General features: G+C 43.1%; 3 protein-coding genes and 1 pseudogene across 7 annotated transcripts; 1 reads left to right on the top strand and 3 right to left on the bottom strand.

The window, feature by feature from the left end:
* Window positions 1-38,111: 38,111 nt before the first annotated feature.
* GDPD1 (glycerophosphodiester phosphodiesterase domain containing 1) lies at window positions 38,112-80,039 on the bottom strand. 2 transcript variants are annotated; one of them, XM_045836566.1, is made up of 11 exons: window positions 79,774-80,039; window positions 78,935-79,069; window positions 64,656-64,698; window positions 55,741-55,876; window positions 53,660-53,705; window positions 47,788-47,906; window positions 47,198-47,287; window positions 44,482-44,615; window positions 41,770-41,829; window positions 39,823-39,874; window positions 38,112-39,432 (listed from the first exon to the last, which is right to left on the bottom strand). In XM_045836566.1, the coding sequence occupies exons 1-11, from the start codon at window positions 79,913-79,915 to the stop codon at window positions 39,310-39,312; spliced, it is 1,080 nt and encodes a 359-aa protein (XP_045692522.1). In that variant the 5' UTR covers window positions 79,916-80,039; the 3' UTR covers window positions 38,112-39,309. The 2 variants fall into 2 exon arrangements, with proteins under 2 accessions (XP_045692522.1, XP_045692523.1); XM_045836567.1 differs by lacking the exon at window positions 78,935-79,069.
* LOC123817099 lies at window positions 56,534-56,918 on the top strand (annotated as a pseudogene).
* Window positions 65,758-66,164, bottom strand: LOC123817100 (signal recognition particle 14 kDa protein-like). Its single transcript, XM_045836568.1, has one exon. The coding sequence runs from the start codon at window positions 66,162-66,164 to the stop codon at window positions 65,835-65,837; it is 330 nt and encodes a 109-aa protein (XP_045692524.1). The 3' UTR covers window positions 65,758-65,834.
* Window positions 80,040-93,252: 13,213 nt separating the features above from the next.
* Window positions 93,253-112,675, bottom strand: GOSR2 (golgi SNAP receptor complex member 2). Of its 4 annotated transcripts, XM_045836572.1 has the most exons (7): window positions 112,575-112,651; window positions 104,090-104,154; window positions 103,365-103,492; window positions 102,534-102,642; window positions 101,544-101,676; window positions 99,043-99,183; window positions 93,253-95,971 (listed from the first exon to the last, which is right to left on the bottom strand). In XM_045836572.1, exons 3-7 carry the CDS (start codon window positions 103,372-103,374, stop codon window positions 95,810-95,812), a joined length of 555 nt encoding a protein of 184 aa, XP_045692528.1. In that variant the 5' UTR covers window positions 103,375-103,492; window positions 104,090-104,154; window positions 112,575-112,651; the 3' UTR covers window positions 93,253-95,809. The 4 variants fall into 4 exon arrangements, with proteins under 4 accessions (XP_045692528.1, XP_045692525.1, XP_045692529.1 ...); XM_045836569.1 differs by lacking the exon at window positions 103,365-103,492 and having other exon boundaries at window positions 112,575-112,675; XM_045836573.1 differs by lacking the exons at window positions 99,043-99,183; window positions 103,365-103,492 and having other exon boundaries at window positions 112,575-112,654.
* Between the last annotated feature and the right edge of the window lie 793 nt (window positions 112,676-113,468).

Here is a 113,468-nt window from a genome sequence, read left to right as displayed (position 1 = left end):
TTTAAAAAATAAATAAGTAAGTAAAAGGAACAATGAAATAGGAAGATTTCTAACGTTCCTTCCAGCTCCAAAATTCTGAGTAGGCCCAGAAAGTCAAACCTATTTGAATGTTTCGGCAATATTCTGTGTTGACAGATCACCACTCGGCAGCAGTAGATACTACATTAGTTCAACACCCTAGGATATTGGTATGTTATGTAACAAGATTGGTGGCTACTGTTTCTGTTTAAATAAAAGATAATGTTTGCTAAAGAGGACAAGCCTGGCGCAGTGGTTGGGAGAGAGTCTGAGGACCCCTGCAGGCCTGCTGTGTGCTTGCAGGGCTCGGGGAGAGGCTCTCGGAGGGAGGACAACAGAACCAGCCAGCCAGCCAGCCAACAAAAATTATCTAAGAAGCCCGATAATGTCCCTTCTCAGTCAAAATGTTGAGTCAAATCTCCTGAGTTGTTAAGTGGGATTAAAACAATCATCTCTTCCTCTCGGAAAGCAAACACCTCTCAGTGCCCCTCAGCACACATTTCTCAGGGCCTATCATGTGCAGAATGTCCTGCCTGTCTTGGAAGGTGGTGCATGTTCTGAATAATCCACTGAGAGAAGAGAAGCTGAGGCCAACGGGCAGTTGTGAGAATAGGCAGATATTTATCCTATAAAGCAAAAAAGAGATGGAAAGATGTTTATGAAAAAAAAACAAACACCTGTTCAGATGTAGCAAAGGGCTCTTTAAACAAACAAACAAACAAACAAACAAACAAACAAACAAACAAAACCCTTGGCAGTAGAATTTTTAGAGGTTCCTGGCCTCGCAGACAGGTTGTCAGCCTGGCTTTGTCAGGGGCTCGGCCCCCTCGCCTCCTCTGGGTGAGGCCAGCCCCATCCGTTCCCCAAACCCTCCCTTCACGGCTGCTCTTTTCCAGCACCCTCTCTCCAGCGCACGTTCCCACTGTTCCTGCATCGACCTCGCGGCTTCGACGAGCAAGGTCTCGTCTGCGTCCTCACCGTGTTCTACCTCTGACAGCATTCGGTGTGCTCACATCTTCCTTCCCTCACTCCCGCTCCAGTCCATCGGCAGCAGATCTACTTCAAAATACATCTCTGCTCCGAACACGCCTGTCTCCGCGGCTACCACCCTGGGCGGAGGCACCAACACCTCTCGCCTAAAAGAAGCAACAGCTTCCCCACTGATCTCCCTGCTTCCCATCCACTGTCGACGCAGCAGCCAGATGGAACTTCTTCAAAATGACCCCCTGGCGGTGCCCCACGAGGCCCCACTGACTGGGCCTGCCCTGCTCTGGACTTCCCCCGTCCCTCCTCTGTTCGCACGGTTCCAGTCAGGCTGGCTGCCTTTCTGTTCCTCCAACACACCAGGCCTTGTCCTGTTACAGTGCCTTTGCTGCCCCTGACACCCGGGACACTTTGCCTCCGGAAGGCTGCCGCCCGCCACTTGGTTCTCAGGTCAAATGCCTCCTCCAGAGGGCGCTGCCTGAGACTGCCCAATCTCGCATGTGCCCCCCTCCCCAACCCCCTACCCCCCGCCCAAGGTACCTGTCGTACCTCCTCCAGACTTATTTTCTTCATAACACACAGAGCTCTCTCTGATATGGCCTCATTTGTTTGTTTGTTTTCCGTCCCACCCAGCCCTAAAGGGTAAACTCCATGAGAGCATCAGGGGCTTTGCTGTGCTCCCTGTTGCATCCCCAGGCCCAGGAACAGTGCCGGGCACTCAGCCAATATGAGCTCGTGGGATATGCCTGCCCTTTTCCTGCTGTTCCTTTCACCTGGAGTGTTATCCTTTCCTTCCCCCATCTCCCCCCACCCCCACCTTCTCTCCCTCTCTGCTTTTTTTTCTCCTCATTTCATCTCTAAGCCTTTGGCCTGCTGACTCAGTCCAAAGATCAGATCAAATGGGACTTCTTTTTTCCCAGGGAGGTTAGGGAAAATTCACTTCTCCCTTCTCAGTGCCCTCCACAGCACTGCATTCATAGCTTTGTTACATCACTCAACACCCCGCACTCCCCATTGAGAGTGATCAGTTATCCTTCCTCTGCGCCAGTCCCTCCTGGGATGGAAACTTATCAGATCGTCTTTGTATTTTCAGCACCTGGCACATGGTAGGCGCTCCCTCAAGGTTTACAGCCAGTTGAATCGTAGGGATTTAAGCAGAAATGGATAGGGTCTAGCCTCAGGGTATACTGATCAAGCGATAGCAGCCTTACTTTGTAGTATGAGAACATTAAACCTAAAGCTTCAGGATACTCTCTAATAACAGGGGCAGCCTACACCTTAAAATCACAGCACAATGGAAACTTCCGGGAGGCTAAAGGCTACAGGCTCTCACACTACCACACCACCTGGGAAAACCTTCCCCTCTGGCCTGTGTGAGGGGGGAGGGGGCAGCAAAGCTGCTCCTGGGAGGCCTCGCTGGGCCCCCTCCCAAGCCATTATGTCACAAAGGGGGGCCTGGGGCCACCTTCCTGCAGACAGATCATGGTAACAGGCTTTGTTTCTCGGGGGCAATAAATGCTTTCTCTGATCCTTGTCCAAGCCCCTCATTCTAAGCCATGACAGGGGCTGACTGTGCGCTTTTCAGACTGGACCTGGGCAAAGTTGGTACCTCAGCCCTGAACACACCCTAGCAAAACAGCTGCTCTCCTTTGCTGAGCACCTATTGTATACAGAGCAGCTTCTCTCCTGTCGAGTTCTATTTAATCCTCAAAGCAACCTGCAAGGTAGGTGTCCCTCCCCCCTTCTTTAAAGCAGCTGATCTTACAGAATTTGAACCCTGATCTTTCTGGCTTCAAAGCCCAGTCGTGTTTTCTTCTACACCATCAAAGAGTAAAAATGCTTCTCTCCGCTTCAAATAACCCAGTCTCTTCTACGAGGAAGCCCACTCCACCACCAAGCCACCCCACAAAGCCAAGCAAAAGGCCCAGAAAAATGAGTTGCAAGGACTTAGCACCCCTGTCTTAAAAACAACAATGAGAATAATTATGTGGTGCTTCCCATGTCCTAGGAGCTAGTCTCGACACTTCAGATGCATTGCTTAATCTAATTCAATCTTCGCAACAACCTTATGAGACAATACCTTAACCACAGTCCCAAACTCTGAAAAGCTCTGAAATCACAAGTAAGCTTGACAGAGTCCATATGGAACAATAATGGGCAGTGATAGTCAATAATTAAAATTCATAGGGTAAAAAGTATTTGACAGGATACTATTATGTTTCCTTCCTTTATTTTCACAAGCTACTAATATTACTCTCATTGGGTGTCTTTTCACTTCCAATCCGTCCCATGTGGACCAGTCTCAATATTTATCTAATCAATAGGTGACATCTCACAATCAGTCACAATAACACTGAGAATGTCTCTCTTCCACCCAACTTTTAACATTCAACAAACTGATGTAATAAAACCGTAGAAGATTTTCCTGTACTCCACTTTCCAAAAACAAAGTTTGGCACAGCTCGTTTAATGGTAAACTTAAACTAATATGAGGTCATGTGTAGGTCTTATTAATCCCATCTATACAGTCATATGTTTCTTGTAGAAATAGTAATGCTTGAAAGAGCTCATACTTCCTAGAGTTTTATGTAATATACAGTATGTGTACTAAAAGATTCTAGAATCTAAAACACCTGCCTCGCCCAGGGTTTTAAATATGGTGTTGAAGACTATATTATTATCCCTGCGTTACAGACAAGTAAATGTAGACTCAGAGAAGTTGAGTCATTTTGCCAACATCACACAGCCGGTAACTAGTAGAGCTAGAATTAGAAATACGTCTGAAACTGTGAAAAGAAAATATTTGGAACACATACGACAGACTAAAGGCTAAATTTTCTAAAAGCAAAGGCTATGAAGTGACAATTCATTGTAGAAGAAATAGAAATAATTTGTAAAGACATGAAAAACATTTAGCCATACTTATAACGAGGAAAAACGTAAATTAAAATTACAGTGAAAGCCCTGGCTGGCGTAGCTCAGTGGATTGAGTGCGGGCTGCGAACCAAAGTGTCACAGGTTTGATTCCCAGTCAGGGTACATGCCTGGGTTGCAGGCCATGACCCCCAGCAACTGCACATTGATGTTTCTCTCTCTCTCTCTTTCTCCCTCCCTTCCCTCTCTAAGAATAAATAAATAAAATATTTTTTAAAAATTACAATGAGTTGCTACTTCAGCCTTAGATTGGCAAGTGGCAAAACACTCAACAATACTGTGTTGGAGGAGATGCGGAGACACAGCCTCTCACAGGTTGTTCATGGTGAGGTAAAATGGGACGATTTCTACGAAGGGAAGTCGGCAAACTCTCTCAAAATTGGAAATTAATATACTCAGAAATTTCACTTCTAGGAATTCATCCTTAAGAGGTACTCACATGAGCACAAAGATGGATATGAAAGGATATTTTAACATTGTTAGTATTAGCAAAAACTCTAACTCTTTGGGGAATATAAATTTGCCATTGACTAAAGCCCAGATATTTTACAACTCTCTAAAACTGGTAATAGGGGGTGATTCCCCCCCCCCCCATTTAGTACAGAAGAACCTCAGAAATTATTATTTTTACCCTTTAGGACATCACCCAGTTTTGTATAAAAATTAGCAATTTTGTTTAATAATTTCTTTTTTTCCCACTGACTTTACAATTTTCAACTTTCATATTCTCTTTTGAGCCAACCCTATCATCCTGGGGGTTTTTTCATTAGTAAGTTAAATGGAGCTTTATTTTATTTTTACTCATTTTTTAAAGATTTTATTTATTTATTTTTAGAGAAAGGGGAAAGGAGGGAGAAAGAGAGGGAGAGAAACATCAGTGTGTGGTTGCCTCTCACGTGCCCCCTACTGGGGACCTGGCCAGCAACCCAGGCATGTGCCCTGGCTGGGAATGGAACCGTCAACCTTTTGGTTCGCAGGCCAGCACTCAGTCTACTGAGCCACACCAGCCAGGGCCTTTATTTTTAAACAGAACTTTAATATGTGTTTTCTATGCATTTATATTAGAGATATGCATAGGACTAGCTGAATAAATTACAATGCCTCTGTGCAATGGACCACATGCAGTTATTAAAAAGAGGCAGGTCTATACATACATACATACATACATGTGCCATGAGGGCAAAGATCTTTATTTTGTTCTCTAATGAATCCAGCCCCTGGGCACAAAGTAGTTTTAGTTTGCCCCCAGATGTGATAACAAACAAAACTAACATATCTGTGGATTACACACAAAAAACATTTACTTTTCCCTCATGGATACACAGGGCAACTATGGTGGCAGTGACCCAGGCTGAGGGTCACAGGGGGGCTTAGGTTGGCCTCTAGCTTCTTCTCATTTAGGGACCACCGACTGATACGAGAAGTGCTTGGGGACCTGTAATGCCTCTTACAGCCTCTACCAGGCATGACACACTATCACTTCTACCCCAGTCCACCTGTCAAAGAAAATGACATGGCCAAGCCCACAGTCAAGAGGGAAGAGCAGTATACTATACTTTTTATTAAAAGAGCCTCCAATGTCACACGGCGGAGCACAGGATGTGTGACCCCACGGTGAGGGTGGAGAACAGTGTGTCTGTCTGTCCCAGGGCTCAGTAAGTGTCTGTTGAGTGAAGGAATGAAGCGTAAATAAAGTCCCAGAATTAAGTGGGAGAAAACAAGCGTGGTGCAGACCATTATCCATAGTGCGCCACCCCTTGTTTTTTAAAAACATATGTATGTGTAGTTTATATACACGTATGTTGAAATATGCCTCCACTATCTTGACGAGGTTGCACAAGCAGCTAGTAACTGGTCGCTGCTGGGGAGAAGAAGTGGGAGAGGGGGGTTACAAACGGATACCAGTGGGGGAGGGAGCCTGACCCACTTGGTATCTCGAGTATGTATTACCTATTAAACATGAAATTAGGTTTTCTACAGAGGAAATAAAGGGAACCATTCAACACTGTCAGACCGTGGAGTGCAAACCCTCAAACTCTGCGAAGGTAAATATCTTTGGGATGAGACATGATCAGAAAACTTCCTTCTGTTCTGCACTCGCTGCACACGCTCTGTGCAGGGCAGGGAGCGCCTCCGTCATCTCCAGGTGCTGCGGGCTGACTCACGGCACAGCCGGTTTTTCCATGTGCTGGAGAGGATGTTTTCCAACTGCAGAAGTCTGGCTTCCCAGGAACGGGAGGCCTGGGGTGAAGTCTGAAGACAGGAGTGAACCCAGTTCACCCTGGTTGGTCCCTTCCATCAGATTGGCTCTGCTTTGAGCTGTTTTGCTTCTGAGTTTAAATAAAACCATTCTCCCAATAACAAGATTGGCTATGACTGGGGCTCCCCTCATCCTCTCTTTGTGGTTCTATATCGAGCATTCTAGTCCTGAGGCACCCCTGAATTTCTAGATAAAGCTCCCCTCAGGCAGCAACGATACGGAGAATGAAAATGTGGTGGACAAGATCGAGAGAACATCTATCCAAAAGACTCACCAAGTCAGCCAATGGGTGGAGACTTAGGTCTGCCCATATCCAATTAGGGATTACGAAAGCATCATTTCTGAGCAAGAACTATTGTATATTGCTATTGTATCCAAAGCTGTCAAATATTCTAGTCTCTGAGTGAATGCATTGTGTTATATCTTATCTGAACAAAGCCTCATTCATAACATAATTCCCAGAAAAGAATGGGAATTCCACAGAGGGAGGGCTGTAGCCACACCTTACTCCCCCGCTTCCTCTCAGCGTGATGTGGCACCTTGCAGTTTACTGGCCCCGTTTAATGGACCTACAGATTGTACTGTCTACACAGATCATATATACTATATACAGCATTCAGTTTTCACCAAGTCAGTCCTCATAAAATGGACAGAGGCTTAGCCAGATTCCTGCAAAGAAACCACAAATTAAAGATGATATTTACAGTTAAAGCACAAGAAAACGATGGGGTTGCCCTTTCTCTTACCTTGGATATCAGTGGTCCACCACGCAACTCAGTAGAAGCAGCGACCTGCTTGTCAGATCTGGCAAGAAGATGGTACCAAAGACATTTCAAAATGATCCATGCCTGACTTGGAAAATGGGTTTACAAAATTTTTGACTGTTGGGAACACACCATCAGAAACATCTGGAGACCCCTGGTTTGAGGAAGTGATCCCTGAAAGCAAGAATTTGTCAGTGACTCCAACACGGTCCGGATAGAAGATGCCAGGGTCTGAGGTTTTTCATTCTGAGCAGCTGGTTGCGCCTGCAGAGAGGCCAGAGGAACCTCGTAACCACAGCTTGATGAGACCATCTTTTAAGATCACCCAACCCATTTCTTAACCATATCCTGATTTTCAAGGATAACTTATGATTCCAACATGGCTTCCTGGGTTGCTCCCTTTCTTACGGGCAGAGCCTGTGCCGGCCGTTGCACGATTCAGTGCTGGGCTCTGGTGAGCGCAGGTCCCTCCCCGAGACCACTCACCGCTGAGTGCAATGACACAATGGATTCCGGGGTTTCTCATGGCAGAGCCCAGACCCCAGAGGACAGGGACCCTCCGTTTCCCCAGGTGACCTCTCCATAGTGTCTCCTCCTGGTGCTGGGACCTCAATTCTTCCACCGAAGACCCTGAGAAGCAATGTGCATGCACAACTGGGCCTTGTTTCTAAAATAAGGGCGTCTGTGGCTCTGGGTTGTATTAATTCTGTAGTGCAGTTAATGTAACTCTTGTTCAACGGCCATTTCTTCCATGGCCCCCGTTTTTTAAGTGATAACTCACTGACTTGTAAGGCGATTGTTGCTTTGGGCTGCCAGGCACCAAGGCTCAGGCTTGCCACGACGCCGCCTCAAACGGCGCCGATCCACTGACCTGCGGAGCCGCCGTCGCAGAGGCTCAGGGCAGCCTCTCCACCCTGCTGGCCTGTGGTGACTGCCCGGCTGGCCTCTGCAGCTTTCTCCTGCCACGACGGGACTGTTCCTTCTTGGAATAAACCTAAGTAGATCCATTTTCTTCAGTCGAATGGCAATACCATCAGCCGTCCTAGCAGCTTGGATGACCAGACTTTTATTTTAGCCTCACTGCCTGATGGCAATGTTCCAGCTCCAGCAATTTCCAGGAGTGAGGAGCAGCCCATTCAGAGAGGGTACTGTGGGCCCCCGGAACCGGGCTGACTTCAGATCAATTAGGACAGCTGTTCTCAGCCCTAGTTGCACAGGAGAATCATCTGGAGAGTTTTTTAAACAGCAATGCTTGCGCCCTGCTCCTAGCAATTGCGAGTTGATTGGTCTAGGGTAGAACCTGGGCGTGGAAGCCTTTGAAAGCTCCCCAGGTGATAAGTGCAGTGGGTGATGAAGACCACAGGCTTGGGATTTTATATCAAAAGAGAGGGTTGGAGGCTGGCACAATTCTCTTCTAAGCCTTCTGGTCCGAAGCTCCCTTCAAGCATCTCCACACATTTTGCTGTTAGCTCACAGACAGACATATTTGCAAAAAGCTGCGAAAGAAAAAATGTGTGAATGATACAATGCCACGTTTCACAGGTTGCAAGACACTTTCTCATATATTCTCACATTTGACTCTTAAAATAACCGCAGGAGGTAAGCAGGGCAGGTATTATTATCCACCATCTTCGGGTAAGGAAGTTGATATCCTGAGCAGCCGAGACCCAGACTTCTGTTTTTTGTTCAGCAACTTTTGAAATTACATAACACATGTTCTACAGCGACAGTGAATAACCTCAGCTGTCACACATAGGGAGGGAATGTTGCACAGGACTGAAAGCAGATATTTTAAAATCAGAGGTAAAAATTTGAATTTTCAAGTTTTGCTACTTATTGTGTCCATTATCTTAGGTGCATATATAATCTTGTTGAGACTCAATTTTCCTCATCTGCATATGGAACAAACTTACAGTGCCACCTGCACAGGGGTGTCGACCAGATGTAATAGTTGATACTCCCATTACATAACCATGCCACATTCACCTACTTGTTGGAGTGAGAAAATCTCAAAGAATTATTTATAGCTGGGCTCCTATATCCCCCCACGTTTAACGTTTTCTTCGGCATCCGTCTTGGTCTTCCTTCTCTGACACTGCCGCGTAAAGCGAGGGGCTTGGTTGGTTTGCGCGGTTGCATTTCTCGTGACAGTCACCAAAGATCTCATCTAGAGCAGAAATCAGAACCATAGCAAAGCCACCATCTAAAAATCTTCATGTCTGTTTTACTGAGGCAGTGCTTGATCAGCTATTTTGGTTTTTTAAATATATTTGATTGAGTATGCTTTTACAGTTGTCCCATTTTTCTCCCTTTTATTCCCCTCCGCCTCGCACCTGCTCTCTTTCCAGCACCCCCCTCGCCCCCCGCCTAGTTCATGTCCATGGGTTGTACACATAAGTTCTTTGGCTTCTCCATTTCCCATACTATTCTTAACCTCCCCCTGTCTATTTTGTACCTACCATCTATGCTACTTACTCCCTGTACCTTTTTCCCCCATTCTCCCCCTCCCTCTCCCCGCTGATAACCCTCCATGTGATCTCCATGCCTGTGTTGATCAGCTGTTTTGTAAAAAGTGAATAGACTTTAATTTTTTAGAGCAGTCTTGATTTACAGAAAAATTAAGCCAAGTACAGCCTCTGCAGCTTCCCCTATTATTAAATGCATCTTACATTAATATGGTACATTAGTTATAATTAACAAGCCAATACTGCTGCTTTATTAAGTGCATGGTTATTCAGCTTTCCTAGTTTCCACCTGACCTTTTCTTCTTCCAGAATCTCATCTCGGATGCCACCTTACATTTAGTCGTTGTGCCTCCAAGCGCCTCTTGGCTGAGACAGTTTCTCAGACTTTATTTGTAATGACCTTGACAGTCCTGAGGCATTCTGGTCATGCATTTTAGGATGCCCCTCTGTAGCAAGTTGTCTGATGTTTTTCTCCTGTTCAGACTGGATCTATGTGGGTAGCGGAGGAGAATCACAGAGGTAAAGTGCCATTTTCATCACATCATATCAAGGGTACATACTATCTGTTAGATTTGTCAGTGATGACGTTGACCTCAATCACCTGGCTGAGGTCGTGTTCATTTCTTCACCGTGGTTACTCCCTACTCCCCTCTCCATGCTGTACTTTTGACTGGAAGTTACCATGGACAGCCCACACTGTGGGGATTTATGCCCCCCACCTTTAAGGTGGAACATCTAGATCATTTATTTAGAATGCTTCTGCACTGGAGATTGATCAAAGGCTTTTGTTGGTAAAACCTATGCTGTCAATAGCCACCACATCAAGACAGTTAGCTTATTTGGTGATTTCCATAGCCTTGTACTAGTTTCCAGATTAGAACCATAATGGGGTCTAGGGAGACCTCTGGTGGTTAAATGGGGGCATAACCAGAGAGCTACACGTTTGCACCCTGTGCCACTGACATTCCTTCAGTCCAGTGGTTCTCAACCAGGGATGACTTCGCCCCCGGGCCCCCAGAAATATTTGCCAGTATTTAGAGACATGTTTGATCCTCACACTTTCGGATAAGCGACGCTACTGACAAATAATAAGAGGTCAGGGATGTTGTTAAACATCCTACCGCGCACAGGACCCATGCAACAAAGAATTATCTGAACTGACATGCCAGCGATGCTGAGGTTAGGAAGCCCTGCGCCACAGCTGTGCACAGGTGAGCAAAGCTCACAGCCGTGCCCAAACGAATGCTGTTACAATGGAGAGAGAGAGGAAAAAAACGTGTTTTGTGAAGAGAACGAGTTCTTCAGTAAAATGTGCAGCTCAGTGGTACTGATCAGAGCAGATTTAGAAGAAAGGGTGAAGTGACTTCTAGGAACGTGTGGTTTCTGCCTGGGCCAGGGTCGGGCACAGGAAGACGGCGGCGGGAGCTCACGGTGTGGAGCGAACCGGAAGCTAGCGGTACATGGGGAGCTGTTCTGGGCAGAAGAGGTGCGGGCAGAAAAAGAAACTAAACCGGGGCCAGTGTTTTGAGGAGAGGATTATGTAATAAAATTATTTCAGGTACTTTTTTAAAACTAAGAACAATTTTAAGAAAAAAAAATTGCAGCCAGATCTATTATAACCACAATGCACGACCATTTCAATTGCATTCCTGTTTTTATGTTGCTGCAATCATATTCACATTCTGCTTTTTTCAATGAATGTTGTATCTGAAATGTTTTTATAGTCCTAGCATCTTCACTATCATTTTATTGTTCGATTTTTCATCTTTTTTTAAAAAAAGATTTTTTAGAGAGGGAAAGGGACAGAGAAAGAGAGGGAAACATCAATGCATGGTTGCTTCTCACACACCCCCCACTGGGAACCCGACCCACAACCCAGGCATGTGCCCTGACTGGGAATCGAACCGGCGACCTTTTGGTTCGCAGGTCAGCACTCAATCATTGAGCCACAGCAGCCAGGGCTCATTATCTTTCTCAATGTCTATACTATGTCAGTATTTCATAATGTAGGTGAACCATACTATCGTCATTCTCCTATTGTTAGACAATTATACTGTTTCAGTATTTTCTTTCTCACATTTCAGTATAACTTTTTTCTTTAGTTACAGCATTTTCTTTGGATACCTTTCCAGGAGTCAGATTCTGGGGTCCAAGAGTATGAACAGTGTGTGACAACATAAGAGAGCGAATAGGAGCACAGAACTCGGGCTTAGACAACCTGGGTACCGAACTCAGACCTGCCCATTGCTTTCGATGGGCCTTGAGTGATTTGCTGAAGCTCCCTGATCCCTGGGGATTGTGGGAACTATGAACCGAGACTGTGTATGCCCAGTCCACCGTACAGATCCTGGCAAACAGACAAATCACCATTGTCATCATTCTTGGTGGTCATTTTTTTTCTCATTTTCCTTAAGGCTCTTGATACTTGTTGTCATGTTGCCTTCCCAAAAGATTGTGCCAATTTACAATATCACAGGCAAAGCAAAAACTGGCCCACAGTTTGCATTTTTACTACAACCCACAACTTGATTCCAAATTTGCTCCATTATTAAGAATAAGTTTTTATTGGCTTATGTTGCTTTCATGGATGAATTATCTTCCTAAAAGTGTGTATCTGTAGGTAAAGAATATTTGAGATCACTTTAACCAGGAGAGAGAAGGGGGATGGGGAGGGAGAGAAAAAGAGAACTTGGATTTTATCACTCCTCAGAGAAAAAGTTGCAGTGCGCAAAGAAATGAACCTGACTTTCATGGCAATTATGTAGGGTCTCTGGCTGCATGATATGGGCCTTGGATTAGCCTGCTGAGGACCATGGCACTTGCAGCTATGGCAACCACATCCCTCCTCCTGGGAACACCTCCGCTTTGGCCCTGGTTGTCTCTCCTGCAGCCCGTGAGGCTTCCCTCCCGGCTGGGCACTTGCGGTCACTCACAGACGGGTAATCCTTAAGCATGACTGAGCCCTTCAAGCAAGAAAGAATATCCTCAGGATCACCCTAGACTCTCCCGAGTGCTGTCTCTGGGGCTGTGTACGCGATGACGTAAAGAATGTAAAATGCAAGAGTCGAATTGATCACTCCTGTCTTTGGTTTCATACAAGGAACAAAGGCTCAGACCTGAACTCAGTCTTTGTCGCCCTCTGCTCTGGGCTGCATTTCAAGGATGGAACAAGTCCCAGTTGTGTGGAGAAACAGTATAAACTGGACACATGGAGTTCCTTTTTCTTTTTGTCTCTGTATTTTTGTCCCTGAGATTATCAAATTTTATATACTATGTCTCTTCTTTTTAAGTTCAGTTTTGTTGGGAACCACCCTGCCTGGTATCAGAAGCTGTAACCCCCTGCCAAGGCTAAGGCTGAGGGAATGACCTTGAACCATAAGCCAGCAAGGAGACAAAAGCTTATCTCCCTGGCAGGAGCACCACTTCTGCTCCTTTTACTTCACACTGCCTGGCCCCCAATGCTTGGTGGGTTAGCCAATGATGGGTAAGATTCCCCAAGGGGGGAACAACCTAAGACAGGCATGATCATGTGAGAGGCCACCAAGGAAGGAGTTTGGGGGCTACAGCAAAAGGGGGTGGTGGATGCTCGCTCCTCGGCTTTGACATAGCCTGAGTCCTCATGGGTTTCTCTGGGAGGGTTTCTCTGCGAGAAAATCTCCTAATCCCTTGGCTGCCTTACTTCCCTTGCTCCACCTAAGCCTGAAACAATAACAGAGGGTGGTGCAGCCCTGTGCTGGAAAGGGTGGGCTCCCCAGGTGATCAGGCCTAAGAAAGAATATGTAAAATCCTGTGAAACCTGCTTTGTTTAGAATGCTCTCAATTGAATGATAAGGGTCCAAAGAAGAAGTAAGTTTGTTCCTTAGAGTTTTTTACAGCTCTTTGACCCTGACTCAAAATAGGCTCTCAGAGTTCCTTGTTATCTATTGTTCGATCCTTACTTCCTGGCAATGAGTAATGAGCTTTACCTGAATTCTTATGCAAACAAACCCAATAAAAGCCTGCTTGGGTGGGAGAACAGGGCGCTCTCCCCTAGGGAGGGTGGCCGAGGCGCTCCCCACTAGAGAGAGTGGCCGTTCAGTCCCTATTTCCCCACAGGACCTGGTTGTCTCTGTGTATGTTTTTCTCATGTTTTGATGAGCCATCCACAGTGTTCCGAGGTCACTGCCAGTTGGTGGCCGTGACATAGCTTTTTATCGAATGTGTTATACAACAGGTTTAGTAAAAAAGACCAGGGTCCGGGTCAACACCAGACTCCTCAGATTTTTCATTCTGTGCTTCTGAAGCCAGAACAGCTGACGGCTGGAGCTCACGCTGCCTGTCACCACCAGAACCAGTCAGGAGAGACAAGGACTGACTCTTTATGGGCGCTTTATTCAGATGGCCGGCGACCAGAGGGGGCGGCAGGTTGGGTTCCCGGAAACCCGTCTTCGTGTCTCTTCTTTCTTTCTGACATTTCTAACATCTATACTCTGCTATGATAATTACACAAAATTATAGAAAAAAAATCTAACCACTATTAGATTATTCAGAGAATTTATCACAAGCTTTTTTTCTATAAATGTGTAGTTTATGGTTGTTAAAATGAACTTTGAATCATATAGTATACGCAGTGTCATTTCCTGTCTTCTCTCACCATTGCGTTATGAAACATTTATGCAGATTATCAAAAATGTGATTTTATTTGGCACTATCATATTCTGCCTTATAAATATATTCCACTCACCCTGACTGGTGTGGTTCCAGGGGTTGGGTGTCATCCAGCAAACCGAAAGGTCGCTGGTTTGATTCCCGGTCAGGGTGAGTGCCTAGGTTGTGGGTTGGGGGCGTGTGAGAGGCAACAAATTGCACATCGATGTTTCTCTCCCTCTCTTTCTCCCCCCTTCCCCTCTCTCTAAAAATAAATAAAATCTTTTAAAAAAAGGATTCCCGCCCTGGCTGGCGTAGCTCAGTGGATTGAGAGCGGGCTGGGAACCAAAGTGTCCCAGGTTCGATTCCCAGTCAGGGCACATGCCTGGGTTGCAGGCCACGGCCCCCAGCAACCGCACATTGATGTTTCTCTCTCTCTCTTTATCTCCTTCCCTTCCCTCTCTAAAAATAAATAAATAAAATCTTAAAAAAAAGATTCCTAAGTATATTTCACTCATTGATTCTACTATTATTACACATTCTAGTAACTTCTAAATTTTCATAATTATAAATAATTCAGTGACGAGTGTCCTTAAACATACATCTTTACTCCTGTCAGTTGCTCCCCGGGGGTGGTGTGCTCGTCTCCCAGGGGTGCCGCAACAAACTGCTGCAAACCAGGACCGCTGGTCTCCCGGTTCTGGAGACAGAAGTTCGAAATCAAGGTGTCGGTAGGGCCACACTCCCTTTGAAAACTCGAAAGGAAAATCCTTCCTTGCCTCTTTTGTTTTATCTTCTCTCATTGGATGGCAATCCTGGACATTCCTCGGCTTATAGATACACCCTCCAGTCTCCACCTCCACGGCCACACGGCCGTCTGCTCTCTGGGTATCTCTGTCTTCAGATGCTGTGCTCCTCTCTTATAAGGCACTGACCATCTAGAATTAGTAACCCTCTTTATTCCAGTGTAACCCCATCTTAATTGTTAGTACATTGTTAATGACCCGGTTTCCAAATAAGGTTATGTTCTGAGGTAGGAAGGTCAGTAAGGCTGCACCAAGGAGGTAACATTTGGCACACGGTACCGGGTAAGCAAGGAAGCCCCGGGCAAAGAAAGGAGAGGGTGCACTCCACGGAGCAGGGACGAGTCAGGTGCCGGTCTGGGAAGCTGGGCATTTCTGTGCGAAGGGCGGAGGGAAGGCAGGTGGGAACTGCTGGGAAGGTGGTGAGCAGTATTTTCTGCATACAGAACACTGCATTTGTTTGCTGTGGCTGGAGTGTCAGGTGTTTGGAATGGGGATGGACTCTGGAAATGTGCGTAGAGGTATAACGTGCAAGGAGTTGGAACTTTACCATAAAAGTAATAGTGTCAGAAAAGGTTTTGAATCAGGAGGGTTTTTTTTCCTTTTTATTGAATTTATTGGGGTGACACTGGTTAACAAAATTATACAGATGTCAGGTGCCCAACCCCTCAGCACATCATGTGTAGCCTGCACTGTGTGCTCACCAGCCCAAGGCAAGTCTCCGGCCGTCACCCTTTATCGCCCCATACCCTCCTCCACCTCTTCCCCCCAGCCCCACGCTGTTGCCTGTGTTCATGAGTTTTTTCTTTTTCTTTTTCTTTGCTCTATCCCTCCACCCACCTGCAACAGCTGTCAGCCTGCTTTCTATCTATGGGTCTGTCTCTAATTTTATTTGTTCTTTTTTTTTTTTATTAGATGCCACATAAGAATGAAATCATGAAGCAGGAGTTTTGATCAGCATTAGTTTTTGACAAAATACATTCTGGCACCAAGGATGGCTGGGAACAGGGAGAAATAAGGCTGGGAAGACAGGGGGAGGGGTGGCCTGCTGTGGGGGCACAGACTGCGGAGAGCGTTGCATGCCACAGGGATGCGGGGCACAGGGAGCTAAGCCTGCCATTTGGACCGTAACCTGCAGGCATCGGAGTGATGAGATCAAGTAAGTAACCAAGTGGTGAGATACTCTGGGACGCTGGGTTGCACAGATAATAGCTAGGCATTCAGGGGAGGGAGTTATCACCACGCAGGGAGATAACTTTTTCCTTAAAATCAGACCTAGGCAGGAATCCCAGCTTTTTCTCATCACCTGCGAACAAAGTTTGTAGCCTTTGAACCTCAATTTCCCAACTTCTAATAAAATAATGAAATCAACAGCCCTGGCTGGTGTGACTCAGTGGATTGAGCATTGGCCCTGGAACCAAAGGGTTGCTGGTTCAATTCCCAGTAAGGGCACATGCCTGGGTTTGCGGGCCAGGTCCCCAGTGGGGGACGCTCAAAAGGCAACCACACATTGATGTTTCTCTCCCTCTCTTTCTCCCTCCTTCCCCTCTCTAAAAATAAAATAAATAAAATCTTTAAAAAACTGAGGCCAATAACACCTACCTAATACTTGCAGTGAGAACTAAATGGGAAAAACCGATGAAATGCCAAATACATAGTAGGTGCTCAATAAGCCTTGTTTTCAACCATGCTGGCTCCTACCTTGATGGATTCATAGTTGAGAAATTTGCATTTGTGCTGATCACTTTTTTTCATGCTCAGCATTTCTCAAAATCCTCTACCCATTTTCTTTTTCATGTCTATATTTTTTATCTTAAATTCTACCTTAAGACAAACTTTTTTATTGTTGTAGATTCCTTATCCTTCCTCTTTGTTTTACCTTTCAAATCAAGAAGAACATTCCAGATCTGGAAAAACCAGCTCCTCCACCCTGCCCATTTCACTGTATCACATTTCCTAAGGTTTGCTCCTTTCTGTCTGATTCCAGGGTCAAAGATCTGGATGACAGCACAAGCCTTCGGCTTAGGGAGATAATGGCTTATTCGTGTTCCCCTTTGGGCTTCTGAGAAAACAAAGCTGAGCAACTCAAAAATCTTGGGAGAGTGAGAAATGTGAACCGATATCTCCTACTCTTCTGCCTCCAATGTGGGCCCGGAAGTCGTCCAAATAATGTCTTGTCAATAAAATCTCAGTGCCTTCAACTCAACCCAAAGACTGATATTGTCCCCAGACCCATTTTGCAATCTGCAATCAGGAAAAAAAAAACTGCCCTGGGAAACTTTGTCATGGTAATGATTATCAGGAGAGAGGAGTAGCTCGTATTCTGGCCAAAAATGGACCTGTAAGGTATATCCAGAGCGGAAGCTGCAATGCAGTAACTCATTTATTTAACAGATCTTTATTGAGATCCCCGTCCCAAGCATTGTTGGAAGCGCTGAGACACAGCGGCAAACAAACGAAGTCCTTGCTCCCATGGAGCTTACACCTGGGCGAGAGAGACCAATAATGAACAAGCAGGGGCATTAACATAGACACAGCAAGTCAGCTGGCAGTGTGTGCCGTGGATACAAATACAACAGAATGGAGGAGAGGTGATGAGAAGGTAGGAAGGGCTATTTTAGGTAAGTGTGTTTGTTGTGTTTTTTCTTAATTATCAAGGTAATGCATACGTACAACAAATTATGTAAAGTGTACAGCTAGGTACATGCTGATGATTTTTATAGACACTCATGTAACCACAGCACAGAACAAGAAATAGAACAGTTACAGTGCCCCAGAATGTCCTCTAGTGCCCGCTCCTGGTCAGCGCTGTCCCAGAGCTGACAGCTGTGTATTCTGACTTCTGTCACCATGGGTAAGTTTTACCGGCTCTTAAACTTCGAACAAATGAAACCCAAAATATGTATTCATTTGTGTCTGGCTTCTTCCACTCAACATAGTGTCTGTGGGATGACCCCACACTGCTGCCTGTAAAGGCGGTTGTTCTCATGTTGACCCATCTCCCGCTGACGATATTTGGATCATTTCCAATCTGGGGCTGTCACGAGCGAAGCGGCTATGTTCTTGCCTTTGTCCAGGAGTGGAATTACTGGGCCATGGAACAGGTATAGGTGTACTTTTTAGTCATTAATGATGGACAGTGATGGGACCAACTTACACTCTTGCCAGCCAACTATGGAGAGTTCAAGTTCCTCCGCATTCCTGCCATCGCTTGTGCATCTGTCTTTTTCATTCGGTGTGTTTGTAACGTGACTTTCAAGCAGCGGCCTGAAGGAAGGACGCTCTGCGTGGGACACGCTGCCTCCGAGAGAGAAGTCGGGCGGCCTGGGGCAGACGTGTGTGGCCTGAGGAGCAGAGAGGCCAGCGGGGCTGGAACTGGGGAACAGGCGGCGGGGGAAGGGACGTGGGGGCTGGGGCAAGGGATACAGGGAGGCTCTGCAAGGCCTCGTATGCTGAGATAGAGAAGAAACTGTTGGAGGGTTTTGAGAGAGGACAGACACGATCTGACTTAGGTTTTTACCTGCATCCCTCTGGCTGCTCTGCCGAGGAAAGGCTGAGTGAAGCAGGGAAGCGGGGTGGGGGTGGGGGGGCGCGGGGGCAGGGGCGCTCTGCAGCAATCCAGGGGAGAGCGGTTTGGGCTCGGGTCGGGTGGCAGCCTTGAAGAAGTAAGAAGGGGTCTGCTTCTGGATACACTTGAAAGATCCGCCTAACAGGGTTCTTTGACGGGACTGGGGTGTCAGAAAAAGATTATCAAGTGTGAGTCCAGGTTTTCAGGCTTGAGCAGGATGGAACTGAACCCAGTCTTCTGCACAAACTTTTTCGTGTAATTGATCACAGAGAGCGACCGCCCCGGCTTTGCTCCTTCAGCCCTCATTAAGCTATCATCCAGTCCAGAAAACAGTCCATGCGACAGAGCTTTGCTGGCACAGCCTCGGCCCTACCGATACCTGTAATCAAACAATCATTTCTCCTGGAGGGATTTCAGCCAGTTTACAATGATGACTGACAAGCATGCCTTTGTTTATAATCTCCTCCACGGGCTCTGACCCCTTGACAAATTCCACACCAGCCAGTTGCTGCACCTTAAAAACAAAGACGTTTAAAAGCAGAGAACAAAGAGGTGTGAGAGAGGCAAGGAAATGTCAGGAAAATGAAAACCTTCACCTAAACCCTACAAGAATCAGCACAAAGCTGTCTGCAATGCTTAAAACGAACAGAGCTCTGGGTCTCACAAAAGTGCTCAGAAATGACCCCAACAGAAAACAGAAGTACTTTTCTTACTTCTATCTCTCGCTGCAAAGCAAACTTAAGGGAATTCATGGAATGAAATGATCCTGGTCAGTAAAAAGTTCCAGATTCATATCGAATGTGCACCACACAGCTGCTCTGCTCTCTCAGAGCATTATCCACATGCGTGTGAGTCGGTTTTCCTCCACAGCAACAACAAAACCCTGTAGAGTTCTGGCTCTTTGGCCTTGACAAGTGGGTGAGAAGAGCACACTGCAATCAGTGTCACCCTACTCTGAAAAAGTGGAATTAAAACACTTTCAAGTGACAGAAAAAGTGTGATTAACCATCAGCAAGCTTTGCTAGCAATGGCTTCTGGTGACAACTCACGGCCCACGTGTTCGGGTGGCTGGCCAGCACCGAGGGTGGGACGCGAGGTTGCAGACAGGCTCCCCATGCAGAGCGGACGGTTCCGTGAGGGTGAAGACCTCCGCTGCCATCTCATCGCCAGGTCCGGGTTCATGGTCCCAGTTAGCAGAACTAACCAGTCCTTTACGTCGGGGACTGGCAAACCACGACTCATGGCCCACAAGCTAAGAATGGTTTATATATTTATAGATGGTTGGGAAAAAATCAAAAGAATATTTTGTGATATGTGAAAATTACATGAAGTGCAAACTTTGGTATCTATAAATAACACTTAACTGGAACACAGCCCACTCGCTTACTCAGATACCAGCCAGGGCTGCTTTTGCATCGTAACAGCAGAGTTGGGAGCTGAATAGGGTTCCTCTCTCTCTTTTTTCCTTTTTTTTTTTTTTGTGCGTTGAGGAGTTGTGACAGACCCTGTAGACTGCAAAGCCTAAAATATTTTCTATCTAATCCTTTTCAGGTAAAAGCTTGCCACTTCCCTGCTGGATATCACACTGATGGATAAAGGTAGAAATAACAGCTAAAGGAACTTATATTTCCAAGTACAATGGAGCGCACGTCCTGGAAATGGAAAAGCACAGACACAAACTGGCTGACGGTGCACGTGTAGAGCTTTCACCGGCAGCACTCGGCACTGCAGGCAGCAGAAAGGAGAAAGATCACTTTCCCAAGAGCGGAAAGGGATACTAATCCATTTAATCAGCGAGAATCAGATACGGTTCATGTTTTCTGCTCTTGGATTGGTCTTTTCCATGGGGAGTTAGTGAGAGAGAAAAGGTGCTCAGGGTCAGACGCTGCACAGCAGACTTAGCCCACACATAGCGGCGTGAAAACTCTCAGAAGGGATTTCCAGAACGGAGCCCTTGCCTGCCTTTCCCACTCCTCTGTCCTTAGAACCTCCACACGGTGAGCCCTCCAGTGTTTGTTGATTGAATACATGAGAATGAACTCTGTGCACACACTCATGGAGAAAGTCGGCTACTTTATCAAATGTTTTCTTCAAGCTGTGGTGTTGAACAAAATGAACCATTGTGAGCCTCTAACTGCCCTGGGGACGCTGCAGCAGTGACACTTGAGACCTCTGGTCAAGCTCAGCACCTGAGCATTCCAGAGCTAGTGGCCCCAAGCCCCTCTCCGTGCTTACATCAAAGGGCAAATATGGCTACTATTTAGGGGAGGCTCCAAGGGAAGATTTACTCGGATTCCAGCTTACAGGGTTAGTCGTCATCAGAAAGGCCTCGGCCAGTAGGAGCAGTCATGTTTACAACCTAGCTCAGATTCCTTATCTCCTCTTCCTGCAGACAAGGCTCTTTCCTCCCTGAAATGTTTTCCAAAGACTGCTGATGCTGTGGGAAGCAAATATCAACCAGAGCAACAGAAAAACCAAATGTTCTTATTTACACAGGGAAGCCATTTTCCTCTTCATTCACTAAATACCGAAAGAAGTTCATTGATCCCTTTGCTCTTCTTTTTAAAATTCTTTATTTATTTTTAGAGAAAGGGGAAGGGAGGGAGAACGAGAGGAGAGAAATACTGATGTGTGAGAGAAACATGATTGGTTGCCTCTTGCACGCCCCGACCTGGGGACCTTGGCCAGCAATCCTCCGGGCAGGGGTGTCCAACCCTGTGGCGTCTCTGGGCCACACTGGAAGAAGAAGAGCTGTCTTGGGCCACACATTAAATACACAAACACTAACAAAAACTGATGAGCAAAAAAAAAAAAATGTTTTAAGTAAATTTACAACTTTGTGTTGGGCTGCATTCATAGCCATCCTGGGCCACGTGTGGCCCATGGGCCGCAGGTTGGACACCCCTGGATGTGACCTGACTGGCAGTCGAACTGGTGCCCTTTCAGCTCACAGGCTGGCATCCAGTCCACTGAGCCACACCAGCCAGGGTGATCTTTTTGTTCCTTTTTTCCCTGCCTAATTGTAAACATTAGATTAACTAAATTATCTGAAACATTAAGCCTGAAGAATGAATGTTTTTGATGTCCACCCAAAACCAGATTCCATAAAACTCAATTTCTCTTTTTTTGTTCTTTCAGCTTCACGATTTTTCTTTCTTTTTTTTTTTTTTTGTACTCTTTTCAACTATAGGAGAAAGTTTATTTAGAAAGTCAAAGAGGTAGAAGTGGTGAGCGGTAGAAAAAATGGGCTCAGAAAACAAGTCACAGAAGCAAAGAAGGGCTCTCCTTGCTTGAAGAAAGAGAGGCGAAGGTAACAACAGGCCTGGGAGGAGGGAGGAGGAGAGGGAGAGGCGCACAGGTGTGCTCCTGGGAGGGAGAGAGAATTGCCTCAACTTTAAGGATCTACCCAGTACCTTATGTGCATTTTGCCAGGCTGGGGGAAAAGGAAAGAGCAGAGGCGAACACGGTGAGCTCCCCAGACTCCAGCAGCTCAGTGTGATAAAGCCATTTTTTGTCAGTGACGGCATCACCCCAAGGGAATGAGAACTTTCTGCACCTGCATTCCACATTGCAGACAAGAAGAAAAATGTAAGGAATCTCTGCTCTCCGGGATAGTATTTACTTTATTTTTATGGCAACAACAAAAATTCCCATGAGAGCACTTTGCAGTTTTTATGCTCTGATTTCAGATCTTTTAAAGATTGTTCCTTAAGTAGTTTCAAGAGATAAATAGCTAGAACTCTACCGGTTCTTCAAAATTTTAAGTACAAACACACTACCAGCTGAGAATAAAAATTTCCCTTGGACTACCATAAAAAGGGAAGGAAATACAGAGAAATAAGTCAGATCTCCAGGTTCTCTCCAAGTTCAGGTACTAAATATTAATTATTGTATATAGCACGAGTTGCCACAAGAAAACCTCAGTTTGGACACTCCGTGATTTGCTCGATCATAGGCCTTGGGCAGCTCTGGGAGCTCTCTGAGCCTCCGTCACTTCATGGCTACCTCATGAGGCTTCTGTAAGAATCACGGACAGTGAGATACATAAAAAGGCTTTTAAAATAATACTGCTCCATCAATTCCTCGAGAAGAGAGACTGCATCTTATTCCCTATTAGATCCCCAATATCTAGAACAATGTCTGGTACACAGAAGATATTTAATCACTTCATTTTGATTGAGGGAATGCTTTACCATATACCTATGTTGTCATATAGCAACTTTTACTATAATTTGTGGACTAACAAGAGGGTAGTAACTGAGTAGAAGATGCCAAGTTGGAAGTTGTCCTTGGGCCATTAAGCTCTTATTCTAGGTCCTTCTCTCTAAAATACGATGTTCCTGATGGCAGAGCCCAACCGCGGGGTTTCACACACGTTAGACACTCCACAGCTGTGTAGTAAAGAAAACTGTGCATGCACATTAAGGAAGAAAGTCACTCCAAGACTCATAACGTTGATGCCTTTTTATCTTGAAGATAATTTTGCGCTTTGCGCTTTCTCAACAGTTTGCGATGAACCAGCCACACGGTTGCTTTCAGGCCTCGCGTGAAGAAGGACGCACATTGTCAGAGCTCAGAGATAATGAGACAGCGCCTCTCAGCAGGAGGATTCCCATGGGGATCAAAGGCACATTGGCATCCCATTAACTTAAGTTCCAGTTAATTAAACTAACCAGACTGTAAAATGGCAAAGATATCAGGCAATTAAAAAACCAAGAAGGGCCTGGTCTGGCCAAAGTTTCGGGTTCAGTCTCCGGTCAGGTCACATACAACAGTTAAGCAATGAACACGTGAGTAAGTGGAACAGCAAGGAAACAGCAAACTGATGTCCTCTCTCTCCTCCCTCTCCTTCTCTCCCCCCCCCACTCCCTGTCTCCCTCTATCACTCTAAAATCTATTAAGTAAAAAAATTAAAAAATAAATCAAGTAGGATTGGAGGCTCTGGGGAAGAGAGCAGCATAGAGAAATTCTAAAGATCAAATGCCCAAAATTTGTTTTTTTATTTTCAAAGTTTTTTTCATTTTTCTCTAAATTTCTAATTTATAGTACTTGCCCTATTTCTTTTGGACTGTTCACCTTTTCTTTCCTCACTTGCATAAACTCTATGTAAACTAAAGAACTTAACCCTTCAGCTGTTAACATGAGCTGCAAATATTTTTCTTAGCTTTTTAACTTTAGAGTGTTTTAGACATACAGAAAAGTTTCAATAGCTCATTGAGATATATTTCATATGTCACACAATTCCAGAAGATTTACTTTTTATGTAGTCAAATCTATCAATCTTTTTCTTCTTTGCCTTTGGATTTTATTTTTAGAAAGGTTTTTTACAAGAAAACACATAAGTTTAGCATATTTTTAAAAAAGAATTTCTATGGTTTTATTTTTTGACATTTAAATTTTTATTCTATTTGGAATTTATTTTGGAATAAGGTATGTGGCAGGGATTCTTATTTTTTATTTCCCAAGTGATTAGCAGATATCACAATACCATGTATATATATAATAATCCCCATTTTCTAACTGGCTTGAAGTTACCTATATAATAACTTAATTCATAATTGTATTTTTCTAGAACCTATAGTTTTTATTTTATTTTTTAATAAAAATTAAGCTTTTAGCAGTACAAAATCAGCTTAATGAGCACTGTAAAAAATTAGAAAATATGTAAATATTATACTAATACAACCAAAGATTACCTTACTGTATATTCTATTTTTTCTTTTTTGAAAGATTTTTAATTATTTATTTTTAGCAGAGGGGAAGGGAGGAAGAGGAGAGAAACATCAATGTGTGGTTGCCTCTTGCAGAGGCAGAAATCTAGAGGGACCTGGCCAGACATCCAGGCATGTGGCCTGACTGGGAATCCAACCAGCGACCCTTTGGTTCACAGGCCGGCATTCAGTCCACTGAGCCACACCAGCCAGGGCTGTATATTCTTTTGAGGTATTTTTTTATGAAGAGGTATACTAATATGTGCATTTTTACCAAAATGTGATTATACATGCTGCCTTATGATCTGCTTCTTAATAATCTCCACCTACTCATTTCAGTAATTCTTTCTCATTTAATACCCATATATAAATTTCACCAACCTCAAAATGGTCTTTTACAGCTGGTTCACAAAACCAGGATTTAACCTAGAACCGCGCGCCTGGGCGTCATGTCCCATAAATTTTTAATCTTGATAAAAAGAAAAGTCTCCGGGAAATAGAGTGCAGATCTCACCCACGCGGCCCAGGCACTGGGCTCCTCCTCCGGTCCTGCGGTCCCGGAGCCCGTGCTCCCTGCGTGCACGGCGAGGCTTCCACGGAGCGCTTTTCGGGGCTGCACATCCGCAGCTGCATGGGAGCTCCTTCTACCAAGCCAGGAGAACCTCAGACTTGACCCTGAAGCAAATACTGGCTACACAGGCAAGTGGCGGCCAGTTAGCAAAATATGAACCTTTCAAATAGAACGCAGAAGGAAGGACATGGAACAAAGGTTGACCCCTATCTGATCCTGCAGGAAGACGTTAATTCATGTTCCCAGAAGGAAATGGTATCAGTGAGGCGACAGGACTTCCGTTGCTCAGGGATTGTGCAGGAATCAGGGCCAACGATTGGTTTCAAGAACCCAAAAGAAAGACACCAGAAATTCAAAATGCGGTAAAGCTCATTCACTTTTATGCTTTCCCATAGGAGCTCTTCAAATGCAATTTGCCAGATTTTAAATTTGTTTTTACCAGAGCTCAGGTTTAGATATTATTCACATCAAATCCCTGGTTTGTGCAAAAGCGCTCACAACTGAATGAGGAAGGGGTAAGCACAGCGGTGCCGAGAAAACCCTTCCCAGTCCACTGTTGCGGCTACTCTGTGCTTTCACTACTCCTCAAGGTAGCCTGTGAATAGAAGACGATTGGGTAATTTAAACAACAACACAGACTAGATTGCAAAATGAGAGAAGCAGGCTGCAGAACAATAAAAAGAGCACGGAGTCATTTGTGATAAAACGGAGCGACACGTTTGTGCTTGAAAATACTCTGAACACACCGCAGACCACGTCACCTCTGGGACGTGGGACTGGGTGAAAAACGCGAGATCCTTTTTTCGCTCTACATGTATCTACCTATTTTTGGATTTTATTCTGTTTTTTTACTCTTTCCTTTTTTATTTTTTTTTATTCTTTGGGATTGTTTGTTTGTTTGTTTCTCTTTTTCTATTCTTTTTCTCGATTATGTTTTTGGATTTTAAAAACAACTTCTCCCCTCTGATGCCGCCTGCAGGCCGAGGACAGGCGCTGAAACGGGTGCAGGGCGGAGCGAGCGCAGACACCAGAGGCCCCCTCGCTGCGGACGCGCAGTCTCTTAAGCGCCGGCATCTGGGTAGGCCTGGCCCTGGTGCGACACCTGGCCTCATGGATCAGGCTTTGCCTGTGGGTCGGAGGGGTGCTCGGCCTAGGGAATTGCAGTTGCCAACCAAAGTGGGCGCCGTCCAAGAGCCGAAATGGGCGGCTTTCGGCAGTTCTGAGGGCTCGGGTCACCGCGAGAGCCAAGAGCCGACGCCGCAGCCAGCGCTGGCCCCTCGGCCGCAGGACTGCTTCCGTTTGGGTCGGTTTAGAACGGATGATCGACAAGTACTGACATTCTAAAACTATTAAAATCTAAAATATTTTCGTTAACCCAAATTCTGCCTAAAGACAGGGGTCATATTTATCTTTAGTCAAGGCCTCACTAGGCCACCTAAATACTTTTAAAATAATTCTAAACAATACACATAACATAAAATTTACCATCCTAACTTTTTAAAAAAAGATTTGGATGGCGTTCAAAAAAAGTGTCAGTTGGCCAATTTCGTACAGATAAGCTTTCACATTTTGTTTTCAGATAAGTAAGTTCTGCAGAAAGTACAGGCCCTCCCTTGTAGCCTCTGGGGATGAGGCGGTAGATGGAAAACCCTAATTATCCACCACCCAACATTTATCAAATTTATTTCGAACTTACTTTTTAAACCGTATTTTATTTAATCCATCTTAACCATTTTTAAGTGCACAGTTCAGTGGCATTAAATATATTCACCCCGTGGCACATCCATTACTACAGTCCATTTCTGGAGCACTTTTCATCTTGCAGGACTAGAGCTCCACCCACTAAACACAGTCTCCCCCTCCCCCCTCCCCTGGCCCAGGCCCTGGCAACCACCACTCTGCTTTTCCTCTCTGTGGACTTGACTGCCCTAGGGACCTCCCACAAGTGGACTCATACAGGTACTTTTGCGTCTGGCTTCTTTCACTTAACATACTGTTCTCGAGGTTCACCCACGTTGTAGCATATTGCAGAATTTCTTTCCTTTTTAAGGCTGAATAATGCCGCATTGTACGTACACCACATTTTGTTTGTCCACTCATCTGCTGATGGACGCTGGGTCGCTTCCACCCCATGACTATGGTGAATAATGCCACGAACACGGACGTACTGAAAAGGTCCCCACCTCCAATCCTTTTGTACATAAGCCCAATTACTGGGTCGTATAGTGATACTGTTACTTTTTTGAGGAATCGCCCTAGTCTTTTTTCTAGGTAGACATATCATTTTACATTCCCAGCAACAGTGCACAAGGGTTCCAGTCTCTCTACAACCTTGCCAATATTTGTAATTATCTGGATTTTTTTCAAAGTAGCCCTTCTAATCATTGTAAGGTTGTTCCAGTAGCTTTTTAAAAATAAGTTTTGGAGAAGTTATTCCAAAAGCTGATCAATTTAGAAAAAGACAACTTATTTCCTGAGAAAAGTGTTGCCGTAGTTCTCAGTATTTCCCACCTAAACCATGAGGTCTTTTTCTACTAAGACGATATCAATTTATCCAAGTTTTTGATAAGTTAAATTTGGATTACTGTTAGTGATTAATAGCAGTGGGTGTATACTGGTACATTTTGCAAAGCCACCCAAGTGGTTTCTTATTTTAGAACCACATGGCCTAAATATGATGACTGAAGGAATACACTGGAGAAAGAAGGAAATGAATCAGCTGTGAAGGAGATGGGATTGGGAAAGAGCCTGGAGCGAGTTCTATCATTTGAACTTTTACTTAAGTACGCAGATGGACAGCTGCATTGCTGGTGAGCTTTAGTGTCTGACTTCGAAGATCACAGAGGCCCTGACTGGTGTGGCTCAGTTGGTGAAACATCGTCCCACAAAGCGAAAGGTCGCTGGCCCGATTTTGGGGTCAGAGTACATGCCTGGGTTGCGGGTTCGGTCCCCACTGGGGTGTGTGCAAGAGGCAACCAATTGGTGTTAATGTCTCTCTCCCTCCCTCCCCCTCTCTTTAAAGATAAGTAGATAAAATCTTTTAAAAATATATTCCTAAAAAAAAAAAAAGGTCACAGAAGACAGAAAGGTAAAACTCTTGGAGTTTTTAAAACTCAAACCTCCTTTTTTCACAAAATGATGAAATGGTTATGATAAGCAAGTGAAGAAAAGACCGTCTGTGTAACACCATATCACAGTAGCAAGACCCCGGCATGGATGTCTATGAAATATTAATTTGTTAAATCAAAAGTCTTACTTGGAAGCACGAAAACAACTGCCTGAGAGCTCATCTGATTTCTGCTAACATACTCTTCCTATGATCACACTGAAGAAGCTCAGTGACAAAGGCTGTGGAGGAGGAGCAAGCCTGTGAGCAGCAGTGTTGCCTGGTGAAAGCAGCTTTGAACTCGGGTTTGAAGAGCCAGGTTTTGCACTGCAGGTGTGTCACCTTACCAGCTGTGTAATCTGTGTGTCACTCAACCATTACCAGAGATAATACCATTTATTTCACAAAACTATGGCAATAGTTTTGTCACACCTATCAGTTAATAGGCGTGATAATACCTGGCGTACAAAAGATATTGGATAAATGTTAACTTTATTCCCTTTCCCAAAGTAGAGCCCGAGTCGCCTAGTTATTTTGTGGAGCTTAGAGCGTGCGTACCTGGGCTCCGGAGAGTGTTTCTCACAGAGTGACTTGAGTCAGAATTTGTCACATTCCCTCCAGAAATGCATTTCTTTCCCATCTCAGGGGCTGGCTCCACCATCCAGCTACCCAGCTGGATAAGCCAAACCTACCAATCAGCCTAGAGTTTTCCCCCTTTCTTCACCCACCACGTGTATTGATTATACCTCTAAAACAGATCTCAAATCCAGCCACTCTCTCCTTCTCTTCTCCCACTGACCAGCCTCTGTCTCCATCCCGGCTCTCTCCAATCTATTTCCACTCAGCAGCAAGAATACTCTTTAGAAATACACGGTATCAGAAATGCAGCATAGGGAGCACAGTCAATAATATTGTAATAACTGCAGTACCAGGTGGGTACACCTGAAACTAACTAGTGTTGAATGTAAACTGTAATTGAAAAGTTAAAAAAATGCACCACATCGCTCTTTGCCTTAAAGCCCTTTAATGGCTCCTGTTTGCACTTGGAATAAAATGCAAATCCTGTACATTTCCATCGGGCCCTGCCTGGTCTGAGGGGCTCTCTAGCCTTCCGTTGCACCTGCAGCTGACTTTGCTCCGAGCACAGAACACTGTTCTCTCTGCCCTGTGGCAAGGCCCGGCGTGTCCTACTCCGTACTGCCTCCCTCCTCCCTCAGGTCCTATCTCACACTTCAGGCTCCAGCAAGACGTCCTCAGAGAGGCCTTCCCAGGCCACTGAATCTAAAGCTGCTCTCTGTCCACTGAACCCGCTGTCCCATCAGAATCAGCCATAAGTAAGTTATTGCCTTGTTGGTTGCCTGTCTTCTCCCCAAGGCAGGAACTGTGTCTTGTTAATCCCCGTGTCCACAGCACCTTGCCCGGTGCCTGGCACGTGAGGCACTCAAATGTTTGTTGAATGAATAACTAAGTAAATTGATGATAAGAAAGGGGCAAAGGTTTGGAAATCTGCCTCTGGGCCAGCTCCCCAGGTCAGTCAGGCAGGGAAAAGCTGGAAACAGACTCTCGCTCAGTCAGCATCGCGAGTGCTGTTGAGTAAGAGGCCGTCCAGGCAGGTGCGAGGAAGCCGCCCGGACGCTGAAATGCCCGAGGACCATCCTAGCAGAGCTCTTCCCACCTCCTGCCCAGAGCGGAGGAAAGCGGGGGCTGTTACTCGAAGCTAGAAGGAGAACGTCCTGGAGACAGGGCCACCTTGCAATGCACCCGCCCTTCAGTCAAGGGACTGTCGGCCCGCAGTGACCTTCACAGGAAAGGACCCGAGAGGATCTGCCCCAGCCTCCTCTGCTCCCTCTCCGATCGCCTGCTCCGGGCCGCCACCGGCCGAGCGGGAGGGACGGCGGGACTGGGACCAGGGCTCTGGTGGCATTATACCTGAAAGGTTTTGTTAACAGCTGTCATTTCTCAGGGTTAGATTCACAAATGTTTACTATCACTTTTTGTTTTTATCTGAGATTTCTTAATTTCTCAAAAAAGCGGTGGCACAGTTTTGCATCTACTCCCACGGTCGAAGGTGTCGGTTACCGATGGGAACACGGACCACCGACCGCGCGACCGACACTGTCCCGGCCAAGTCAGAGAGCAGTGAGTGCACCTGACACGCGGGAACTTTCTCTTCTGTAGCTTTTATGTGGAAAAGCCCACTTGTCATAGGATCACATAACCTTCCCTTCCACCCGGTTTTTGGTGCTCCTCTTGGCAGTGACTGGTGACGTGAAGACGAAGCAGAAAAACCAGAGAGGGTGGGAGGGTGAAGAAGACCAGCCACACGCGTTCCGGCCAGCTGACCTCGTCAAGTCCCTCATGTCAGCTTCATCTAAAAAATGGGAATGTGACATCGACTACTCTAACGGGTTGTTGTAAGAAACACATCAGAATGTATGTAAAAGTGAGAAAAATCTGGATATTTATATAAACGTAACATGTTGCTGTTCAGCAATACCGAAATTTTCAAACTCACTGTTATGTGAAACTTAATGTGAATTCAAACACAGCAAAGGGTTTTTGTCGTTGTTGTTCTCTAGCCACCTGTGAGCTTGTCTGGCATCAGTTGTCCGTGAATGTCCAAGCAGGTATCCTAGGAAACTAGGGAACACGCGGGTTCTGACAACCCCTGGCCACACCAGACTTCTCTCCGAGCCCCTCCATGGTGAGCTGCTAGTGCTTTCTTCTCTGACTCTCTGATTTCCTCAGTTTACCCTGCCCGTTTCCAGCTCCCCCACTTTGACCGCCGTCCCCATGTGCATGGACTGAATTGCGCCCCCCACCCCAATTCATGTGTTGAAGCCCTGACCCTCAATATGGCTATATTTGGAGATGCATTCTTCAAGGATGGACTTCGGATTAAACGGGGTCATAAGGGAAGTGTCCCAATCCGACAGTGCCGATGTCCTTGTAGGGAGAGGAAGAGAAATCAGAAGCCTCTCTCTGCGGATGCACACAGAGGGGAGGTCATGTGGGGATACAGTAAGAAGGTGCTGTCTCCAAGCCAAGAACAGAGGTCTCTCCAGACACTGACGCTGGACCTTGATCTTGGACTTCCAGTCTCCATAACTGAGAAAATAAACTTCTGTCTTTTAAGCCACCCAGTCTGTGTATTTGGCTATGGCAGCCTGAGTGGACTAAGACACCTTAGCTCTTCTATCCTCTCTCAAGTGCAAAACATCCCAGTTTTTTGGACTCTGATTCTACCCTGGAGTATAAAAAAAAAGATACTGCTTTGTCCTCTTAGCTCTCGATCACCTGCTAACTAGGTCAAAAGCCCTAAGGCGGGCAGGACTTGTTCTGTACAGTTCACTGGAGTGACCCGGGAACCTGGAACGGCAGGCATTCATACATATTTCTTGAATAAACAGCCCATTTGGTCTCAAAAGATCTTTTTTCACACGTCCTCTCCCTCCAATATCTACGGTCTCTCTCCACTGGCTCCTCACTTCACGCATTTATAAGCCCCCTGTTCAGAACACAGCTCACTTGATACGGCCTTTTCCAATGCCCTGGTTCTCCAGTTCCTTTGAATGAGTGGCTCCCTTTCACCAGGCTCAGTTCGTACCATTCAGTGCTCTCCAGTCTTTGCAACCTGGTATCAGTTCCATCAGCTAGAGAGATAGGTGAACCGCAGTTGGGGCTTATTGATCTTTGGCCCTTGCATCTTTAACCTGTTGGTTAAATTTATATCTTCCAGACTCACCACATCAGGATGACGGTGATTAGTTAACAACCAAGCCCTAAGTTATCCGATAGATACAAACACCTTACAACACCTAGCATCCAGGCCCGTCTCAGGAATTCCTCCCCAACCACTAGGTAAGATAGGGTGAGAGTTTCAGGGTTCTCAGCAGGCAGGGTCTCCTGTCCCATTCCAGGAGGAAGTACATACAGAAGATAAACCATCCCCGCTCAGCAACCCCAAAAAAGGATTTTTGAGAACCATGTCTCAGGTGGAAGTTGAGGCAGGAGGTAAGAGTAGGAAACCCTGAAACAGCTGCTGCCACCCGTCAGCATCCTGATGTCTGAGAACTGCCTTGTGACGCCTGATAATAATTAGCACTGTGGTTTCCTCCCCAAGTGGGCAATCAAGGAGGATTGTGGGAAACTGCATGTGTAGAAGCTTAAGTAAAAATGCTATAAAGCTGGTAACCCTCCAAAAGAAGGGAGCCATTCCCCGGCCGGAGATGGCCTGCTCCCACTTCTTGGGAAGTGGACTTTCCTTAATAAATCCCCCACTTACTTTGCTTTACAATATCTGTGTGATCAATCCAGTTCTTTGTTCGCAGCCACCAAGAGCCTGGACCCCGCCTCCATCTGCAACACGTACATCATGCCTATCTTGTTTCCCATTGTACCTCCAGGTCTCCTAAGTGACTGGCCTGTAAGAGGTGCTCAGTGAATATCTACTGCACAAATTAATAATAATATTGAGTTCCTATTTCCTCAAGAGAGGGAATTAGTGATTGGAAGATAGGAGTGGGAAAGAGAAGTTTCACTGTATATCCTTTTGTACTCTGTAAGCTAATAAATGTATTACCTAGTCAAAAATAAATTACATTAAAATTGGGGGAGGGAGGAGGCAGTTACAATGTTTCAGGCTGGAGATGGTGGTGGTTTGTACTAGGATGGGGCAAGTAGGTTTGGAAAAAAGGACATGGATTCTGTATCTCGAATTTCATGATTGAGTGAGGGAGTGAGGTCTACTACATAAGAATGTTCATTACAGCATTATTTGTAATAATTAATAAGAAACAACTTAAATTAAAATGTTTTTAAATGACGGCACATCTACTTGATTAAATAGCATCCCATCTTTTGAAAAGAATTTATAACATGGGAAACTGTTCATGTTATACTCAATGGAAACAATTTAAAGTGTGTATACAGTGTGATTATGACCATGTAAAAATGCCCCATACTATGCATTTAAAAAAAAAGAAAGTAGAGCAAAAAAAATTAACAAGTAAACGAGTTGTGGAATTATAACTTTTTTAAAGGCCCAGGTCAGTCTCTGGGTCATATCCAGAGCAAAGCCATAACCCTCTTTCCTCATTGGTTGTAAAGGAGAAACTATGGGCTCCTTCGCCAACTCCAGACTGGCAGCGAAAGGTTTTTCTCCTCAAGAAAGGAAGCAGAATTTGGAGAAGAATCACTTGGACATCAAATAACCTGTAGAAGCTAGAAAAGTTTTTATTTTAAAATTATTTTGTAAAATCATTTACCTCTATTAGTGTACACAAATTAGAAAAACCTAAACAAATTTGAAAAAGTCACTCATATTCCATCATCACAATGAACATTTTGATAGCTATCGTCTCACTTTTAAAATGCGTGTGTGTAAACATTTTTGTTTATGCAGGGTACAGTTTCGTGCCAGTCTTTGCACTTAATTCCGGCGTCCCACTCTGTGTATGCGTCTTCAGGCACTTGTCCCACTGTTTTCCTAGGACAGTCTTCCTAGCACTGGAATTTCTCAATTAAAATGTGTTCAGATTGACCCTCAGTGTTCTGCCAGCTCACACTCCCACCAACAGTTCACGTGTACCTGTTTCTCCGTGCCTCTTGACAATGCTCTCACGTGTGTCCATCTGAGTTGGAAACTAGCACCTCACTTAATGTTTGTTTTTTTTTAACATATAGGTCTTTGATTACTGGAGAGGGCAAACATTTTCTGTTGACTGTTTACATATGTGGATTACTTGTCCATATCTCATGCTCATCCCCAACCACTTATTGTTCTTGTAAAGTTCTTTTTTTTTAAGATTTTATTTACTTATTTTTATAGAGGGAAGGGAGGGAGAAAGAGAGAGAGAGAAACACCAATGTGCCGTTGCTGGGGGCCATGGCATGTGCCCTGACTGGGAATCGAACCTCCAATGCTTTGGTAGGCAGCCCGAGCTCAATCCACTGAGCTACGCCAGTCAGGGCTGTTCTTGAAAAGTTTTGACCAGAAAGGACCATAAGCCTTTGAGGAACTGAATGAATGAAAAAAGGCTTTAGAGTGAGTTAAGAAAGGAAGGGAGGGAAGAAGGAAAAGAGAAATCAAAGATTCTAAAAGCAAGAGTTCACATATCAAACAGAAAAACTAGAGCAACTCTGGTCAGATTAGGGGTGGGTAACCTGCGCAGCCTGCTCCGAGCCTGACCGCCCCACTCACCCAGCAGAAGCTGTCTGTATACCCTGTCTTCTATCCTAGGGCTTCAGGAAACTACATTTAAAACTATTGTTACAAATGAGAACAAGGCATTTGCAATTCTTTTTTTTTAAGATGTTATTTATTTATGTTTAGACAGAGAGGAAGGGAGAGAGAGAGGGAAAGAAACATCAGTGTGTGGTTGTTTCTCACATGCCCCCCATCAGGGGCTTGGCCCAAAACCCAGGCATGTGCCCTGACTGGGAATTGAACTGGCGACCCTTTGGTTCCCAGGTCAGCACTCAATCCACCGAGCCACCCCAGCCAGGGTATTTGCATTCTTTCCATAAACAATACAATGAACTAAGTTATGCCTGTTTTGATAGTTCCGTATTTTCTAAGGAAGATGAAGGCATAAATGCATGGGGAAGTATGTTATCATTCCATCTCACTATGGTATGAACTGTTATTCACCACATAGGCAACCCACTCATGTAGCAAGTAGGATCCTGCATAGAGACGGAACTAACATCACCCCCAAAGGGCTGGCTTTGCAAATTCATCCCTACAAAACACACAAAACTCCTAAACCTATTCCTCCACACTCACCCTTTCGTCTAAGGGCTAATATGCCTACAGCACAGCCACTCAAATGCCTTTGTCATTTCAGAGAGCAGCGTATTCATCATTTTACCACCCACTGGTTCCCCTCTTCAAGTTCCACATTTTCCTGCAGCTTTGGAGCTGGCAGTGACTCTCACTTCTCCTTTAGGGTTCAGCTAGTCAACGACTCTTACTAACCCCTCTTCCCTTTCAGAGACATGGAAAGTGATGTTTCCCGACTTACGCTGCCACTATCTTTATCTGGACTTTTGTTGTTTCATGTCTGGATTGCTGCAAGTCTCTCATCCTATAGAGTATTGCCACGTTAATTTTTATGCAATCTAATGTCAGTTGAATTTGTTTAGCCTTCTGGCCTGGTTTCTGTTGTATTCTCTGGTCTAGGTGTTTATTTTAGATTACAGTGTGAGGAAGAAACTTTCCTCTGACCTCAAGGTTTGTTCTGCTGGTGTAATAATTGAATCTGCATGAGACAACAAGAGAAAATAACTAAATGTAACACATACGTATGCATGGGAACCCCACACCATGCTATTGCTTGCCATTAGCTCAAAATAATCTGCATACCACAGAGACACAAGAGTCAGGATACCCACATACAAGAGAGAGTCAGGGAAAGTTAAAATGAGGTACATATGACATTCTGAACTAAGGGTGAGGTAAGGCACCTTGGAGTGTCACTGCAGGACAATAAGAGCTGATGTTCAGTAATTAGTAGTTTACCTGCCATATAGGTAAGTCAGAAAAGGTTCTCTTTGACCCTGGCTGGTGTGGCTCAGTGGATTGAGCACTGGCCTATAGACCAAAAGGTTGCCAATTCGATTCCCAATCAGGGCACATGCCTGAGATGTGGGCTAGGTCCCCAGCTGCGGGTGTGCGAGAGGCAACTGATTATGTTTCCCTCTCTTTTTTCCTCTTTCTCCCTCTCTCTAAATAAATAAATAACATTTTTTTTTAAAAAGGTCACCTTTGATAATCTCTTATGGGCAAAGCCCTTAATTCAGATTCTTCTATGGAGTTGTGGGAGGGGGCAGAAGTTTCTCTTGGGCTCATAGGGTCTTGCTTGCCTTTTAAAATTTTCTTGTATTTACTTATTTTTTTTAAATTGAATTTACTGTGGTAACATTGGTTAATAAAATTATATAGGTTTGGGGGGTACAATTCTGTAATATATCATTTGTATATTGTATTATGTGTTCACCATGCTATTGCTTGCTGTTAGCTCAAAATAATCTGCATACCAGAGACACATCTTGGGGTGACTCATCCTGAACCCCTACAGTAGATGATCTAACTTTCTGAGTGTTAGTTTGTCAATGCTGTATAAAAGAGGCAGAAAAGCTAAACATTACTAGTGGCTTTATGAATTTTCTTGGTATGCCCTAAGCGTTCTTTTTTATTTGTTTTTATTTTTTTAAAGATTTTATTTATTTATTTATTTTTTAGAGAGGGAAGGGAGGGAGGGAGAGAGAGAGAGAGAGAGAGAGAGAGAGAGAGAGAGAGAGAGAGAGAGACAAGAAACATCAATGTACAGTTGCTGGGGGTTATGGCCTGCAACCCAGGCATGTACCCCGGCTGGGAATCGAACCTGGGACACTTTGGTTCCCAGCCCGTGCACAATCCACTGAGCTACGCCAGCCAGGGCAGCATTCTTTTTAATTTAATTTTTAAATTTTTAAAAAATTACAGCCCACATTCAAAAGTGTTTGGCACTGGTTTGGGCGGTCTCTAACACTCGGTGTCTGACAGCGCAGTGGTCAGATAATCACACAGTTTCCATGGTGGCGCCCGATAAGCCCCGAACCCACCTGACCCCACCACTCTCCGCATCCTGACCCCCTTCCCGACTCGGATCTGACCGCTTTCATTCCCGTCTTGTTCGGTGCCTCGTGTCAGACCGCTATGTACATTTTCCTTTCGGTGCTGAAATGATGTTCTCGTATTATTGCCTAGGAATTTGGGTTCTTGTTTTTAATGTCTGGAGTTTGGCCACCTACTTAAGACATAAGACTTCCAGTTCGGAACAAACTCTTCAACCTGCCACTCCCCCTTGATCTGCACTCTTATCTGCGGCTGATTCTTGCTTGACTATTTACTGTTTAATGTGCCTCTCCAGGGTCACCGTGTCGCACACCTCTGATGGTTTTCCGTATTAGAGCACACCAAGATTTATGCTTTATGTTCTCTTATCCCAGCTCTCTGCAGCCATTTCTTCTCTCCAGTTCTGGCTACTAGACGCTCACCCCAAGTTCTAGAACCAGCCCTAGCTAGAGATTAGAGTTTTCATAGCTCTGGGCATCAGTACCAACTTACCTCTGTAATTAGTCCAGTGGCATCACTCTGTTCTTCAGTTCTACTAGACGAGTTTCTTTCCAAGACCTGGGTCCTAGTTCTGGTTGGTACCTCGTGTCCTGTTTTGCCTTGGTGACATGCCTAGAACTCTGGTCCTACCGGGAAGCTCTTATTGCTGCTTCATGTGAAAACCCCCTCATGCCAGTTGCTTACTGAAATGCCTGCCAACTGGTGTCCAACTGCCTTATAATTGGGATACTACTGACATGCTGGCCTATACCTGTAGCTGGTTCTGGCAAATCTAGTGCCAGCCTTGTCTCAGCAGAAGGGTCTAATCACATCATCTGACCACTTCTTCAGCATTCCTGGCCACGCTGCCCACCATGCCTAGCAACAGCTGTCTCAAAATGAAAAGATTCTTAGCCTCCTTTAAAAACATGATACCCCAATCAGAAAAGTATTCAGATGTTTTCTGATAATGAATATCCTCTCTTGTTACAGATACTATACTTTCATTAAGTAATTTAAAGTTGCCCTGGCTGGCGTAGCTCAGTGGATTGAGTGCGGGCTGCGAACCAAAGCATCACAGGTTCAATTCCCCGTCAGGGCACATGCCTGGGTTGCAGGCCACGGCCCCCAGCAACCGCACATTGATGTTTCTCTCTCTCTCTCTTTCTCCCTCCCTTCCCTCTCGAAAAAATAAATAAAATAATAATAATAATAATAATAATTAAAAAAAAGAAAAAGTCATTTAAAGTCAGTCACCTTGACTCTAAAATGATCAAACTTTTAAAATATGGCTTTCTAAACATCTTTACCATACTGTGTGCTTTATCTTCTACAGGCTGACTCAAAATATATGCTGGCCCTATAATATGAACTGCTCTGAATCATAACAAAGCACAACTTAGTAAGAAGAAAAAACAAAAAGAATTATATCAAATATGATCAAAATGATCATTAGCAACTGTAACCGTAAATTATAAAAAAAGTGAAAATGACTGATTTAATAGATTACCTGCCCAAGCTATTTGTTCACGTGCCAAGAAGCAACTTCTTTGCCACAAAAGTGTTTCCAAATTCTCTTTACGCTAGGGAGAAATCACAGGTGTATTCATTCATCAGTTTATCACCTCACCAAATTCTGCAAAAGAGAATCTACAAGGGATGTGTAAATTTACAATTGCAAACAACAATGAAGAACACTTACTTTGTTCTTGGAAAACTTTATTTCAGTTTAAACAAAAGAGCAAATGTTACTGGGTCTTCAGGGATAAGCGCGAGTAAGATCATCCTTCACAGCAGTGAACCGGCGAACCCCAGGTGAGAGGTGGATCCAGGTAAGAGACCCTAAATGGTCCAGAGCACGTTCACATCCCAAAGAGACCATGAGAGTCAGTGGAGAAGACCGGAAACAGATTTACATGAGGTCACATCAGAAAACCTGAGAAAGTGAGAGCTAATGCTTTGGGAAATTCCGTTTCCATGTTAATACTCAGAGGAATAAATTCTTAAAGATCAGAACAGGTAGTTTATACTGTAAGTGTTAAAAACAATGATATACACTTCCATCAGTTTCATATTATTAGGACTCAAGATATTATTTAATATCTAGGTGTAGGCCCAAACACTCAGTCATGACCCAAAATGGAAAATTTACATTTCTTTACAGGAAACATAAAAATATGACTATTTGGATCTTGTGTTAATTTACAATTGATAAGTCCAAATTTAATGTTTAAAAAAAAACAAAAACAAACAAACAAAAAGCAAAACCACAGTTATACACCTGGAGAAGATTCTAAATAGAATGCCCATTAACAACAGCAACCCAGAAACCTAATCCAGTCCACGGACTTTATTTGTGATCAAGTAATAAAGTTTCGGTTCCCTCTGCGAGTCTGCTTTCCGTTGGCATTACAACCTGTCAGGGAACCACAGTGCGGATCTCCCAGCTCTCCTTCCACTGCACGTGCCCCGCTAACTAAGCTGCACCGAGAAATAACATGACAGTTCAAAACAGCTGGAGCGGACTTCCATGGTTTTGTTTCACTAACTAGCTAACTTTATTCCAGTGAAATTATTAAATTATCCAAGAGTCTTTGATTTCAGAATTACTTATAATGATAAAATCAGATACAGAAATCTTGATCAATAATCCTCTACTTACATCTTACAATCAGTTATTTCTAAACAAACTATTTACAAATGCAAAATATGCAATATTATTTAAAATAAATACACAATATATTGTGTGTACATTCTCAGACAGGCTTAAAAATGAGGTAATAAAACTTAACTGATTAAACCTTTTACCATTCTGGAAATGGCTTAGGAAAATGATGGTGAAACATTTTTTTCTTAGGTCTTTTCACGTTTTCTTTGAATGCTTCTGAGGACTTCCTTTTCTACGCTGAAAAGTCATGTAAAAAATTCTTAAGCTTTGTTGGATAGTCTGTCATCACCCCAGTTGCTCCCAAGTCGAAAGCCCTTTTGTATTCTTGTTCTTCATTTAATACCCAAATATACACCTGAAAATTAGAAGCATGAGAAGTATGAGAAGAAATGTTAAGATAGAAAATTATTTTTATAATAACGTTTATCCACTACAACCTCAGCACACTTAAGAAACAATCTTTTAAACACGCAATTTCATGAAATCATCACTCTGATTGGGCGCTGCCCCGCCCTCTGCCTTCAGCTCCTCACTCTCACCTGCGCGTACCTGAATGGACTTGACTGAGGGGCCAGCGCTTTCCTGCTCACTGTAAGGCAGAGCTTAAGGTCTCCCAAATGTCAACCGGCAAAGCAGCGTCAGCAGAGTGGGGACCAAATTAAGTCAGTTAACAGTTCCTCCCCTTTCACTTGTGTTAAACCGGTAAACTATGCTGTCACCAAGACACATCATCCCAGAAATTTACCTGAATGCCGCGGGCAGTGAGGTGGTCAAACAAAGCCTTTCTCATTAGTAAACTAGAAAACAAAAGGAGAAAAGATTTAGGTACTTCTTAGCCCTACGAAGGACTAAAATTAGTCCTTAGTCCTAGTTTAGTCAATTTAGAGTTTTATAATTCCTAGTTGAACTGGATCCCAATGCTTCCGCAATATAAACAATGGCCTGGAATAATAGCCGATGCTGTGGATGCATTTATATTTAAATGCTGGATCTCTTTTCACTGCTGCTGGTTGCTTGCTGGTGAATAACCAGGACCTTCTTTCTGCTCCTTGTTGCCATTAGATCCTCAAGAGACCCATTCTTATGGAAGCAGCTCAATGCAGTCTGTGTTCCTAAATTTGCAAGTTAAAGTAAGATGGTAAACTTGGGTCAAGTTCTATAACATCACAGTTCATTTACAGAACGATTAGTCTTGTGTGAGCTTTCTTAGAAACCTAAGGTCTATTAATTACACTATGCTATGTATAGCAAAAACGCATTTCTTTTTTAGCTCCAGATAACCAACTTAAAAGTGAACTTTTAGAATATAAATCTCTTGAGCAAGCTTGGGAACTAATTCTACTGAAAAGTTACATGTCTAATTTCTATTCTGTTTATGTTTATTAGAATGATTAAAGAACAGAAACTAAAAATCATGTGCATTTAATCATGTGAATTAAAAACGTTTTTATAATAATGCTTGAAAACTAGAAATTAAATCAGGAGCAAAACAAAAACAATTTAAGCCCTGTAGCACAGAGAAAAGATGAAATTAGTTTTTCATCTCTTTGAAAGAGGAGCTAAATTAAAATGGCTGTCACTAAAGACTATTATTTAAATATTCAAGGGTCCATTTTACAACAAAATATAGCAAAATAACTTTGTGCTCTTTACTTAAAAATAAACTCAACACGTCTTAGAAATTAGACATTTTCTTTTTCTTTTTTTTTTAAAAGATTTTATTTACTTATTTTTAGAGAGGGAAGGGAGGGAGAAAGAGAGAGAGAGAGAGAAATATCAATGTGCGGTTGCTGGGGGCCGTGACCTACGACCCAGGCATGTGCCCTGGCTGGGAATCGAACCTGCGACACTTTGGTTCGCAGCCCGAGCTCAATCCACTGAGCTACTCCAGCCAGGAAGGCATTTTCTTTAAAGTAGATGCCCAGCTCTGGCTGGTGTGACTCAGTGGGTATGAATCAACCGGTCACTGGTTTGATTCCCAGTCAGGGCACATGCCTGGGTTGCAGGCCAAAGTCCCCAGTATGGGGCATGTGAGAGGCAACCACATGCTGATGTTTCTCTCCCTTTCTTTCTCCTTCCATTCCCCTCTCTCTAAAAATATATAAAATCTTGAAAGAAAGAAAGGAGAGAGAAAGAAAGAAAGAAAGAAAGAAAGAAAGAAAGAAAGAAAGAAAGAAAGAAAGAAAGAAAGGGAGGAGGAAGGAAGGAAGGGAGGAAGGGAGGGAGATAATAACCCTATAGGTAGGGCTTCCTTTCTGCTAAATCTTGGTACAGATTTTTCTGAGAAATGTGCCATTAGTCAATATACATTTTACATATACTGTATTACTATACTTCTTTTATTATTTTATGTTTTTGACCAGAGGCTAGAAGAAACAAATAAGTAGAAGGGAAAGGCTGAACCATATCCCAGACCTGCCATTAACCAGGTAGATAACCCCAAGGAAACCATTTAACTTCGGGTGGGTTGGTGCTCACCTTTCTCCTGAAGTTCAATAAGAGTATCCCCCCAGACTCCCTAGTCAGTAAGCTAGTTCTAAATGATTCATACACATCCCTTTGTATAGTGGGTACTCAACACATTCTTATTACAAATTACATGTAGAAAGCTTGCACTAAATTTAAGCATAGGATTTAATAGATATAGCTAAAACGACGACTTGTTTGTGTATCAGGAAACTAAAATTCTTACATGTCAGAAAGCCAGATGAGAAACTTCTGACTTCTGGACATCGTGTGTGGTTCTTTTAACCTGTGACAACATAAAATTTGAAACATAAATTAGAAATAGTGTGATAAAATAAAACAAGTTAAAAAAACACAAGTTAGCCTTGCACTTAGTCCACACTCAGAAAATATCTGTAGAAGGAGAAACATAAATTAAAATAAAGCCCATTTGGGTTCTCTATTTTTACCGATTTCAGGCTTTCTGCCACCGCTGTTCAAAGGTTAGAAAAACAGTCACCTTTCCAGAGACCCCGAGTGCCCAGGGCTCACGCCTGTTCTCTTTTTTTGGTGAAGCCTCCTCTTGCTTTGTCTGCTGTAATTTAGTACAATGCATAGCAGATTCACACACACAACCAAATGAGACCAAAAAACCCCCCTAAGAGCATGGTTTTTTTCTTTCCCTTTCAATATTTGAAGACGGAGGGCCTGTACTTTTTGACTGCTTTGCTACTGAGAGGGCACACGACTCGCAGAGCTACCTGGGCTTCCTCTCCACTCTCTCTGATGCCTTGAGCAGCACCTCCGCCTGTGCTACTTACTACCTTTAGGCCCTGCCCAGAGGGAATCTCCAAGGAGCCGCTCTGCTGTGAAGACTCAGCAGCTTTGAGGTTTAACAGCACACAGTGGTTCTGTCTCCCCAGGTCTTCGTTTCTTGTTCTCTTTCTAAAGCCATCTATCAATATACTAATCCTGATTACCCACACTTAAATTCATTTTTTTCCTTGCTCTGAATTCAGTTTTTATTAGAAGCTCCCTAAATAAAATCCTTTTTTCTCTAACTCTAGCCAAGGTGGAAAGTCCTGGTTGCTATTTCAGGAATCTCAGGGATTTAGTATCTCAAATACTAATTACCTCGTTACACACAAATTATTATGTTGTCTTAGGAAGTACCCATTGTCTCCCATAAAACAAACAAACAAACCCCAAAACATTAAAACATACACACATAAAATTCTACCTGTGTCTTAATCCATAATCACTTTTTAGAGACAAGATTAATTCAATGAAGTTTGTTCTTATATCTGTATTTCAATAATATGTGCTTCTGAAATGAACGCACAGAGGTAATCTAGAAAGCACAACAGTCCATTCCAGGCCAGAGGAGAGCTAAGTACTTTGGGAATAAATGGTTAGGAATCATTTTACTCTAGCAAAGGAAAATTATTTCTTTGTAAACAAGAAGTGATTTCTGTTGTTTTGTCTGAGAAATAGCTACAAAGACTGCTAGTAAATATAAATGGGAACAGATAAAAATGTTCATTACTAAGAAACTCAAACTGCCCTGGCTGGTGTGGCTCAATGGATTAAGTGCCAGACTGCAAAGTAAAGGGTCACCAGTTCAATTCCCAGTTAGGGCACATGAGTGGGTTGCGTGCCAGGCCCCTGATGGGGGGCACATGAGAAGCAACCACACACTGATGTTTCTCTCCCTCTCTTTCTCCCTCCCTTCCCCTCTGTCTAAAAATAAATAAATAGAATCTTAAGAACAAAATAAAACAAAACAAAACACCTCAAACTGGCCAGAAACATAGATGCTGAATACAAAGGTACTGACCAAATTGCTTTGCTTACCAATATTTTCTAATGATTAATGACTAATATTTCAGCTTGATTTTTTCTAACGTTCTGTTTGGGGATGAAAACAGTTTTCATGCAGGTGAAATCACATTTAAGCGGTTTCCCCAGGAACTCCGAATTCCTGTGTCCTGTGTCAATTCCTTGGTGGTTATTATTACAAATTTATAGTTAGAAATAACATTCTGAGGGTGCAAGATCATGAGATAAAGCTATCTGTCTTTAAAAATAATGATAAAGATAATTTAATGAGGAAAAACTATCATTTATTGAGTGCTTATTATTTGCCAGGCAATGCTAAGTGTTTTACATTTTTTTCTTTGCAGTAAATTAGTATGTGAAGAGCAAGGCTTCATACCCTGCAGAGAAGTTACGCATACACGGAAGTATCTTAGATAAAACTCATTCTATCCTTTTCTGTCTCTCCCATCTCCAGAGGGTTTTGGGGTTGCTGTGGTGGCAGTTGTTTTTCTTCCTAAATGTATTCATAGTAGTGGTGATTTGAAGTTTAATGGAAGTTCAGCTTTGTATATTTGTTAATGAATTAGGAAGAAAGGAAGGTGGAGGGCAATTGTTATTGCATGTCAGAGTAAGAGAATTATTAAACTTCAACAATTAAGCTCAATTCTTTTTACCTAATTTTAAGAAGTATTAAAGAAAGTCATTGTTACATGAGATGGGTCCAGATTAAATACTTATAATCCTTTATTATCCATTTTAGAGAATGTGTCTTAATTATGTCAAAAAACACTGTTGCCCTGGCCAAGTGGCTCAGTGGGCAGGAGCAGTGTCCCGTACGGCAGAAGGCTGCGGGTTCGATCCCCAGTAGGGGTGCCTATGGGAGGCGACAGATCAGTGTTTCTCTCTCACACTGATTTCTCTCCCTCTCTCTCTCTTTCTCTCTCCCTTTCTCTCTCTCTCAAATCAACAAAGAAATATCCTCAGGTGAGGATTTTTAAAACATAGTATTGTTAACATAGGTCAGTTAATCAAACATGGAAATAACTACAGCAATCTATCCTTCATCACTAATATTGACATTAAGGAGCTTTGTCTTAGTCCTCCTGCAACTGACAATTGACGAAAACAGGTAAGCACTTACTTCAATATGATAGATGGCATTGGGATTTCAAAAAACTGCTCTCGAATGGGCACAAAGGGCAAGAGACCAGTGAAGAACAGGCCGAGAATGAGCAGAACACGCTGCAGGCTGAAGAGTATGGGAATGTCCGAATTCTAAAAGACACAGACAGTATTATGTTACTTTATAATTGCTCAAATAAAGGAGATTATTTCACAACCTTCAAAATTTCCCAAGACTGCATCTTGACATCTATTGAGAGTAGTCCCTGAGTTATCAGTATCCAAACACACCACACTTAGAAATGGCTCGCCTGTGCAAACGGGTTAGTGCCTGTCTTGGAGCCCTACAGTGTTAACTGATGATACTAAAGTTTCTGTATCCCTGCTCTGTGTCCTTATAGTCCCACTTCTGTCTGCTGGTGACAGTGCTTACCACCAGGGATTAAATCCACCAAATCTAATGGAACAAGACAAAGAAATGATGGTGTGAAACAGTAACCTTACTCCTGTTGAAAAATACATAACTCTATCTATATATAGAAATATATTAAATTGTTGCAAATATATCATCTTTCAACTACATTATAAATCAAATATAAATAGGATTCTGTAAACTAGTCCAAGAATCTAATCACCATTTTAGGTTTCTATTGGAAAACACATTTAAGATCCCCGAGCCCTCAGAATGCCGGCTTCCTGTAGGCATGAACCCTTTCCTTCTTACACATGCACACTCCATACCCCTTGAACAGCTCCCCAAACACCCCTCTCCCTGGCTCCTCCTAGATTTGTCTCTAAAACAAATAAAAATTATGATAAAATTGAATTTTCTGTATAAAATATATTAAAATCATACAAAAATTAATTTATTTTAATATTAGCTCTAAATTACCCACCTCTTTATTGTTTTAAAAATAGAGTAAATAAGTTTGATGATTTCTTTCCCCCTATGTCTATATGCTGCTTTGTGGTATCTTCGGTGTATTTATAGACAGGTGTGTCAGCTGCAACACAATACACGAGTTTCTGATTTCTGCAGATTCATATATTAAGAAAAACAGGGCTTATGGGGAAAATGGGGTTGGGGGCTGGCCTTCAGAACTCATGCAACTTTGGAACCCGAGACCTAACAGCAGCAACGGGTACTTGTGAAGAGTCATGCCAGGCTGCTGGTGGGAGAGGGTGGAGAGGCTGCTGCACATAAGTACAGCTCACTTCCCTTAATGAGGGCCTGGACTGTACTTTTAGTGTAATGCTGCTGACCTTGGATCTATGTTTTTTGCCTCATTTGCTAGGAAGGAAGGTCTTCCAAAAAGAATTCTTCGTATTTCAGAATTGCTACTTCTGTCATACTTCTTCTGCAGTATCACTTGTATTCCAGAAGAGTCCTCGATCCTTAAGACTTTTTAACATTTTGAATTTCAAATTCTCTTAGTTGACTATATAGCTAAACTTGCTTATAGAGTCTTAGCATACCATTTCAACATATATCAAAACTAATTCTTGTAGATACAGTTTCTTCAATCGGAAGCTAAGTAGCATTGGATGACCTTACTTCTTATACTACTTGATAATCATGATCCTGGCTTAATTTGATTGATACTATTTGGCTTAATTTGACTGATTCGAGCCAAAGAAAAGCTGGAGCTACAGCTGAAGGACTAAATACTTTTTCTTAATTAAAAATTACACACACATACATAAAAAATAAATTAAAAAAAAATAAGCCAAGCAGTAAAAGACAAATACCATATGATCTCACCTTTAACAGGAGGAACCTAAACAACAAAACATAGAAACAAGCAAAATATAGCCAAAGACACTGAAATAGAGAACAGGCTGACAGTGTTCAGAGGGGAGAGGGGAGGGAATTTCAGGGGAATTTCAGGGGATAAGGGCAAGGGTTTACAGGAACAAGTATAAAGGACATATTAACAAAAACTAGGGGCGGGTGGAAATGGGAGGAAGGTGGGGAGGGCTGGGTGGGTGGGCTGGGATGGGAGTAAAAGATAGAAAATTGTACTTGAACAATAATTAAAATAAAATAAAATTTAAAAAACCTTTGTAAATAAAATAAAGTAAAGTAAAATAAAATAAAATAAAATAAAATAAAATAAAATAAAAATTCCAATGAAAAAAATTACACAAAAAAATTCACCCTGGCTGGTATGGCTCAATGGATTGAGTGCCAGCCTGTGAACCAGAGAGGGTCACTGGTTTGATTCTCAGGGCACAGGCCTGGGTTGTGGGCTGGGTCCCCAGTTGTGGGTATGTGAGGGGCAACCACACATTGATGTTTCTCTTCCTCTTTCTCCCTCCTTTCCTCTCTCTAAAAATAAGTAAATAAAATCTTTTTAAAAAAAGTACACCAAAAATTCAATTACCTTACAAACTGCCTTAACAGACATTAACAGATAGGAATATTTTGTTTTAGAATGTACATGGTAAACTGTTGGTAAACAACTAATACCAGCATGTGAGAACAATAATCCTGTAAGCCAGTCCAATTATACTGAACTTTAGCTGCAAGGTCCGTTTTCTCTATTAAATCGATTATCTATGAACCATTATCTCCATTAGCAAACTCTGGTTAGTTGCTTTCACCCAGTACCATTGGTTTTCATATCAAGGGTATGAAATAAGATAATTTTAAACAATTATTACTGTAATAACTTACCACTTATAGACATACAATAACAACAAAGGTCATTCTGTACCACCTTCTGGAGAATTACCTCTCTGTAGCACTTCTCTACAATCTCGTAACTGGCATTGCCCCACACTGTCAGGTGTTCTCGTCTGTACTGCTTCACCAGCTCGGAAACCTGCAAACGAAAATCCAGACTTTTATGCACATGACTACTTACAAATCCACTTACATTCTTTCATTTTTAAAAACTAGGTTATAACTATCTGCCAGTGAACAGCACACAATTTTGGAAGAAGCAATGTATAAAATCAGATTATTTTATAAAATGTAAGAAATTACTTACATTTAACCATCATATGATTTATATAGTAGAGTACAACTACTTAGTAATTTGACACTTACTGACTACACACCAAACAAGTTAAACTAGTTAATTACATAAACGCCGGCACTGTTGGTTCTCGGGAGCTCACTTTTACCCACAACCAAGACACAACGACTCCGAGAACAGGCTTCCCTGCAGCACAGGGGTCTCTCCCGCCGGGGCGTTACTGGGAGCAGCACGGACCCCTGGGGCATCGCCACATTTCCGTGAACACGATCGATCTAGGCAGTCACTTTATCAGTCTGTGGAATCGGAGGCAACACATTCAGAGGAGGCAGCGCCTGCAGTACCTTCTTAATCAGCACGTTGTTGTTGACTTTGATGTCGATGTTGATGGGGGTGTTGGGGAAGGCCTCGAAGACTTCCTTCAGTAACGGGATGCGGTTGTCTTTTCCTTCACACTGGCATGCTGAGAAAGCAAGGTTTTTAAATGTAGTTTTAAAAGATAACTTACGCCCTGGCTGGCGTAGCTCAGTGGATTGAGTGCGGGCTGGGAACCAAAGTGTCGCAGGTTCGATTCCCAGTCAGGGTACATGCCTGGGTTGCAGGTCATGACCTCCAGCAACTGCACATTGATGTTTCTCTCTCTCTCTCTCTCTCTCTCTCTCTCTCTCTCTCTCTCTCTCCATCCCTTCCCTCTCTAAAAGTAAATAAATAAAATCTTAAAAAAAAAAAGATAACTTACTTTTTTGATGATTAGAAGAGATAAAGTAGTGGTCATAACAGGACATTTACAAAATGATTAGAAGTATAAAAAAATCATCTAAAACACAATTTAGCTGTAACCACTGTGACCACTGGTGTACCTCTACCCTTTTTTCCCTGTGCATAATTTAATAGAGTTATAGTGTACCTACAGATTTTAACCTGACCTTTTACATGAGGAAAAAAGAAATATTGCATGTTAATATACTGTATTTATAACTATGATTTAAAAGTTTTTCATTAAACTCTTAGAGGTAACTGTGGATTCACATGCAGTTGTAAGAGATAATACATAAAGGCCTGTGCACCCTTTACCCAGATTCCCTGATGGTAACCCTATAATACAGTATCGTGACCATGATACTGACATTGATAGAATCCACCAATCTTATTCTATAACTCTTATTTTAAAGGTTTTAAAAATATTCCATTGAGCCCTGGCCGGGTAGCTCAGTTGGTTAGAGCGTCGTCCTCATACTCCAAGGTCATGGGTTTGACCTTTGGACAGGGCACATACCAGAATCAACCAGTGAATACATAAATAGGTGGCACAACAAATCAATGTTTCTCTGTCTGTCTCTTCATTCCTTTTCTCTCTAAAATCAATGAAAATAAATAAATAAATAAATAAAATCCTCCATTGAGTAGCCATACATCAATTTAATTATTTTAGTTGAACCACTCCCCTTAAAATGTATCAGTGTTTGCCACTCCAAAATATACTGCTTTGGTATAAGGATTATTTCGAACTGAAGGCAATTGAGAAAAGCAGATACGTATAAAACAGGCTCTCTGCCCTCCCCCTATTTGCCTTAAAACAAGACTTAAATTTGTACAAAAACCAATCACCAACAGCCCTAGAGAAACACCAGAGGACTCTGCCAAGCAACCACTGACCAGCCTTTACCCTCCACTGTTCTCCCCTGTAGTTACCTTCCCACAGCCTGCCCCCAGAAACTCAGAGTCTTTTTCCTTCGTCTTGTCACTTCTCAGAAAATTTACTGGGTTTTATTTTTTTTAAGATGCTATATAAACTCAGGTTGCAGCCATCTCTGGGTTTCTCCCATGAGATATACATAGTAATAAACTTCTGCTTGTTTTTCTCTTATTAGTCTCTCTTTTGTTAGAGTCCCAGCTGTTGAGTCTAGAAGGGTAGAAAGAAAAATATTTTTTCCTTGTCTATACCCTACCAGTGGATACTGAGATTGTTTCCAAAGTTTTGCTCTGATATCATTGACTTTTTCAGAGATTGAGAATAACATGTTCAGCAAGAAAAAAAGTGCTAACTCAGTAATGTGTTGAAGAACTGTATCCATGCAGTGCAACTCAAAGAAAACCAAGTCATGAAAAGGTTAGAAGAGGATTTTTGAACACTTTATATATTCTGAGGGTTATTTTCTTTATTCTTTCCCTAGTCCCTTTTGCATCTAGTCATTTACATAATATAGTATTCATACTAGGTAACTATTATAAAAATTTCCCCTTCCCTCTGAAACTGTAGTTCTACTAATCTGTGAATAAAGGTGAAAGATCCTTTATTTCACCCTTATTGAAAAGCAAATCAAAGCAAAAGAACATATCAAAAAAGTAAATTAAATTTATGTCAGGACATTAATTATAATAAAGGCTTATATGAATAAGACAAAAAGAGGAAAAATCTGTTATTATTTTGTCTGTTCTGTATCCTATTCCTATTGCCTTTTTCTTACTCCTTGCAAGTCAGATGGGGCTCTGGGTCATTCTGATGGGACTGTCAATCATTTGGCTCTGTATCCATGGCCACAGAGAGTACAACACCCTGTACGCATGACAACACGGACACTAGGAGAGGTCTCCTGAAATCCTCAGCTGGATGGATCATGGACTTTTGACATTGTCAGAAGTCCCTCTTTACGTGGAGGTGTGCCTAAAAACAAAGCTAACAAATGAAAGCAGAACAAAGAAATGAAGATAGAGACCTATTATTGTTTGAGCAACTGGAATCACTTATGTCCGAGGGGATATAACCTCTAGACCTCTCAGTTATGAAAATCAATAAATTCTTTAAAATTTTTTTCTTGAGCTATCTTGAAATGGATTTCTAGCACTTATAACTAAAGAGTTTAAACTGATCATAGACTACAAAATTAATTATGTTAATACACTGGGCTGTCAAAAACAGGATCATTCATCCTCAGAGGCAGGCACATGACCTAGGTCTGGCCAATCATAATAGCTAAGCTCTTTATCTGCAGTGAATATTTCAAGGTAGACACATGGCCCACACTGGGCCAACTGGTTTCTTTCTCTAGAACCTTCCCCTTGAAGCTCAGAGGGGAGATCTCCTTTTCTCCTGGGGTCACAGTGCAGGCAGGATGTGAATTTACAGTTGTCAGTATCACATTCCCTGCCACACGGACAAAATCCATCTACGGCAGAAAAGGGTAAGACCCCAGAGAAGCAGATCCATGAAAAAGAGTCCTTTCGGTACCCCTGGATCCAATAACGTTTAATGCCAGAGCCACCATCATCCTAGATAGTTGATAATAAAATAAATCTTGTCTTTTTCCCCTCAAGCTGGTATAAACTGGTTTCTGTTACTTATTACCTAAAAAGTCTGAACACGATGTTCTGGTTCTATACATTCAGTATGGCGGTCACTAGCTGCACAGGGTTATTTAAATTAAAATTAAATAGAATTAAAAATTCAGCTGCTCAGATGCACTGGCCACATTTCAAGTGCTCATTAGCCACCTGTGGCTCCTGGCTGTCGTGCTGGACAGTGCGGAAAAAAAATCGGTATCACTAAGGAAAATTCTCTCAGTGCTGTTCTAGTCAAAAATGATTTTGTTAGCTTGTTAAGCGTGGAAAAATTAACTCAGCAATCAAAAGAATTGCCATGGGCAATAGAAATTCTCATGCAAGTAAGATATACGTAAGAATCAACCTAGGAAAAGGCCAAACAGGCAAAAACTATGGAACAACAAAGTGACCCATTACACCAAAATGACATCGCATCAAATTGTGGGGGAAACAAGAAAATTAAAGTGTGCTAAGAAAAAAAAAGTGTGATAAAGTGAAGATAATTAAATTAGATGTCTCAGCCTGCATAGAATGTTTAAAAAAAAAAAAGAACTGGAGAAAGAAGTTTGTCCCTAGTATTGTTCTGCGCAGAGGATAACCAGGTAGAAAATAAAAGGGAAAATAACAAACAAGAATGCTAGAAACTAATATCATACTGAAAGTCAAGTATAATTGAAAAACTTTTTAAACATTAAAAAAAAGCACATGCTGAGCAAGAATGCCATAGGGTGTGTTGAGTGAAGCGGCCTGCACAGCACGCTGGAAGTTTAACACTGGTCGTTAGAGTCAACTCCAGATTATCCAGAGTATTCTTTTCCATGAAAAAGGACTACTTTCAAGTAAGTAGAATAAATAATGAACTCTTTGGTTAACACATTTTTATGTTCCTTCTTTTTAACGTAACCTGCAGCACACGAAAGCACCTTTAAGAGAAAGCACGATCCTTCTCCCATAAAGACATGAACCACAAAAAGGCCCGATGCGTGTGTTCCTCTGAGAGATGGTAGTTTCTCTCTCGCCAGTATTTAAAATAAGCAAGCGTCTGAGCAGAGAAATAGGATAGAAAATAACTGAACAGCTTTTTGCCTAATCTGAGTCAAATTTATACAGTACTATGTATCAGTCTATTTCAAGTACCGCAAACTTAAGTTAATGAGTTGAATGCAGTATGAACTAAATTATTTTTTTACAGTTGTCTGAAACTTGAGAGGACATGGCATTGCTATGAATAAGGCATGTGAAGAGGCTCCGGGTGGAGAGGCAGTAAGGTGTGGCTGAACACTGGCCTGGTAAGGAGGAGATCTAGGTTCAAGGCCATTTATCTCTGTCATTTACCAGCTGCACGACCTTACTTTACATCTTTAGGCCTGCATCCTTATCTGTAACAGGAAGAGACCGAATCAGATGGTCTCAAAGGTCTCTTCACATTCAAAAGTATTATGACTTTATGAGGGAGGTAGAAAAACCAGAAAGCATTAAAACATTTTTTATGAAAAGATCTTTTAATCTTTGTGGGGCTTTGCTCTACAGAGAGAAAAACAGAAAAAACTTCACTTACGCAATTTTCTTAACCTTCACAAGTCAACAATTGACACAAACATCAGAAAAGCTTGGCGAGTGTAATACTATTAATTGCAAGAATGGAAACAGCGTTTCCTCGAACCAACACAGCTTCTTGATGCTTACTTGGAAGGCAGAAATCAATGAACATCAGATCTAAATATCACTTAGAAGCCCTGGCTGGCATAGCTCAGTGGATTGAGCATGGGCTGGGAACCAAAGTGTCCCAGGTTCGATTCCCAGCTAGGGTACATTCCTGGGTTGCAGGCCATAACCCCCAGCAACCGCACATTGATGTTTCTTTCTCTCTCTCATTCTCTCTCTCTCTCTCTCTCTCTCTCTCTTCCTCCCTTCCCTCCCTAAAAATAAATAAAATCTTTAAAAAAATAAAGTACTTTTTAAAAAAAAAATAAAATAAATAAATATCACTTAGAGGTAGTGAATTTAAACAATTTTCTAATTTTTCTTTGCCTTTCTAAAATTTTCCAAGGAGAAATTTTACTGGCCAATTTTAAATCTAATTCACAGAGCAGTTACAGGTATTTTTGAAAATTAATATCAATAGATCCTTGACATTTAATCAAAGTTTTAACTATATGCGAGCCACACCATGGACCATGCTGTGAAACATCTTATCGCTTTACTAAGTTACTGCATTTGCATCATCAAAACAGGAGGGTGAGGGGCCTGCGCCTGCTCAGCAGCCTGTATCTCCCGGCGGTGCATCTTCCACTCTAATGCACCCCATTCTAACGTACCCGGCAAACGAGGGCCAAGGGACATGTTTCTTCATAAGACATTTTCCCTCAAAGGAAAGGAAACTGCTATGCTGGTGATTAAAATGTGAAGATGTCTAGGAAATGGATGGTCTAGTTCAGTGATAGAATTCTTTTTAAAATTTAAAATATGGAATACCTAAGTGACATAGACTCAAATGTGAGACTATCATATCAGTAAGGACCTGAAAGGGGTCCCTTCAATTTCTTTTCATTTATTCACTTATTTAATTTATGGTGACCGTAAGTTACAGTAACATTCCAGAATCAGAAGCTTTAGAGGTACAAAGTATCCCTAATAATATCTGGGATTCTTGTCATTAGTATTTAGGTTTAAATTAACTGTACATAAATTTAACAGAATGGACCAATTAAATCTCTGGACTTCATCATTTCGGGGTCAAGATTTTTCAGATGGGTAGGCCTGAGAGAAGAAGTTTGGAGGGCGGTACTTTTAGCTGGAATTCACTCTGTGAAAGAACTCGCCTATATATCTAATTCTCAGCATAAATGAATACAGTTTAATATAAATGTTTAAGCTGTAAATGGGAAATATTACCTCTTTGAAATGTGACATCCAGTTTGCCAAGGTAAGTTGGGAGTTCCTTTAAAAGATATAATTGAAAAAAGTTAGCTCTCAAAAAATCAAAAGTATTTGAATGTCTTAAGAAATAAAGATTTGCTTCTTCAAAAAAACAAACACTACATATGTTTATATAGGGCACCCTTTAGCAGAACATTCCCAACAGTAAATTAATCATATAATTACTTAGTTTCACAGCCTACAAGAAATCTTTGTTATTTAATATGGACCTTTTATCAAAATAAATATACAATGATCTCAGTAGATAAATGTTAAGAATAGATAGTTCAAAGGAAAAAATTACTTAAGATCCTATAGAAGTATCTTTAAATGCATATAAATAAATGCTAACTAAAATTTAATCTAGTAAATTAGGGAATGTTTGGTGTAATTATAATGCCCAAATAATGGTAAGAGTACAGCAAAATGAGAATTCTTCTAGTATCAGATTCTAGAACTCTTTTACACACTTTTAAAAGCAAGCTGTCAATAGCAACTTTCAATATGTATTATTCTTAATCTTTTCAAGATAACATTCCTAATCTTTTACCCAACAGTTTCTTTGCTGGGAGTTTATTTAGGGAAATAATTTTAAATATAGAGGTTATCTTTATATAAATATTTAATAAATATAAATATATGTGTTTGTAAATATATATTTATATATCTTAAAGTTATATAAGCATATAAGCACAGAGAAAATTTTATCTTTAGGCATAATCTTGTTCAGTGCAGTGTTAACTATTATGGTGAAAACTTAGAATTAATCCAAAAGCCCAACAACAGAGGAATGGTTAAAATAACTATATATTCACTCAATGGATTAACTGCAGTCATTTAAAATGTTTATGAAAAATAAGCATGGAATCTGAAGAGCCTCAATACTGTACAATTCTAACTCTATGACATTCTGGAAAAGGTAAAACTACGGAGACAGTGAAAAGATCAGTGATTGTCAGGGATTGCGGGGTGCAGGAAGGTTAGGGCAATGACATTCTGTAGGACACTATTGTTAAAGCTTATGAAATGTGTAACACCAAGAGTGAAGCCTGATGTAAACTATGGACTTTGGGTGATGCTGATGTGTCAGCGTAGGTTCATCAGCTGTAACAAATGTACCAGTCTCGTGCAGGATGTTGATAGTGGGGGTGGAGGGAGGCTGTGCCTATGTCAGGTCAGAGGTTATGTGAGAATTCTCTGTACTTTCTCTCTCAATTTTGCTGTAAACCTATAACTACTGTAAAAACTCAAGTCTATTAAAAAGAAACAGCTGTATCATGCCAAAATGTTTAAAAATACTATATATATAATACACAGCAGGATGACAACTATATAAACATACAAGGTATACATACATGTTAACATAAGTTTTAAGTGGCAAAATTGAGCATATTTCCTTTTGTTTATTAGTATTTACTATAATGAGCATATAAACCACTAAAATAAGATTGTTAGAGGGTTCTTTCCCATACTTTAAGACTTAAACCAGTTTACATATTTAATCTGAATCAAATAAATTATAGATACTTCAGGCAAGTTGAACTCTACTAGTTTTGCTAGACTTCGGTAATTTTAGGACTTTGGTAATTTTGTTAAAATACGTATAAAATTAACCCTGGCTGGTGTGGCTCAGTGGATTGCATACTGGCCTGCCAACCAAAGGTCGCTGGTTCAATTCCCAGTCAGGGCACATGCCTGGGTTACAGGCCAGGTCCCCATTTGGGGGCGTGTGAGAAGCAACTGATTTATGTATCTCTTGTACACTGATGTTTCTCTCCCTCTCTTTCTCCCTCCCTTCCCCTCTCTCTAAAAATAAATAATCTTTTTTTTTAAAAAGAGAAGAAAATACTTATAAAACTAAGTTTCCACATATGTACATAGCGAATACATCTTCATTGAAACTCTGAATAGTTTCCTAAAATTTCCTTTGACATTCATTATTTAATCACTATCATTTTTAAAAATTATTTGTTGATGCACTCTCTGATACTGTTTTGAAAAATCTTACCGGCTCTCACCTCTACTAGGTATTAGTGTATCATGCGTTTCATACTTACACAGTACTTGAGATCGGAGATGTTTACATTGACCCCAGTTGACCTCTTCAGATTCTCATCGTGAGATACAACCACCTGCTCATCTTTTGTGATGTGGCAGTCCAGTTCCAGCATGTCAGTTCCAATTGTTACCGCACTGAAGAAATGCAAAGAGTAATGACGTTCTTCAACATTGAGGTTACATGTATCAGATGTAAAATTCAGAATTATAGATCAAACATCAAAAAGTCCCATAATGCAAAAATTTCTAAACACTGTCATCTATTATGATTTACTAATGAGAAAATATTTTAAGTGAACTTAGAATAAGGAATCAGCCCTGGCTGGTGTGGCTCAGTGGATTGAGTGCTGGCCTGTGAACCAAAGGTTGCTGGTTCGATTCCCAGTTGGGGTACATGCCTGGGTTATGGGCTGGGTCCCCGGTGCGGGGCACATGAGAGGCAACCACACACTGATGTTTCACTTCCTCTCTTTTTCCCTTCCCCTCTCTCTAAAAAATAAAATCTTTAAAAAATAATAAGGAATCATGTGGCCTCCTTTCTCTAACCAGCTGCCCTATTTATATTACCCTTATAATGGAAAGAACACTGGATCAGGAGTTAAGAGATCTGGGAATAGTTCCTGCTTTGCTACTAACTTGCTGTGTAACATTGGGCAAGTAAATGCCCAATGGCCTACATTTCTATTAAATGAAAGGAGTGAAAAACAAGAAAAGGATGCCAGCTTTTGCCACTTTAGTTCAGTAGAGTATTAGGAATTCTAGCCCTTTCTGACACCTTTCTGTGCCACCATAATGGTGTGCATGAATGTCCTGCTGGACGCTCTCAAGAGTATCAGCAATGTCAAAAAGAGAGGCAAACGCCAGGTTCTTATCAGGCCGTGCACCAAAGTCACCGTCTGGTTTCTGTGATAATGAAACATGGTTCCACTGGAGAATTTGGAAGTATTGACCACAGGGCTGGAAAAACTGTTGTGAACTGTATAGGCAGATTGAACAAGTGTAGTGTAATCAGCCCCAGATCTGACGTGCAACTCCAGTATCTAGGAAGATGGCAGAACCACCTGCTTCTGTCCTGTCGGCTTGGTTCACTGTACAGGCAACCTCAGCAGGCATCAAGGACCATGAAGAAGCAAGACGAAAACACACAGGAGGGAAAATCCTGGGATTCTTTTTCTAGAGATATAACACATATGTGCAAATAAAATGCCTCAGAGGACAAAGAAAAAAAAAGGGAAAAGAAAAGAAAAAAAGAAGAAAGAAATTCTAGCCAGCTCTGGCTGGTGTGGCTCAGTGGACTGAGTGCCAGCCTGCAAACCGAAAGGTTGCTGGCTCGATTCCCAGTCAGGGCACATGCCTGGGTTGTGAGCCAGGTCCCCAGCTGGGGGCATGCGAGAGGCATCAGATTGATGTTTCTCTCTTTCTCCCTCCCTTCCTGTCTCTCTGAAAATACATAAATAAAATAAAATAAAAAAGAAATTCTAGCCAAAGCAATTAAGCGAAGAGGGAAAAAAAGGGGAGAGTCCATATTAGAAAGGGTATCATAAGACAATTCCATTTATGATAGCATCGAAAGAATAAAAATCTTAGAAATTAACAAGGAGGTAAAAGACTTGTACAATGTAAACTATAAAACATTGCTGAAAGAAATTAAAAAGGAGATACATGATGGAAAGACATCCCATGTTCATGAACTGGAGTACTTAACATTGTTACGTGTAAATGTTACACTGATCTACAGACTCAGTGTATTTCCTCTCAAAATCCCAATAATGTTTTTGAAAAAATAGAAAAATCCAACCTAAAATTTATATGGCAACTCAAGAAACCCCACACAGTCAAAACAATCTTGAAAAAAAAAAAAAAAAGAACAAAGGTAGAAGACTCACACTTTGTGATTTCAAAACCTACTACAAAGCTACAGTGTAGTGTAAGCCCTGACATTTTTTTTCTTGTAACGCAAGTAACTGACTTAAGCTTTGATTGCCAAGGCATCTACTTCAAAAACATGTGCAAAAGCATTATGTCTAAAAAACAATGTATTTGCCTTAATTAAAAAATACTTTTTAAACTGCTAACCATCATCTGAACCTTCAGTGAATCACAATCTTTTTGGTGGTGGAGGGTCTTGCTTCAGTGTCGGTGGCTGCTGACCAACCAGGTGTTCACTGCTGAAGGTCAGGGTCAATGCGGCAATTTCTTAAAATGAGACAACAATGAAGTTTGCCACATTGGCTGACTCTTCCTTTCACGAATGATTTCTCTGTGGCATGTGATGCTGTTTGATAGTGTTTGATCCACCGCAGAAAGTCTTTCAAAATTGGAATCAAACCTCTCAAACCCTGCTATTACTAAGTCTGTGTAATACTCTAAATTCTCTGCTGTCCTTTCAACCACCTCGACAGCATCTTCACCAGGAGTAGGCTCTGCCTACATTAGATTGTATGCATATCAGAGCACTCTTATAAGGAATATTTGAAAACATTCAGATGAAAATATTTACCTGTAATCCCACAATGACAACACTATTTTAATTATTTTCCATCTTTTTCACTTTAGAGTTTATTAGATTCCATCTCAAGAAACCACTTTCTTTACTCATCCATTAGAAGCAACTTGTCATATGTTAACATTTTATCACGATTGCAGCAATTCAGCCATGTTTTCAGGTTCCACTTCCAATTCTAGTTCCTTTGCTGTTTCCTCCACATCTGCAGTTATTTCCTCCAGTGAAGTCTTAAACCCCCCAAAGTCATCCACGATGAAATGAACCAACTCTCCCAAACTCTTATTAATGTTGATATTTTTACCTCTTTCCATGTGTCTCAAATGTTCTTAACATCTAGAATGGTGACTCTTTTCTAGAAGGTTTTCAATTTACTTTGCCCAGATACATCAGCGGAATCATTACGTACGGCAGCTATAACCTTACAAAATATTTGTTAAATAATAAGACTTGATGGTTGAAATCACTCCTTAATCCTTGAGCTGAAGAATGGATGTCATTCTAGCAGGCATGAAAACATTCGTCTCATTATACATCTCCATCAGAGCTCTTGGGTGACCAGGTACATTGTCTATGAGCAATAAATTTTGAAAGGAATCTTTCTTATCCTGAGCAGTAAGTCTTAACAGTGGATATAAAATATTCAGTAAACCATGCCGTAAGCAGATATACTCTCATCCTGAATTTATAGTTCCATTATTAGAGCATGAGCAGAGTCGATTTAGCATAATTCTATAGGGCCCTAGGATTTTCAAAATGGTAAATGAGCATTGGCTTCTACTTAAAGTCAGCAGCTGCATTAGCCCCTAAAAAGAGAGGCAGCCTGTCCTCTGATGCTTTGAAGCCAGGCATTGGCTTCTCCTGTCTATGAGAGTCCTAGGTAGCATCTTCTTCCAACATAGGGTTGTTTCATCTACACGGCTCATCTGCTTAGTGCAGCCACCTTCATTAATTATCTTACCCAGATCTTCTGGGTGACTTGCTGCAGCTTCCACATCAGCACTGCTGCGTCTCCTTGCACTTTTCTGCTATAGAAACAGTTTATTTTCTCAAACCTCAGAAACCAACCTCTGCTAGCTTCAAACTTTTCTTCTGCAGCTTCTTCACTTCTTTCAGCCTTAAATGCAGAGTTGGGGCCTTGCTCTGGGTTAGGCTTTGGCTCAGCTGAATGTTGTGGCTGGTTTGATCTTCTATTAGACCACTAAAACTTTCTCCATATCACCAATCAGGTTGTTTTGCTTTCTTATCATTCATGTGTTCTTCGGAGTAGCACTTTTAATTTCCTTCAAGAATATTTCCTTTGCTTTTACAACTTGGCTAATTGTTTAGAGCAAGAGGACTAGCTTTCAGCCTGTCTCCACTTTCAACGTGCCTTCCTCACTAGGCTTAATTCTCCTAGCTTTTGATTTAAAGTGAGAGGCATGCAACTCTTCTCTTTACTTGAACATGTAGAGGCTATTGTAAGGTTATCGATTGGCCCAATTTCAATATTGTTGTGTCTCTGGGAATAAAGAGACCCGAAAAGGAAACGAGATGGGGAATACCCATGGAGTAGTCGGAACACACACAGCCTTTACTGATTAAGCGCACTGTCTCACATGGGTGTGGTTCACGGCACCCTAAAACAACTGCAATAGTTAAAACCAAAGATCACTGATCAGAGATCATCTTAAGAATTATAGCAGTAATAAAAAAGTTCAAAATAGTGCAAGAATTACAAAAATGTGTTATAGAAACACAAAATGTTGGAAAAATGGAGCCAACTACCTTGCTCAATGCAAGGTTGCCACAAAGCTTCAATTTGTAAAAAACAAAACAAAATGCAGTATCTGTGAAGCACAAGAAAGTGAAACACAATGAGGTATGCCTGCCTGAACTTTTTTTTTCAGATTTTATTTATTTATTTTTAGAGAGGGAAGGGAGGAAGTAAGAGAGAGAGAGAGAAACATCAATGTGCGGTTGCTGGGGGCCGTGGCCTGCCACACAGGCATGTGCCCTGACTGGGAATTGAACCTGCAATGCTTTGGTTTGCAGCCTGCGCTTAATCCACTGAGCTATGCCAGCTAGGGCACCTGCCTAAACTTTTATAATGGAAAAATAAGAACACTTACATTATGAATACATTTTGTCAAAAAAAAAAAAAAAAGAATTATGGAATGAATTATAGCAGGAGTTTGACCTAAGAGAAACTTAACATTCTTTTAAAATACATAAGCACTCATGATTCCTATTTGACTATGACTCTCCGAAATGGGGTGAATGTATCTTCTGGTATAGAGTACTTAACCTAAAACAAATAATTTTGAAATATTATGTAACAATTAAAGAATCAAGTTTTAACAATTAAGTAAGTTTCTTCATGTTTCTCAAAAAAGTGGTAATTCACTGGTCAAAAAAGAAAGAATCAAATTGTCAGAAATGCAAGCATCCAATCATGAGCCGGACTAGATGACTTTGAAGATCCTTGGCCATCCCAGATCTAATGATTTTAAATATTCCCCATTTTTCTTACTTTGCCTGCTTCTAATGATCCACCCCCAACCAGCATCTCATTTCAAAAGTCCCAATGGCTACTTGCGGGCCTTGTGCCACAGTCTCAAACCTGCTCCCTTGCTCCTCTTTAAGGGACCCTCCCCATCCGTGCCCTGATCACCAGTTTTTAAAGGAAACAAACCAACTGGCCTGGTTCCTTAATGTAATTCTTACTAAGATGTAAATAATTAAGTTGTTAGCTTTAAGTGACCTCTTCTAAAGGATATCCACCTTTAAAAGACAATGTTTGCCAATGTGTCTTTGTCAGAGCCAGAAATGTGTAAAAATGAAATCAAAGGAGGAATAAGAAAACAAAAACAGTTTTTAGGTTGGAAAAATTCTTTTTTTTCTGTATTTTTTAATTTCCTTAAATATTGTTGTTATACTGTTTATTTTTTTAAAAAGGATAAAATCTGTAGAAACTGTAAGTAACATACATAGCTAATGAACAGTTTTGAAATAAATTCTGTCCTTTGTAAAAGGTAAAAAATGATACTACTGATTTTTGGTCATGAGCATGTCTTGCTTTCTTTTTCTTTTCTTTTCTTTCTTTCTTTTTTGTATGAGTGTGTGAAGGGAGGGGAAGAGCAGGGGTTATCTGTATTTTCCTGTATTTAAAAAAAATTAGGTGGGGAGGTTAGGGGGTGCAGGGATTGAGCAAAAAAGAAAAAGGACTCACGGACATGAACAACAATGTGGTGGTTGCTGGGGGGAGGGGATATAAGGGGACTAAATGGTCATGGAAGGAAATATAAAAAAGATTATATGTTAAAAAATAAAAATAGAAACTACATGAACAAATAATAAAAAAGTATACTTACTTATTACCTAGGAAATTTTTCTAAGTATAAAGCTTGCCTTTAGCTGAAATGCTATTTATTTAAATGTTTGAGAGTTACATGCAAAACATTATTTATTGCATGCTTACCTCTTATGAACAAGCTAATAAATAAAAATCTAGAGCAACAGTAAGTGCATCTAGGACAATTTATAAATTATCCTAATAAAATTATCCCTAATTTGATATACAAATAGCTAGAAAATAGCAAGAAAAGAATTTATCACTTTTGCCTACAAATTTTTCCATAAATAACAATATGCACTACTTCAATTGAAACACCAGATATTTTGTAGATACATTTCTGAAAAGCTGATGACAACCCCTGAAAAAAGTTAGGGAGCCAGGACTCAACATTTCCAGATAAAGAAATTAAACTATACCTTTAAAAGAAGATGTGAAATTACTTGAAACTCCACAGAATGCATACAATTTACAACGGGAATTCACAGTAAGGAATTTATTTGAATTTCATTTCCTGCTCACAACATTGTGGTTGTATTATCATTCCCATTTCATTGATATGACCATTACTATTATATTAATTAGATAGTCTAAAAAATTTATCATGAGATTCAGGTTGCTGATTAATTACTTTGACTGTCTGCCAACTTTTACTTCTAGCTACTGCTAATACAATTTGTTTTTTTCTCTTACCATTCAAGTTAATACCACAGGGATCAAACTGTCCTATGGGTATTTACAAAGGCAGCCTGGTTTAATAACCTAGTTTTATTAGCTCTTAAGAACCAGATTTTACATACTCAAGGGCTTAGTGACTCTGTGTGTGGGTAGTATAATTCCTTAGATTTTGGCTCTGTTTATTATGGATGGGGTTCTATCTCCTTCATCTGTCTTCTGCTAATATTCTGCTTTGTTCTGAGTGCCCTATTCCGTGTATCTCATTAGTGAGCAACTGTTGGGAACCGCCCTGCCTGGTATCAGAAGCTGTAACCCCCGCTAAGGCTGAGGAAGTGACTTTGACCGTAAGCCAGCAAGGAGACAAAAGCTTATCTCCCTGGCAGGAGCACCACTTCTGCTTTTACTTCACCCTGCCTGGCCCCCAATGCTTGGTCAGTTAGCCAATGATGGGTAAGATTACCTAAGGGGGAAACAACCTAAGACAGGCACAATCACATGGGAGGCCCCCAAGGTAGGACTTTGGGGCTACAGCAAAAGGGGGTGATGGACCCTCGCCCCTCAGCTTTGACAAAGCCTGAGTCCTCACTGTCTGTGAGAAAATCTCCTTATCTCTTGGCTGCCTTACTTGCCTTGCTCCACCTAAGCCTGAAACAATGACAGAGGGTGGTGCAGCCCTGTGCTGGAAAGGGTAGGTTCCCCAGGTGAAGAAAGAATATTCTAAGAAAGAATATGTAAAATCCTGTGAAACATGCTTTGTTTAGAATGCTCTCAGTTGAATGATAAGGGTCCAAGGAAGGAGTAAGTTTGTTCCTCAAAGTTTTACAGCTCTTTGACCCTGACTCAAAATAGGCCCTCAGACTTCCTTGTTGTTATCTATTGTTCGATCCTTACTTCCTAAAAACGAGTAATGAGCTTTACCTGAATTCTTATGCAAACGAAACCAATAAAAAGCCTCTCTGGAGGGGGAACCGGGTGCTCCCCACTAGAGAGAGTGGCCATTCTGTCCCTACTTCCCCACAGGACCTGGTTGTCTCTGTGCATGTTTTTCTCCTGTGTCGACGAGCCATCTGCAGCGTTCTGCGGTCACTGCTGGTCAGTGGCTGCGACAAGCCAACTAGCAAGAGCCTGTTAGCACCAGTGCTAGATGTTAGGGATTGAGAGATCAATAAGGAAAGATTCTTGTTTCCAAAAATTTACTGAAGAGCCATATACAGAATTTTCTATAAATTGTGATTCACAATTATTTCTTTGCCAGTCCTAGTTACTTCTTTAGCTCCATTATAATATAATGAATTAATTTTCCAAACATTCTTAAAGTCCTTTCAATTTCCCAGACATACCTGGTCCACATATCCTCACATCTTAATCTCAAACATTTCACACTTTTCCTCTTTACCACATCATAGCTCATCTAGTCCTGGTATCTTTTCAATTTTATGGTTACTCTTAACAGGGTTTCCCACACCAACTGTTCATACTCTCTCCTGCATCTTCTCATCCTCCCGTCCATGTCATAATACTTGTGCTTTGCCAACTGTGCATCTAAATATGTGTGTGGAAGTTGTACACGTGAAATTATACACACGTTCAGCTATAGCTAGCTAGCTAAATATAAAACCTCAGTAGAGAAAATAAAGTATTCTGTTTTACAGTCTGTGATTGGAGGAAAGAGACTGCATTTTAAAGCTGTAAGAGACTTTTGAGATTATAGTAAAAATGCATCATATTATAGAAGAGAGAAAGCAAGCTATGACAAATCCAGGGGGACAGGACTTCGATGAAACTAAAATAATGGAGAAGCAGTACTTTTCAACCTGGTAACAGGAAAAGACAAACTCTAAGGTGTCTCTGAATGACGAGAAGCAGAACAAAAACATAAGCCAAATTCTCCTGCTGCCTCAGCTGTCTTTATAAACATAAAAATGGCTTAAGAATTATATAAGAAAATCAATATGGCTAGGTAACATCTTTCATGGGGTTTAGCTTTTCACATTCCCTGTTTTAGGCCAGATTAACAGGCTCAGGTCTGTACAAGAATTACTAAGTAGACACATAATCCTATTCATAAACAGCAGCTGGTATAACAGTTGTTTCATTTTCCCCTTTTCTCTTTCTCTCCAAGACTAATTAGCATTACACACAGTATGTTCCTTGTTACAAATGTCTTCTTTCGACTTTGGAACTATAGTATTTTTTTATTACAAACCTCTGGTTTAGTTTTTTCTCATTATGGGGAAACCAAATACTATTTGTAACACTTCAGACTAACTACATAAAAAAGTAACTTTCATGAAATAGAAACAACCATCACAGGTGGATGCTACATGTATGCTAGCTTCACTCTGTGAGCCATCATCACTTTAATGATAAATGGTAAAAGAATAGTCTTATACACTTACTGCTGAAAGGCTGCCATTGTATTCTCCAAATTCTCCCCAGCACCTGTCAAAACATTAAATTTAAACTTCATTTACTTAGATGCTTTGAACATTTTATTTTTTCATAAATTCATTTTAAGAAGATATATCTTGTGAATCTTGATGTTTAGAGTGTTTTAAAGAGCATAGTGGTACCAGGAAAGATCAAAGATCAAAACACAGCCACAGCATCACAGGAGGGTTAGAAGAACCTAAACATAGTTTTTAAACTATAATATCTGTTTGTCGTAGGAAAGACAGAAGAGGACTTGGTATCTCCTCAGACAGAGTTAAACAATCTTTCCTCTGAGTCCTCTTAGTTTCTTATGTATCTCGCTACTAAGGCATTTGTCATATCATAGCATAAATTATTTACTTCCTCTCTCCTTCCTTTGCCATGAATTACTTACAATGTTTAAGAGGTTGTATTTTAATTACCTTGGCTGAAGGCAGTATGGTATAGAGTTGAGAGTGGGACTCTGGAGTTAGTTAGGATCTCTGCTCGAAAATCTATTTGATTTTTTTTTGAGGGGCATAATCAAATATCATCAACTTACAATCTTTATTCTTAATTTTGTAATATGTTTATCCAAAGGTGCTTAGGCAAACTCTCATTTGACTATGAGAACTCATGCAAATTTACTAAAGGTACTATGATGATAAAATTATATAACCAGTTGGGAAGAATACCCATGAGCTAACACAACTAACTTTTAATGAAATTTTCCAGTTTTAATTCCAATCACGTAGAAGATTGGGGTAAAAGCCTGCTCATAATCATTATCATTCCAGAATCAGTAATTATTGTGAGAAACTACTACCATGGGGAGGGGAAAGGAATAAATAAAAGATAGTCTATGCTGATAAGCAGGCAAGTGTAATGATACATTGCTCTTCACACAGGTGGCCGCAGAGACTTTAAACCATAACCCAGGGGTACACAACTGGGCAACACAGACCAGTCAGCCAGGCCAAAAATAAAGCGGCTTCTCACAGCCACCCTGTAAACATCACAGCTCTTCTTCCATCCAAACGACCCTAGTCTCACATCAAAACAGTTAAGGCAGGGGAACCGGAAACCTAGCTTTGTGGCCAAAAGTAAAACCCAGAGGAAAAATAGCAATTCCGTGGTCAGCTGGTGAAAACAGGGAATCGTACTTTTCACTGTGCTGCTTTGCTCTTCTTGCTCTTGCTCTTTTTGTCCCTCCTCCTCAGCCCATCCATGTTAGCTCTCAACAGGTCTGAATAAGCCATCTGAAACTTACTCACTTCTTGGGAGCTCACCACTGCGCTGATCTTCTTTTTCCCATCAGTAGCTCTTAACAGACGCTTGTCTGAGGGCTCAAAGCCCTCCACAAAACCTTTCCTCGGAATGGGTTTAGTTCGGCCATCGTACTTCTTGAGGGTGATGAACACACTGCCCCACCATCGGCACTTCTGAAAGAGCCTGGTTAGCTCCGTCAGGAACTGCTTCCTCTCCAGCAGAACCATCCCGCTCTGCCGATCCCACCCATCAGCGCTATTTGATGTTTTTGTGTCACCAGGGAAAGTCGCTTAATCTCTGCCTCCTTATACAGGAATGAGGATACTGATGGCACCCATCTCCTTGGACTGCCGTAATTAAATGAATTAACAGTTAAGTGCCACGCCATCAATTCAGAAAGTAATAGCTTTTTACTTTTCGACATTTGTGAAGTTAGGCTGCATTTCACAATGGATGGTAACAGTTTAATCGGCAACTTTTAGCATTACATAAAAATTTGTGTATCTTATAGCTAATGGCATTAGATATTCAATTTAATAGTGAATATTCAGTAAAAGTAAAGAAGTATTATTACTAATACCATTATTATAGTAATTGGTGTTTGGTGAATGTCTGTTGCTAAAGTCATGAATAATACTGTAATGACAAAAAGGACACAGATGAAAAGTAACTAATATTATCTAGTATTATATACTAGGTAAAATCTATTTGCATAATATGCTGGCCATATTATGCAAAGTTTTAAAATATTTTTAAACCAAAAGACTTCAGTATTACTAAATAATTAATGAAAAGCATGGGGAAAACACTTTGGAAATATGTTTCCAAATACTTTGAAAAACAGCCACTTTTGTCTAAGCAAAAAGAGGCACTTCAAGTTTAGGGTGCTGTTTAAGTATTAGCATTAAAATGTTACGTATAATATCATCTGAACATAGTTGCAAGAGTATTAAAATGTTCTTATTCTTTAATATTATTACATTGTATTTTTATAACCTAATTAATAATCAACAGAAAGTCAAGGAATGAAGAAACAAATATATTAACCTAATATTCTAACATCGGTCTAGTGGGAAGGGATACACGCCCCGTGAAGAAAGGCTACTTTGATTTTCACATTACTTTAGTTAACATAGAGATGATGCGCAACAGAAAACAGGTGAGGTAAATACAGATACTACAGGTGTTTTTCTAAAGTAAGCGCTGTTTTGAGGTCAAATGACTTTTAAAAATCTAGCTGGTGCCTATTTTAGTCAAAAACTATGGAAATGTTATATTCAGATAACCAATATTTTAAGAACAAAGCACTCTAGAATGTCACCAAAAAAAAAATGGGTAACGAAAGGTTAAGTTAAACTGCAGACTGCTTGCTTATTGTGCCAAAAAACAAGGAAGTTAAAAGGACACGGCAGTCCATTTGAAGGAGCTGTCACCAGCCACCACCGAACAATGTTAGCATCCAGCTGATGACAGCAAGAGGTTTTTAAACTGTTGAGTAAAATAGGAAATTCCCAGTTCACTTTAATAAATGGAGAGTTCGATGAGGAATGCGGTTTTAACGTATCTCCCTACAAAAACACTTACTAACTACAAAGAGTGAAGGAGTAACTTCACAATGGAAAAGTCTCTAGGAAAACACTTTAACCAAGTGACCAAAGCCAACCTCGCTAGAACCTGCAAGCTGGCTGCTGCGTCCTTCTCATTCCCTTGCTTTTTGGCACAAGAAGCAGTGAGCAGTTTAACTTAACAATCAAATTAATAACAGTTGTCTCCAGATGGTCAGAATACAGATGACTTCTTTTCTAGTATGCGTTCCTCTATACTGTGCAAATGCTCTACAGTGCACAGAAGCTACTTTTAAAAAGAGGGGAGACTCAGAGTCTTCAGCCCGTGCTCATGCGCCTGGGAGAGTCTCTTCCCCACCGCCTCCCAGTGTTTCTTAACATTAATTCCAGAATGAACTCCCCTCTCAAGTCCTCCATGGAAGCACTTTTTTTTATCACCTCAGATTACAATGATTCTTACTACAGACAAGAATTACACTGGCAGTTCCCAGCCACTTTGGTCTTAGGACTCTTTTACTGACCACCTCAGAGAGAAATTGACTTCTAAAGTGTTTTAAATCTATTTATGTGAAAATAGCATACCCATTTCACGTTAATGTACATCTTATGAAAAATAACTATCTTCCAAAAATTTAATGAGAACAGCACTGTTTACATTTCTGTAAATCTCTTTTAATGTCTGGCTTAATAGAAGGCAGCTAGATTCTCCTGTCTGCTTCATACATATGTGTCAACCTTGACCCGGATACGTCGTTAGAAAAGATTCTTCTTTGATACTGTGCCAAAAGTCAACAAGGGGTAGTTTTTATAAAGTTAACTGCAGCGTGGAATCTGATCATGTCAGTGACCCTTTCATGCTCTGTTACCTAAACACCCAGGTGAGCGCTCCCTCGTGGGCATGCCCATACAGTTCCCTTTCCCTCCTTCGCCCCCGGCACGTCACCTGTCACCTTTGCCTCTGTCTCTCCGAAGCTTCCAGGGCCCTTCAGTTGCCTCTGTAACTCACTTCTTGAGCCCACGCAGCCCAGCTGGCTCACGTCTACTACATCTGTAATTTTCTAAGTAAACTATCACCTATCGTTTGGGAAAAAAAATCCACTGGTCCACTGTGAACTCTGAATGGATCTTTCACCCATGCATGATTTTGTAATATTATGCACTAGACTAGTTTTTTGGAAAACACTGATTCACTGAATTATGCTAATTGTTTAAATGCTGACACATTTCTTTATACAATATTTTTTTTAAATTTCACTCATTAATATCTGATCTCATCAAGATAATATTTGAGAATTGGAAAGCTATCAAGCTCACAGTGGAAGGTACAAGTTTTCAAAACTCTAATATTTGCTTAAAAGCTCAAATTTAATCATTGGCACTGCTTTCGCAGGAGGCAGCTAAGTTATTTTTCTTCGGAGAGATACACCTTATTAATTTTCTAGAACATATCTACTGAATATTCAAGTATGAACAACCAGTTTGTCAGTTTTTTCAAAGTAAAAACGGTGCTCTGTGGGGGAAAGGTTAATCCAGCTCACAGCTCCAATGACTGCACAAGGGCCCTTCCTTGAGACCAGCACCACCACACTTCGGCGAGCAGCAAGTCTTCTGTGAGTGCTGCCCACTGTGTCACACCGAGTATTAGAAGTTGTGCCCTGGCCGCTGTGACTCTGTGGGTCGGGCATCATCCCGCAAAGTGTAAGGTGGCCATTTTGATCCCCAGTCAGAGCACGTGCCTGGGCTGCGGGCTCATCTAGGACAGGGCGTGTACAAGAGGCAAGTGATGGATGCTCTCTCCCTCTCTCTCTCCCTTCCTTCCCCTCTTTCTGAAAATAAATGAATAAAATCTTTTGTAAAAAAAGTTGTGGCTTCAGGTCAAGAGGGCAACATAAGCAGACATGGCTCGCCTCTTCACACAGCCACATCAAAATTATGGCTAAAATATAGAACCACCATCATTCAGGAACCTCAGAAATCGAGTTGAATGGAAGTCTGACAACTATGGAATTGAAGGAACCACATGCATCCAGGCTGTGGACGCAGAATGGGCTGGCCCCATACCCACATGGATGAAAAATCGGAAGGGAAACCTTGGGACCCAGGAGTCCCAGACTCACACCAGGCCCCCCAGCCCAGGATTCCAGTGCCAGGAAGATAAGTTCCCATTTCTGGCTGCGAAAACCAGCAGGGATTGACTCAGTGGAGGCTGCTGGAGTCCTAAGCAGTTCCTCTTGGGGAACCCACACACAGACTCGCCTACTCTGACTCGCTCCCTGTGAGCTCCAGCACCAGGGTGGCAGCTTGACGGGGCACCAGTGGTATACAGGGAGAGACTGAAGTGTCTGCATCGGGGCAAGCAGAGGCCATTGTCCCTTTGCTAAGCCCTCCCCCAAAAGAGCCGGTAGGCAGGTGCCATATCTGAGACTCCATCAACCTGGCTAACAGTGTGACCCACCTTGGAGATCCACAGAGGCTCCACCCTACCCAACTTACGGGCCCACCAAGGCTGCTTTTGCAGAAGAATGACTGGTCTTGACTCCTAAGTCCTCTCACACCAGCAACAGCTGGCCTCAGTGAGCTCCAGGCTCGCACTAGTGGCAGCCAGATTAGGGTCACAGCTTGGCTTCACCTGGGAATCTCCGAGCCCAGCACAAGTAGCAGCCATCTCAGATTGCTTTACAGCTCAGGCAGGATGCCTTGGGTGCAATGTGTTTCACCCAGGCAGAAGGGGCTGACCTTGGCCTGCACCACCCAGCACACCCAGTGGACAGCTACAGACCATGACAGAGCACTACCTGCACTGCCCATGCACACCTGATCCTCCTTGGAGGGCAGAGGTTGGTCACCAGTCATCACAGCCAGTCTTTGCAGCTGACTGGCCTGGATAAATCCCTCCTGTTGATCTGCCAACAGCAACCAAAGCTCAACCACAAGAGAAGGGTGTACTCAGCCCAAACAGAGGGCACACCACGAGTACCCAGCTTGGGTGACTGCGAAGGCTGTGCCACTGGACCCCATAGGACACCAACTACATTAGGCCACACTACCAAGACACAGAGTCATAGCAGTTCTACCTAATACATAGAAACAAACACAGGGAGGCTGCCAAAATGAGGAGACAAAGAAACATGGCCCAAATGAAAGAACAGATCAAAAGTCCAGAAAAAGAGGTAAACGAAATGGAGATAAGCAATCTATCAGATGCAGAGTTCAAAACACTGTTCATAAGGATGCTCAAGGAACTTAGTGAAGACCTCAGCAGCATGAAAAAGACAGTCAGACATGAAGGATATACTAAGTGAAATAAAGGGCAATTTACATGAAACAGTAGAATGGATGAAGCCAAGAATCAAATCAATGATCCGGAACGTAAGGAAGCAAGTAACTACCATACAGAACAAGAAGGAAGCCCTGGCTGGCGTAGCTCAGTGGATTGAGCATGGATTTCAATCCAAAAGGTTGTCGGTTCAATCCCCAATCAGGGCACATGCCTGGGTTGTAGGCCAAGTCCCCAGTAGGGGATGTGTAAGAGGCAACCACGTATTTATATTTTTCTCCCTCTCTTTCTCCTCCCCTTCCCTTCTCTCTAAAAATAAATTTTAAAAATCTTAAAAAAGAACAAGAAGAAAAAAGAATAAAAAAATAATAAGGATAGTATAAATAACCTCTGGGAAAACTTTAAGAGGTCCAACATTCACCTCATAGGGGTGCCAGAAGGAGAAGAGAAAGAGCAAGAAATTGGAATCTGAAAAACTAGTGAAAAGAAAACTTCCCTAATTTGGTGAAGGACATAGACATGCAAGTCCAGGAAGTGCAGAGTCCCGATTATGATGGATACAAAAAGGCCCACTCCAAGTCACATCATTATTAAAAGGCCAAAGGTTAAAGATAAAGAGAAACTTTAAAAGCTAGAGAAACAAAGTTAGTTACAGGAAGGATGTCAGATGGGGGGGTGGGGTGAAGAGGTGAGGGGATTAATAAGTACAAATAGGTAGTTACAGAATAGCCATGGGGATATAAAGTACAGTATAGGAAATGGAGTAGCCAAAGAACTTATACACATGACCAATGGTGGGCCAATTGCTGGAGGGAGTAGGGGTGCTGGGTGGAGGGGGGCAAAGTGGGAAAAATCAGGACAACTGTAATAGCATAGTCAATAAAATATAGTTAAAAATTTAAAATGTAAAAAGTCATGTGTACTCAATGGTTGAAATTTAACAAAATTAATTTTTACTAACACATCAAATATACTCTTAAGTGAAACTGCCTGTTTTATAAACTGTGAGTGGTGATGAAGACTACAATGGCTACTAAAGTATATTATTACTGAGCACCACTGTTTTCATTCTCAGTAAAGAGACGGCAATTTTACCCACTACTGCTTTTGCAACATTGGTACCAATGTCAACAAAGTGAAAAAGGTAAATAATATCTTATGAAAATAGTTTAACCTTGGTGAACCATGAAAGGGTCTTGGGGACTCCCAGGAGTCCATAGACCAAACTTTGAAAACCACTGTCTTAAATAATCAATGATAAAAGTCAGAGGAGTGGTTATTTCTGGGGATGGAGGAGTGAATTGAAGGAATCTTATATTATTCTAGAAATGTTCTATGTCTTGATCCAAGTGGTGGCTACCTGAATGTATGTGTATATACATATATATATATTTTTAATTAAGCTGTACCACTTAAGATTAGTTTTATTAACTACATGTATGCTATACCTAATTTTTTTAAAAATGACTTAGTTCAAGTTTTATGATTTTTGTATTCAGGTATATTCAACTAAACCCTAAAAAACATTTTTTTTTTTTGGAGAGAGGGGAAGGGAGGGAGAAAAGCATCAATCATTTATTGATCCATTGGCTGCCTCTTGCAGGCAGGCCCCCAGCTGGGGGCCTGGCCTGCAACCCAGGCATGCACCCTGACTAGAATTGAACCAGTGACCTTTTGGTTCACAAGCTGGCGCTCAGTCCACTGAGCCACACCAGCAAGGCCTAAGAATGCTTTTTGAAGGCAAGAACTGAGGGGAAACATCTGCCCCCTATGACCTATTTCTACCCAATGAAGGAAAATTCCACCCCAGTCCCCAAGAAGGGAAAAGAACGGACGAAACACTTTTAACTCTTCTTTACTCCCACTCACACTTCTCTCGGGAGAAGTGACTTAGGGAACAGAACGGTCTGTCCACCTGTGACCGAATCCTTCAGAGTCCTCTTAATCTGCAGTGGCCCAGCCACTGTAGAAGGAACATTTCTACTCATCTGTACAGAAAGTTTGCCAAGGCAGGCGCTACCCATGTGAGAAAAAGGCCTCCAGTTTTAGTATTAAGTTCAATTTAGAGAGAAGATTATAGAGTCCAACATCAGCTCTATTAGTACGTTCATGTCCATCTTTCTGATGATGGTATTTTATTTTTTAATTGGTTCCAAACTTGCAAAGGGAAAGTAAGCAATATTTTTTATTAGCCTCCTCAAATTCCAATAGCAAGGGCTTTGTAATATACATCTTTTTTCTCTGATTTTTTTCAAAGGATTTTATTTATTTACTTTCAGAGACAGGGGAAGGCAGTGAAAAAGAGGGAAAGAAATGTGAGAGATACATCGATTAGTTGCCTCTGACACACCCCAACTGGGGACCTGGCCTGCAACCCAGGGATGTGCCCTGACTGGGAATTGAACCAGTGACCTTTTGATTTGCAGGTCGGCACTCAAACCACTGAGGCACACTGGCCAGGGCTGTGATCTTTTAATCTGGGGGGAAAGAGTTAAGAAAAATATAGGATAGAGACTTGGTACCCTGAAATAAATTTCCCCAGTTAATAAATAAATATTTCTACTAATATTTAAATTCAAAGTCTGTCTGTTTTCCATATTAATTTTAACTGTAATTCATTTAAACCTAAGAAGTCAAGCATGCAAAAACTACTACTTACCATCTTTTATCTATTTTATAAGTTTATATTTTACAGCCAATAGTAAATAAAATTTTGAAAAGGTGGTCAAGGTATTAATACTTAACAGAAGCTAAATCCTGTGCAGAGAATTTTATATCTCATTTAAAACCCCACAACCATGGTAAGTATTACCATCTCAAGAAAAAAAAAAGTCAGGTTGCCTGGCCGAGAAGTGGAAGGGGGACCTGTGCACAAGCAGCGCGATCTCAGGCCCCACTCTCTTCCCCGCTGACTGCGGCAGCTGCGGTGCTGCCGCCGATCTGGCCACGTGGCTTCAGTGCTCAGCGTTCCAGATGAGTGATTCCTCTCGGTCCTTCTTCCCACACTCTTCTGTTTGTCTGTACAGCTTGAAGATAAGCTTCACAATGACAGTGCCCACAAATTACTTGTTAGATGCATACGGTGAAAGCCCGGGGAGCAACTAAGGGATTAATTAAGAGTATGCTACTCCTCTCCAAGGAATTATTTGGTGTTAGTGCCTCTCTGGTGAAATGGTTTAAATTCCTTTCCTTTTCAATTATGATCACGTCATTCCTAGAAGCGTGCTTGCCATTAATGTCTTTTCTTCCAATAAGCAGCTTAAACAATGCCTGGCTTTACAAATAACCACTCTACATATAAACAACAGTTTAGTTATGAAGTTGATTATTAAATGTGGAAGGGAATGAGTATCATACATTTTGCACGCTGCCCTAATGCAATCTGTTTGTAATTCCTCAGCTGTCTCCTCCTGCCTCCCTCCTCACCAGTTCACATTTTCCCCCTTCGAGAAAACCTTCTCTGAAAATTCTCAACTCACTTTACTTACAGCTTTACTATTTACTTCCTAAGCTTTCATTCTATATTAACTTTTCCTGCCTTATACAGTGCTTCATAATTATTCTGTGATTGGTTAATTTCTTATAGGATAGGAAAAATAAAGGGAATGTTCTCTTTTGCAGCTTTAATTAGATTAAAAGGCAGGAAACATCTGTTCAGTTTCCTTTTGACCTCCCAAATGTTTTATATACCAATACATTCAGTAAACATTGCAAACTTGTTTTAGTTAAGCTCCAAGCACCACTATCATTTATATCTTTGCGTACATTATACATGCATGTGTATGTGTGTGTGATGTTTATAAACCAATGACAAATATAATAAATGTGCATTAGCCACAAAAGAACAACATTCAGAATTAAATAATTTCTGATATTGGCAAAGACAGCTTAGTGCAAATAACACACATCTTAATGTTTAAATAGCCCTGGCTGGTGTGGCTCAGTGGACTGAGCGTGGGCCTGCAAACCAAAGAGTCACCGGTTCCAATCCCACTCAGGGCACATGCCTGGGTTGCAGGCCAGGTTCCCCAGTGTGGAGAGTGCAAGAGGTAGCCACATATGAATATTTCTCTCCCTCTCTTTCTCCCTCCCTCCCCCTCTGTCTAAAAATGAATAAATAAAATCTTTTAAAAATTTATTTATTTATTTATTTTTAGAGAGGAAAAGGGAGGGAGAAAGAGAGGAAGAGAAACATCCATGTGTGGTTGCCTCTCACAAACCCCCTACTGCGGACCTGGCCTGCAACCCAGGCATGTGCCCTGACAGGGAATCAAACCAGCAACCTTCTGCTTTGCAGTCCAGCGCTCAGTCCACTGAGCCACACCAGCCAGGGCTAAATAAAATATTTATTTATTTATTTATTTATTTTTAGAGAGGGAAGGGGGGGAGGGAGAGGGAGAGAGAGAGAGAGAGAGAGAGAGAGAGAGAAACATCAATGTGCAGTTGCTGGGGGCTATGGCCTGCAACCTAGGCATGTGCCCTGACTGGGAATCGAACCTGCGTTGCTTGGTTCGCAGCCCGAGCTCAATCCACTGAGCTATGCCAGCCAGGGCTAAATAAAATATTTTAAAAAAAATGTTTGAATATATGATCCTATCTCAACTCAAAATGGAGTTATTTAGTAAATCACACAACAAAGTAGGTCCCTTCTTCATTTCTAAATTCATTTGTTTACTCAACATTTACAGCGCACCTTGGTAACAGTGCATATAATTTATGTAAGGGCATAAAGAGTTTGTAAGGATTAGAGTTCGTATACACAAAAGAGCATTTCTTAATATGGGTCCCATCTTTCAAGGGGAAAAGAACTTGTGAAATTTATATTTGCATATATAAGAAAAAGATTATGTCAATAGCATAGAAGCACAAGATGATATTCGAACTGTATACTGATACACAAGCAGCATTTACCAACCAGCCACCACATGCATGCTCTCTTCACTGATAAATGATTTTTGATAGTATCTTGTCATGATTTCAATAATTTTTCTATAGTGATATATTTATTTTTTTCTAAATTTGTGTACAGTTTAAAAGCTATATGGGTATGTGTATACACACACACACATCTCTATTGCTGAAAATAAGTACATTTGAGTTTGTTTTATTAAGTAGGAAAGTACTATTAAACATGATAAATGACTACATTGCTAAGTTATCAATAGGAATGAGTGAGCCAGCTGGCCAAATTTTCAGTGACAAGCAAGGAAGAGTTCCCTGAAAGAAGGAATGAAGGAACAAAAGCGGAAGAGAAAGAATCGATATCCTGAGGTGGAACAAGTTTCGGGTTGCAACTGCAGAACGCTATTTTCAGTGACACTTTGAGACTCAAATTGATGCAGTAATTTTCTCCTTGAACAATCAAGTAAAGTTGAGGACCCAAGAGAGCCAGTATCCAAGCGCAATCTTTACCCTCAAACTCATCACCTGCTGCCCTGGCTGGTGTGGCTTATGCTGGTTGGAGTATCGTCCCACACACCAAAAAGTTGTGGGTTCGATTCCCAGTCAGGGCGCATACCTAGGCTGCAGATTCTATCCCTGGTCGGGCATATACAGAAGGCAGCCTATCCATGTTTCTCTCTCTCTCCCTTCCTCTCTCTCTAAAATCAATAAATATATCTTAGGGGTTAAGATTAAAAAAAAAAAAACCACTTATTACCTGCCAAATCAATCTGTGGCAGAAGGCCCAGACTGTGACAGGACTCTGACAAGATTCCAAGGGTGAAAGGAAAGATCAGGAAAGAAGGTTAAGATTTGGTCAGTTGGTGATTTTTTTCAGTTCTTTGACCACTAAACCCTAAAAAATAGACCTCTTTGTAAAAAGCCTGTTGCTCAGCCCTGACCGGTGTGTCTCACTTGCTCAAGGGTCATCTGGCGAAGCAAAGGGTCACCAGCTTGACTCCCAGTGAGGGCACGGGCCTGGGTTTCGGGTTTGGTCCCAGGGCTGTGGCGAGTTCAAGAGGCAACTGAGTTCAAGAGGCAACTGATCGATGCTTCTCTCCCTCGCTCTCTCCCTCCCCTCCTCTCTCTCTAAAAACAAATAAATAAAATCTTTTAAAAATATAAAAATGAAAAGCCTTTTGCTTAATTCGATTGGCCCATAGAGACAGGTTAGGGAGTATTAAGCTAAGTTATTTCTTTGCTATCCTATGTCCACCTGAAATAAATGTATATACAGTATAATTCCAAATGCAAGACAGTAAGTATTTAAAGGACAGGCTTCAAATTGTTAACAGAGATTATGCCCAGTAAAGTTTAGGAACTATTTTTTATGTTCTCATTTCCATGTTTTCCAAATTTTCTACAATGAACAAGAGTTACTTATGCAATTGGGGAAAATATTAATAAAATTCATAATTTCATAGAAAAATTAAGAAAATGGCCTTTGAGAGTGTTGCTTGCTCCCCATTTAATCCGAAGGGTAAATCCTTGGTCCTATTGGTGTTTCATCAATATATGGGAGTTATAAAATGTGTTCTTGGTCAAATAAATTTAAGAAACCCATGGAAAACACCTAGCATCCAGTAGATAACTAGCAGATAATAAGCTGTTATTTTAATTATATGTTAGTATCTGAACTAGAAGCTAGAGACAAAAGAATTAATAAAATCTAAAACCTGGCCTTGAGGAATTCAGAGTCTAGTAATGGAAGATGTATTAATATACCCTAATGCAATATAAGTATTTTCCACTTTCAAGGACAATCCATGTTTAAAAAGGCAAAGAGTTCACTAAAACTTTGAAAACATAAGTATAAGGTGATCTCAAGCTTCTCAACCAACTCAAAGCTCTAATGCAAAATGCAAATATGGATGCCCTATATCCATGCTTACATTTTCAATTTTACAATTTTCAAAGTGCTTCCTACACCCAGTCCTCCCAACAACCCAAAGAGAGGCAAGGCAAATGCTCTCCATTTATAAATAAGGAAAACTCAGGCTGATTCCCAAGGCTAGCTAGTGGTTAGGTCCAGTATCAGACATAATGGAGAACGGTACATGTTCATAGTTTCAAGTTGTAGCAATTCAGGTGTACATACTTTAAGCACATATAGCTATCAATGTTTCAACCTCAAAATAGTCATACATCTGATTCATGAGAAATACCCGTTATTTGTAGTTAGGGACATTAGAGTATTAGCCCAAATGTTAGTAAAACTCACAGACTAGTGATTGCTGTTATCAGTGACCAAGGAAAAAAATAAAAAGCAAGCAAGGAGGTAACTCCTTCCTGGTCTATTATTTTCCAGAAACTTAGTATCTTGAGCTACAAAATGTTTTTTTTTAATAAATATCTCCTCTATTACTCTGGACTCAACTGTATTGGTGGATGTACATACTCCACAGAAGCGTATTAAGCATTAACACACTGAAACTTACTACAGGGCTTTAGCCCATCAGGCAAGTAGAGTAAACAGATTTTGAGTCTGAAGATATTTAACAAGGTTATTTCTTCAAAATAAAGTGTGGATCATCCATAATGACAGGTTAGATGGCTTTTTAGAGGATCTAGTTTTGTTTTGGTTTGGGCTTCTAGTAAGCACTTTTCTTTTTCAAAGTTGGCAAACACAACTGCGGTGTGTACTGCCTGTCTCCAGACCAGGACTATGGCCATTGAAACTTGCTTCTGCAGCCACAACTTCAACACTAAAAGTTGGTTTTTGGCTTTCATGGTTGAAGGCACACTAGCAGTCCTATGTTTATCTTATAGTTTAACGGTATCTATTAAAATACAGATAAACCAAATGAGAAATAATATGGCATTTAGCAGGTGACCCCTTAAAACCTTTGATGCTTTTCATGAGTGGGAGACAAGGAGAACCACTGAAGTCACTTTTTAGTACTATGTGTAACTGATAAAATTATACAGAAGAACGCTAATATATTTCTATAACATTTAAGAAGCAGTTACGGTACTAAATCAAGTTTTAGACTGTAAATTTAGAAATTTACCATTTCAAGTACAATAGGAGGCTGCAAACTACAAGCAATTTTAACCCCGTTTAACGTTCACCTCTAAAGAAAAGTTAACACTGATTGAAATAATCCATGAAATTTTCACATTTTATGTACATCATGCCTGGAATGAAACAGACACTTAATAATGAAGAGGCCAAGATTTGGCCTGCTATCTGGGCAATCAGAGGGTGCACTACCTAGTCTCCTTTCGGCAAGACAGCTCTCCCAAAGAAACTTCTTTGTTTCCTTCACACAATACTGTCCTGTCACAAACTCAATCATCTTCTTGTCTTTTGGGAATCCACGCATCATTGCTAGAGTACACGATGGGGCTTTAAAAAAAACAAACAAACAGGTACAATGTTTGCAGACTTGGGAACCTGGACGTTCCAGTTCCGCCCCATCCAGGCCAAGCTCTAATTGTAACCTTGGAGAGTGTACCCATCTCAGAGACTCGGTTTTCCTCTCTTATTAATTATCTTGTTCCGAGTATGGCGTGGGGGGTGGGACTGGCCACCAGGGACTGCAGACACCTGGGCTGCAGCGCGCTCCAGGTTCACGCAGTTCCTCGGTCCTGAATCACTGTGGCCCAGGATCTCCCCCCCCCCCGCCCAGGCTCAATCACTGGCTCACTGGGCGCAGTCCGTTCCCCGTTTCCCCGGCCGGATATGCGCCCCCCACCCCACGGCTCCCTCGGCGTTCCCCACCTTGTGCCTCGCTGCGCGATCATTCTTTCGTCCGCCGAGAAACTGTCCATCTACCCTTCATTCTCACCCCGGTCCTTCCTCCTCCTGAGAATCCTGACACCGCTGCACTCAAGAGATCCTCACCTTGGCTTTGTCTCAGGACCCCTTTCCTCCCCGCAGGAGACCTCCCCTTCGCATCGCCTTCACCTCCGGAGGAGCCCCCTATTCACACATGCCCATTCTTCCTCAAATCCTCACGTTATTTCCGCCCGCCAGCCTTTTGCGGAGCTCCAAAGGGGGGGAAATGCCTCCCGCATCTCCGCCATCGGGTTCTGAGGACCCCCTCTCACCTCCGCGGTGAGAGATGTGTTTACTGAGGAATCGCTGCTTCTTTCTCTGGTGTAGCAAGGTCGGGTATTTGAGCAACAAGAATGAGGTCACCAAGTACCCTCCCAGGGTGGAGAGAAGGTAAAAAGCCGCAGTGGACGACATCTCAGTCACGGTGTGGGAAGTCTCCCCTCTCTGGGGCCTCTGAACTCCGCTGCTGCGGTCGCAACGACGCCGCGGGCTGCTCCAAGTCAGCTCGCCCCCAGCCGGTGCCGGCGGCGCGGCGCACTTGTCGGCGCCCGCCCACCGCGCAGGCGCAGCTACACTCCAGCGGCGGAGCAACAAAGGGGCCCCCGCACGCAGGCGCGCTCTGGCGCCTGGGTAGGAGCCTGAAGAGGACCCGTAATGAACCTTTGTCACCTAACTTCGTGGTCAGATCTGTGGCGCTTCGAAGAAGCCCCAACCAGAGGCGACGTTTGTGCACCTGCCAATGCCTTTCATTCGGGCAGAAAAGACCGTTCAAGGACTGCTTTCAGGAAGGTCTGGCATAATTAGAAAATCCACATCAAAAAAGAAAGATGCCAGAGTGCGTCTTAGCCCTTGTTCTGGGAAATGCAAAGAACTGTTACTGATGGAGGAGTTAAAGCTTGCTAAAACAATAAACCCATCCATTTGTCTAGCCAAGAGAGAACTTTCCTTATTGTAACACATAGCCATAAGGGGTACCAATTTATCAGTCAAATATTTGAGGGATGGGCTCCTCTCTCATTTCATTGTGAAAATGCAATCCCCATGCTTGATACACGATAGGCAGTTAAGAAATATTTGTTGCCTTATAAGTCTATTTAAAATTAGAGGATGTTGAAAAGGCTGTAGGTTATCACTTAAAAGTCTTAAGAAGACCAGAAGCTGAATTCCAGAAGGCCCAGTTTGTTCCCCTTCCATCCCACACATTCCAAACTACTCCAAGAGTCATAGTTTAAATGCAAAAGAATTAACCCCGAGCCCAGGGAGAATATTTGGCAAGAGTAAGTCTCCCACAGAAGTAAAATGAAGAATGATTATTTAAAATACTGTGGTTCTTGTCTCTGACCTGAAGCACATTACTCTCTTCTGTTTCTTTATCTGTAAAATGAGGGATTTTTTTTTACTAAATAAAAACCTCCAACTCTTACATTCTATTAATGATCTTGGTTCCCCAAAATTCTTGCTTTAAGACGAGTAAACAAAAAAAGATTCTTGAAAACAGGGGCATTCGTAAGATTTTTTTTTTAAATAGCTGAAAAAGATCCTGGCATCAATTTATCATCAGTAGTCTACTTCTTGATCTAACACCAAAATACCCAAATAAATGGTAAAGCCTTTGTAGAAGAAAAAATAAGTATAAAAAATTGTAAATACAATTGTAGGGGTTCAGAACAAATCATCCCAAAATGTGCTACTCTGGCATGCAGATTATTTGGATATGAAAACAATCAAGAACCTACAGAGGATCTGTAGGGAGATATCATTTTTAGATTACTATAGTTTAATCCACAATAGAAGTGCTAGACAGAGAGTGTTAAAACCATAGGCCCGCCCTGACCTGTGTGGTGCAGTGGATGGAGCATTGATCTGGGGACCAAAAGGTTGCTGGTTCCATTCCCGATCAGGGCAAATGCCTGGGTTGCAGTCAGGTCCACAGTTGGGGGCGTGTGGGAGGCGGCTCGCCAATGTTACTCTCCCTCTCTTTATCCCTCCTTTCCCCTCTCTCTCAAAATAAATGAGTAAAATCTTTAAAAAAAAACAACAACGGAAAAACAACACAGGCCCCAAATGGCATCATTCATGCTAAAAATGATGACAACAAACCTAGATTTAGTGCCTCATTAAACTGCAGTTTCACCCTCTACCAAAAACATAATCTTAATCATCTAGTATGTAATTTTCTGGTCAAGCCCCAGCAAAGTATCTGTTACATGGGCCCCCACTGAAAGACGTGGTGATCTGTATAATGAAAACCTTTCCCTTTTCCTCCCCTAAAGAAAGGGTGGCCCAGCTCCCCTCCATGATACCCTTCGTCTCCTTCAGCATCAATTCCCCCAAGAAGGCTGGACCGGGAATAAGAGGCCCGGGAAGGAAGCCCCGCTCCCCCTAGCGGCCGCCAGCGGCCTCGCTCCATCCCTGGCACGTGGGCGGTGTGACTCTCGTGGCCACGTTGGAAGAACAGCTGTCAGTATGCCAAGGGAGAGGAAAAAAACCAAGATGGTGACTGAAGGCGATCGGGAGCGGGGCCCTAGCAATGCGGATGGGCCTTCTCCCTCCGCCTGCTTCTACCGGCAGGGCCCCCAGTCCCCCCACCCCCATCGGCCCCCCGCGCCCACCACCAACCTCACCTCCCGCTCCGCAGAAGGGGCAGGTGCCTAGCAGCCCTGGGTTCTCCCTGACCCGGCCCTGCCGCCACCGTCCACGACCGGGCCCACCGAGGGGGCCTCCGCTCTGGCACCCGGGCAGCAGCTGGGCAGGTGGGCCGCTGCCCAGGCTGAGGGAGTACCCAAGACACCCCTGAGCTCGTGTAGGGACGGCAGCAGTAGCTGCTGCCGCTTCTAGCACCAGCGCCCCTTAAAAAGGAATTAAGGATTTAGACAGGTTGTGGCTAGGAAACATTCAAAACCTGTAGAGAATTTTTGTGAGTTTATTTAAGCCAAACTGACAATGCCAGGAAGCAAAACCTCAATGAGTTGAGAAAATGCTCTGAACAATGGCAGTTTGACACCTTATTTTATATATCACAACCAAAAGAGGAGGTGTAAGTGGGCTACCTGAAACCCATTGGTGATAGATCGTGGAGGGGGTAGAAAGCAAAGCTGGGAAGCCCCCGGGATTGCAAAAAAGTAAAAGATAGCCACCTTTTACAGAGGTGGATACAGGATTGTGAACAGTATTAACAGGATAACAATAACAATGAGGGGATCTGTGGTCTCCCCTGGGGCGGTGCCTGTGCTTTGAGGGCTCTGGAAAAGGAAACTGACATTCCAAAGGTATGTCATCATGGATGCAAAAAGACAACAGACAGGCTCAGTTAAGGTGAAGATTGACCTTTGTTAGGGAAAAATACTGGCTTAGGACAGGACTACCCACCATTAAACTGTTTTTGTTAGAAAGTTTTAATTTCCGACCACGCTCTGTGGTTACTTTGGGTCCCTGAATTCGCGAGGCTGCCATGCAGGCCTCCCCTGAGCGTGTCAGGTTCCACATGTGGCCTCTTCTCTTCCACGTGGCACACAGGTGCCTACACACCAGGCTTCTACACACAAAGCAAATGTGGTCATCCATCCCATTTGAAGTCATTTTGGTAAAATCTGAACTAAAAGCCATCCTGGCCAGGTGGCTCAGCTGGTTGGAGTATCCTCCCATACACCAAAAGGTTGCAGGTTCAATCCCCTGTCAAGGCAAATAACCTAGGTTTGGGCTCTGTCCCCAGTTGGGGTGGAGGCAACCAATCAATGTTTCTCTCTCCCTCCATTGCTCTCTCTCTAAAATCAATAAAAACATATCTTCAAGTGAGGGGTTTTTTAAAAACACCTTTCTTTAAATAAATAAAAGTAAGAAATCATAGAAACATGTGTCTTCCTCATTTGATCCCTTTGCTTTGCCTGAGAAGCGCAGTTGCCCATCTCCTGCTGCAGGGGACGTACAGCAACTCATGCGGCTACAAACGCTGGAGGTGAACTTTTGGAGCAGCTTCTGAGTCACACAGCAGACGAATAGCAGAGTTCATTAGAAAATGACTTGTTCTTTTTATCTCATTTCCTAAGAGTCCTTTCTGGATCTGTAATGAATTTCTCCATAGTGACTGCTCTCTAATTTTCTCACAGCACGTTTCCCCAGTCTGGGGCTGAGATGCATTTTTTTTTTAAAGTGTTTTTTTTTAAGATTTTATTTATTTATTTTTAGAGAGGGAAGGGAGGGAGATAGAGAGAGACAGATGGAGGGACATCAATGTGCGGTTGCTGGGGGTTATGGCCTGCAACCCAGGCATGTACCCTGGCTGGGAATCGAACCTGGGACACTTTGGTTCCCAGCCCACGCTCAATCCACTGAGCTACGCCAGCCAGGATATTTTTTTTTTAAACCACACAACTTACTGCTTTGTATTAAATACATAGTTGCATCTTACCAACCTGTGAAAAGAGCATAAATTGTAGCAACAACCTACAAGATTTCTTTATATGTTTGTTCATCTGGATTAACTAAATTAGACTCTAGTGTTAAGAACATTTACAAAGTAAAGTTTATGAGGAAATAGGATCTTAACAAAGTAAGGTGTGTCACTTTTTCAAGAGACTAGGGGAGTAGAAGTGGTTAAATTCAAATGTCTCTGTTTTTTAAAAATAAATGCTTAAATATGTATTGGAGGAGTATGAGTATCAAACCGGGAAGAACCCCATTTAGGTTGTCCTAACAGCGAATGAAAAAGGTAACTTCTTTGGCCTGGCTGCTGGACCATCGGCCCGTGCTGTGGGAGTCGGGGGAGCCGGCTGGAGAATGAAGGGGAATGGACTATGTCAAGTATTTGTGTCTTGTGTGACCATGAGGGGACCATGCCACTTTTCATTTCTTGCCAACTTGATTTTAGTACATCTTTTATAGTTACAGTTTTTACTTTAAGAAATCACATGTGGCCCTGACTGGTGTGGCTCAGTTAGTTGGGCATCATCCTGTAAAGCGGAAGGTCACCGGTTTGATTCCCAGTCAGGGCACATGCCTGGGTTGCAGGCCCAGCCCGTGTTTGGGGCACATGCGAGAGGCAACTGATCAGTTTCTCTCTCACATTGATGTTTCTCTCACCCTTTCTCCCTCTCTTTTCCTCTCTTTAAAAATAAATAAATAAAATCTAAAGAAAAGAAAGGAAGGAATGAATCACATGTGGCCCTGGCCAGTGTGGCTCAGTTGGTTGGAGTGTCATCCCACACACTGAAAGGCTGAGGGTTTGATTCCCAGTCAGGGCACATACCTAGGTTGCCGATTCAATCCCCAGTCATGGAGCATATGGAAGGCAACCAATCAATGTTTCTCTTTAACATCGATGTTTCTGTCTCTCTCTCTCCTTTTTATTCTGTCTCAAATCAACATTAAAAGGGGAAAAAAAATCACACGTGGCCCTCCCTACCAAAAACCCAGAATTGAAAGAGCTATGGAGACTGAATTACACTATCCCAGGGCATTTTGGGAGGGCAGTTTAGCTAACATTAACTTCTCTTTGAAGGTTTAACAAAAAATATTTAGGATGATAGTTGTGTATGTGCTGAGTTAAATCACAATTTATGGTTGGGTTTCCTTTAAAACAAAAACAAAAACGTGCGCCCTGGCTGGTGTGGCTCAGTGGATTGAGTGCCAGCCTGTGCACCAAGCAGATCGCTGGTTTGACTCCCACTCAGGGCGCATGCCTGAGCGGGTTGCAGGCCAGGTCTCCAGTAGGGGGCACATGAGAGGCAACCACACATTGATGTTTCTCTCTCTTCTCCTCTCTCAATTGAAATAAAATCTTTTTAAAAAATACTTGTACATTTATGTCCTTACATGACATTTTGTTTTTCTTAATGACCCTTAGTCTACTTTGTGTATACTTGCCTTGCTACTTGTTCGTGCTCATTGCAGACTGGTTAGGCAAATGATTGTTAGCAAGGGAGAACTTGTAACAGATGAAGTTTTGATAGTTCTTCAGTGGGCGCCCAAACTCCCAACTATTTTGGATTTGGGGCTCTAAAAATTGGTCTGATTAGATTTGATAGGCAGTTTGGCCAGTGAATGTGTTTAGCAGCAGAGGCAGTGTGTTTTGAGCAGTTAATATTTCATATTGTTATTGCCAGGCATTTTCTTTACTGAATGTGGTTTTAACTTGTTGGATATTTTACTTTTGAAACACATTTCTTCCCAAGATGATGATAAAAGGGATGATAAACTTTTAGAATATGTCCACTTGCCTAGAATGATTAATAGTGCAGGGCAGTGAGTTGTTTAGGCTAAACACTAGCTTCGTTATTATTTTTTTCTGCACTTTTAGACAGTAAAGGCTGGGAAGAAGGCTGTCAGGATGTGTGTGTGTGTGTGTGTGTGTGCGCGCTTTGGAAGTTAAAGCATTCTAGGGCTGGTTTAAAATATTCCAAAAGCATATAAAAGAAATGATCGGTTGATTTGAATCCTGCTGTACTGTGAAGGCTAAAAGAAGAATGTACTTTGTTGGTAATGTACTTTTTTATAGACTAGAATCTTAGCTTAAGCACTAACATATTCAATTCCTGGTGTAAGAAATAACTCAGCCCTGGCTGGCATAGCTCAGTGGATTGAGGGCAGGCTGCAAACCAAAGTATTGCAGGTTCGATTCCCAGCCAGGGCACATGCCAGGGTTGCAGGCCACGACCCCCAGCAACCACACATTCATGTTTCTCTCTCTCTCTTTCTCCCTCCCTTCCCTCTCTAAAAATAAATAAATAAATCTTAAAAAATTAAAAAAAAGAAATAACTCATTCCTCTACTCATCTATTGAGTGCTCTGTTGGTAATATAGCTGTTAATGGTACAGACACTGGTTGATGTTACTAGCTTGATTTTCTACAGTTATAGATTTAAAAAGGCTTATTCACTAGAGATTAAGTATCTTCCTTTTAAGGAGAAAAAATGTGAATGGCTATGTAAGGTACTCCATGACATGTTACTGTAGGGCTGGCTGACAATGTGTTAATACAAAATCAAAATCAACTAGTTTTGCTTAAGCTAGAGGTATTTGGTTGCATAAGGCTTTTATTTATTTTTATTGTTAAAATTAAAAGTTATTTCAGTCTATAGGTTGTATGACATATGTCAGCATAAGAAATGTCCAGACCTGTAGGAAATTTTTGTGAGTTTATTTGAGCCAAACTGGTGACAGTTGCCAGGAAGCAAAACCTCAACGGCTTGAGAAAATGCTTTGGAAAACGTCAGTTTTGCACCTTGTTTTATACATCACAGTCAAAACAGGAGGCAGAAGGGGGGCACGTGAAATCCACTGGTGATAAATATGGGAGGCCCCTGGGATACACAAACAGTAAAATGACAGACACACTTTTACACAAGTGGGTACAGGACAGTTAACAGTGAACAATTAACTCAATAATTACCGGCGAGGGGAGCCCTGACCGGTGTGGCTCAGATGGCTGGACGTCCTCCCGCAGAGTGCAAGGAAAGGTCACCAGTTTGATTCCCGGTTAGAGCACATGCCTGGGTGGCGGGCTCAGGCCTATGGGTTCAGTGTACAAGGGGCAGCCGGTAGGTTTCTCTCTCTTATCAATGTTTCTCTCCCTTTCTCCCTCCCCTCTCCCTTCCCTCTCTGTAAAAAAAAGGATTTAGTATTGATGCTAAAGATTCCAGAAACCTGAGTATAACAAAGAGAGACATCCCCTATGTGAGGCCAATCCTGGAATCACTTCCATTTAAAAACCATTATTACATGCTTGACACTGGGAATAAGATGCAGCCCCTTCTCCCTTGGAGTTCACACGCTAGAGGTTGTGCCAACAGTAAACAAGGAGTAAAATAAGAGAGAATCTAAAAAGGGCTGTGAGGGAGGCAAATTGGGCGCCAGCTGCAGTGTCTGAAGAAACCGATTCAACACGCCGTCTTTAACACCCAGAGTGTCTTCTCCCTCTGTGCGCACGGTGGGGGGGGGGCGGGGGGGCGCTCTGCAAAGGGCCATCGTCACTTTTCCAGATTAATGGCTGCGTTGAGCCAGGAGGGAGGGGGACACTTTCTTTCCCAACCACTGTAGAGGGTGTTCACCTGGTTTCAGACTCACTTTCCCAGGCTGAACCGCTCACCCTCCCGATCCCCACCCACAGAAATGTTGGAGTCCTCACGGATTCAGTGGTAGCCCCCGCCTGAGAGGGGAGTGAAGGGTCAGACACAGACTGCTGAGGATTTGAGGAAATGGCAACATTTTAGACTGTAAAGTGTGACCCCCACTCCTGCCGCCCACACTGGTGTCCATTCTGCAGGTCAGCTCAGCTACTTTTCTTGGGAGCAGTATGGGCAAGGGGACAAAGAACGTTGCTCAGATTTCAGCTCTGAAGAGTCCAGATAGCAGGAGCTGGGCCAGCACTTCTGGACTTCCTGGGATTCCAGGCGCTGTGGCTTCCCTGGGAAGCTCTGCACCACTCCTCGGACCTCATCCGTTAACAGCCCCCTAGCCCACCACCCCTGGTCTGCTGGAGTCCGGGCCCCCAAGGTGTGCAGCCCAATCCTGCTGCACTTTGAGCGGGCAGGGGGGGCCCAGTGGGAGGCAGCTGTCTTCCTCGAATGGAAAAAAAGAACGTCTTGGTCTCTAGAGATTCTGGGAAAAGGGCTCGCTCTCCTGCAGTCACTCTCAAGACTAATAAAGTTTACATAACTAAAGGTTGGGACCTGAGGCGTGGGGAGGGGGGCTGCTTGGTGGCTAAGGGGTGCACTCATGACACCGCTGCCAGTTGTGACACAGCTGTCGATTGTTCGGCTCCGGCTCAGTACGTGGTGCCAGCACCCCACTTGCCTGGGTCCCTTGCTGTGCCCCAGGCCTCTGCCTGTCACATGTCACATGGGGCTGCACCCCTGGGCCCCAGGCTCCTCTTCACCGGGCAGATGTGGGGGCTGCTGGTCCCAGCTGCTCAGCCCGAGTTGGCCCTGGACCCTGTCCTGCTGACCTCTGTCCTCCCGGGGTGACCGAGCCTTGGCCTTCGGATCAGCAAACCCCCGAACCTGAGCCTTCCAACGCCCATGAAAAGGCTGACCTCCTTCACTCCAACGGAAAGCCTCAGCTCAGCCTCCAGAGCCCCTTAACAAGGCAGGATGTTCTTGAACCCAGCAGGTCACCCCAGTTCCACATGCACACCACCTGGAGAAGTTAAATGAACCTTCCACAGCCCAGTGGGAGGCTGCAGCGCAGCAATCAGACGCCACTGAGGAGGAAGAACCATCTTGGACCCAGGAGGAGGCTTCAGCTCAGACTCCTGAAAAGTGTGTATCTTCTCCATCCCAACAAGAGGTCTCAGCTCAGTGTGCAGTGTCTCCTGAGCCGCTGAAACCTCTGGCAGTCCACCAAAGGGTTCCAGATCAGCACCCACCCACACCCCTCCCAAAACTGTTGATTCTTCTCCAATCCAGCAGGAGAGCTCAGCTCAGCTTTAAGTGCCTCTTCCTGGTATAGAGCCTTCTCCAGCTGAGCAGAAGGGTCCAGCTCAGCCTCCGAAGCCCCCTACAGGTGTTGCAGCACAATCTTCAGTACATCGCGAGGCCACAGTCTCACCTGTAGGCTCCAGTGGAGCTCAGCATTCACTAATAGCCATGTTAAAGCTGTGGCTAAAGCTGTTAAAGCTGTGGGGGTTTTGATACCTTCAGATCCTTCCAAGGAGACTGAACCATCTGAAGCTGAACAACAGATCTCAGCCAATCCTTCCAAGTACACGGAAGAGGTTAAACCTAAACCCAGCGGGAGGTCCTCAGCAGCCCTCTGAAAAGATAGAATTGTCTCCATCCCAGCAGGAAACCCCAGCTCAGCCTCCACAGCCACCTAAAAGGTAATAGTACATCCTAAGAAGGTACAGCATCCTGAAGTCACTCTCCATAATGATGTGACAGTTTTAGCTCCAGAACAAAATCAACCTTTGGACCGGGGGCTCACCGGAACCCCAGAACCTGCCCTGAAGGAGGAACATCCTGCAGCAGACTGCAGCAGACTGCAGCTAACCCAAAGCCCCGAGTGACACTCCCACATCCGTTCCGTGTTCAGGCTCAGCAGTCAACTTCGGCTGAAATGACAGTTCAATCTTTGGACCTGCAGCTCGCCATAACTACCTGACGCCTTGCCCCCGTCCCTGCGCAAGCCCGGGGTGCAGAGTACGCTGAAAGTTGCCAGGAGGTGCGCGGGGCCAGAGGGTGGGCCCCGCCCAAACTGTCTTGGGTGAAAGGATGTGGAGCCCACTGGCTGGGCTGAAAAGGAAGAACCAGCTTCCCCTCTGCACAGCTCACCCTTCTGTCTCTGAGTTATAGCCCACTGGGGATTCAGCTCCATCTCAGGCTTCTCTGGCCTCTGAGCAGCAATCATTTCTCGGACGTGCTGGTGTGGGGAAGCTGTAAGCCAAGTGGCAGTGGCTGTCGGCCCTCCTAGCAGCTCTCCTTCCTCGTCTTTGGCAGTTAAAGGCGGTTTGGAGCTATTAACTCCCCATGCTGCCTCCCTCCCCTGGACCTCTCCAGTTCCTCCTCCCCTTCAGCCACCCTGACCACCTTGTTCTCCCCCAGAGTCTCTCCAGTTAATGCCCCCACTGTCACAGCCTCTCTCAACTCTTGTCCCTCAGCCTTGGAGATTCTGTTCCTTTGTCCTCTGGTTACTCCATGTGAACAGTTCTTGTCATGTCCTGGCCAGTGGGGCTCAGTTGGTTGGGCATCATACTACAAAGCAGAAGGTTGCTGGTTTGATTCCCGGTCAGGGCACATGCCCTGGATGCAGGGGTTTGGTCCCTGGCTGGGGCATGAACGAGAGGCAACCCATCTCTCACATCGATGTTTCTCTCCTTCTCTTTCTCCCTCCCTCCCCCTCTCTCTAAAAATAAGTAAAATATTTTATTTAAAAAAGATTTCTTGCCTTTCCAGTTAAAACCGGAATAACCCACCACACCTGGAGGTGCTTAGGGCAGTGGTTCTCAACCTTGACAACACATGAGAATCTCTTGGAAAGTTAAAGTTTTTTTCCCCCCTGAAACCTAGGTCATACTCCAGATCAAGTAGCTCAAAACCTCTGGGGACAAGCCCCAGAGTGGGAACTGATTCCACTCTCCAGGTGGTTGCAGTTCAGACAAAGTTGGGACTCCCTGCTGCAGACCCCTAGAGTCTGCCACAAATGCTGCCTTTGGGTCCCCTGCCCATCCTGGGAGGGGATGCAGGACAGGTGTCACCCTATTCTAAGAGGAGAAAGATGAGGCTCAGAGGGTGCCTGCCGTGTGGCTGTCACCAGCAGGGCTGGCTGGGACTGGAAGCCAACTGTCTGCATTCTGGATCCAGAGCCTTCACTGCTGCCTCTTTAATTACTGCCAGGTGCAGGGGGCAGAGGCTGCATCTAGCCCTTCTATCTGCCCTGAAATGGCCAACGTGATGCTGGGCATATGCCAGGACTCTGGCAGTTGGGTACTGAAGGCCTGAGGAGGTGGGAGGGCTTCCCTGCTGGGTCCTGTGCAGAACCAGCGTTGAGAACCTGTGCTAGAGGGGCCTGCTCAGAGGCCCTACAAGGGATGTGCCAACTGCACTTGGAGGGACCAAGGACCTGCCAGATTCCCCCACCCCACTTCCCTCTTGTCCTACGTGACATATAAAATGAAAGGGCACAAAAAGGGGAGAAGGAATGAACACACTTCTCAACATTAAGAAATATTTCCCATGCTTGTCTGCAACATGCTCATCTGTGCCTGTGCTGTGGGGACTGAAAGGGGAGTTCTAGAAGTTAGAATGGTAATTTGAGAGGTCTTTTAGCCATACCCTGACTACTCCAAGAACAGCTCAGAGCTGCTACTGAGCCTGCGACTTTGGATCTAAAAAGGACCAAACAAATCTGCACTTGTTTCCTCCTCTTTCAACAGCAGGCCTAAAACACTTGTCTGGGCAGACCAGCCAGATTAGGGTTATGTCGCCCTCTGGTGGCCAGGTCTGAGTACAGCTCCCACTCTCCACTTCCAGAGGCTCCCAGCCAAATCACCTCTCCCTTCACTTTAGGAAAATAGTCCTGGATGGTGTAGCTCAGCAAATTGCCTACCGGCCTGCGAACTACAGGGTTGCTGGTTTGATTCCCACTCAGGGCACATGCCTGGGTTGCAAGCCATGTCCCCTGAGTGGGGCACACAAGAGGCACCCAAACACTGATGATTCTTTTTCCTTCTTTCTCCTCTCTAAAAATAAAAATCTTCATCTTGGGAAAGTTTTATTTTCAGACAGAGAACCTCCTACGTAAGGTGCAACAAATGCCTTTTGGCCTTAGACCCAATCCGGGCAGGGTGCCTTGGTCTCCTCAATCTCATACCAAGCACAGGGGCCAGGTCAGTGCAGTATGAGCTTAGGCTATGAAATCATACAGAAGAAAGGCTAGCTCCTCCAGGACTCCTCATGAGGCCTTGGGAAAGTCACTAAAAGCACAGCCTCCTCAGATGCACAACAGGGATAGTACAGCACCAAACTCAGAGGGTCTGTGCCACTTCCAGGGGATACCCAGGACAATAACCATGCCTGGCTACCAGTAAGGACCCCAGGCAAGCTAGCAGTATTAATGGTCTGAGTTTTCCCTTGAGTAAATATGGCATCGCCCCCACCCCGTCCCCTTTAAGTCATGCTTCTCTCTTTGCTTTGGCTGCTAGGGCCTGAAGCCAAATTAGGCATTCCCCAGAGCACTTCAGAAAGGTTTCACGACATGTTTGAGTTGGTACTGACATTCTACTCTGATTTGTTCTTGGTCTTCACTTCTTTATATTTTGCTGTTTTAGTTATTTCCTATAAGTCTCCTCACATCTTTTCTGGAATAAGATAGGATATAAACAAGTAAGACTTTACTGGAGACTTTTTAAGTTTTGTTCACGTGTATCGAAGGCCTATCCGTATAAAGCCCAGCCATTGTTAATATGACAAGAACAGTTTGCAGGACATAGATGTAACCTGGCAGCCAAGGAGAGTGGACTGGAATGCACATGTGTGAACAGTGATGACTGCACTAGTCAGTAGGGATTGTAGACACCATTGAGTGAGCATTTGTACTGTGTGGCTGTTGCATTCAAAATGACTGAGCGAGCAATGAATCTGCACCAGATTTTACATTAGGCTTGACCATTCTTCCACAGAAACTACTTGGATGATTCAGAAGGCCACAGCTAAGGGCAACTGGCGACTGGCAGCTTCATCGCGACAACACATCTGCTTATGCATTGCCTCGTGCAGAGTTTTTCTGGCGAAACAGCAAATCACTCAGGTGACTCAGCCCCCCTACAGCTCAGATTTGGTGCCTTGTGACTTCTGGCTTTTCCCAAAACTAAAATCACCTTTGAAAGGGGAGATTTCAGACCATTGATGAGATTCAGGAAAATGCGACAGGGCAGCTAATGGTGACTGGGAGAACTGTGTGAGGTCCCAATGTACCTACTTTGAAGGGGACCGAGGTGACATTGTCCTATGTACAATTTTTTTCTTGTATCTTCTTCAATGCACATGGATGGATACTTTCTGGACAGACCTCATATGCTTAGTTCAGCATACGTTTTCAAATGCTATCACCTTTGACTGAGACAAATATTCTGATTCTGAAAGTTTGGAGTAGGCTCCAAAAATCTATAATGACAAGTTTCTCAGCGGCTTGTGAGGCAGCCAGACAAGCCCCTAGCCACGGAACAGTACTGAAGAATGTCTGGCCTGGACACATGAAAAAGGGGGTTGTTAGTTTTAACAATGAATGTCAAATTTCTTTACAAAACATAATATGCTAAATAAAATAAATCTCAACTTTATTCAATTGATGTGTTTCCAAAACAATGGGTTCAAGTCCAAATTTGCAAACCAAACCCATTTAAGTCATCAGGGCAAAGGACTTAGGGAAAAACCCAGCAAGGAAGCCTATGCAAATCAAGACTCTCCTACTTACTTGGCCTTCGAATTTGGTGTTTCTTAAGGTGGTCACACAGGTACATTCCACAGAAAGAAGATATTCCCAAGTTCCCTGACAACCCACCCATCTCAAACCTCTAAAGGCAAACCTGTACCAACAGCCTGCACAAGGTCACAGAGGCTGCCAACAGGAGATGCTTGTACCAGCTCAATGTGATAATTCACCTTGGCTCCACTAGGAGGCGCTCCTCCCCTGGCCCAGGACTGTTCCCTACACTCAAGGGACTGTGGAGAGAGAGCACCCAGTTAGGCCAAAGTGGGTTTCTCACAGACACACTGTGGCTGCTATTTCCTAGCCCAGGATGGTAAAGAGCTAGAAAATGCCTCCACAATTTTTATTACAAAGGAGGGAGTGGCTCTGAAGGAGGGGGAAGGCCTTACTCCTGGTTTATCAAAGCCAACAATCACTATAAAATGTGGAAATGCAGTGGTGTGACCACAAATGGATGGATGGTCACATCAGACAATGGAAGAGTGTGTGTGTGGGGGGGGGGGGGCGGCGTGTTGGTTTCCCAGAGTTCAAGTCCAACGGGCTTAGCTGCTCCTTGTACACCTTCCTCCAAAGCACACAGTCTGGCAAGATCTTCAAGGGGATAGGACAGCCAGGTCTGTGCAGTTCAAAACCTCACTGCATGGACTGCTGCGAGCCCTGTGCCAGGTCCCCAGGATGGCAGGGGTGGCGGGTGGAGGGAAGTTTCTAACTGTACCTCCCTAAAGTCAGATCTAGGTCTGACAATGCCCCAACCCCTCTCTCCACCCTCCAGGCCACCACTGTCATTCTGTCAGGTCCTCAGTCCTTTTAGGAAGGGGTCACAGATTCCCCTTTCCTTGGAAACCCAGGGCCCAGAGCAAGAGAGATTCCACCAAAAGCGTGAAATCAACACCCAGGAAATCCAGGACTAGTAAGAAACGTTTACCAAAAGGGGATCTGTGTCACAGATGTGGCTGGAGGCCAGTACAGCACAGAAGCAGATGGCAGGGCAGTGAGGGAGGTGGGATGGAGCACACAGGAAAGGCAAGGGCAACGGAAGACAGTCCAAGTGACAAGAAATAAAGACAGCTGGTGGAGCAAGACAAAGGTGGGGTAATACTGACCAGGTTTCCAGTTTTTCTGGAACATTCTGAGTGCTAGTTCATGTCTTGCCATAAGGCTACTGAGCATAGAGCTAGAAAGGCCTGTGACTGATAAAAAAACATGCTAACCAGGTCTTTCTGGTACTTTCAGCAATTAATCCAAATAGAGACTAGCTTTACAATGAATTCCACAATACACCAGGTAGCATACAGTCTCAATCCAGGGTTGGTCGGAGAAGGAAGACGGCCCTGGGCCCTGGAAAGACAGTCTCACAAGGACACCAGAGACGGGTTTAGCGTGGCATCTGCCCACACTGGCTGGGCACAATTGGGGCTTGGCTGGCAGCTGCTAATGTATTTCAAGGGAAGGGAAGAAAGCCAAAGAATCAGAGATGCTAAAATTGGAAATGAGACTAAACTGACAGATCACTTCCCTTTGCTCACAGTACTTTCTACGGGGCAAACGCCCCACAAAGCCTGCCTGGGCATGAGCACCAGGCTACAGTCTTGGAACCTTAAAAGCCAACCATTCTATTAACTACCAAAAAACAAAAAAATTGGTAACTAAGGTCTTTACTCTCAAGACTGAATGTGCCCAGAAAATAATGGTGGCCTCATTTTGGAAAGAAGGAACACCCAACAGCGGTAACGTTGAAACTCTTGCTCGTTCGCAGCTGCAGCAATGCCTGTTTCCTCTAGGTAGCTGCTTCCGGGGAAGGGCAACACGGGTGGGCAACCAGTCATCTGCTTGTCATTTGAAGGGTTGGGGGGTTGCTAGTAGCAAGAGCATGTGAGTCCATTTACTATAATGGATGCAGGAAAAGACTTCTTTCCCCTCCTTCTTTTCGCTTCTGCCCCAGGCTCACCATTAGGAGCCAGAGGGCTGGATGATGACACAGTGTGGACAGTCCTGTCCATAAGGGTCACTGTTAAAGCATTCCTGGGGCACACATCAGCCATGTGGACAAAACCACCAAAATCGCTCTTTTCACTTCCTGCTTCATCCCGTACCCTTGCATCACTTCCCCAGAGACAGTGAGAGAGAACACACGAGCTTGGCAGCACTAGCTTCCCCTCCAGGATGCCTCAGAAAACAGAGCAGGTTTGAAACTCTCCCTAGGTTACAGTTCACAATGGCTTCTGAGTGGTTTTCACAGTTACAATGAACATACATGTCGAAACGTGGCCTCTGGGCCTCCCAGTCTCCCTCACGTTCTCTCTCTCTCACACACACACACACACACACACACACACACACACACTCTCACGCAGTGGGAATGCTGGGCAGCTGCCGGGCTTAGCTGACTCATGTCAAGTACTGCACCACGAGGAACATGACCACACAGGTGAGCAGCATCCCACCGATCATTAAGTACTTGTCCTGGAAAGCCCGCTTCTCGATGAGTCGCATCACTGTGTTGGACAAGCCCAGCATGTTGGCGATGTCAAGGATCCTCTTCTGAGTCCCCTGGGGCAGACAAGGAGAGAAAGAAACAGAGATCAACTCGCTCTGCCCAAGGCGGGTGGATGTCATTATGAGACAGGGCTTGACCAACAACGGTCTCCCGGCCATGCCTGCAGCAGCCACAGCACAACAGCATCAACCAGAAACAGGCCACCTGAGAGTGGCCCGAATGACTTTTCATCAAGATACCAGAGCAATACAACAGGGAAATAAGTCTTTTCCACAAATGTAGTAGAACAACTGGTTATACACTATGTATCACATATATGTATCACACACTCACATATTTCTTGTATAAATCATATACATATTTATGTGTGTAAAAACTGATCCTTGATTCATATATACAAAAATTAATTTGGATTATAGAATTAAACGTGAAGGCTAAAACTATAAGCCTTCTAGAAGAAAACAGAGGCTATCTTAAAAGCGGAAAGAATGCGGGGGTGCATCAGCAGAGGACGGACGGACGGACAGTCATGACAGATCTGACAATGGGACACCGCTCGGCAACGAGGAGGGCCTCACTGCCAACATGTCACAGTGTGAGTGAGTGAGGAAAACACTCCTGAGAGGGAGAAGTCACACACAGAACAGTAATGTGAGCACATTTATATGAAGTCCAGTAACAGGCACAATTAATTCATGGTGAAATAAACCAGGACAGTGGCTGCCTGGGGAAGGGCAGCCTGCCCTGGAAAGGGCACCAGGGGACTTTGAAGGGTGATGGAAAGGCCATGTCTTGATAGTGGTGTGAGTTACAAAGGTGCATGACTTGTCAAAATTCAATGACCTGTACAAATAAGATCTGTATACTTCCCTGTGCAGGCATAATACCGCAATATATAAATTCTTAGAGTATTTTACATGAAGACTTAGTCTCTGCTCCCTAGCTCCAAAATCCTTGCTGCTATCAGACTTCCACTCTTGTCGAGTAGAAATCACAGGGACTCGGCTGAGCACAGCACATGGTCAGTGCCCAGGTTTACGAGAAGGCTTGAAGTGGGCAAGATGGACAGACAGAAACACAACGGATAGACACCAACACAATGACCCAAAACCCTGTATATAAATGCCACCACCCACCACTGAAAACAAAAGGGCGTTTTATTCCTAAACCAACAGCCCAAACCACCCAGCCTGATCTTCCTCTCCACTTTCTCTTTCATTTTTAAGCACATTCAAATTTTTATGAAGTAGCAAACACAAACGAATGCTGGGCCGACCCCAAGCTGCTTCTCCACACATCACCAACTGCTTCTGTGTGGATGGCATCTAACATGCCACCCCATGTCCTTTTTTAAACAAACCACACATTAACGAGCAGCTAAGAGAAGAGGCCAGAGGAGCAGGAATTTAACGGGGCACCATGGACGGGAACTCAAACCTATATTCTGCCCAGAAAATGACTCAAAAGCCTCGCAGAAGAGACATCTCACAAGTCAAACTTGGTTACTGCCAGGGAACAGACATGGTTTTGCCACAACAGTGATGGTAAATATTAGACTCTCCCTAAAGATTCTGCTCAGCTCTGAAAGTATAGGTTATTTCCTCATCATTTGAAGTTCAAGAATCAAGCTTTTAAAATCACCTAAAGATTACCACAGACTTTAAAAATATATATACATTTCCTCTCCCCAAGGGCATGCGTCTTACAAATCTCCCCAAACCATGGCCCAGCTCCTGCATGTTCTCTCCCACGTGAACTTCAAATGGCTGAAGCAGAAGTTCTCTGGTGGGGGGGTGGGGGGAGGCAGGCGGAGGGAGTCGAGCGGCAGAAGACAGGCATGGTGGGCACGCAGAGGACACGGGACTGGGAGGCTCACGTCCCAGCCTCCAACGGCCGCCCAGGCTCCCTGACACTTCACTTCTGGTGACTGCGAAGGGCGGGAGCTGCTCGCACTCCTCAGCGACTCCAGACTGCAGGAGGAAGCCAGCGTTTGCTTTCACAGTGAGCTCTAACCCCTAGGGGTCATGTTAGGGTGACCTGCTGAGTCCCGTCCTAAGAGGGTTTTACTGTTTTTCTGAGATACGGGAACAGGGCCAGCTGTCTTCTGCACAGAGGGCGGATTAACCAACACGTATCAGTTCAGATTACTGCAGGTGGCTGTTCTGAAAGGGGGCGCCCGGGAGGCTGTCGGAGACCACACTTGAGACCATCTAGAGCACCGCAGCTGTCGGCAGGAGGTTAAGTGTCACTCGTGGCTCGCCTGACCTTCTCCCTGGTGAAGGTGGCAGAAATGTCCCGAAGTCTCTCGGAGCTGACTGGCTCAACATGATCCAACAAAAACTAAGATAAAGCTCACGCTTCCGAGTGACTGTTTCTCACAGCTCAGTGGCTGGCAGCGCTTCGTTCACAGGGAACCACACCCTGATAAAAGGCACAGTCCACACCCCATTGTCCATCAGGGTTGATACAGGAAAAGGGCTGAGGCTGAAACATCACGACTGACATCAGAGTCTGTGTAATGTTTCTGTAAACTACTCCCGCAGGGTCAGTGTCTCGGCCAATGGGTAGGGTTTCTAGCAACACCTGGGACTGAAGAGAGAGGGGGGAGCTGCTGGGGATCACCTGCACGTGCTCCAGAAGCTAGCTGCCGCTGAACACGCAGGGCAGCCCCAAGACCCCGCCCCTGGGGGCCCCGCAGTTGCTAGGTGGTCCACAGTGTAGGCCCTACCAGAAATCCCCTGAGAGTGAGGTGCCGAGTACAGCCACACCTTCCTTCCCAGGAGAGTGGGTTCTAGAATAGAATTCCTTAGTCTACTGGTTCCTCTCATAGCAGCGGTCACTTTCCTAGTAAGTTCAGTAAAGTGGAAAAGACCTGGATACCAAAGGATGCCACATTATGATTGGTTGCAAGCAACAGAAATACGTAATGGCAAAGGGAATTTGGTTACTTCTGGACTCACAATAATTCAACGCCAACAGGAAGGATCCCAAACGAAAGGGCTCTGACTCATCATCACAGCATCGCAATTTGGGGACATGTGATCAAAATGTAAATGCAGGCACCAAACTGTCGGATGAGGCCAAAACGAGAGGCCTTCTCCTTGTCCCCCATAATGGCCCCCACCTTCAAGGTCATTCTCTGGGCCCTCAGTCCCTCCAGAATACTGTGCCCGCCTCCAATGAGGTCATCCATGCCGTGGTGAATTTTCTGGAGGGAGGAGTTAAACTGCAGTGATTCGTCCATTGGTATGGCAGTGTCAGAGTCCTGTGAAAGAAATGCAGGCACTTGATTAACTTTGCTTGCCGATCGGCTCCTACAGTCCCACTGCGTCTGACTGCTCTGCCTTTCAGCCAAGGCCAAGCCAGAGGGACAGCCAGAGGGAGCAGTGCAAGAATCAGAGGACCCTAACAGAGAAGAAAAAGCAAACCAAGATCTAGGGTGGCCTCCATCCACTTTCCTCAGACTTCCACTACGCAAGTCTTGTTAGCGCCTGCCCCGTATCAGTACCCCCAGTTAGGAAAAACTCGATTCCTTCAAGACCTCCACGGGCTTCTCTCAAAGGCTCTCTCTCACTATTCACTGACCTAGCTTGTTCCAAATGTTTCTTGACTTGGCTTCCCTTTAATACAGTATTAAATGTTTGCTTTTATTCTTTAGCTATTTTATCTATAGCTTATCCCTCCAATTAGACTGAGACTGACAAAGGACAGAAGAGACTGTGCTTTCTACTGATGGCCAAATGGTGTTCAGATGGGACTATTCTCTTGAGCAGGCAAGAAAGGCCTGCACAGAGAGGAAGGGACACAAAAACTATCGACCGAGTACTTTCCACTTCACATTCTCATTACCCTAAGCTCATTTAATCCTCATCTAACCTCCTGAGGCAGTGAATGCATTATCCCCATTTTAGAGAGGAGGAAAGCGCAGCCCAGACAGGTGGAATAACTTGTCCGAGGTCTCAGAGAGCCGGGAAGGAGTCCAGCAGGGCACGGATCCCAGCACTGAGTGTGGAGGCTGCTCTGCATCATCTGCAGGAAGGAACGTCAAGACCGATCCTAAGCTCCAACTGTGCACTAAAAGTGAACTGTACCCAGAGGCCAGTCCCGACCGGCCGTGATTCTGTTCTCTTCCCTGCCCGATGGTAATCATATACTGTTCTGCCAACCAAGGCTGTTCTCACCTCTTTTAATCATCAGAAAGAGGTTAAACCACCTTTTTTTATGCTTAAGTTAAAAATCATCTTTCATGCACACATTTTCAATCCCCCTTGCTAACACAGGAGTTTCTCACACACTTTGTTCTTAGCACCTTAAATGGTATTCTACATACAGCTAATGCTCAGTGGGTCAAAAGACTGCAGTTCATGTGAATTAGTTAGAGACTTCTCTTCATTTGTTAGGCAAGCATTTATTGAATGCCTTTCACACACAAATCTTCCTTCCTCTCCCACTTGAAAGGGTGTAGCTGATAAGCCACTGTCTCTCAGAAAAATGTTTGATAATGCACATGATAGAATAACCAGGAAGAAGTTCATTCAGCAAGTGGGTTTTTATTAAGGGCCCACTGTATGCACAACACCACGCCAGGCTGGTAAGACACAAAATAATTCTGAGCTGTCATCTCCAGCCCCCAAAACACATGACTAACAATCAGAAGCCCACACAACATCTTTCAGAGTGTTGTACAGTTCATTACACTTTTGAAAGTCGGCTACGTGTACCACTATACCACCAGCACATCCTCGTCACACTTTTGAGTTGTTAATCGTTACCTGACTGCTTACTCTAGAGAAACTGACAATATAGAGGCACGTTCTGAAACACTTGGGGAAATTTACTGCAAGTATGGACACAGCAAAGAGAGTTAAACATCTGCAAGGTGGGAACTGATTTGAATTCTGATGGAAAGCTAGGAAAGCCAAGACTTCTTTAGAAAATAAACTTCTCCATTAAAAAAAAAACCCACCCCAAACCCACCTCATTGGGTGGACTATGTTATGTAGAACACGAAAAACGCCAGTATGCTCTATAGCCATGTGCAGGAAAGATCCTACTGAGACTGAAGGGCAGGGCCAGTGGTGCTCTACAAAATCAAACATGCGAAGCAAAACAGGCTACTTTCAAACAGGCCCAAGTCCAGCAGTCCATTTAAACAAAGCACCTGTTAACAAATTCCTCCCAGATTGCTGCCCAGACTAGGGACAAAAACATTTTAAAACACTGGAACCACACACACACAGCACAATGGCAACTGCCTGAAGGCAGCTTTGAAATGCCGCGGCACTGAAAACGGTCTAAGTCCTAATCATCTGTCTCTACCTGGTCAGAAAAACGCTTCCACCGTGTCGACCACAACCTCTCCGCATCAGACCAGTCAAACTAGGTAATTTTCACCTCTGTCCAGTCCCTCACGTTAACTGCTGTCTCTTCAAGTTTCTGTGTTAGAAAGAGATTCCCTGTCTAGGTACAGTCTGTGGCAATGCACAAAGTCCACCATCATTTCCAGTTGGTCTCCTCATCAGTCTGCTTCAGACACCACCTAAAAGGACGAAGCCCAGAGACCTGAGTTGCAGCTGCAACACGCTGTCCAGTACTTGCACACCCCCGCCCTGGCGCCTGGCTTACGTTGGTGGTGAAGGTGCGAGACAGAAGTTCCTCCCGCTGCCTCTCCTGCTGCTCCCTTGCGTATCGCCGATGCTGGAAGTTTCTGAGAGCTGTCTGCAGATGCTGGACATCATATTTTAACTGGTCAACACGACTGGAATTGATAGAGAGAGAAATCATATTCCAGAAACTCAGGGCGGCACAATTTGAGATCACCAGGCTTTGCAGTGAGGAGGGAAGACATTTCCTTACTTCTTCCTATACCGTTCCATGTTATCCCACCACCCCAATGATCTGATTTTGATCAATGATGTTGAAAATAAAGAAGTAGCTTATGGTCAAAGTAGGGTTGCAGCACACAGATTCCAGCAGCTTTACTTAAATACCTGCTGGTCTCTGATTCTGGATGCATGACAGGGAACAGGTGACAGGAAACAGGCTCGATGACCTCGTCCTGACCCTCTATGGATTATATCACTCTCCTAGAAGAAGCCCAAGGGCATCTTTGGAGTAAAGCATCAACATCGTTTCATGAAACTTTTGGGAGCAGAGGCTAGGGTGAAGGTGGTGAGAGCGGTTTCATTTTAACCTCACGGGGGACTATCAAACATTAGATCGGTATTTCATTATAATTAGACTGACTGAAGTGATTAAGAGCAAGATTCATTTCAACCCAAGAATGCAGTGGGAGCCAAAGGATAGAAGAGTAAACTCCCTGGCAGAGTTAGGATTTAAGCGGCCGTGGGTTTGGACAGAAAAACAGTACTGGAGGTAAAATTTCAAAATGACACCAATGAGGTAAGGAGACACAAAGCTTCTGAGCCACTAACGTCACAACGTCACAGAATTTTTATTTTGACAGAGTATCACATACAGAGAATTGTGCCCTTTATGGGGACTTTATCTTTGCACAGTCCCCATTTTTCAATGTGTACGTGATTTTCAGACTATTCCACAGCCTCTCCTGGGAAAAAGGCCTGTGTTGCGGGCCTGGGGTGTCGGAGCACTCACAGTTTGGCGTTTGGTCTCTTGTTGGGGGGCTCCTTGCTCGACAGGATTTCTAGGCGTTCGAGATGGCTGAATATCTGGTCTATGCTTGCTTGGATTTCATTTTCTACTACTGCACGAAAGAGAGAAAAAAAACAATTGCTGGAAAAGAGACAGTGAACTTAAATTAGAATGGTAAATCAAACATATCTTTTTTCCATATCCAATAGACTCAAAAATATGTATTTCAAAAGGAGAAAAATGCGTACACTATTGAATAATGGAAAAAGTTCAAGTTATACTGAGTCTGTAAATGTTTCAAATATGTATAAATAGCTGTTAATGCCATAACAATGCCAATTTTTTAAAAAGCTGAGGGTAAATCTGTAGAAATAAATTTCCTGCCTTTATAAAATGAACATTGAAAGGTTGTCCAAATAAAATTTTAAGCAAAAAGCAGTATTTTCTGATACAGAATGAGGTCTCTTTTCCTTTGAGACTATTCTCAGATACAGATTATGAGTATCTAGTAAAAAGACAGCCAACTGAATTCCCTACAGTAATGAGGTTAACAAAAAGTGCATGGGGGAAGATTAGTAATTGAAACTAGAGAAGAGTTCCCTTAAGGCTTTCCATTAGAATGGGAGGGCTGATGCCGGAGTCCCCAAAATAGACCAAATATCAGTAGGAAAGGCCCAGGAAAGAATCCACAGAGGTAAAGATATGATAAACATAGTCATCTTCCTTATCCCTTTGTGATAAGCCGTCTGATTGACCTCTTTTCCATTTCTAATCATGTAACAATGAGACTGTTGGGAAGGCAAACAAAGTCGATGGACAGAAACCAAACTGTACACAAAGGCATCCAGACTGCTTCTTGCCCCCTGAAGACACGTCAGTAATGTCGTCTTTGTAGGTGAGCTGACAAACCCAGATGAGAACAAAGCAGGGCACAGGACCAAGAGAAGAGATGCTTTCTGAGGCTGCGGAAAGGAGAGGAGAAATGGGCATGGTGACAACCAAGCGGCGAGGTGAGAAGACGAACTTCTGCGACACGTGGGTAACCAGCAGTGTCTGTATGACCAACGCAGAAAAAGGACCTTTTCTTATGATAGAAAAAAAACTAAGAAACACAAAGCGGCCCTCTTCTAGAAAGAAAACAGGGTGTGGGAACTAAACTAATTAATATTGCTGTTCATTTCTAACTAATCCTCCTAAAAAGCCGCAGTACTCAGCTCAGAAGAAACAACCAATTCCAGTTAAACATGTCTGACTTTTTATGGAGCGCATTCCTCTAAGGACTAGGTAATTAGATTAAGACAGATGGAGGAAAGAACTTCCACTCCCACAGGGCCATGTCAGGTTGAGTGGAGGGGTAATGGAGGATGAGACTCACAGATTCCAAAGGGCACAATCAGGGAAATCAGTGAGTGTGCCACAGGGTTTTCTGCGCCTGAACAACAGAACTCATTCCTCGCTGAATCATTAAGCCCCTGAGGCAGAAATGCACTCAGGAAACCCAGCCCATTAGCACCGTGTCATCAGAGAAAGGACTCTGGTCTCCATAGTTAATTACTCACAGTGCACAGACTGCTTGTCTGCCGACTCCAGGCGTCCCATGTGAGACTGGATCTGGTGGACCTGCCTATCAAAGGAAGGGGAGGAAATGGGTGAGACAGGAGCAATCAACAGTGTTTCAGTCGGGAAAGACAATTTTTCTGATGCCAGCATGTAACATTTAAACCGACAGCACCACTGGGCTGTAAAAGTTGTATGTGGCATTTTATGCCAAAAGTTTTGGCATGGTTTATAGTATTTTAACATTAATAATAATGATAATAATAATAATGATAATAATAATAATAATAATACTGATAGGCAGCATTTACTGAGTGGTTACCCCATCTGAGACATTCTGTAAAGTCAATAACCCTATGAGTGAGGTATTATCATTCTCATTTTATAAATAAGACAACTGAAGTCCAGAAAGGTTATGTAACTTTTCCAAGGTCACATAGCAAGTGATAAACCTCAGTGTGGACCCAACCAATCCCGCTCTCTGCTGTTTGACCCAATGTGCTGAGCACTGGTCTGTGCTAGGGAGAGTCAAAGGGCGAGAGATGGAATCCTTGTCCTTGAGAAACAATGTAATTAGGGACGACAGGCCAAATGGACAAGAAAAGTCCCAAGAAGATTTAAGAGAAAACTGACATGTGTATATGCAAACAAATAAGGAGCCGAGGAGCTAAGCACAGCAGTGCCAAGCAAAGAGAAGTGAACAAAAGGGCTGGGCTCAGAAAGAGTTAAGTTGGAGGTTTTGCAGGTGAAGGGAGTTCTGAACATCATTTTGAAGGGAGGTATGATTTGGTGAAGGAAGATGTGAAGAAAATGATATGCAGAGAGGCTGGCAAGGCAAGACATGTGGAGTACAAGCAGGCTTGCCTGCCTGGGAGAGTCGAGGTCAGAGGGGAGAGCGGGATGAGGTGATTAGTGGACCATCAGAAGAAGGCCCTCAAAGAAAGGGATCTTTTTTTTGGTCTTTCCCTCCCAATATGAGGCAACCGCCATCTCATTTGGAAAGGCAACACTGTACCTTGGGCATCTGGCGTGGTCCCAGACATCAGGCTCCAGAGCACTCTCTGGGGGCTCCCCAAGGCTTGGCCAAGGTCACCCTCAGAACCCTTCCCAGTGTCCTGGGGGTCAGCCCTTGGAATTACTTATGCTAACTCCAACAACTGTCTCCTGGTGCTTATAGTCTCTTGAAGGGACCTGCTGAGCTCTTGTATCATCCCCAGATCTTGAGGGAAAGGTCAGCAACCATCTTTTACCATAAGTACCACAAACCGTGACCCCAAATGTGCCAAGACAAGCCAGGAGCCCAAATCTGGTTTCTCCAGTCTTTTCCAGGGCTTCCCTGTGGCCTCTAAACATGACCCATGGCACCGGAAGGAAGGCCAGCCTTCTAATGACTCCCAGAGTACTTTTGGGCAAGACCCATGTGCCCTGGGAATCACTACTAGAAGCAACTAGAAACCTACTACAGGAGTCTGAGCAACCAGACTGACACTTCAGGAAAGTAAGCCTGGACATTTTTTTTTTAAGATTTTATTTATTTATTTTCAGAGATAGGGGAAAGGAGGGAGAAAGAGGGAGAGAAACATCAATGTGTGGTTGCCTCTCACATAGCCCCTACTGGAGACCTGGCCCACAACCCAGGCACGTGCCCCAACTGGGAACCGAACCGGCGACTCCCTGGTTCGCAGCCCATGCTCAATCCACTGAACCACCCCAGCCAGGGAAGCCTGGATATTTTTGAATGGGGCACATGGAGACATGGAGGCAGATGCAGGAATTCAGCTTCAGGTAATGAACAGCTGGATCAGGGTAACAGTGGAAACAGCTACAGGGGACTGGATGGTCACACTGACTGAAGGGAGAACTGGGGCTTTACTAAAGGCCTGGATGTAGGCAGTGAGCGGAATTTTCAAGGGTAGCCTAATACAGCAAATCTGAAAACTGGTGGCATTACTGACAGGAACAGGAACAATGTGATACCATATGTCACCCATTAGATTGGCAAATATTTTGAAGTCTGAACACTGCTGATAAGGATATGGGGAAACTAGAACTCTCATACATGGCTGGTAGGATTATAAACTGGTAGAAACACTTTTAACAGCCTTTTGACAACACCTGATAGAGTCTAATATGTGTGTATCCTCTGGCGCAGCATTCTACTTCTAGGAATGTGGCCTCGAAAGGGGAGAGGATAAGTTCTTTTGTCTTTAAATCTATGACCTGAAGCACATGTATGAAATGAGTCCTAACATATGTTATATTAGTTTCTATTTTTATGTTTGAAATATTTCGTAGATAAAATAACTATAATAGCTTTTTCCCAGATGTGAAGAGTAAATGGTTTAACAAGGATCATTTATTTACTCACTCAGCCACTCAGCCATTCATTCATTCATTCACTCATTCAACAAGTAAGTGGGATATACAATCATGAGGGTCCACAGGCAAGGGGGGAATAAAACCACAGGTGTGCCTATAGCAGGAAAGGAGCAATACACTGAGGATACCACAGTAAGTTTATGTTGATTTCAAGAGGCATTTGATAATTTCTCGTGATATCTTATGGTGAACATGGTTTGGTGACATTACAGATTGAGGGACTGATTTCCAGTGTTCCACCACGGCACTGCCTTTGGTTTCGTTTCATTCAACATTGGAAAGGAGCCAATTTATGTTTATGGAATTTGCACATGACTTTGTGCCAGGGTAAGGGGTTAGGATACTGTAGAATAAAACAAACATTAACGTTTTCCATTTAGACTAAAATAGGGATTAAAAAGTATTCTGACTTAAAAAAAATTTTTTTAAGTCAAATGGACACTATAGAATGACATTCAATTCCAGGAGCCATCTGATAAAGACATCCTATCAATTAAAGGTTTTCCTCAATGGCAGTTGAAAAGGATGAGTGGGGAAGCCTTTAGAAGTCAAGTCATGAAGAGAAATGGTCAAGATAGCTGGTGACAATAACCTTCTTGGAAAAAAAAGAGAAGAGAAGAGAAGAGAAGAGAAGAGAAGAGAAGAGAAGAGAAGAGAAGAGAAGGAAAAGGAAAAGGAAAACAAAAAGAAAAGACAAAAGATGGAGCAGCTGCACTCTTCAGATCATCTAGAGCTGACTGACCTGCAGGAAGATGCTTGTTCTCTGTGGCTGCCCGGTAAGGGAGAACCAGGACTAAAGGTGCAAATTTCAAGTTGACAGATTTCAGGGTAACACAAGAAAAAAAAAAAAAAAACAAGCAAAACGAGTTATGAACTATCTCGTGGAGAAAAGGAAAGAAAGAACCCTGTAGGTTTAAACACAAAGGGTGACCAGAGTGAGGTGGAATGAGAGATCTTGCCAGTCCCTTTCAATTCTTGAATTCTATAGGACAAGGGGAGAGATGAGGTCCATGCCCACAAAACCCTGCAACACTCTTCAGCTGACTTTTACCATTTCCTAAGCTAAAAAGGATAACCTTTAAGAGGCTGCAGGGAGCCCTGACTGGTGTGGCTGCATGGATTGAGTGCCAGCCTGCAAACCACAAGGTTGACGGTTTGGTTCCCAGTCAGGGCACATGCCTAGGTTGCAGGCCAGGTCCCCAGTTGGGGGCACGCGAGAGGCAATTACACATTGATGTTCCTCTCCCTCTCTCTAAAAGTAAATAAAAAAAAATTTAATTAGTGGGGAAACACAACTGATTTTTTCTCATCCAATCTTTTTGCTTCGAACGCACTAGAAAAAAAATAGCCAATAAAATGATTCCAATCTCTACATTTCATGCCTGAGAGGAAATATATGCAAAACAACAAAGCAAGTATGCATGACATGGTGGGAACTACTATGTGCCAAGTGGAAAATCTGTTTTAAACTGAACTGGGGGTTCAGACAACACACTCAAAGCCAGCGAGGAACAGATGCTACACTAATGAGACGCAGGACCGTGGACACTAGCAATCAGAAGTCCTCGCCCTGTCTAGCATGGGGTCTGTGGTGGGCTTGGGTGATGACATAACTAAGCAGAGACACAGGAGCAAGTAAGCAAGGGTCTCTATTGCTGATTTTTAAAAAAGGGTCAGTAAAAAATCTGGGAAGCATTTTAAACAGAATTTCTTTTTAAAAGTCTATCCATTCTGTCTCTGACTACCATAAGAAGGAAACAAGGTTTTAGAGTTAAAAGATCTGGTTGAAGTTCTGGTTCCACTACGTACTAACTGAAGGACACTGAACAAGTCATGTAACTGTTTTATGCCTCAGTTTCCTCAACTGTAAAATAGGGATACTAATAATCAGTTACTTTTAGGGTGGCAGATCCAAATGCAACATGAAAATGCTATGTAACCTATGCAGCACATTAAGAGTTTGTTGTTTTAACTTTACTTAAAAGTTGTAAAATCATCTGGTCATTTTTACCTCATCCACTTTGCCTCTACTATACAGTATTTAGCCTCTCATCAGAAGGCAAAATAAAAAAGAAAAAAAGAAAAAACTGGTCTTGACATAAGGTAAAGTTCTTAAACCCAGCTGCTCATCAAAATCGCCGGAAGAGCTTCTTAAAAAAAATAGAGCTTCTTGAACTCTCTCTCTTTCTCTCTCTCTCTCTCACACACACACACACACACACACACACACACACACACACACTTCAATTTAAAAATGGGCAAAGGCCCTGAGTAGACACTTCTCCAAAGAGGACATTTGGATGGCCAATAAACATACGAAAAGATGCTCAATGTACTAATCATGAGAGAAATGCAGACTAAAACCACAGTGAGATATCACTTCATACCTGTCAGAATGGCTATCACTAATAAATCAACAAACAATAAGTGTTGGCTGAGGATGTAGAGAAAGGGAACCCTCATGTACTGTTGGTGGGAATGCAGAGTGGTGTAACCACTGTGGAGAGCAGTATGGAGTTATCTCAAAAAATTAAAAATGGAACTGCCTTATGACCCAGTGATTCTACTTCTAGGAATACATCCAAAGAAACCTGAAACACTAATTTGAAAGAATACGTGCACCCCAGTGTTCATTGCAGTGCTATTTACAATCACCAGGATATGAAAGCAGCCCAACTGCCCATCAAAAGATGAGTCGGTAAAAGAAAAACCAAAAACCTGTGGTACATTTATACAGTGCAATACTACTTGGCTGTAAAAAAGGGAAATCTCAGCCTTTACAACAGCATGAACGGACCTGGAAAGCAGTTATGCTAAGTGAGATAAGCCAGTCAGAGAAAAACACGTACCATATGATTTCACCCATATGTGGAATATAATGAACAAAATAAGCCAACAAATGAAATAGAAACAGACTCATAGACAGAGAAAAAAATAGAGCTTCTTGAACTCCATACCTGTCATACAAGAACACTTCTGAATCAGAATTTCTAGGACCACAGGGGGACAAACGGAGCACCTTTCCAACGCTGGGATCTCAAACACAGAAGCCTGGCTATTGGCTCCTCTTTAAAGTTCATCCTAACATATTAGGTATAAAATGTTTATTCTGCTTTTCATTTTCTTTTCCATTCATTGTTCGGGCAGTTCAGTTTTTAAGACACGTAACTTTCAAATGTTTATCTAATTCCAGTGTACTTTCACGGACACGGCAAGAGATAACCACAACTTGGGTTCAAAGTTCCAGTACAATTAATATGTTCAGTTACTGTTGTGTCAATTCAGCTACAATCATTAATTTCTGCAATTGCAGAAGCTAATTTCTGATGCTCGCAGGACTCTGCGTGTTTCCTTTTAAAGACACTCAATCACCAGTATTATGGAACTGAAAGGAGTCTTACAGTTTAACCAGCCCCAAACTTATCATTTTATAGATGAGGGAAAACAAGGCAGAGGCCTAGAGCCGGAACCCCCACTGGTTTAGCACTTGAGGAGAAAGGCAGATTAGAATATACTGCAGCATGAAAAACAGGAAACTCCTTGAGGCAGGGCTGCACTGCCAGAACTGGGAATGGTGCTGAACACACAGTAGTACTGAATGAATGAGTGACTGCATTGTAGAGGACTCAACAGTGATATGCCAAGTCTGGCCCACTGCCTGTTTTTGTAAATAAAATTTTATTGGAATACAACCACATCTATTTGTGTATATACTGTTTATGTCTGCTTTCAAGCTGTAACAGCAGGGTTGAGTAGCTGCCTCAGAGACTGGATGGCCTGCAAAGTGTGAAATATCTACTATCTGGCCATTGACAGAGAAAGTTGGTGAGCCCTGTTACAGAGTCCAACGGTAGGTTGCTGGAGGCCTGCAGAGGTTCATACTTCCTCTACACTTCACAATCTTGTCTGAGACACCGCTTAGTATTTCTCCTCTCCCTGAGTTTACACAAAATTGAACAACTTAGATCTCTCGGTGGTTGACTACTTGCTACCCGGGTAACAAGTACAGTCTGAGACTCTAAATAAAATTCTTGAGAATAAACTGGTCAGTCTCCTTAGCAACATCCTTTAACCACATCAACTACCTGGATGAGACTGTACAGATTAACTACGAGGCACACTTAGCCCACTGAGCCTTACTGTTGTAAAAGATCTACCTTTCCTAGTAACATGAACATAATTTTTTGTTCCCTTCCTTTTCCAGTTGACTCATGGGTCTAATTATTTAAATCCCTTCTATTTCTACCCACCTGAACCAAACACTTAATCACCAAAGTAAAAAGAAACCAAAACACTTAGAAAATGAAAGAGTAAGAGGATCACCATCCTTATTCCTAATGCTCCAAAGCATTTCTTTCGTTGTGAATTCATTAAGGAGGCAAGCCTCTATTTTATTTCATTTCCAGGCCCAAGGAGTGTGGTTTTATTTTCATCCTAACAACACTAAAACATAAATATTAAAGTTGTTAAGACAGGATTGCTATAGATATACACTCCAAAAAAATGAAAACAGGGACTCAAACAGGTTTACACCAATGTTCACATTAGCATTATTCATAATAGCTAAGAGGAAGAAACAACCCAAGCATCCATCGGCAGATGAATGGATAACAAAGTATGGGTTGTGCACACACACAGGAATATTATTCAACCATAAAAAGGGGTGATATTATGATATAGGCTACAACAAAGATGAACTCTGAAAGCATGTAAAGTGAGCCTTGTCTGGTGTGACTCACTCAGTTGGAGCATTATCCCTTAACCCAAGGGTTGAGGGTTCAATTTCTGGTTAAGGCACATGCCTAAGATGTGGGTCTGATCCCTAGTCCAGGTACACATGATCCCTGGTCTGAGCACATACAGGAGGCAACTGGTCACTGTTTCTCTCTCTCCCTTCCTCTCTTTCTAAAAGCAATGGGGGAAAAAAAAAGTCCTCAGATGAAGAAGGAAGAACAGACAGAAAGAAAACATGTTAAGTGAAATACGCCAAACACAAAAGGACATATACTGTATGATTCCACTGGTATGAGATAACTAGAACAGGTAAATTCAGAGACAGAAATTAGAACAGAGGTAACCAGGAGCCTGGGGAGGGAGGAATGGGAGAGTGCTGCCTAATGGGTACGCCGGGTTTCTGTTTGGGCTGATGAAAAAGTTCTGGAAATGAACAACTGGTTCCACAACATTATGAATGTACTTAATGTCACTGATTCGTACACTTAGAAATGATCAATGTGGTTTTATGTTAGGTATATTTCACCACAATAAAAATGAAATAAATCACAGAAGTTCTTTCCAAAATATCAAGATAGGTATGGTCCCTATTACCATAATCAACTACGTATCTCAGCAAATTCCAAAAATACAGGACAATATTAATAAAGGATACTCCCAAGGAATTTAAATTGGTATTCCAAATCAAAATTTGATTTTAATGGTAATCTGTAACTAGACAGGAGTAACAAGTAGTACTACTTATACAGCCATTTCTTTGTACCATAAAAATACGGCCTTTAGTATAAACTAAATCAGAATAAAGGAAAAAATTACAATGTAGCATCAAGATTAGTGTCAGTCAAGAGTGGAGACGGACATCGTTCAGGAACTGCGAGCTATAATGAAACTTGTTCTGACATTAGCCCAGTGATGGATCCTTCTAAATTACTTAAGCTGATCCTGTTTGTACAGCTCATTTTACCCTCAATGCTATCCTGCTACACGTTAGCTCTTTCTCGTACACTGCCTGACTCTCCAACTAAACTGCAAACTCCTCTGTACAGGGCCCAGTGTCTCTCCAAGATCTCTACCAACCCCGAGGACTGAGTTGGCAGGTGCGAGACAAAGTATTATAACCTGTAGGTGCGACTTCACCTAGTCTACCGAGCAGGTAATCACGGCCTCGGAGATCTCAGGTCCCAGGTCAGACTTTGCGTTCGCCATTGAGCTGGACATCCCGCCTACAACTGAGCACTTCCGAGCTGCCCTCAGGAGAGCTACGGCGGAAGAACTCGGGCTCCTCCACCATGGCGGAAGCCCCAGGCCCCAGCCTGGGAGGCCGGCCTCACCCAGCCTAGCTTCGTCCCACCCGTGCCCCGACGCGGCCCTCACTTGTGAGTTTGCTGGTACAGCTGTTCCATGACGCGGCCCCTGCAGGGTCCGGCTCCTACTTCCTTCGAACACGTCCTCACAGCGCTCCTTCCGGCTTTCGGCTTCCGGTTTCAGGACCCTCTCTACCCTACCGGCCAGGGCTGTCCTCCGCACGCCTTACTGGTGGTGATGGTTACGAGAAAAGAAAGGGGAACGAGAAAAGAGGCCAGGAGAAAAAGGTTAAATGTAGTCAGAGGTTCGGTCTTAGATGGGGGACTAGCAGGTATAGGATTTCGCGGGAGACTGTGTTCAACACTGTCAGGCACTGTCAAGGGCAGTCTCAGAGTACTGACGCGAGGTCCTTAGAGCAAGGTTGGAAGCGAATGGGCGAGAATCTTCTCTTAGGGAAGAGGTACCCCTGAAGGGTAGGGAGAGTGGCTGCTAGGCTTCGCTTTAAACTGTTTAATTGTGGATCTGGAGAGTTAGGTCTTCACCGGAGTCTCTGGCACAAGCTTCTGCTATCTCAAATTTGTCTGCTCATTTGACCGCCCATTTACCCCACCTCCACACTATCCATCCAGTAAACCCATATTGAATGAGTGGTTATTGTGTTAAGTACGCTGTGGGGGAAATCAGGTTCTTCCTGACCTCAAAGAGGTCGAAGTCTAGGAAAGGAGATAAATTTTGCACACAAATAAACGTCTACAAGGTGGAAAGTCCAAATATATTGAACTGAGCTGGGATCGGCTCTGGTAGTAGATGGAAGGAAGAGTTAATGTAGGAGGTGGCATTGGAATTAGGACTTGAAGGGTTTGGACACTTTGGCCTCGCCACATAGGCCTAACCCATTTCCATCCCACTAGGCTTATCTGTGGTTCCTCCCAAGGGAGGAGACGTTCCTCTTCCTTTGACAAG

Source organism: Phyllostomus hastatus, unplaced genomic scaffold (genome assembly GCF_019186645.2).
Source record: "Phyllostomus hastatus isolate PE091 unplaced genomic scaffold, TTU_PhHast_1.1 phas_contig_210, whole genome shotgun sequence".
In the NCBI taxonomy this organism is placed as follows: domain Eukaryota; kingdom Metazoa; phylum Chordata; class Mammalia; order Chiroptera; family Phyllostomidae; genus Phyllostomus; species Phyllostomus hastatus.
Note: the sequence above shows the minus strand (reverse complement) of the source record. Positions and strands in the feature narration are given on the sequence as shown.

What these genes read in the sequence shown, in the direction of transcription:
- LOC123817100 (XM_045836568.1), bottom strand. Translation starts at nt 66,164, where the DNA reads ATGGTTCTGCTGGAGAGGAAGCAGTTCCTGACGGAGCTAACCAGGCTC.
- GDPD1 (XM_045836566.1), bottom strand. Translation starts at nt 79,915, where the DNA reads ATGTCGTCCACTGCGGCTTTTTACCTTCTCTCCACCCTGGGAGGGTAC. An exon ending in TCTCCGATCTCAAGTACTGT is followed by an intron (nt 53,706 to 55,740) that starts GTAAGTATGAAA and finishes TATCTTTTAAAG; the next exon opens with GAACTCCCAACTTACCTTGG. An exon ending in ACAACGTGCTGATTAAGAAG is followed by an intron (nt 47,288 to 47,787) that starts GTACTGCAGGCG and finishes TTTCGTTTGCAG; the next exon opens with GTTTCCGAGCTGGTGAAGCA.
- GOSR2 (XM_045836569.1), bottom strand. Translation starts at nt 112,603, where the DNA reads ATGGAACAGCTGTACCAGCAAACTCACAA. An exon ending in AGACAAGCAGTCTGTGCACT is followed by an intron (nt 102,643 to 104,089) that starts GTGAGTAATTAA and finishes TCTTTCGTGCAG; the next exon opens with TAGTAGAAAATGAAATCCAA. An exon ending in CTCGCACCTTCACCACCAAC is followed by an intron (nt 99,184 to 101,543) that starts GTAAGCCAGGCG and finishes TTTCTTTCACAG; the next exon opens with GACTCTGACACTGCCATACC.